Below are 122,270 nucleotides of genomic sequence, written 5' to 3'. Positions count from 1 at the left end.
TGGCCAAACCGGACAGTCTCTACGCAAAAGAATTAATGGACACAAATCTGACATCAGGAATCAAAATACTCAAAAACCAGTGGGAGAACACTTTAACCTGTCTGGTCATTCAGTGACAGACCTGCGGGTGGCTATATTACAACAGAAAAACTTCAAAAACAGACTCCAAAGAGAGACTGCAGAGCTAGAATTGATATGCAAACTAGACACAATCAACTCCGGTTTGAATAAGGACTGGGAATGGCTGAGCCATTACAAACATTGACTCTATCTCCCCTTGTAAGTACTCTCACACCTATTATCAAACTGTCTGTACTGGCCTAGCTTGATTATCACTTCAAAAGTTTTTTTTTTTTTTCTCTTAATTAATTGGCCTCTCAGAGTTGGTAAGACAACTCCCACCTGTTTATGCTCTCTGTATGTGTGTATATATATCTCCTCAATATATGTTCCATTCTATATGCATCCGAAGAAGTGGGCTGTAGTCCACGAAAGCTTATGCTCTAATAAATTTGTTAGTCTCTAAGGTGCCACAAGTACTCCTGTTCTTCTTTTTGCGGATACAGACTAACACGGCTGTTACTCTGAAACCTGTATAGACTAATTACATGCTTATCCAGTATCTTTGCCATCCAAATAGCTAAACTCAGTTATCTGAATAATGTCCAGAAATAAAAAAACAAAGCCATTCCCACACAATTTATAGAAGCAGGAGGTTACATTTGGTTTATTTATTAGACAAGCAGCAGCAGATTACTTTCTTGAAGGCAAATTGTATTCATTCTGCGTATGCAGTAGAAGATGTAGAGGTGCATGAATATATACATTGGATACAATCAACAGCAGATACATTCATCACTAACATAGTTGTAAATCAGAATAAAACTAAAGAAAAAGAATTCTGTAGACAAATGTAACAGAAAATGCTACCCTTGGTGCACAGAACAAACAGTGGCATCAGGCCTAAATGGTGTGCTAAATTTGTCACTTCAGTTTTAGTTAATTAGGGCCCAAGCCAACTCCAATGAAGACAATGGAAGTCTTTCCAGTGACTGCAGTGGGCTCTGGATTAGATCCGTGATGCACATTATTCCTTCCCAAACTCAAGCAGCTCAAGCTAAAATTGAGAAACATAATTTCATAAAGTTTCATGAGTCTAATTTTTTAAGAGATTGAAATCCAGACTCAATTTTGCAGGAATATTTATGTACCTGTAAATAGCTGTGCCTGCAATCAACTGCAGACACAGATCTAGATGTCTGCCTCCTGACTTGCTCATGCAATCAAGTAAACATTTAAAATGGTGACATTTGTACTCAAAATTATTGCTGCTGCAAAACAGCTGGCACAATTTCTTATGGTGAAACAGTATGGCAGCAAAAGTGGACATGCCTTTAAAATTTGGGCTTAAGATGTCCAAGTTACAAACTCCACAGCAAGCAATTGTTTCCATAAGAGAACAGTGAAAATCAATACAGGTAAAATATATATAAAAAAAATATAAAAATACTGCAGTGTATTTTCTTAAGTAACCTATAGTCCTTCAGTTATATTTTTGTGATAAAAGATGGTTTGCTCTCAGAAAAAGGAGATTGCAAAGCAACTAATAGCTCTGTCGTTTTAACTTTCTGAAGTCTTTATCTTTTTAAACTGATCAATAAGAGTACACAATCTAACCCCTCCTCTTCTCTTACCTTCTTCCAGGCCATGAGCTATTACTGAGCAAAGGATGAACAAAGCACTCTTTCTCATCTGAAGTTTGTAAACCAGAACAGAAGTACTAGGATCTTAAATATGATAATTTGTTATGGAATGCTTATCCCATTGCCCTACCAGTTCATACAATCAATACATTCCAAGGCTATTGGTAAGTTCTTCAACAGTCTTTACCATGATACTTTACTAGCAGACAAGAAATAGACCAGTGCAACATTTACTGTATTCTTTCATGCTAAACATCAAATTCCCAAAATATTGTAACTGTTAGATGTTCAAGACTGATCCTCTCCTTTCTTCTGAGCATTCAAACTTCAGAGCCCATCCATTCTTTTAATGTTTTGGTAACATGACTGAGCACTGCACAGTACACTGAAATACAAAATCAAAACAGTTGAATACACCCTATCCCAATATACACACACAAATAACTTTACATTTTAAAGCATTCTCAACAGCAAACCATGTTGATTGCATGCAGATTAGAAACGGGTATGAATTCTCTTGATGTGTGCAGTAGCTCTGAATAAAACCTGAGGGTGAGACAGGGAGAACAGACCCTTTAACCTCCAGCAATTGTGAACCTAGTATCCTATAATTACAATTTTCCATACGTACGAACTGGTGATTGTTGTTACAAATCAACTCCACAAAGTACTAGATTAAAATGAATACTTAGCTTTAAAAATTAAAGAAAAGTCCCATATTTGGGTACTTTAACTGTTTGAAAAGTAGCATATTGGTCACACCCATTGGATTTATAGAAATCTATAAGTAAACTTAATCCTAAAATTCTGAAAATAAAAATGCTAAAAAAGAAAATGAGTTTTGCATGTTCCTTTAACTTATGTAAAAAACCCCGATCATCAGAAAATTGAAAGTAATGAGAAACAATTGTTTTCCTTAAACTAGAATGCAATGAATATAATGCTCATGAAACTTAGGGACTGGCTTGGGCCAAGCTGAGCATCAGAGTCTGAGAGATGTTGAGCACTCAAAGTTTCCACTGAGTTTAATGGGAGAAGCTCGGCCATTTTGGACCCAACTCTGTGATCCTGCAGTAAAACCTGTAGGGAATCCCATTTCACACGAGTACTTTTAATCACATAGACTTCATTGAGACTATTCCCATGAATACAGTTACTCATGTATTTAAACTTTTGTTGGCTCGGGGCCTCACGTGTGTAGTGAATACGCATGTCACTTAGGGTATAACTAAACACAGAGAGAAAAAAAAAGTTAGCTAGGAAACACATTTTAAAGCCCTACTGTAGACAGGGGCAAGCTATATTTTAGCATGTGTTAACTGGTTAAGGAAATCCCTAAACTCTCACCTACTATCCACCTTGATCAGCCAACATGTTAAAATAGAATTTGCCCTGTATACAATAGGCCTTTGAAATGAATTAGTTAAAACATCGAGAGAGAGAGGGTGGGTGGGTGGGTGTGTGGTTTTTTTTAATGTACCCAAAACTCAGTGGAGCTCTGCATGGTGACTGGAGTTTGTCTGTATGGCACTCACTGCAGAATCAAGGCCTTTGTGTGAACAGACTTCCCTACATGTGCTCTAGAAGACAGATCAGTCTTAACATGAAATTTCCTTTCTATCCCAGTATTGAGCCTCTCTCAAGCCAAGACTGCTGGTTGTGTCACATTATGTTAAACTGTATTGTGCTTTTGTGTTGAGTTCAAATGACACCATCATTGATTATCACCTAGCCCATGAGTTGAAACTCTGGTCAGCAAAGAGACTGAGTTTTTCTCTGTCCAATGTTTTCCCTAATCAAATGACTAACAAAAGATAAAATATCATAGTAACAAACTCAGACTACCTCATGGATATGCTAAATAAGGAGCAAGTCTAAACATATATCAGTCAAAGGGCTATTCATGAGAATCAGTTGAGCTTTCACTTGCTAAATATAACTATGTAGGGCTCTACATAGTTTACTTAGCTTTGTTATTGAAGCATCACAAACACAAGATCTGTTTTCAAATCAAGAGTCTCCCATCATTTATGCAATTGATTCTGTGTTTGGGCTTACAAGTTAGTTAACATTTTTGGTATTTCCTGGCTGGTGGCACAAACACAATGACATCATCATGTCCTGTACTGGAAGCCTACAGGCATTCTATCCCATCTGTTCCTTAAAGGAGAAGCATTAGTACAACTGCTATGCCTTCAGAGAGGAAATTATTATTAATGATAATTATGAAGGCTATTAAATACACTAAGTCTGAAGCAGGGGTGACTCCTAGTTTGACTTCATACAACTTTGATAATATATAAAATTGGCCTGTAGATGAGCTGTATGCAATGTTATTGTAGCCATGTTGGTCCCAGGATATTAGAGAAACAAGGTGGGTGAGGTAATATCTTTCACTGGACCAATTCCTGTGGGTGAGAGAGAGAAGCTTTCAGGCTGAAGGAGTTCTGTGTTCGCTTCAAAAGCTTCTCTCTCTCTCATCAACAGAAGTTGGTCCAATATTTCCTCACCCACCTTGTCTCTCTGTAGATAAGCTGACAGTTAAAAAAAACAACAACAAAACACCCACATGAAACTGTTAAAGCTTATTTTTATATCTTTGAACTCCAACCTAACGTTCACTTTCTTTCTCACTGAGGAGAGGACATGGGAGGGTGCTCAGAGATATATTTGAGAGCAAAAGACAGGAGAAAAGGCAAGAGATGACAGGCAGGGTGAAAGATGCTATGCTGAAATCTTGTCACAGGAGTAAGAACATTTCACTCAACATCTCTGTTAAACACTGCAAAAACTTCTAATAGAGGAGGTTGGCCCATGAAAACTTCAGCTGCAAGATGTGGGGGCAGGAGAAGGAGGTAAATGCCTCCCTGAGTAAGTTTCCCCACCCACAGTTACGAGCAGAGGGAAGGACAGAGGGTGAAGGGAGGTGGTGTTACCAGTAGGTGTCGAGGGCAAAGGCTCTGAACTCAATCTCATGCTTCTCAGAATTGCTGTTTACGGAAGCAGGCTTTTTACAGCAGTCGATAAGCACCCAGCTGCTGAAGCATGGAAGGGGTGGTTGTTCTTTCACCTGTGTAGCAGGGCCCCAGAATACCAGCTGGGATCTGGCACGTGCTGCCACTTTGTTTTTAGTTCAAGCAGGAAGAGAGGACAGGGTCAGAAAAATGAATGTAATCACAAAATAAACTGCTGACGTTTAAAGGGGGCAAACAAGAATTTACATGGAAGAAAGCTTTGCCTAGCTCCAATGTGGGAGACGGGATTTTTTTAAATGTATGGTTCCATTATAACATACCCAGTGCATCTCTGTCCCTACTCCATCCCATAATTGCTTCTCACCCTATCTACAAACAATAAGGCCCAATCCCAAATGTTATTTACCACTATTCAGTGCCTCAAAAATCCTCATCCTCCTCAACCTGCAGACTTTCCTACCACTTTCCCCCGGCCTGGCACAACTTCTAATCCTCCTAACTTCCTTCCAGGACTCCAACTCAGCAATTCCTCAATTATTCACATCAGGTAAATCCCAGCCCCATTAGTAGCTTCCAAGCCCCTCATCCCAAATTCCGAAAGCTACTCCCAGTATCCTTTTCTCCACTCCTTAAACACTCAGACTGACCACAATCAACATGGGAAGGACTTCATTGCTCAGGGCACAGGGATCCTCATCTCTCTCCAGCCAGCAGCACTGCCCCACCCTGATGTACGAACTGGCAGGACAACCCCACATCTGACACTGAAGTACACAAAGGGTACACTGCCATTAGACACCATGGCTGGCCCATGTCAACTGATTCAGGCTTGCAGGACGCGGGATAAGGGGGCAGCCACCAAAATCAACCTTCTCCCCATCCCAATCCACAAGAATCATCTTTAGGGGAATAGACTCCATGGTTCTGGGACCCCAGACATCTACACCGCAATTAAACGGCCCCTTAGCCCGAGTCAGCTGACATAGGCCAGCCATGGATGTTTAATTGCAATGTAGACATACCCAAGGTGGTCACGTCACATGGAAAGACATGTGACTGTGAACTTGAAAACGTCTGTGGGTCAAACAGGTCACTGGATCATTTTTAATTAAAACAAAACAAACCCAAAAAGCCTACAATTAAAAAAAAAAAAAAAAAAAAAGATGGAGTCCGTTTTCCTGAGGATGATTTCTGGGGATTGGGATGGGGGAAGAAGGTTGACTTTGCTGACTACCCCCTCCTCTACCTGCTTCACAACGTCCCAAAGACTGCAGGGGGGTGAAGCGATCCAGCTGGCCGCCTACAGAGGTGTTGGGAGAAGGGGACAGCATTACAGGAAACTAAACTCCCCTCCCAGACGACAGAAAAAGATAAAGCGATATTGGGGCTTATCAAGGCTGGAGCAGGGAAGAGGTGAGCCAGGGACCCATCCCATGGTGTTGGATTGTAGCCATGCGAACCTACCTTACGGTCAATTCAAAGCTTAAACTTGTTTAAGGATTCATGCTTGAGTTTTACCTGAGACAGTGTGGCTTTGAATAGGTCCAAAACATGAGGAGATGTGAGTCTTCACTAACTGGACCATATGAAAACACAGATTTTTAAAATAATATTTTTATTGGAACTTCAAATTTCAAGTGCTAAGGGAGGAGCACAGGGGGAGCCCTTAAAGTGCAGACAGATCAGCACTCAGGGACTGGTCTTATTTACTGTCCCCAGGCCTCCCTCCCTTACACAGCACCACTCTCCCTAACACAGCCTCCTTCCCCAATACACACCCTTCATTCCTTCAGACCGCCACACATATCTGGCTTGTCTCTGCTGCCAGCCTTCACAGCCCCATTCAGCCCTCTGTCCCCCTCAGCTACTTTGACACCAGAGAGTAAGGGAGTCAGGAGGAGTAGGGAAAGAGATCAACATCTTAACATCTGAGACAAAGATTCTCTCCCCTAGGCAAAGGAATAAAGTGACTGGATGAAACAGATGTGGAATTTGCATAAGCCAACCCTGTATGTTTGTCTGAAATTCTCTCTCCATAACACTTGGGAAAAGATATTTCCTTTTCACCCTAGCAATCCCGCTTTGTGCATCTACTGTCATAGTGGCAGGGTGAATAGAATTCTAAACATCTACACTGTTATCCTCATGTTACCGAATGAACAACTTTCCTTTTGCAAACTCACAAGTGCAATTAGGTTTAATCCTTCCCATTTGGCTCACTATTATTTTGAGCTCTTCACTGAATAGAGTTGTAGGTCTGTAATGTGGAGACTCATGCAGATTTGTACTTTTCCTTGCTATAGGAGTACCACAGCTTTCATACATGTACTGCAGATGTCCCTCTACTTTTTGAAATACTTGTAAAATTGAGGCGAGCTGTTTGCAATAAAGCTTGTCAAACTCTGTAATGAACCTTTCTCCCCCATATTGTGACTTTGTTGAATCACAATTTTTTTTAAACAGTGTTTTGAATAGCAGTATCGTGGGCCATTCCTTACACAGCACGTACTTCTTTCCTTCCCCTCTCTCCCCCATCCCCCAAAAAAACTGTTAAAATATTGTGCTTACTTTCATGTTATGCAGAGTTTCTGTCCAGTCCATGGAACCTATTTGAGGTATAGCAGTAAGAAGTATGCTCGTTGCCTTGTTCGCATTTTCTTTCAGAGTCTTTAAAACCTTATCCACTGAAACCTAGAAATACAATAAAAATTAATGATGTTCCGCAAAACTCAATTCCTAATTAAGCAACACCCTACATCCCCGTACAACTGTTTTAGCTCAGAACAGAACACATGAATAAAAACAAAAAATCCTCTATGTATTTTAAATTGAGATGACAACATGCCACAAAGGAGATCTTTTTAAAGAATCAATAGTTTATTTTTTTGTTATACTCTACAATGGGGGAGTGATTCTACAAAGTCCATACTCAAGATACCTCAATGAAACTGTTCACCAGAGTAAGGATTGAAGGACAGGGGCATTGGTGTGGAAATGGTGACATATGTTTATTCTAGCCATCTTATGCTTCATAACTATAATACTACTCAGTTGACACATCTGAATAGAGTGAGACCTCTTGCCACAGAATGTTTGCAAATGTAAAAAAATGACTCTTTATACAAAGACAACCTGAGAGAGCGGCTATTAAGTTTTAACTGTAGGAAAAATTTCAGTGCTATTCTCAGAATGGCATCAGCAGCTTTAAATAAAATACTGCAGTGTGGTGATTTTCATAGTATCAGTAAAAGCTTCAGTATTCTTTGTGAGGGTATAACTTAGATTTTAGTGGGTCATCACTGGCTGAAATCTTATTGTATAATAATGGACACTGTAGGCACATAAATATTTTCAGTCTTCAAAAATGCAATTGAAGAATCTACAATATCCTGACTGTGTCTATCCCATAGCATGCATTTTATGGGACTATCAATGCAGAAAGCAAGTGAAGGTATCAGGGACCCGTATCCTCGCTGCTGTTTGCCTGCATCTTTGTGAAAACATCTGTGCACAGACAGATCAATATTGCAGAAAACTGTTTTAATTTTGCAACAGATTTGTTCTTTCCAGCTCAAAACTATGTTAAGATGGAGATAAGGCTGAGAATGCATATAAGTAATTTAGCATAAAATACACTACAGGGGTGTAGTAAATATCCCAAACACAAGCAAACCCAGAAAATTCAGAGTTAAGGTTAAACTTGAAAGAAATCCAAATATATTAAAAGGTATGAAAATATACAGTTAAGGAACCAAAACAACCTTCTGTCTAATAACGGCATCCTCCATGGAAAAAAGAACCCAAATCCAGCTTTAAAAATCAGTTGCATTTAATCTGGGACCACATGCACCATTTTGCATTTATCATAATTGTATGGTTATCTCAGGGCATCACTACTGGACAGCAATAAGGCTTTTTAGATACGTTACCTGTGTTGTAATTTTATTAATGCTACACTGTATTCTTCATATATAGCAAAGATATTGAATTCCAACTTCAAATGCAATAACCCCCCCCCCCCCCGCTTCTCTCCCGCACAAACAAAAACTTAACTATTGAGCTTTGATCAGCACCTTCATAAATGTAGTAAGAGCAAAATTCTGCTACGGATGCCCTCCCTGTGACTTAAGTGGCAGCTGTGCACACACATCCAATAGAAGATCTGGCCCTAAATGTTGATTTTCTTTCATAGATTTGGAATCATCCGGGTAGAAGGGACTACAAGGGTCATCTAGTCTAACCCCCTGCCAAGATGCAGGATTTGTTGTTTCTAAATCATCCAAGACAGGTGTTTCAAGGCCAGAAGGGACCACTGCGGTCATCTAGTCTGATTTCCTGCACAACACAGGCCACAGAAGTATTTTTGTATCAAGTCCAATAACTATTGATTGAACAGGATGGTCTCTTCTAAAAGACATTGAATCTCAAATTAAAGGCAAGTGATGGAGAATCTACCATATCTCTTGACAAGAGATTCCAATGTTTAATGACACTTGCTGTTTAAAAAAGAAAAGAAAAGAAAAAGAAAAAGAAAAAAAGCCACATTTCCAGTTTGGAATTATCTAATTTTCTGTATAAATTATTTTTTAGATACACTTGCTTTCTGCCCAAAACCAAAATACCCCCCAAAAGCTAGGAAATATTTAATATAAACATAAAAAATATAGAACCAGCTATTTTACAGAGTTGCTTTGGCCACGTATTAACTAATATATACAACTGTCTCCATTTCTGCAAGTCCTACAGTTGCGGCTGCCATTTTCGGTGATGACTAAGGTTTAACTGGCAAGCACCGTAAGCATTCTGCTGCTTAGTGGTTGTTCTTGAATATATTACATGATAAAAGAGGTATAAGAACTAAAAAGGATGTGTTTTTTTGTGGAGAGCTCAAGAGACTAAGGACAAGGTCAGTTACAGGAAAATGATGTCACAACTGGCTTTATACATATACCCTGATTCACACAATAAGAGGTGAACTGTTTTATTCATGATAAGAGAACTTTATGAAAGGAAAAAGCAGGGATGTTGGGCTCAGTCCTGCTCTCACTAACACTGGAGTTATTTCAGAATAACTCCAATGACTTCAATGGAGTGAATTAGGATATAAACTGGTGTAATTAAGAGCAGAATTTGTCTGGTATAAAAGGGCCTACTGTGATTTCTATCAAGAACTGTATAACTTTATGCACTTGCACTACATATAGTTTGCCATAATCTAAAACAACAAGACCAAACAAAGCAGAAGCTTCACTCACGGCTTCTTCATGCTCCTTCCAGCAGTCATAATCTGTTGCCATAGCAATACTTGCATAGCAGATTCCGACTTCTCTTGCAAGAACCACCTCGGGAACTGTGGTCATGTTGATAACATCAGCCCCCCAGTTGCGAAACATTAAGCTTTCTGCCCGAGAACTGAAACGTGGCCCCTCAATGGTGATCATTGTCCCCTTTGAGTGGCACTTGATCCCATGCTTCTTGGCAATCTCCATAAGAACCTTCAAAAATATTATCACAGAAATAGCACATTATTAATCACCCATGTGAAGCCAGTTATTTCCTCATACAAGAGAAGTAAGTAAAGAACAAATATCTCTGTCTAGTGTGACACTCTTGTTTCTCATCTGAATAACTTTCACACAATAAGGCTGTCTTTATACCAGTAGTGGCCAAATTTACTGACCCTTGGAGCTGCATACAATAATCTCTTGGAAGTTCTAGAGCCACAAGACACTCACAACCTGCCCCGCGAGGTGGCACCTGCCGGGGCTCGGGGCTTCATCCTTTCAGGGCGGTGCCTGGCTGAAGCCCTGAGACCCCCTTCCCTAGCCCCACCACTCTGCTGCAGGGCAGAAGTCCTGAGCTCCCTCCCCCAGTCTGGTAGGTGGAGAATAGGTAGGGTGCGGGGGGAGGGAAAAGGAGGGGACACTCCGCGAACCGCACTTTAGCTGTAAAAGAGACGCATGTGGCTCACGAGCCATGGTTTACTATGAATGTGAGCCTAATTTGGCAACAAGTGTCAAACAAGGAAACCCACTCCCCCTTCCTTTCCCAGGGCTGAAAACAAATAGTTCTGCTGATGAGGACAGGATCAACTGTGTTTTAACATCCATTGTTGGAAAGAGGGCTAAATATCTGGATGCCTGCTCTGCATTGCTGCAGTGGGAGTTGAACTCAGCTGATCCAGTTTACACCAGTGGGATTCTGTTTCCAGCATTGGGTGAGAAGGCCAGGAAGCAAGTGTGTTTGATATGCAGGCCTTGCTTATAGTGAGACTTCTGGTCAGAACAAGTCTAAACAAGGTGGTAGTGGAAATGCTGGTGGCCAGTTTACACTACCATTACCACCATTGCTCCCAAAGGTGGAGTTGAACTGATGATAGCAAGGGTGGGAAATTTTAAGAAAAGTCTAGTGAAGACGAAGCTTAAGCATGTGGGGAAGGGAAGTATGGTGGAAATTTGGAGAGAAATCTATTGATTTGGAGATATGAGGGTTATATCTCTGTCTTAATTCCCACACCAGTGGCTAAACTGTATGTTTTGACGTACACTAGATGTTAGTCATTAGTCTGTGCAATCCTGACCAGGAATGCTTTATCGGTTCACTTTTACTATTTGGAACTCGCTGGAAACAATTTACAATCTCTGAACTAGTATCAACTGTCACAGCCTAACTTATTCCAAAATAGTTTCCTTTTATCATAACAGAGAAAAGGATCATTCCTTTCTCATTCTGTATTTCAGGGCAACTTCTCTTCATTTAATTTCTGGATTTACAGTTCATAAAATTCTGGAAAGTTTTTTTAATTTAATTTAATTAGTATAATTTGTAATTATACTAATATACACCTTTTGAGGGGTTCTGATGACATGCTAAGCTCCAGGACATAGATCAAGCATATTATGATAAAATCAGAACTTGAAGAAAAATATCTGGATTGCACTAAAATGATCTATCTTTAACTTTATAATCTAGTGATTTAACTGCAAAGAGGCCTAGATTCATGATTTATCTATTTTTTTGTTTTGGAAACAGTGATTTGGTTCCATCAGTGACGACTGTGTGTGTGTAGAACCTCCCTTTTGTTATTGCTGCTCTAAGAAGCAAAGGACTAACTTTAGTCACGTAGAAATATTATTTTTGTTTATTATACAGAAACAATAACTATCTACAATGATGCAAAATGGTAATAAGAGCTAACAGCTCAGCACTGATATGTGAATATATTAAATGCTCTGGACACACACTGAGTCACCTGCTTAGTACTTTATTGTTTTGTTTGCCTTGGAATGGTAACAGATAGCATGATGACTAAGTGGGTTGAAAGATTTTTAGAAGACTAATCTGACCATAACTTCTGTAAGTGATTCTGTGCCCTCTGTGTATTTCATTCCTCAGTGACTCTTAACATGTATCTCTTTCTTCATTTTCCCTCTGCTCAGATGGAAGAACGTTCCGGCCCCACTGAAAAAAGGCACTTTTAACCATAAACAAGCTCTTCCCTAAAACAACAATACTGAAAAGAAAAGCAGCATTTCCTATTACTTGTTAAAATAGCACAACCCTCCTCCAAACAGAAATCCCAAGGTGCATACAATAAGAGCAGCAATATTTAAAAAAGTATAAGAATAGACTAGTCTCAAATAAGGCTGTTGTAATAATTGGGCCTACAAATTTACCAGGACTGTGAGCTCAACTTTAAAAGTAAGTAAAAGTTCATAATATGTCACAATAACCTATAATAGCAAATGCTGATGGGAAAAGGTACAAAAGGGAGAAAGACTAAATCAGTCTAAACAAAAAGGCCTACTGATGTAACTCAAGGACCGTGTTAAGATCATGCTTGGTAAAGAGGAGGAGCTGACGACCAAAAGTTATTTTGTCCACCAATTAGGTCTAGTATCCAACATACTGGGGAATGGGCAATTCCACCTATCACTCCCTTTTGGGATCCTTAAAGGAATAAACTTGGGAGAGAAAAATGGACTCCTGGATCAATCTTTACCATCATGGCTGCCATGCCCACTGTTTCCTGGACCCCAGACCTTCTTCATCCTAATCCTGAGAAGTGTTCTGAGCAGACGGCCTGAGAGAGGCAGATGATATCGCCACCTCCACCAGTTCTGGCTGAATCCTGAACATCATCTCGGATGTGAGACCCCCACAAAATGCATCCTTTTTCCTTCCCTGCCTTATTTCTCTCTGTCCTATCTCCTTCCTTTTTCCTTCTGTCTAATAAAAGTCTGGCTCAGCTAGGCAAGACAGCATATTTTACAACATTGCTATAAGCCTGTGACAGAAAGAGGCAGATAAAAGAAATGCTCTAAACAGCCTGATTCTGGTATGAGTTTGCCAGGTCTCAGAGTGGCTAACACGACAATGTGCTGGGACTATTTTTCCAGCAGCGAGGTTGCACGTGAAAGTCAACACCAGAGACAGAAGCTACATTTCTATCTTGGCTGTTTTCTCTCTCTCCTTTGTGTGTTTGTCTTCTCAGCAACCTGGATTAGACTTTAACATCATCATCATCATCCACTCCAGCCCATCTCCTAGCTTCTCTTTTCTTCAAAAAGGACAATTATTGCCATCTTTAATACCATCTAAGAGACTGTCAAACACGATGGCTTTTCCTTTTCCTTTTACGTACTCTCCAGTTAAAGGAAAATAAAACAAGAAATGTTAAAATGAAAGCCTTCTTCGGCTACTTTACATTTCAAATGCTTTAACTGTTTTTCCTTCTTATCTTGAATAAAAGGTTAAAAAGGATGTTTAATGGTGTGTTTGCCATACTAAGCAGGCCAAGGTCTCTGTATACCAAATGCTGAACCTTGTTTAAAACTGTTTCATGACTGGGTTATGTTAACACTTTTAATTCTTTGGGCCCATATATTCCATCAGATTAATACAACAAGCCTTCATCTTGCTATGCCACATGCTATACATGGGTAAAGCTGCTCAGACATTGTGTAAGGAAACAAGTGCCACATGGGTACCGTCTGTGAATGTTATGTTGTTATTTTTAATTATTTGTATTGCAGTAGCACGTAGGAGCCCGAGACATGGACCAGGACCCTACTGTGCTAGTGCAGAACATACACTGTACAAAGACGGTGCCTGCCTCAATTTTCTCAATTGCCCACAATGTCATTTCAATGGATTGGTACTCAATAACTTACAAGCCTTTCACCCCCATGAAAGTCCCTGGGGAAATCCAGGTTGCCAAACACTTTCTTAAACTAATGACTAAGCAATTGGCATTCTTTTCCCTGGAAGACAGAACTTGGTCTGACTTTTTCATCATTAAAACACAAAATCTTTCATTTTCATGCCTAGCAAATTCTAATTTTATTTTTAATTTGATCAAATGCCTGAGACACAGGACTAGGGAGGCGGAGACTGCATCTGGATTACAGAACCACTTAGTTAGTCTATAGCATTATAAACCACAAGGGATGTCCAAACAACTTTTAAACATTTGATTTTTCTTATGAAATCCACTAACCTCTCTGGTTTTGGTGCAAAATGGCTCAGCCATTGGAATATGACATACTCCTAGAAGATTGGAATAGCCCCCATCGTAAAAAGTGTTCTGTCTTTTGACAGTCCTGGAAAAAGAGAAGAGCATATTTAGAGATAGAAGCAGCAGGAAATTCATGGATGCTGAATGATTAAGTTGTCAACTGATGGGGAAAGGGCATGAAAAAAATCATGTTAATAAAGATCTCCAACACTATTCTTTACCTGTTTTGCCCTGATATACATCTTTTGAAATTGTGGTGGAAGGGAATAAAGCAGTAGTTCCAGCAGTATATCATCAGTTCATTATAGAACATTAAGTTCAGTCAAATGGAATCTCAGTATGAATTACTTCTATAAAGAGACGACAATCCATTTTCAGTTCCTAACAAATTCCAGTTTGAATGACTCAAAAATGTACCAAAAAAAAAGCGCCAGTCAGCTTACACTGAATGAATGGCCACTCTGGGGAACAAAACATGCACAAATTCAACCACAGCAATATTGAAATTAAAAGTCATCCTCTCTTCTCAAACGAACAATATCCATGTCCACAGCTTGAAACTGGAAGAAGACTTTTCCCATTTGAAAAGGTGATTTCCAGTCCCTCCCCCCCCCCCCCCCCGATGGGAAACTGCTTCCCTGCACGAAAGTAACCAAACAAACATGCAGCTCATCACAATGCAGAATTGTCCATCACTAACAATACATATTCTTTCCATTTTGCCACCTGTCAGAATTGTGACTCGGACATCATTACACCCTCATTGTGCTGAGTCTGCCCATTCAGTTAATTGGGTGGTGCAAATTCTCTGAAAACAAACCCTTAGAGAGTCATTCCTCACTTAGTAAGTGGAAAAAAGTCATTTGTCCTGTCATTTGACTTTAAGCTCAGGAGTTATTTGACCTGAAAGGTTAACTTCACTTTAAGTAACTTTTTGTTCCACCTTAACTTGATTTTTTCCCCAGTTCTAACACTTTGAACAAGTGGTGGCAGTCATGCATACAGGCATGAATATGTTAATATTATGTATAACTAATACTGATTTGTTCCACACTGAAGAATAATTTATGGGTGCACAAGATCAGAATCAGAATACATCAAGCGTACCATTTGCTCTACTTCCACACATTGTATCGGCATGAGTGGTACTGAATCCACCCAAGATTTAACTTGAGCTTTCTGGTTTGGAAACAATTGTGCTACCATATAAAGTTACTTCACGGCTTTGAGAAGAATGATTCAAATTGACTGAAATGGGACTTGTGCCCATGTATATGAAGGCTGAACTGAGCTCTATACAAAAGAACTAAGTCTGTGTGATTGTTTTTCTGTTCTAACAGTTGTGTCATTACAAAGTGGGAAGTTGCACATGAGAATAAATGTATGATGACAAGACACCGTTAGCATACTAAATATTCTGTATTCCCACAGTACAACATACATAACAATAGGCAACTATTTGCTAATCGACCCTGCTACAGCAATGCACTGTCAAAGGTATGGCACAGACATGACTTGTTCCCTACTGGAATTTAATGATACTGCTTTGCAGGTCTATGGTTCCTCCTACCTGAGGATCCCAAGGTGCTTCACAAATGTTAATGAATGTAAGCCTCACAACACTCCTGTGAGGTAGGGATTTATCCCCTCTGAACAGATACAGAAATGGAGGCACAGGGAGCTGAAGTGACTGCCCCATGTTCACACACTGAGTCAATGGCAGAGCGAAGAATGGAACACAGGTGCACCAACTCTCTCTCTCATGTCATAAGCACAAGACAATTTTTCTTTAACTTCTTTAATTCTCTCTGCCTTTTGAGTAACATGGTTTAGCTGTACACATTCAAAACACATGGGGGAGGGAGACAGAGAGAGAGATAAAAGGAAGGGACAAGAAGGAAGGACACTTGCAATAGGATTTATGTCCAAATCTAGTAGCTTTTAAATCCAACTCATAGTTAAGGGTAAGATTTAGTCATGAAAGTCACAGATTCTGTGACTTTACCGGACTTCTGTGACTTTTTTGGGCTTCAGCTGTCAGCAGCTGTAGCCGGGCCTGGAGCTGGGACTGTGCGCCCCTAACCCATGGCAGCGGCTGGAGCCGGGGCTGTATGTTCCCCCCGCCCCCTGCGGCTGCAGCTGTCGCCATCCCCGCCCCGTGGCTTTGGCCAGGACTGTGGCCCCTTCCCCCCCCGTGGCAGTGGGGCTTGGGCTGCCAGTCCCTCTGCATGGGGCTCCAGCTGTCATTCCGCCCCCAGCCCTCCTCCATGGTTATTTTTAGTAAAAGTCAGAGACAGGTCACGGGCTCCCGTGAATTTTATTTATTGCCCATGACCTGTCCCTGACTTTTACTAAAAGTAACCGAGAGAAAATCTTAACCTTACTCATAGTGCACAAAAGGTGCAATAAATGCTTAACATACATGCAAAATAGGCAGGCCCCTGCCCAAAGAACTCAGATAGGACAAATTACAAATGAAGTCAAATTACAGAGAAAATGTGTGTATGTGTGGGGGGGAAGGGATACAATACAAAAAGATAGTTTTTAATATTTAAATTTGACCCTCATACCTAACATTTTACAATTTGTTGACTCTATGCTTGCCTAGTATATTTTTAATATTATACATTTTCCCCCAGAAGACAAAACTCTTTTTATAATTCAACCACAAAATTTTTTTACTTTTCATGCCTAATAAATTCAAAGTTTCTTTTTTAATTTGGTGAAATGCTTGTGACACAGGAGTAGAGAGGTGGAGATTGTATCTGTATTCTGGAAGCACTTAATCTATTATTGCATTATAAACAACAGGGGCTGTCCAAACAAGTTTGATTTCTGTTATGAAATCCTCTAGCCTACTCTTTTTTAAATAATGATGGCCCTGATCCTGCAAACACTTAAGCCCATGCTGACATCTTTGCAGGATCAAAGCCAAAGTGATCACAAGTAGAAACATTCCTGGAACTTCTGATGAATGGAGATTTGGTATCTCTCCTTGCTGGACCCAGTTCAAATTTAATAAGATGTCTTATTTTGAAGGCAATGGGAGTATTCCACACTGAAAGTTATGCACGTGTACATTTGCATGATTGAGGTCTTTGTGGGTTGGGGGGAAGAGGGACTATGTTTTGTTTTGCTTTGTTGTTGTGATATTTCTCCACTTTCTGGAAGTAAAAAGAAAATGGGAAGAGAGCAAGAGAAAAAGGACAATATTTTTGATAATGCTATATTTGAAAAAATTAAAGTGTGTAAAGAAGGGAGTTTCCCTAACTGGGTTTTTAAATCAGATGTAGGAAATAATCCCTATTCAGGAAGGGTGCTTGCAACTTTAAACATGTGCTTAAATCCCACTGAAGTGATGGGACTTAAGCATATCCGGAGAGATGAGTGTGTATGTTCCTGAACAGAGGACATATTTAACCACATATTGTAGTGCTTCCCTGAGTCAGAGGAATAATTTTTGACCATATTGTATTGTCTCCCCACTGCTTCACCAATCCTATTTAAAAAAAAATAGAGTTATGGTTAACATTTTTGAATGAAAGCACAACAAAAGCCATATTTGTGAACAATACGGAAGATTTTCTGCAAACACTTATAAAGCCTAAAGATTTAATTGAGAATGATAGATACACACAAGATTTTTCCTCCCTCATAAATCCTTCAGTGCCTTGCCTCCTCTTTTTCAGTGGCACATCCAGTGTTATGAGTATTTATTTTGTATATGGTCAGTTTTGCATAGTTTGATGGCTATGCTTTTTGGTTAAAAGGAGGAATTGCTGGTAACTGTGGGAAATCACTCAAACACTGCCACCTGTGCAGCAGATAGAGGGCCAAAGTCTGAAGTCCTTCCTCAATTTTTATTTGGGCAAAACTTCTTTTGCACAAGTAAGGTTTAAAAAAAATTAAATAAGGGCTTCAAGACTTGGCTCATATTGCTTGCTCAGCTGCAATACAACTGATTCTTATCAGTTTTTCATTTATATTTTAGCACTGGGATTTTACTAAGTGATGTCACTTAAGTTCTGGTTTATGTTAAGATGGGAAGTCAATATTTGAACAGTTAGTTTCTAGTTTTTCTACTTGTCTTTAAACACTTGCGTGAACAATGATGTGTGCAGAAAACTTTGTATTATTAACATTGTTTGTAAAAGTCTCTCCTCCAAGTTACCAGTAAACATTTTTCTAAAAATATTTTAAATATTACATTTCAGTGGCATGGTTTATACTAAAGTAGGCTTGAAGAAAACATTTTAAAGTTTAAAAAGAAGTACTATTCTCTTCAATATGAAGCTATTCAACAGCAAGACAGGTTAGCAATTCAAATTTATAAGCAAAAACTGTATACACTACATGAAATGTGTCAAAACAGTAACATAATTTTCTCTTTATGGGATAAAGCATGGGGGGCAACCAGAATCCAGCTAATTTAAGGTCACATACTCGTCTGTGATTTCCCTGTGTCAAGTGTCTGCCAATGAATTATTTAGAATGGGAGGAAATGGAGAACTAGATAATCCTCTTCCTGCTTGATATTGGTTTAGACATTATTAGCCAGTCACTTTTACTTGAAATGATCCTGAGCATATCCCAGACTGCAGTTTCTTGCTTAGCATATATGAACTCTATTTCTGCCCCTAGTTGTGGCTCATATGCCAAAGGTTATAGAGAAACCTTACCATGGAGTTTCAATATAGATTCAAACATGTGGGAGCTGTTACCCCAGGGACAGATCGTGACTGTATCTACTCTGAGCATGTTTTCACACTCAGTATGTCACAATCTCCCTCCCAGTTTCCCCATTGCTTCAAGGAAGGAATAAACTGTGCTGGGTTTAATATCTGATGTGCCAGGCACAGGGGTGTGTGTGGGGAGGCTGGGGTGGGGGAAGAAGAGCCAAGGTTCTACCCATCTCCTCTCACCTACTTGTGCAGAGGGCAGGAGGTGGAAGGGGGGGAAAGAAATGGAATATCTCTACAGAGCCTCCTTCCCCACCTACCCTACTACCTATGATGATGTGGGTAGCTGGTGAATGGGAATGCCTTACGGCCTCTTACTTACTCCCTTCTGCAGTCCCAATACCCAAGCCACAATTTGGCCTTTTTAGCATTATGGCTCACATACACTTTGATCAGTGGTCCCTTACCTGTAGTACAGCATTTAACTGTGTTCTCTTTAGGGGTCTCTCTCTTTGTGAAATATATATTATTGTTTCTTTTTTTCTGGCTGACTATTCACCTGCTCTGTTTTAAGATTGAATCCTAAAAGAATAATTGATATTTTCCTTGTTATGTGGATGCAGTTAGTTAGCAGAAGCCGTTTGTTGAATTAAATGAATTAGCCGAATAATTGCTAGTCAGCATTACTACCAAAGCACTTGTGATTGTTTCATAACTGTATGCTAATTTGATTTTTGGCATGCTCCTTTCCCCAGCTCAAGTGATTACTACAAGGTGCACAGACAGATTTATAGGCACAACAGGATTTCAAGTTATGACTAGTTGTAACGGCTGCAGATATTGCCAGACAGTCTGCAATTATCTGTAACCAAACAACAAACAGTTACGGGAAAAAAAAGTAGCTATGCAATAGTGGCACCACATTACCCAAGAGAACTGTACCCGGTTTCTCTTTTCTCCAGAATTGTATCTACCAATTAGCTTTCTAATTTTTTGTTCTGTTTCCCTGCAGAGCCAATGTAGCTCTGGCAAGGGTGAACTGGGTTGTATTCTGGTTTCTACCCCATCATAAGACAAACAGTTAATAACTACATTCCTGTTGTGGAAGCTTTGAACTTAGAACGATGTAAGACCCAAGAAAGAACAAGGTTTGACTTTCAGGTCTAGGTCAAGTCTGCATTAAAAGGTTGAAATTAAAAGAGTGAAATTCATTTCACGTGTATATAAGGCCCAAGTAACTGAGCTTTATGGGGGTGAAGCGTTTGGATGTGTACACATCTGGGTGAAATCCATTCTCTCAAACTGTCTCCAGGGACGGGGACAGCAGTGTAAACCCCTCACCACTGCTACTCCAGCCCTCCACTCCACTTGCACAGAGTAGGAAGGCTGCAGAATTCAGGTAATCATGGATCCTTTCCTGGCTTGCCTTCAAGGGTGTTATGTGGGGCTGGTGCACAGGCCCCACCCTTCCATGGACTAAGAGGGTGTGCAAACCTGGCCTGTGTCTCCCTTTACGCAGCCCTATCATTTGATTTAAGCAGAGCAGCAGGCAGTCCACAGGGTTAATGTGCTCTGAGCGAATCGGATATGGAGTCACTGAGGCACAAGAAACATGGAGTCTGACAATATTATTTTTACAGTCACTCTTCAAAGTGAAACTGTAAATATGCAGACTGGCTGAGAGAAGAAGCCTTTGCTAAATGTTTCCATTTTGTATGGAAACTTACGTTTTTCTTGTAGGGTTATATTATATCACTAGGCCCATGCCAGTGGTCAAAATTTGACTAAATCTAAAACCACTTCACTGTGCACCCAGTTCCATTAAGTCCACCCCACTTTCCCCTTTCTTCCTCTACAGAGCATCACTACTAACGAAGTGGCAAAACTAAAATTCATTATGAAAGATAATCGTGGTGCTCAGTTTTTTTCTTTTTTTGTGACATCTCGGGTCTGTCTTTGGGGGCATTAAGGAAACCCCAACCCCAACCCCACCCCAGTCAAGAAGCTCCTGCCTTGTAACAGTCTCAGTAGTTAATTTCAGTGGTACATGTAATATAGAGAGTTCGAGGAACAAAACTGACGAATGTAGAAGCAGACTTTTAATGTGGTAACACCCCCTCTCAAAAGCTTGCTTTGAATACCTTCACCGCTGAGCTTTCCAGTGCAAACAGACTGCAAGTTGCATTCTCATCGCATTATTACTAACAGCTCTCCGCAACAGGTGCAACAGAAACCTGCATAGTGCAGTGACTGAGGCCGTCACAAACAACAGCTTGTATCATCAAAAGAACTCTTCCAGACTTACTTCTGCCAAAGACAACATCTATTAAAAGGGTGAGGGTGGCAGTCACTGTCTACAAGGTGGTTTATGGCTCAGGTGGGATTTCTGGACAGAAGCAGGGAAAATATCAGGGAGTTATTTCATTACATTTATAAAACAAAAATCATTAGTTTCTACAATTGCACACACACAGAGATAATCAAAGGCAATAAAAACATTTTTAAAAGAACTGGCCCTTAATATATAAAATTACATACAAAAAGGCACTTTAAAAGAATGTTACTTAGGTTGCAAAGTCAAGCACTCAAAAGTTAAGAAAATACTAAATTTACAGTTGCCCATGCAACCTTAATTCTGTCCCCCTCTTGCACATGCAGCCTGGGCACTGCATAAAACAGGGGGCCCGTGGGAAATGTAGTGTGTAATCACGTAGTTAAATAAGGGGCCTGAATTAAGGTTGTGCAGGCAACAGCAAATTTAGCATTTCCTAGCTTTCGACTGTTTGACTTTCTTTACAAGCAGTCTTTTTGGATGTAATTTTATTTTTTTTCCTGGAAATGAACAAAGATAAAAACAAAATTAGAATATGTCCAATTATAACAGCCTCCTCCTTGAGCTACAGGATGAACTATATTAACTGGCAGCAGCAGAAGGCTGTTATCCGTGAGTGGGGGGAGGTGGGCTGCTGGCAACATGGTGCTAGGTCCAGAGGATGCTTAGGTAGATGTCAGTCTGGTGTTCTCTCTTTCCTACTCTAGGAGGGTGGGGGCTCCTGCCTCATGTGGTGCCCCCCACAAGATGGGGCAGGGAGGTGGTAGGGACTGCTGCTGCTGGGGCCAAGTTAGGCACACTTTCTGCTCTTTTGAGATCCAGATCATGATTGTACATGAGTCTCTGCAATTATGGGTCTGAGCAAAAGGTCTTTACCTATGTAGTCATAGTGGGACCCTGTAAAGGGAAGCAATGCAAGAAGCCTAGGAGGAAATGAGAAAATCAGTGTGCTGTTATTTGTATCAATAACTGAAAGCTAATTTATTATTTAAACAGTGCCTGAAGTTTGCTAGCACTTTACAAAACAAGACAGACACAGTGCCTACCCCGAGAAGATTATATTGTCTCACTTTTAGGCACGACAGAATAAGTGAGAGCAATGAATAATAGGGGGGAGGAAAGGAGAAACAGCACCTGAGTTACAGTTGTAAGATCACATGGTTACTTGGACTCATTAGGTGAATGTTTTGATGGTATTCACTTTTTTTTTTTTAAGCAGGCATTCAAGAGGGAGGAAGAGGTGGGACTAAGATTAAAAAGACTAGAGAATGAGGGATAGTTAGGGATGTGGGGATGCCCGATGGTTTAGGACTAATACCGATGTCCCAGGAAGCTAACAGGAGGAAAATGGAGAGGTGACTGTGAAATAAAGATGTGTAAGAGTGGGAGAAAAAGGACAAGAAAGAAAGAAAGTGGGAGGACAGGAAAAGGTTGAGTACACAAGAGCAGGAAGAGAGTGGCAGAAAGGGTAAATGACAAAGGGGATAGACAAAATGTGGAGGTGAAGATTGAAGAAGTAGAGTCTCCAGGGGAGCTGGGACCAGGGAGGGTTTGGGGCAGTGTGGGGAGTGGGGTGGGTAGAAGTTTCCTGCTGGGGCCAGGGAACAGCGAGGGGCGAGCCAGCAGGAGAAAGAAGTGCGCAGCCAGGGAAGCAAGTACTTGCAGAGGCCAGGGGAATGGGAGCTGTTGCAAGTGAGAGTGAGGTGACTGCAGCAACCTGCTCCCAAATCGCCTGAAGGAAGGAGCAGGTGATAAAAAAAAAAATCACATGACTTGTGATAAATTTGTAAGAGTTGGCAACACTGCATTCTAAGCAAAACGCACATAAATGAGCTACAGCATGACCTGCAAATACAGGAAACAGTTGTTCAAAAAGGGCTCCTATCGGGTTCAGTCACTTAGACACGCGCTATATTTAAAATCACACTGGTTTCAGTTTTCCAAGAAACAGCATATTGTACAGACAAAGGCACTTGGTAAGAGGTTACAATTTAAAAAGAATGGCACTGCAGAAAACAAGCCTCGACATGCAAGCATTCAGCCTTAACAGGCAGTGTAAAACTGCCAGAAGCTAGGCTCAAAGAATGACGACCTTTCCCACAGACTCCTCTTAAGTTGCTAGAGGATGAAACGCACAAACAAAAAGTTACACATGCAGTACGTTTACAAAATGTTGGCATTAAATACACTGTTTTTTAACCCCCCCATCTGCCAAAACATTCTCAGTTTTTTGTTTTTGTTAGAAACTGGAACGGATAAACAAGGAAGCAGTCTGCAATGAAGGGGACTCTTTGGGAAGCAAAGCACTGTACACACTACACCTTCATTAGGATTCTTGGGAAACCAGAAATGTTATTAGCAAACACTCCATGGATTTGTTCCACTCTCTTTCTTTGACCTGTGTCTCTATTTCCCTGCCTGTGCTCCTATCACTTGACTGTACTGCTCTCCACTTGGTCCCTCCACTGCACAGTCTCACCACTATTCTGCTTCTGCAAGAGAGTCTTTTCCTACATAGCTCCTATCTACAGAAGTTTTCCTGCATCTCCCCATCTTAATTCAAATCTCTGCTGATTTTTTTCTTTTGCAGATGCTCGAGTTTCATGTGTGTGGCGGAATACACTCCTGTATTCACACACTACTGGAAAGAATATTTGTACAAAATATGCCTTGTAAGATATCATTTGAAAACTCATAAGTCAATGGTCAATAATATCATGGTAAAATGTAAGCAACTACATTATATTCAAAATTATGAACAGAAGCCAAAATCATAACTGAAATGTGTTTGCTGACAGGCTGCTGGAGTCAGAATTGTGACTATACACAGACTCTCAGGGTGTGACCTGCATGCTGTTAGACTATTTGTGAGTGGCCCAGGTGGGAGCTACAGTAGCAAAGCATGATAAGGCACCCAATGTTGCAGGGAGAGGGTGACACAGTCCTTCACTGGTCTGGATTGCACCCCAAAATGTCAAACTACTCATTTGCTGTTGAAAAAAATACACAGTAATTTCACAGCCATTATCCACTGATATCAGAGTAAAATCAGCATCTTGCAGCAAACTGAACTTTCGTGGCTCCTAAACACACCATAGACGTGTTTTCGGTCAGCATCAAGAATAAAAATCCATCCATCAGCACACCTCTATTGGTGTCTAATTAACTGAACAGAGTCAATGAGACCATGTAGTCAGAGACAAAAAATAGATACATGGTGAAAATACACTGCCTTTGACCCCTGAATCACTATAAACAATGGTCAAGTATCCAACATTTCTTTAAGCAAATGTGCTGCTTGTCAGAAAATAATATGCGCATATATATACACACACACACATATATACACACATCTATATATATATATACACACATACACACATACATATATACACACATACATATATATATATATACACACACACACACACACACAAAAATAATAATAATGCCCAATTAGAATCAAATGTCAAAAATAGAAATGTCAAAGTTTGTGTGTGTGTGTGTGTGTCTTTCTCTCTCTCTCAAGTCTTTGCTTGAAGAAAAAAACATTAAAGAAACCTCAGTGAACCTTGCACAGGTGGGTCATAGTAATAAAGGCATCTGGCTGAACAGATGGAGGGATACAAAATATCCCTCAAAGATTCAAAAATCTGTAAAACAGTCTTAAAATAATTTCCCTGTAGCATAAGTCATATACGGAATACATGACAGTTTGAGAAGAACAAAATGAATCATTCATGGCCTTACCACTTGTAAGAATTACACAACCCAAAAAAGTCATCACACAGAATCCTAAAGCTGATTACCCCTGAAGGAGGAGCTCACTGTACAACATGCAAAACACCTATTTTGTGTGTATGGTTTTTTTTTTTGGGGGGGGGGGGGGGAGAATTGGGGGGAAATGTGTTAAATTGAGACAATCATATATTCTTTTGTGTCAACCAACCAAAATTTACAGATCCAGATTGTTCTTGAAGAAGATAACGTTAAAAAATCCCTAGCTTTGTCTCAACAGACCCTTGTTCAATCACAAGGGAAGCAGAATTTTGAGGCCTTATTCTTGAGCACAACCAATGTAGCTGGACAAAACTGGCAGTCTATCTTTTGATAGACTAGCGCTAAAAAAAAAAAAAAAACTTGCAAAAATTCTTTCTACTTTTAAAGCATTTAGAATTGTATAGACAATTAAAATAGGCCTAGTTTCTGTCCCAATTAATAATTTAACAAAGCTCAGACCTTTGTCAAGTTAAAAACAGTTTATAAAGATGAAATTATTATTGCTTTTGTTTTTATTATTTTAGAGATAAGCCAAGTCTGCTACTCCCAAAAATAATTCTAAAGACTTTCTTAAAGAACTTAGTACTAACTCTCTCCTAGAGCTACTAGCACTGCAAGTTCACGTTCATATGCCCAATTACCACGGACTCTTCTGTGTAGGCTTGTGAACGACACCCACAGAAGTCAATAAGAGCTGCGGATGCTCAATGCCTGTGAAAATCAGGCCTTTTTTATTTAGGTGCCTAAATATGATATGGGTGCCAAAATGTAGGCACCTGAATTTGAAAATGATGCCCTTGGTTGCTTACTTTTCTGCCTCAATAAGATCTGCTAACTTGGTTGTCACTGTATGCATGTTTAACAAACATGCACTTAGGTCAGATATAGATATCCAAAGTAAAACCTTGGATCCATTATTTACCTGTACACTTTGGGTTCAGAACATTGTGATTTGCGCCCATCTCTAATACACAGATAATGCTCTCCAAGATCAGGGCTAGTGTTATAGAGACAGGGATTGGTAACCAGAGATGGGTTAACTTCATCTGTTACAGCCTGTAACATTGCTCCTTTTGCACATGATGGAGCATCCAGCATAAGAAAAAAACCCTATAAATGAGGCCCAGGAAAGAAAAGAAGTTATAAAGAATGGCTGTATTGAAATGCTCTCAAATTATGACGTTTGCTTCAACTTTCAGCACCTTGTAGCAAAGTTGGCTAGTTTTACTGGTGGCGGAGAAAACCCACTCTTTATTTTAGATAAAAAAAAGACACTATTCCAAACACTTGATTTCCTTGCAGATTAGCGCTATAGCTTATGCTTTGTACTCTTCTGTAGTAGATACATTCAGCATTGGGTAGGCTGGCATTTGAAATGCCAACTGTGTAGTTCTTCCATACATTTATAAAAGCACTTGGCATAAAACTTGACTACATTCACCCACAATGATCAAAAGCTCACCCTCACCATTGTCTTGAAGATCCTCTATTATTCACACCGGGTGCGACTGTAGCTCATGTAGACTGCCTGAGCTAGCTTTCATCTAGCTACTATGGCTAAAAATAGCAGTGAGGACACAGCAGCACTGGCTGCAGCACATGCTAGCCACCCAAGGAATTACCCAGGGTTCTGGGCGGGCCTGTACAGCCCGCTCTGAAGTCTGTGATGCCGCAGCTTCATCAATAGTGGTACTCAAGCTAGCTAGAGCAAAGCTTTCTTGGGTCTGTGTACACAAGCTACAATCACACCCTGCGATAGATCCTCAGTCAGGCACCAGACTTTAGTTTTACGTGGTGCAATGGAGCACAAAGTTGGAGGCTTTAAATGAAAATAAAGGTTTCATAACAGTGCCTTTTAAGTAAGCCATAACTCATAACAGAGAACAAGTCACCCTTGCAGCCCACAGTCCTAGTGCAGCCTCACTGTTTATTACTGTAAATGTCATATTTCCTCCCCCTAAATAAGTTTGTGTTGTCCCTGATTTTTGGGCACATACTTTGAAAGCCAGTGTCACATAGTTGGGCACAGACAGGCTGAGAGCTGAAGAGTAAAGATTTAAAGTCTCCTTTCATACAAATAGACACCTCTCATCTGATCATTCATGAGAAACTAGTAAAATAAACTAATGAAGTTTAAGTCACAGGCTGCTTATATGTTTATTTCTACAAGCTGAGTAGTTAAAAACTAAGAAGAGTCAGATAAGGGAAAAAAAAAAAGGGGCTACTGACAGGCATAATCTACTCATTATTACATTACGTTTGTGTTTATGCTTCTAAAAGTCCAGGAGAGGAAGAAGAATAGAGTTGTGGTTTTATCTGGAGCAACAAGGGCCAGATTCTCATGTCAGATGTGTGCTTCCCATTCCTATATATCTACTGCTTCTGTGTGCATGAACACAGTAGCTTCTGTGTGCATGAACACAGTAGCTCATGTTTTTAAATGCATGTTGCTGCAACCCACGCATCTGATACAGGAACTGAGCCTTGGCAATGAATTCTAGTTATTTAGATCTTCACTGTTGATCAGTGCAGATTAAGTAAACCTATTTTTTCTTATTCTCAAAGGGGCCTTGTCCATATCTAGACTTACACAGTCAAGAAAGCATTGCTTCAGGATTTCTTCTAGTGCACACAGTATTCCACCTAAGACAAAACTTCAACAGCATTTGAAACAAAAATACAGGTTGTTTAATGCCTTTAATAAAACTCTTCTTTTGCAAGGGCTGCTATTTGAATACAATAATCCTGGTTAAATGCCTAATCCCCACTCAGTCAATTCGCTTTGTATTTTTGTGCCTCAGTTCCCCACCTGTAAAATGGGCATCATAATCCTCACTTTCTTCAAACTTTTCTCTCTCGTCTGTTAGACTGTAAGATATTTGAGGCATGGGCTGCCTTTTACTAGGTGCTTATACAGCACCTACCACTGTGGTTTTGTTGGGGCCTCTCAATGCTACTATAATACAAATAATAAAGTCATCAAGATGACTTCCTCCAGGAAATGAAGTCAAAAGCCTTTCCCCATCTCATAAGAATTTCTCTTTTTGGCTCCAATACTGAAGACTGAGACTTCATGCCAGTGAGCCTTAAATGTTTATTAACTGTTATTATCATAGCATCCAGGAGCTCCAGTCATGGACCAGAACCCCATTGTGCCAGGTGCAGTACAAACACAAAACAAACAGACATTTCCTGCCCTAATGAATTTACAGTCTAAGTTAAAAGCAAATGTGATTGGATGGCTCTACTTCACAAAACACATCATGTTGCTCCTTTACCTGTCAATGAACTGGTCGATCAGAACAACATCTCCAGGTTGTATTTCTTCTCTTAATGAACCACAGGCGGTAGTTACTAAGATATGAGTACAACCCTCTTCTTTCAATGCCCAGATGTTGGCACGGAAGTTGACATTTGTTGGCATAATAGTATGATGTCTCCCATGCCTGCAAGGACAGAAGTGGGATGTGAGATGAATAAAATTAAATTAAACAAACAAAACAACAACAAGCCAACCAGGAGTTTAGGAAATTTAATTTGCCTAGCAAAGCTACAAACGAAACTGTATCATAACTTACACTGTTGCCAACTCTGAGGATTTTATCATGAGTCTTGGGATATTTGGTGTTTTTTTTTTTTAAAGTACCAGCTCTTGGAGTCATGTGAATGTGAGAAGTTCAGCTTTCACTTTTTAAAAAAGAGTAAGTTTCTAGCTTTCATGGTTGTAGAGAAAAGCTTGAAAACATGACCTGAGTGCACCCTAATGGTAAGAAACCCCAGAAGGTAAATAAAAAGTACCCAAAATTTATTATTTTTTAAAAATCTTATGATTTCTGAATACCTGGGGTTGACAATACTGAACTTCCCATGTACTGTAATCCATTTATAGGATTTACTTGCACAAGGTCCCACACAAAAATTCTGTTTGTACGTTCCATTCACTTGGCCCCCATTGTTACTTTTAGTATGATGTGCCAGTGCTGTTATCAGAAGAGTGGCTCTGTGACACTGTGGTATTCTCGCTCTCATTCCTCTCCAGCACCGGATGTGCTTAATTTTATAAATATAAAGGTTATTTTTCTGTCAGCATTATGACCACCATCTGGGATCTGAAAGTCAAGCTGGGTTCTTTCACCTCCTACATCTTCACTATTATAAATAGAAATAAGTAGTAAAGATAAGATTCTGCACTCAGAATAAAACCAGCAACGTCTGATGATAAAATGGGCAGAAGAGTATCCAACTCACCCTTCCATCCACAGCTCTCACAGAGTCTGTAGTAGTAAGATAAAAAAGTTAAAGGGGGGAGAGGAAGTTTTAATAGCCCACCCCTCTCAAAAAACAGCACAAACATGGTATTTTCACCCCCCACCCCCATCTTTTCAAATCATGGTGGGGAAGATGAATGACATTCAAACTTTCCTTTTTTCTTTGGAAGAGGATACAACACTGCCCCTGGGACTAGGTCTACACTAAAATCTTACATCCGGGTTTGATAAACGAGTGTCTAAAATGGCTTACCCAGCCTCTCCAGAATGGTAATAAACTCCATTTTTTAGACCACCTAGAGCAATCAAACACACTATGTTGAAAAGGATATTGAACACTGCTGTCCACGTCAGATCAGACAATCAAATTCCACATTGACTGAGGTATATGGGGCAGCCGTGTTTGACACTCATTGTCTAACGAGGCAAAAGAAAAATAATATGGTGTACACCCAATATCAGGATACAGCTACTAAGATTTTTTTGTTGTTGCTTGGTCCTTGGGAATACTAGTGTATAGTTTTAAAGATATACAGAGAAGCATGATTAGACACACTATAAGTTCCAGTTTGCATGTCTGTATCTCAGACTACAATTTTTTGTTGAGTGGGGGATGGGGAAGGCAGTATACAATAACACAGTAAGGCATAGATTGCAGGGGAAAAAAGAATAGTTACATAAACATGAGTGCAAGGAAAGGACTCAAGTCTCCCCAAACTAGTAATACAAACAGGCCATTAGTCTGAGAGTATTATATTTCATGTGGAAGGTAGCCACACGACGCCCACTACTATTAATGGGACTTGCATGGCAAAATCCTGGGACATAATGCAAGACTTACAACAGGACAGCATATAACTTATTTTAACCAAAATAACCAAGGATATCAGTAATCACATGAAGGGCCATGGTAAGTAATATGGCTAACCTCTAAGTCTTCAACTCTGAAAGAACTACAGTTACTGCCCCACCCAATTAACTGATTTTTGTGTGTGTGTGTGTGTGTGTGTGTTAATTCAAGCGTCTCTCAATTTTCTGTGTTATGTAATAGGACCTTTTTTCTTTTTACTGGAAAATATTCCATGACCTCATCTTTAATAAACTAGATATTGAAGGCCATGAAAAGAATCCAAAGGGAAAAAGGCCAGTGGAAACATAGCAGAAGACAAAAAGCACCCAGGGAAACAAATATTGGAGAGATCCAACCAGATGTGATATCCACACTCAGCAGTTGCATCCGGCCGCAATAGAGCTTGGAGAGAAGAAAATAAAGAGGAAAATAAAATCACAAAGTAAGGCAAACACAGAATTTACCCACCATACTGAAATAGTGACATATTAGCAGGTGTGCTAGATCCACTCTCAAAAATTATAAACTCAATTCTGTATATAGAATGGAAGGGAAAAAACAAAAAAAGATTTTACTTAGCAGAGAGCTAGATACTGTACTATGAAGATGGCAACCACTCCAAAATCCTACATTTTACTATGTAAGCCTCAGGAGAGACATCAAGACCAGAGTAAGCCAAGTAGGACCCAATTCTATCTACCTCTAAGAGAAACTGTAAAATATATCAATAGAGTGCATAAAAGGGGCATATTATTGCCCACATGACAGTGACTTAACTAGAGGAAAAGACCACAGTAGAAAAGAAGATAGCAGCACAAGAAAATATGGGAGATTTCTGCCCCCACCTTTTTTAAATAAAAAAAGTTAGAGCTGTAGATTAATCGCAGTTAACTCGCAATTAACTCAAAAAAATTAATCACGATTAAAAGAATTAATAGCGCGATTAATCGCACTGTTAAACAATAGAATACCAATTTAAATTTATTAAAAATTTTGTATGTTTTTCTACATTTTCAGATATATCAATTTCAATTACAACACAGAATATAAAGTGTACACTGATCACTTTATATTATTTTTGTTTACAAATATTTGCACTGTAAAAATGATAAACAAAAGAAATAGTATTTTTCAATTCACCTCATACAAGTACTGTAGTGCAATCTCTTTATCACGAAAGTGAAACTCACAAATGTAGGTTTTTTTGTTATATAACTGCACTCAAAAACAAAACAATGTAAAACTTTAGAGCCTACAAGTCTACTCAATCCTACTTTTTGTTCAGCCAATTGTTAAGACAAACAAGTTTGTTTACATTTACGGGAGATAATGCTGTCCACTTCTTAATTACAATGTCACCAAGAAGTGAGAACTGCCATTCGCATGGCATTGTTGTAGCTGGCATTGCAAGATATTTACATGTCAGATGCGCTAAAGATTCATATGCCTTTTCATGCTTTGGCCATTGTTCTAGAGGACATGCTTCCATGCTGATGATGCTCGTTAAAAATATAATGTGTTAATTAAATTTGTGACTGAACTCCTTGGGGGAGAATTGTATGTCTCCGGCTCTGTTTTACCTGCATTCTGCATATATTTCATGTTATAGCTGTCTCGGATATGACCCAGCACATGTTGTTCATTTTAAGAACACTTTCACTGCAAATATGACAAAATGCAAAGAAGATACCAATATGAAATTTCAAAAGATAGCTACAGCACTTGACCCAAGGTTTAAGAATCTGAAGTGCCTTCCAAAATCTGAGCAGGATGAAGTATGGAGCATGCTTTCAGAAGTCTTAAAAGAGCAACACTCTGATGTGGAAACTACAGAACCCAAACCACCAAAAATGAAAATCAACCTTCTGCTGGTGGCATCTAACTCAGCTGATGAAAGTGAACATGTGTCACTCCGCACTGCTCTGGATCATTATCGAGCAGAACCTGTCATCAGCATGGACACATGTCCTCTGGAATGGTGGTTGAAGCATCAAGGGACCTATGAATCTTTAGTGCATCGGGCATATAAATATCTTGCGAAGCTGGCTGCAACAAAGCCATGCGAATGCCTGTTCTCACTTTTTGGTGACATTGTAAACAAGAAGCAGGCAGCATTATCTTCTACAAATGTAAACAGACGTTTGTCTGAGCGATTGGCTGAACAAGAAGTAGGACTGATTGGACTTTTAGGCTCTAAAGTTTTAGTTTTAGTTTTGAATGCAGTTATTTCTTGTATACAATTCTACATTTGTAAGTTCAACTTTCATGATAAAGTGATTGCATTACAGTACTTGTATTAGGTGAATTGAAAAATACTATTTCATTTGTTTTTACAGTGCAAATATTTGTAGTAAAATAAATACAAAGTAAGCACTGTACACTTTGTATTCTGTGTTATAAATTGAAATAAATATATTTGAAAATGTAAAAAACACCCAAAATATTTAAATAAATGGTAGTCTATTATTAACAATGCATTTAATTCTTTAAAGTGTGCAATTAATCATGATTAATTTTGTTTAATTGCTTGACAGCCCTACAAAAAATTAAACCTTGGCTGTATCCAGAATGCAAAATCCGATTTTATTTAGATTTGCTGGAGGATCTCTTGGAGGTCTCAAAGACGTATATGTGAGCTCTCTCTCTATCACTAAAGTTTCAGCACACGCATACACATCCCAGCTCTCCCTGTTTCTTTAACAAAGTAATCTTTTCAACCAAGCATTCACTGGAGCTAAATAGGCATTAACAACAGAAAAAAACAAACAAACAGACAAACAAACAAAAAAAATTCCAATACTCTGGCTAAAAATCCTTTCCTCTCATACCTGCTCGGCCTTCAGTTCCTTGTGATGGCATAACTGCACTAGTTCTACAGATGCCAGAGTGTCTTTCAGACTTGACAATATCTAGATTTCTAACTTAAAAAGGAAACAGAAAAAAGTCTGACAATTTTGGGGGGGAAAAAAGGTAACAAGCCCCTTATTCCTACCCGTCACTTTTGCAAGTCATCTTTAAGGCTGGATTTTCTTTTCTTTTTTTATGCGGACAGGATTAGACGGGATGATTTTGCTGAGGTGTGGGATGAAACCACAGTGATACATTTACATTTTCCTTCAAGCAAATGTCTCTAGCACAGAGGTGGGGAAACTATGGCCCGCGGGCCATATCTGGCCTGCAGGACCGTCCTGCCCGGCCCCTGAGCTCCCGGCTGGGGAGGCTAGCCCCCAGCTCCTCCCCTGCTGTCCACCTGCAGCCTCAGCTTGCTGCGCCGCCAGCGCTTTGGGCAGTGTGGTGGCATGGCTGGCTCTGGCCGGGCAGCGTGGCTGCCAGTCCTGCCACTCTGAGCGGCATGGTAAAGGTGCAGGGAGGTTGGATAACCGGCAGGGCAGCATCCAGGGGACAGGGAGCAGGGGACGGTTGGACAGATGTGGGAGTCTCAGGGGGCAGGGGTGTGGATGGGGTCAGGGCAGTCAGGGGACGGGGGGAGGGGGTTGAATAGGGGGTGGGAGATTCTGAGGGGGGCCGGTTATGGGCGGGGGTTCCTGGGAGGGGGCAGTCAGTGGACAAGGAACAGGGGGGGTTGGATGGGCAGGGAGTTTTGAGGGGGGCAGTCAGGGGGTGGAAAGTGGGAGGGGTCGGATAGGGTGAGGCTGTTTGGGGAGGCCCAGCCTTCCCTACCCGGCCCTCCATACAGTTTTGCAATCGCAATGTGGCCCTCAGGCCAAAAAGTTTGCCCACCCCTGCTCTAGCAGCTGCACTCTTTCTTGTCAGGCAGGGCAGAACATGTGCAGTACCCCAAACAGCCTTTGTAAAACATCACAAATTACAGGGGGAAATGCTTCATGAAGCTATAGGAAGTGTTTAGATGCTCATTAAACATGCACAGGGGTGATTTTTCCCTTCCAACATCAAAAAAATAACCACATGCCCCACAAAAAGTAGCAATGGCACAACTCGTTAAGAACTATTTACATGCAAAGTTTCAACCTTCACCCAGGTTTGTCGTCTCCATGACTAGCTGTAATTAGATTAAAAAATTTCCAAAAAACCTAAACTCAAATGTGGCTGGATAAAATTTCCTCAAATTTCCACCCCCACCACCTCTAGACCACTCTTCAGCCTTACAAAGGACCCCAGAATGATTTGAGTGTCTGAACAGGTGGTTATAAACTTTTTTTGCTACAAGTGAAAGGCACAATACATTTTTGCTGTATTTTCTCTCTATTGGACAACACCACAAAGCAGATTCTTCTACTGCATCTGCTTTCATATTAAATCTGAAGGAGTACAATGCTCGTATTTGTCACTGAAAGGTGGACTGGATCATTGTAGGATCAATTATGCCTGGAAGGACTAGTTGAATCAGAACAGCTGTACCTCCTACATAAAGTCCTAGTATATAACAGCACTGTGACAAAGTTCTGTTGAACCAGTGGAGGCCGAAATTGAGCTAGGGTTTGTGAATGGATAGTGTTTGACAAGAGTTCCAGATGCCTGAACTGCTCTATAAAGGACAAAATTATGTCATATAGACCAACTTTAAGCTCCCGATTCTTCTCCCAACTGAAGTCAATGGAAGTTTTGCCATTTGCAGGATCAGACCTAAATTTGTTAGTCATAAGAAGCAGTTCGTCCATCTGACACAGCCAGAAAAAGGAAACGTCTAAGACAAACCACTTTAAGACATGAGTAACACAAAAATCCTTTGAAGAGCTCTTTACCTTGCTAGAAGCACACAGTCAACATTTTTTATCTTTCCCAATATCAAAGCATCTGATGGCTGCAAAAACAAACGAAGAAGAAACAGTCACAACATGCCAATGAGATCAGAAACATTTATGCATGATCAATATCACTATGAAAAGAAATAAAAGTTTAGTGCTGTAGCTTCTCCTTTTCTTCAACTCATAAATAATTGCAATTTAATGCGACAGATTACTAAAACAGATTACTAAAAACTAGAACTGGAAGGTCATGTTTTGCAATCACATGGTTTCAGTGTATTAATACCGTCACTAACATCTGAAGTTCAACCATATATTTCACACCACTGTTCAAACATGTTACATAAGAACAGGTTAACAAACATCTATCAGGGATGGTCTAGGTATACTTAACCCTGCGACAGCACAGGGAGTTGGACTAGATGAATCCCTAAGGTCCCTTTCAGCCCTCAATTTCTATGATAAACATTAAAAAAACAAATACACTAAGGTTACCTTTAAAAGTAATTGCATCCATGCTAATTTTGTTTTTTCATAGCATTCTATGTAAAACAGGTGTCACCCCTTAATTGAAAATACTAATTATTTTGTTAATTGATCATTTACATTTTAAAAGATATTAGCAGATGAGTTCACAGGAAACTTGTTAATTTGATACATGATTAAAAATAAACACAGATGTGACAGATTACTAAAAACTAGAACTGGAAGGACATGTTTTGCAATCACATGGTTTCAATTTATTAATACCATCACTAACATTTGAAGTTCAACCACACATTTCACACCGCTGTTCAAACATGTTGCATAAGAACAGGTTAGACAAACATCTATCAGGGATGGTCTAGGTATACTTAACCCTACGACAGCACAGAGAGTTCGACTAGATGAATCCGTAAGCTCCCTTTCATGCAGTGTTGAAATACTGTAGATCAGTGGCTCCCAAATTTTACTGGTTCATATACAACCTTCTTAGAAGAAAAGATGTTTGAAGTATCACATTGACTTTAGGTCTTAATAGTCTTAAGTTAAGTATTTACAAACTCATTGTAAAACAAGTTTTGAATTTGGCTGGTGGAGATCTGCCTGGGAAAAATAAGAAGAGAAGGGACCTGCATGGAAGGGCTACAGGACATGAAGTTTAGAGCTGGCCAGGAATTTTTCATTAAAATACTTTATTGTTGGAAAATGCCGATTCATTGAAACCAAAATTCTGTGGGAACCTGTTGGCTTTCTCAGGCCCAGAATGGCACTTCTAGTCAAAAGTAGAGACAGACCGACCTCACCATAGCATGGTGGTCAAGGCAGTGTGCAGAGCAGAGCCCCCTGGCTGCCCCTATGCGTAGGAGCCGAAGGGGGGACAGGCTGCTGCTTCCGGTAGCCGTGCAGAGCGGCCCCCAACCCCGCTCCCCAGCATGAGCTCGAGGACGGACGCGGCCTGCGGGCCATAGTTTGCCCACCCCTGAGCAGTAGGGATATATTACCGACCACCTGACCAGGATGGTGATAGTGACTGTGATATGCTTAGGGAGATTAGAGAGGCTATTAAAATAAAAAAACTCAGTAATAATGGGAGATTTCAACTATCCCCATATTGACTGGGTACATGTCACCTTAGGATGGGATGTAGAGAGAAAGTTTCTTGACACCTTAAATTGACTGCTTCTTGGAGCAGCTAGTCCTGGAACCCACCAGAGGAGAGGCAAGTCTTGATTTAGTCCTAAGTGGAGCATGGGATCTGGTCCAAGAGGTGAATATAGCTGGACTGCTTGGTAATAGTGACCATAATATAATTAAATTTAACATCCCTGTGGTGAGGAAAACACCAAAGCAGCCCAACACTGTAGCATTTAATTTCAAGGGGACTACACAAAAATGAGGAAGTTAGTTAAACATAAATTAAAAGGTACAGCGCAAAAAAGTGAAATCCCTGTAAGCTGCCTGGAAACTTTTTAAAAACACCATTATAGAAGCTCAACTTAAACGTATACCCCAAATTAAAAAACATAGTAAGAGAACCAAAAAAGTTCCACTGTGGCTAAACAACAAAGTAAAAGAAGCAGTGAGAGGCAAAAAGGCATCCTTTAAAAAGTGGAAGTTAAATCCTAGTGAGGAAAATAAAAAGGAGCATAAACTCTTGCAAATGAAGTGTAAAAATATAATTAGGAAGGCCAAAAAAGAATTTGAAGTACAGCTAGTCAGACTCAAAAAGGAATAGCAAAATTTTTTTTCAGTACATCAGAAGCAGGAAGCTTGCTAAACAACCAGTGGGGCTACTGGACGATCGAGATGCTAAAGAAGCACTCAAGGATAAGATCATTGCAGAGAAACTAAATGAAATTTTTGCATCAGTCTTCATGGCTGAGGATGTGAGGGAGATTCCCAAATCTGAGCCATTCTTTTTAGGTGACAAATCTGAGGAACTGTCCCAGATCGAGGTGTCAGAGGAGGTTTTGGAACAAATTGATAAACTAAACAGTAATATGTCCCCAGGACCAGATAGTGTTCACCCTTGAGTTCTGAAGGAACTCAAATGTGAAATTGCAGAACTATTAACTGTAGTCTGTAACCTATCATTTAAATCAGCTTCTGTACCAAATGACTGGAGGATAGCTAACGTGATGCCAATTTTTAAAAAGGGCTCCAGAGGTGATCCCAGCAATTACAGGCCAGTAAGCCTGACTTCAGTACTGGGCAAACTTGTTGAAACTATAGTAAAGAACAAAATTGTCAGACACATAGATGAACATAATTTATTGGGGAAGAGTCAACATGGTTTTTGTAAAGGGAAATCATGCCTCTCCAATCTACTAGAATTCTTTGAAGGGTGTCAACAAGCATGTGGACAAGGGGGATCCAGTGGATCCCTAATTACAATAACCCTAAATGTAATATCAACTGGAAAAAGTATATGAAAGTGTACCTAGATTATCAGAAAGCCTTTGACAAGGTCCCTCACTAAAGGCTCTTAAGCAAAGTAAGCTATCATGGGATAAGAGGGAAGGTTCTCTCATGGATTGGTAACTGGTTAAAAGACAGGAAACAAAGGGTAGGAGTAAATGGTCAGTTTTTAGAATGGAGAGAAGTAAATAGTGGTGTCCCCCAGGGATCTGTACTGGGCCCAGTCCTCATCAATATATTCATAAATGATCTGGAAAAAGGGGTAAACAGTGAAGTGGCAAAATTTGCAGACGATACAAAACTTCTCAAGATAGTTAAGTCCCAGACAGACTGCGAAGAGCTACAAAAGGATCTCTCAAAACTAGGTGACTGGGCAACAAAATGGCAGATGAAATTCAATGTTGATAAATGCAAAGTAATGCACATAGGAAAACATAATCCCAACTATACGTATAAAATGATAGGGTCTAAATTAGCTGTTACCACTCAAGAAAGAGATCTTGGAGTCATTGTGGATAGTTCTTTGAAAACATCCACTCAATGTGCAACAGCAGTCAAAAAAGCAAATGGAATGTTGGGAATCATTAAGGGATAGATAATAAGACAGAAAATATCATATTGCCCATATATAAATCCATGGTACACCCCCATCTAGAACACTGCGTGCAGATGTGGTCGCCTCATCTCAAAAAAGATATACTGAAATTGGAAAAGGTTCAAAAAAGGGCAACAAGAATTATCAGGGGTATGGAACAGCTTCCATATGAGGCGAGATTAATAAGATTGGGACTTTTCAGCTTGGAAAAGAGACGACTAAGGAGGGATATGATAGAGGTCTATAAAATCATGACTGGTGTGGAGAAGGTAAATAAGGAAGTGTTATTTAGTCTCTCTCATAACACAAGAACTAGGGGTCACCAAATGAAATTAATGGGCAGTCGGTTTAAAACAAACAAAAGGAAGTATTTTTTCATATAACGCACAGACAACCTGTGGAACTCTTTGCCAGAGGATATTGTGAAGGCCAAGACTATGACAGGGTTAAAAAAAAAACTAGATAAATTCATAGAGAATAGGTCCATCAATGGCTATTAGCCAGGATGGGCAGGGATGGTGTCCCCAGCCTCTGGTCTGACCCAGTATGGCCACTCTGATGAAGGAGTGCTTTGGTGGGGGTGGGAGTATGAAATAAAGGGCAGGGAGGGCTGTTGTAACAATTAGGCCTACAAAATTTATCCTAATTGTAATATCAACTGGAAAAAGTATATGAAAGTGTATTAGATGTTACAATAACCTAAAACAGTGGTTTTCAATCTTTTTCATTTGCAGACCCCCCAAAATTTTCAAATGTAGGTGCAGAAACCTTTGGAAGTCTTAGACATAGTCTGCGGACCCCAGGTTGAAAACCAGTGACCTATAACAACAAATGTTGATGAAAGCAGGTAAAGTTGTTTTTAATAATAAACATTATAAACAAGTGCAAGAGAACCAGAGAGACTAAATTTAGTCAAAACAAACAAAATGCCATATTAATATAATTCGAGGGCTATGTTAAAATCATGCTTGATACGAACAGAAGATGTAAAACCAAAAATTAATGAACCAAAATTAGTACATAAGATATTAGGCCTGATTGGAGAACAAAATAATGAAGGGCGGAGCTACTTCACCCATTACTTCCTTTTTGGGTCCTTAAGGAAAGAGATTGTGGGGAAGAATGGATGGAAAGTACAGACGGACTCCACTGAAGCAAACTTCACCATCATGGCTGCCATGCCCACCATTCTCTGCGACCCTGGGCCTTCGTTAACCAGATCCTGAAAGGTGTCCTAACAAGACCAAGCTAAAGAGAGAGGGACCTAGATAACATTGCCACCTCTCCGGCTCCAGCTGAATCCCAATTATCACTTGGGGTGAAATGGAATCAGACTTTAACAGCAGCTGTAACAGCACCAGCCCATCTTAATTAATTTAATTTAGTCTGGAAAAGAGAGGACAGAGAGGACATGATAACAGTTTTCAAGTATATAAAAGGTTGTTACAAGGATGAGGAAGAAAAATTGTTATTTTTAACCTCTGAGGATAAAGCAATGGGCTTAAATTGCAGCAAGGGAGGTTTAAGTTGGACATTAGGAAAAACTTCCTAACTGTTAGGTTGGTTAAACACTGGAATAAACTGCCTAGGAAGGTTGTGGAATCTCCATCACTGGAGATTTTTAAGAGCAGGTTGGACAAACACCTGTCAGGGATGGTCTACCTGATACTTAGTCCTGCCATGAGTGCAGGGGACTGGAGTAGATGACCTCTCGAGGTCCCTTCCAGTCCTATGATTTTCTTTCCCAAAAAGGACAATTACCACCATCTTTGATACCATCTAATAACTGTCAAATAAGCTGATTTTTCCTTCTAAAATTCTCTCCCGCTAAAGGAAAAGGGAACAAAAAATGTTAAAATAAAAGCATTATTTAATACTTTAAATTTCCAATGCTTTAACAGTTTTCCTTCTTTTCTATATCTTTAATAAAAAGTTAAAATAAAATTTAAGTGTGTTTTCCATGGTGTTAAGCAGACTGAAGTGTCTGTATACCAATCCCCAAACCTTGTTTAATGTGAGATAGCGACTGCATTATGTTAACACCTTTAGCTCGTTTATTCCATCTGCAGTAATACAACAGGGCACTGGGTGGGGGTAAAAAAAGAGTGCAGGGGAAGCTTAGAGGGGAGGGCTAGAAAGGTGGGAGAGTCTTGGCTGGAAATATGGGACTTTACCTGGGCATCAGGCAGCTTCTGTACCAATTCATCATTGTTCTAAGGCTTCACATTCCTGGTTTCCCTTCAGCTGTCTCTGAGCCAGGGAGCTCTGCAAGTGCCACTCTGGAGAGTCTTTCCCACAGATCTCCTCTTGCCCTGGTCCCCGGACTCACAACTCCTTTCTCTTGCTTAAGGGATTCCACAGCCCTCCTTCATGGGGTTGTGCCATGATTCAAGCAGGCTTCCCTCGCCCCACCAGTATCTGGGTTCCAGCCCTGTTCCACAGAGCCTGCCACGATCCTTGGACTCACACACTCTTTCCTCTTGATTCCGGGGCCCCACAACTATCCTTCTTGGGGCTGTTGTGTGAGTCAGGCAGCCTTCCTCAATCCACCAGTTTCTCTCCCGGTTCTGGTTCCCGTACCAGAGAGCGTCTTTCCTAACTCAGTGCTCCCCTGTAATTCAGCTGTCTGCACTCTCCTTCTTAAATCTTCTTAGAAGTCACCTATGAACTGGGTTTTATGTTAAGGAGGTAGCTACCTGATCAACATCTGGCCTCCATTTCTCAGCTAGTCTGCTGCTCGCTTGAATACCTGTTTGCTTAAAGGGGCGCATGCACTGGAACAGGGGTTGGCGGGCCCCAGGTTGCACTACCCCTTAAAGAGGACAGACCACCCTGTTACAGTGTACCACTGCCAACAAACTCTCCAACCATGGTTGTGGAACCTCTGCTGTTGATAAGTCACCTGCTGCTTCCTTCTCCTCTTCCATCCACTCTGACCATGACATTGGTTACCCTACACCACTACAAAACATAATTCTCATATTTCCTTATGCTATGGTGGATTGCTTTTCACAATGGCTGTCATGAGGTTAAACAGTGAAAAAAGGCAGGGAATCTTGAAGATCATCATTACACAAGAAAAAGTTATTTATATATATAGATCTGACTGCTCTGTTTTTTCACCCCACTTTCATAGCAATCTTCCCCACAACTGAAGTGCAAACCATTAGGGCTGTTGATTAAACACAGTTAACTCACGCAATTAACTCAAAAAAACCTTAATTGCGATTAATTGCACTGTTAAACAATAGAATACCAATTAAAATTTATTAAATATTTTGGATGCTGTTCTACATTTTCAAATATATTGATTTCTATTACAACACAATACGAAGTGTACAGTGCTAACTTTATATTATTTTTTATTACAAATATTTGCATTGTAAAAATGATAAACAAAAGAAATAGTATTTTTCAATTCATAGAAGTACTGAAGTGCAATCTCTTGATCATGAAAGTGTAATTTACAAATGTAGATTTATTTTGTTACATAACTGCACTCAAAAACAAAACAATGTAAAACTTTTAGAGCCTACAAGTCCACTTAGTCCTACTCCTTGTTCAGGCAAGTTTGAAAAACAAGTTTGTTTACATTTACAGGAGATACTTCTTATTTACAATGTCACCTGAAAGTGAGAACAGGCATTCACATGGTACTTTTGTAACCGGCATTGCAAGGTATTTACATGTCAGATATGCTAAACATTCATATGCCCCTTCATACTTCTGCCACCATTCCAGAGGACATGCTTCCATGCTGATGATGCTCGTTAAAAAAATAATGCGTTAATTAAATTTGTGACTGAACTCCTTGGGGAAGAACTGTATGTCCCCTGTTCTGTTTTACCCACATTCTGCCATATATTTCATGTTAGAGCAGTCTCAGATGATGACCCAGCACATGTTCATTTTAAGAACACTTTCACTGCAGATTTGACAAAATGCAAAGAAGGTACCAATGTGAGATTTCTAAAGATAGCTACAGCACTCGACCCAAGGTTTAAGAATCTGAAGTGCCATCTCTGAGAGGGACGAGGTGTGGAGCATGCTTTCAGAAGTTTTAAAAGAACACTCAGATGCGGAAACTACAGACTCCGAATCACCAAAAAAGAAAATCAATCCTCTGCTGGTGGCATCTGACTCGGATGATGAAAATGAACATGCGTCAGTCTGCTCTGCTTTGGATCGTTATCAAGCAAAACCTGTCATCAGCATGGATGCACATCCTCTGGAATGCTGGTTGAAGCATGAAGGGACATATGAATCTTTAGTGCATCTGGCACATATATATCTTGCGATGCCAGCTACAACAGTGCTATGCGAATACCTGTTTTCACTTTTAGGTGATATTGTAAAGAAGAAGCAGGCAGCATTATCTCCCATAAATGTAAACACACTTGTTTGTCTGAGCAACTGGCTGAAGTAGGACTGAGTGGACTTGTAGGCGCTAAAGTTTTACATTGTTTTGTTTTTGAGTGCAGTTATATAACAAAAAAAAATCTACATTTGTAAGTTTAACTTTCATGATAAAGGGATTGCACTACAGTATTTGTATTACATGAATTGAAAAATACAATTTTTTAAAATTTTTACAGTGCAAATATTTGTAATAAAAATAAATATAAAGTGAGCATTGTACACTTTGCATTGTGTTGTGATAGAAATCGATATATTTGAAAATGAAGAAAACAGCCAAAAGTATTTAAATAAATGGTATTCTATTATTAAAAGCGCAATTAATTTTTTAATCGCTTGACAGTCCTACAAACCATCTCCCTTGCTCTATATACCCAGAATCAGTGCCACAAAATGTCAGCCACTAATTTTGAAAATGACATTAAGAGGGGCTCATAGTGCATTACCTTCATTTATGCTTTTAACATACTTTCTAGATAAAACGTGAAGAGACTACACCTCAGCATCTAACATCCTAAAAGCCTGGGAGGAGGGAGAAGAAAAGGGCCCTAGGCAGCAGCCTACTTGTTAGTGTTCTAGAGGGCCCCCGTTCAACAAAATGGGTTTTCATCAGAAAATGTCCATTTGTTGAAACCGAAACTTTAGTGTGGAAAGGGTCGATTTCAATGAAATTTTAATTGGGAAGGTTTCTCAGGTCCAGGATGGAGTTTCTCTGGTCAAACTAAAGAAAGAGAGAGACTCTGACTTCACAGCCCCATGGGTAGGTCATCCACCCGGGATGAAACTGGGTCCACCATGTCCCAGCTGAGTGCCCTAACCAGCAGACTATTGTGAGGTGGCAGGGTGCCTCTCTCTCTCACAAGTTTCCATGAAAAACTAGAAAAGTTTTAGGGTTTTATCCTGATACACAACAGTATTTTGTTGTTGTAATCTTGAAAATTTTCATGGGAGGGGAAAGCCATTTCTCACCTAGCTCTAAGCCTCAGTATATCAAATGGAAAAGTCCCTCCCTCCCTGCTACCTATTCCCATCCTTACCCCACAGTGGTATTGTCTCCATCACTGGGAAATACCATTGCTTAGAGCCATATACCCTAATAAGTTTATGGTACTTCTACTAGCTCTGCCATCCTCCAACCTGTTACCTTACCAAAAGGTTTAGGGCCTGGTTTTCAGAAATGTTGAGCGTCTGCAGCTCCTGTTGACAAAAAATTAGAATGGCAACTCCTCAGAGAGTCTGAAAACCAGGCCCTAAATTAGTGGAAATGAAGCTGTGCACCAAAGTTTAAGCCACCTTCTTCAGTGCCAGTCATTCCATTCTTACCCTGGGTCTTAGAACCAAAATACACATTTACAAAATCTTTTAATTTTACTTCTTTCTTGATCATAAGTACTAATTCATTAACTATCTTCCAAGTGTTTAAAAATGTCCATCCATGCAATTTTAGGACTGTTATGATGTCTAATACTTGCCATAGAAACACTGTTTGGAGTTTAATGCTAAGTACAATATCTCAGTCGTCATTTGATTTTATATCTACTGTTTTATTCTCATTACGTGGTCTCTTCAAGTGCTATTTTATTGGACTCTGTATCATGCTTGAAATTCTGCCAGATATGGAATCACAATGCTTTTAGAACAAGGGAATTGTCCAGAGGATTTATTTTTAGAACAGTATCATATCCTGATTTTTTAAAAAGTCCCTATTTAATTTTAACCTACTGACATTTGAAACATCTCATTAGTCTTGCTATTTGCCTTATCAAATGCTTACTTGCTGTTCTGAGCCAGAAGTGGCTTTGGGAGACCAAAATTTCCTTAGGTATCAGGATGGAGAAAACCCTTATTGTCTAGTTACCAAGGGATTTTGTTCTTACAACATTCCATAGCAAACTCACTACACAGCCAGTATTTTTCAATGTATGAAGTATCACAGCAAATTTGCTGTGTAACCTAAAATCATCCATAACATAGCTCAGATCTAACACTGCAGGATAATAAAATAATGTGTGTGTTTAAAGCCACAGTTAATAAGAGCTACTGAAATTGAATACCTCAGATCCGAAGAAAAATTAGAGAACAGAACAGTAGATTGATGCATTAGCTCTTTAACATTGCAAAGTATAGATTCAAGTGTATTTGGAATTATAAATAAAATGATTTTGGCGGTCTCAATCTAGATGCTATTAGACATTTTTCCACACCACCATATTTTGGCAGACTTTGCAGTCTGAGGCTTGATGGGGGAAATGCAGGGATCCCTATGATGGCATAACAGTAGTGCAGCAGGTCAGATTTCAAAGTTGAAAGGCCAATCAATCCAATTCTCAATTTCCTTCAGAATGGCACAATTTCCTTCCATATGCTTGTGAGAAAACATCAAAATGCACATTTAATAATAATAACTGCTGTCACAGTGCTGTACTCTACAGAACACATTTAGGTTTTGCCAGGAGAACACCTGTTTCTCATAACATAAAAAGACTGAGGGGGGACATGATAAGTTTTCAAGTACATAAAAGGTTGTTGGGAGAGGGGGGGAAAGCAGAAAAATTGTTCTCATTAACCTCTGAGGATAGGACAAGAAGCAATAGGCTTAAATTGCAGCATGGGCAGTTTAGATTGGACGTTAGGAAAAACTTCCTGTCAGGGTTGTTAAGCACTGGAATAAATTGCCTCGGGAGGTTGTGGAATCTCCATCGTTGGAGATTTTGAAGAGCAGGTTAGACAGACCACTGTCGGGGATGGTCTAGATCAGTGGTCTCCGAACTTTTTTGATCGCGCACCCCATATGTAAAAAATTTTTGAGCATGAACCCCCTGCTCCCGGCCAAACTGTCAAAGCAAAAAAAAACGCCGCTCGGACTCCCGGCTGAACTGCCGAGGGAGGGGGAAAAAAAAAAAGCGGCGCTGCTCCGGCGGCACTCTTCCTGCCGCACACCCCGAAGGATCCTCTTGTACACCCCACTTTGGAGACCACTGGTCTAGATAATACTTAGTCCTGCCATGAGTGCAGGGAACTGGACTAGATGACCTCTCGAGGTCCCTTCCAGTCCTACAATTCTATAATGGGAACAGTAGTCCTGGGGAACACAAGGCGGAAAAGGAAAAACTGAAGAGAAAACTAGAACTATGAACATTTTGTTGCTAATGACAAGCATTCTTACACCATCATACGACAGCTTAATATTAACAAATTGCAGGATGAACTATTGTGGGTGAGAAAGGGGTGATGTGAGTGTTTGTAAGCACAAGGGGCGGGCTCCCTGGAGACAAGATTTCAACTTATTTCACAAGACTGGAGCATTGCTAGTATATTACTCACTACGGACTTGTCTACACTTACAGCGCTGCAGCTGCTGTAGCGCTTAGAGAAGATACTACCTATGCTGATGAGAGAGCTGTTTCCACTGGCATAGGTACTCCACGTCCCTGAGAAGCAGTAGCTATGTCGACGGGAGAAGCCTGTTCACCCGAGTGTTGTAGTTATACCAACGTAAGTTGGTAGTGTAGACCCAGCCTAAGTGTAGACAAGGCCTCAGAAACATTGCTATTTCAGTGTGCAATTATCCCAATGGCAATAGGATATAGTTTTAGTTGTAAAGAGTTAATAACAAAACTTTCTAAAAAACAATCTGTAGTAAAGATCTAATAAAATACTCTTTCAATGAAAGACCTCATGAAAGCTTCTCAAGCATTAGCTTATATAATGACAGAAAAACATTACCTACAGATTCACATTGTGGTTAGATGTTAGGCTGTGTGTGTGTTCTCCCCATGTGCTGCCCCAGCTCTGTGCAGATAGCCAGCACAGCAGACCTCAAGCGAACTGCCCAATGACCACAAGACCCATAAGGTACAAAGGCGCCAGGTTTACTGTTAACAAAGTACAGTAATAGCACCTGGCAGACTCTACAAAGATGCTAAGACAGGTATGCCCGCGACAATCGACACAGCTCAGTGAATGGCAGGACTTTCCATTGCCCCCTTCGGCTGGACAAAAATATTCCCTCTGAGATACATCTTTATACCTTGATACAAACAAGTTAGTACTGCCCCTTTGACATAGTTACTGCCCCCTGACTAGTGGCTAGTTATCACCTTATACATGTTGGTTCAAATAAAACATCTCTATTACGTACTGTCATCCTGATCTTCTCTTTTAGGAGGGGTCAGTGTGTTCCTGTTACTCTTGGGGAATGTTTTTGTACCATCCTTGATATCGGGATGTGTTTGTATGAGTACTCTGTGCTTAGCACTTCTTAGGAATGTGTCTTTCTGCAATATTAGCCATGTTCTTGCCAGATTCTGTGAGCAGGCCCTGCTTCATACCAGGCCTGTGATACAAGGGCTTATGTCTCAGGCTCTCTTCCTACTACACACATTACCTAATGTTCCAAAGCAGAGAAGGAAACAAGGAATAAAACCACACATTACGTAATGTGAATCTGTTACTAATGGTTTTCTGTCATTATGTGTATTTTTAAAATTATATTTAAATATAGTATACTCCTGTTCATCCAAACCCTATTATCTGAACCTCTCCACATTATCCAATCTCGTGTATCTCATGGTGGGGGACAAGGAAGGGACTCAGATAATAGAGCAGAGACCACAGCCAGGACTATGAGAAGGAGGACACGCCCCTGGCTGCAGGGTAAGCCATCCTACTGCTGAAGGGCTCCTGTGACAGTACAGGGAACCCTCCACACCACCACTGTCATGAGAGTGAGTGAGCAGGGCCGTGACAGTGGAGCTGCAGAGGGCTACCTATCCAGGCAAGCACAAAGCGACGAGAAGGCTGTCGAGCTCAGACCCCCGGCCAGGACTGTGAGGAGGATGAGAATGAGTCCCCAGATGCAGGGGAGGCAACCCTGCTTCTGAATGGCTCCTGCCCTCTTGATTAGCCAAACTCCATGTTATCCAAATAAAATCTATGTCCCCCATACTAATCAGATAATTGAGAGTATACTATATATAAGGGGTCGGCAACCTTTCAGAAGTGGTGTGATGAGTCTTCATTTATTCCCTCTAATTTAAGGTTTTGCGTGCCAGCAATACATTTTAACGTTTTTTAGAAGGTCTGTCTCTGTCTATATTATATAACTAAACTATTGTCATATGTAAAGTAAACAAGGTTTTCAAAATATTTAAGAAGCTTCAATTAAATTAAAATGCTGATCTTACGCCGCCAGCCCGCTCAGTCCGCTGCCGACCTGGGGTTCCGTTCACCTAGGCCAGCAGCGGGCACTGAGTGGGACCGGCGGCCGGGACGCTGGCTGGCAAGGGGCCAGCAGCCAGAACCCCAGACCGGCAACGGGCTGAGCGGGGCCGGTGGCCGGGACCACAGACCAGCAGTGGGCTGAGCGGCTCCTGTCTGGAGTCCTGGCCCTGCCCACATAGAGTGGGTACCTACCTTCTCCCTGGTTTTAGCCCATTTTCTTCCTCTCTGTCTGCACTGAGCTGAGGGTGGGACTGCACGGAGCACAGGGCTGGGGGTCAAGGAGCAGGCTGGGGGCTAGGGTGTAGGGTCTGTCCAGGAGCTAGAATGAAGGAGGGGGCTCAGGGCTGGGGCGGAAGGTTTGGGTGTGGAGTGCTTACCTGGGCAGCTCCCATTTGGTGCGAGGGGTGCAGGTGGGAATGTGTGTGTGTGTGGGTGGGGGTGTGTGCAGGAGCTCCCATTTGGTGCTCAGGGTGGGGGTGGGTATGTGGGGGGTGCAAGAGTCAAGGCATGGGGTGTGTGGGGGCTGGGTATGTGGGGGGGTGCAGGAGTCAGGACATGCGGTATGGGGGGCTGGGTATGTGTGCGGGTGCTGGAATCAGGGCTGGGATTGTGGGGAGATGCAGGGGTCAGGGCAGGGGGTTGGGGGTGTGTGAGGGGGTGCAGGGGTCAGGACAGAGGGCTGGGGGTGTGTGAGTGGGGGTGGGCCAGGAAGAGGGGTGGGAGTTGGGACTCCTGGGATCCGGGAAGGGGCTGGTGTCTGACGCTCGGGGGAGGAGTGCTGGAAGTGAGGATTCTGGATTCCTAGGTTTCCAGCTGGGCTCTAGTTGTTCAAGGGGGTGGGGGGCAGACGGAGACTATGGCTCCGGACTCCTGGGTTCTGCCCTCAATGCCGAAGGGGAGCGCGGTCCAGTGACCTGGGGTGGCAAAAGAGACGCAGACCCAGCTGTTCCCAGAGTCCAGCAGGCAGCGAGCCGCAGCCCCCAGGCTCGGGTTCGGGCTGTGGGAGACAGCCAACCCCAGTACAGAGCCGAGCTCATGCCGGCACCAGGGTTCCAACCCCGGGGCAGCCTGCCTGAGTCCAGGGAGCGGGGCCGGCTGTGCTCGGGGCAGGCAGGCGCACGGCGCAGCTGGGACCAAAGACCCTTTCTGACTTACAGGCCTCGCGGGCGCTGTGACTCCTGTGGGGCCGGGTCCCTCTTCTTGCCCCCTCCCGCCGGTGCAAATGCCAGTGGGAGGGGCGGAGAAGAGCGGGCTGGGCCGGGCAGGATAGAATTTTTAATGGCACGTTGCTGCCTGCCGGGGTCCCAGCTGCCGGCCCCGCTCAGCCGGCAGCAGGCTGAGCGGGGCCAGCTACCGGGACCCCGGCAAGCAGCAGCATGCCATTAAAAATTGGCATGCGTGCCATAGGTTGCCGACCCCTGCTATATATGCTAATGGTTGAAAAGCTCCTTAATCCCGTGAGTATTCTCACTGAAGTCAAAGGGAGTACTCATAAGATTTCATTTTTTTCTTGCATAAATATGCGAGTACTCCCTTTGACTTCAATGAAAATTCTCATATGATTACGGACTACTTCTACACAGGTTTGCAGGATCAGGCTTTCACAATGGAACATCTCCACTGTAAATCCACAGAGAATGCAGCAAGGAGAAGAGAAAGATCAAGAACATGATGTGCACACACACACACAGAGTGAAAAAACAAGCAGGTAAACACATTAAAAGGACAACGTATGTATATTTTCAACAAATGCCCCAAAATCCTAACTCCATGTTATCCGTAAGATGTAGCACTGCATATAGAAAACGTAAAAATAAGAGCAGAATCCTCTAAAATAGAGCTCTTTGAAAGAACTGGACCATGATACCTTCATTTAGATATTCTCCAAGTTCATTAATCAAACGTTGCGTCATCTTCAGTGGAGGTGGAAGGGGAGGTTAATTCTATCTCATATGACCTAATTTTGCTTTAACAAAAACAAAAAGCTGATCTACAGAACAAAAGATGCTTTGCTTGTGAAGTAGGAACCAATGCCAGCACACTCACGACTGACAAGAATAACTGGAGAGCATTAAAATTTGCTTGCTGTTGAAGATTTTAGATTGCCTTTGCAAAAAACAGTTTTAGAATTGAGTCATGTTCTTCAGGAAATGTCCTCTGAACAGAGGTTTTAATGTAAGAGTAGTTTTGAAGTCCAGTGGTAAGGAGAAATATTGGCTGCAGCTAACCAAGGGTCAATGCTATGAATCCATAGTGCTCCCAACTCCTTCTGACTTCAGTGGGTGTGCCCAACACCTTTGAGGACTAGGTGCTAATGGGGATAAGGCAGTGCCAATTGCTCACAGAATATTTTCCACCCCCAATTTTAGTCTCAATGAGAGGAAGTGGGAGAGGGGAAACAGATCTGGGATACTGATGGCAAATTCCTTTCTTTAAAACCAAGCACAATTAGTAGATATTTCACGTCATTTGTGGGATCATGCCAGCACAATCAGGGAACTGAAAAACGCTCATGCTGTTTTGTATAGTCACATTTTCCAGGTTCCTTCTGAACCTCACATTACTCTTAGGTATGAAGAAGGGTTTATTAAATGAAGAAAGCAATCTATCCAGTAGGCCAGTATGGGGAGGTAGGGAAGGGGACGAAGACGGCTCAGGTAACTCATTTTAACACACACCCTACTAAGCTGCTCCTCGTCATGCTCCCTACACTAAACCAACAGCAGTAAAAAGATACTTCTTCTGTTGCAGCCAAAAGGCAGGGCTTGCAAGAAACATCGAAAGTTTCAGAGAGGTCTTCTGTTCTGGCAGTACGTTGTTAAGATGAGTTGTTGCCAAGGAAGCTTTAAAACATGGGACTGTGCTCTTTTTGCTTCTTTAAGATCTGAAAAGCTGGAACACTTTTTCTTTTTTTTAGTTGTTTCTTTGCTTGTTTTTTACATTAAAAGTACCGGGACTACTGAGTCTGATCTTCCATGGTTTTGCTAGAAGGCCTGTTGGAGGACTCCGGGGTATACTGGGAGCACTCTCACACATTAACTGAATCGTTATGGTGTTAAGTCTTTAACAAATGTATCCTTTCACCCATGTGCTTATTAGGAGTTAGAACTAAACGAAAATGTTAACAAACCCACAAAGTGCTGAACAGTCCAATTAGAAATGCCTTTACCTCTCAATTGCTCAGACTGATATTCTACTATTTCACTACAGTAACTCCACACTTAACATAAGTTGTTTCGTTATTAGGTCGCTGACCTATTAGAGAACATACTTTTAAAGTCCTGCAATGTTCCCTTATAACATTGTTTTGCTCCCTCTGCTCCACCCTCCCGGGACTCCTGCCAGGGAGTGGGCAATCCCCCGCACCCCGATCCTGCTCTCCGGCTGGAATGTAGGGTGGGCGGAGCAGGGCAAGCCCCCATGTTCCCACCCCACCCCCCAGCAGGAGCGCCAGGCAGGTGGAACGGGGCAAGTCCCCACGCCCCCATCCCGCTCCTGGGCTGGAACGCCTGGCAGGCCGAGCAGGGCAAGCACCCGCGTCCCGCTACACTCCTGCCTCAACCAAGCTACACAATCATCAGTGAGTACAGTATTAAATGGTTTGTTTAAAATTATTTAAAAAACTTATACTGTATATGTATATAATGTCTTTTGTCAGGCGAAAAAGATTTCCCTGGAATCTAGGCTCCCCTCCCCCCATTTACCTTAATTCTTAGGGGAAAATGGATTCGCTTAACGTCGTTTTGCTTAAAGTAGCAGTTTTTCAAGAACATAACTAGGACGTTAAGTGAGGAGTTACTGTATTTCTTCACAGCATTCCAGAATAGACAAGCCCTGATTTGCCAATATAAAAAATAAACATAAAAACAAACAAACAAAACCCCCTCACCTTTTACACAAAATTGTAAAATAAACTTAAAACTTCCAGGCCTTCTTTAAACAGCCTCATGAACAAACAAACAAATCTAACAAGTCAAAACAAGGGGGGGGGAGATGTAGTCACCCACTAATGAAAACTAAGTCATTTAGGGCCTGCTCCTACTTTGTCTGAAGTTAATGGACTTCACCCAATGATTTCATTTTTCACCCTTCCATTTCATGGTCCCAATCCTACAACTGGCTGCATGTGACAGGACTAAGGTCTCAAATCTTAAACTAAGGCACCAATCCTGCAAACTGTTCCATTTTGGTGGTTTATGGCACTGGCATGGACCCCAACTGATGTCAATGGGGCTCTCTGCAGGTGCAAAGGTCCTGCAGGTGCAGGATCAGGGCCTATATTAATATGCCACGCTAACACGACTACAGTTATCACTAACTCACTTTTAGATTTATGCTACAGCATGTTAAATTTAAAAAAATAAAATAAAAAACAAAGGGCAAAATGGGCTTTTATAAATTGTCCAATTCTAAGTTTAAAATCCACAAGTTTCTTAGGTATATCAGTTTCGATGCTCAGGATTTTTCTCCCAAGTTTAATTTTGGTTCTAACGTGTTTCCTCCTATATATGTTGCTCTATGTAATAAAAATGAAATGTCAAAGCATTTGTTTTCTCCTTTTAAAACACAACTTTACTGTGTTACAATGCATATATAGTACATATTTCTATTATGAGTAAAGAATTCAGAAAAAAATGGCTGAATTCTTTCTTATCATTTCCTAATGCTTAAATTTAAAAGTTGATTCATTGATTGTAGAAGGTGCAAGACTAAGAGTTTTAAAGTCCACCCCATTTACTCACACAGGCCTGATCCTGCCAAGTGACACACCTGCACAGAAGCCCATTGATTTCAGTGAGACTGAGCACAGGTTTTAGGGATCCTGCAGGATCTGAGCCATATGAATACAGCAACAGTATAAGCTTCCCCACATTGTCCTGCCAATGTACCCCAAACTGTGATCTGATGAGACCTTTCCAAGGTCAAGAGGACAGTTAAATCTTCCATGTGAATAAAGCCCCAGAATTATTTGCTGAGACTGCCAATAAAAAGGTGTCAATTGCAATGGTAATTTTCCAATACGCACAATTTCCACTGAGAAAGTTACTAAAACCAGCAGCTAATCATAAAGAGGAAATGTCAGATGGCAACTATTTTGTTTTTGCTATTCTAGCCTGGATTCAAAACAGTGTCTTAGAGGTGAAAGGATCTCTGTTCTATATGAGATTCTTGTTTTAGTTTTGGGAGCAGGGTGGGGAAGATGGAGGGGTGCAAGTGAATAAGTCCCCTTCATCCTCTCCCCAGTACTCTTGCAGATTTTACAGGGTGGTTGGAAATTCAAATATCTACCTCTAATTCAGCTTTTCCCTTACCTTATTACCTCCCCACCATGGCCAATCGCCACTGTCCACATATACCCAATTCTCCCAGTGTCCCTTACACTCACAAAGTCTTCCCCAACACCATTTTGGTTGGAAGTGGGGTTCTCCTTCCATATCTTGGACCCTACAAGGTAGTGCTGAACCCCATGAAAAAGATATACAGGATTTAGGTTTCCACAAAAGTTCCTCTCCATAAAATAACTGTTATTGCCACGTATCATATGTCTTATGAACTTTACTGGTATAAGATGGTAAACATACAGGAAAATATCACACGGATAGTTGTCCTGAACAGTGCTCAGTCTCCTCTTCTGCAGATATTATGGAAGATTTAAGTTTAATTTCCAGTTTTGTTATACACTACTTACATGAAGTCACTTACTCTCTCTGCCTCAGTTCCCCACCTGTAAAATAGGAACAACAACACTCCTTTTCTTCCATCCTGGTCTATTCCATCCTATTGCAAGCTCTTTGGGGCAGGCTTTGTCTCTTACTATGTGCTGGCACTATAGGTATACACAATTGGCTAAACAAACAGACCTAGGGTGAGATCCTTCACCCCAGCTACAGCCACTTTTGCTTGGTAAAAGGGCTGGAATAACATAAAGCCTCTGAAAGCCCAGAAGCTGGCTGGTAGTGAATTCCTCCCTGCACAGGACCAGCAAAAGACAGCCCTAAAGCTGTCTCCCAAAGATCCCCTTGTAAATCTTGACAAGTTTCAGAGTAACAGCCGTGTTAGTCTGTATCCGCAAAAAGAAGAACAGGAGTACTTGTGGCACCTTAGAGACTAACAAATTTATTAGAGCTGCATCGGATGCATCCGAAGAAGTGGGCTGTAGTCCACGAAAGCTTATGCTCTAATAAATTTGTTAGTCTCTAAGGTGCCACAAGTACTCCTGTTCTTCTTTTTGTAAATCTTGGTGTAGGGGGAGTATCCAGGTGGGGTAATGATAGCAGCATGTAATACTGCAGAGATTCTAAGTAGTGCTGGGGCCCATAGGCTGCCAGGGCTGTCTAACTTATGCCAGAGTCTGTGGAGCAGCCAGAATTGGAAAGGTGCAAAGGTATCTTAAAACCACCATATCCCACCCCGGCGCTATGGATTCTCCGTTGTGCTTATCTCATCATGTTTAAAGAACAGTGGGGGAGGATGGGGTGTATTCTCTTCCACACTTGGTTGTCATTAGAACACCTTGCTTCTCGCAGTCACTATAAGCTGACTCTGATACAGTGTACAAACCCCATACTGGGCTCCTGGACAAGGGTGCCGAAGAAGCCTCCCTTGGGGAAGAGGGCTGCATGCTGTGCCCAGTTGGGGCTGAAGGTTTAGCTGCCTTTTCTACTGATAGCTTAGGTTGTACTTGGAGCTGTTGGGAGAGATGGAGGGACCCAGGAAGGGTAACTCCGAAAGGACTCCAAGGTGCTAGACTCTTACAGAGCCTGGGTCAGAGCCCGGTGGAGTGGGAAGGCCCAGGCTGCCCTACCAACTTCTTCTGCTGCAGATGGGGCATAAGCCTCATTGTAAGGAGGGGGCAAGGACACTGAAAACACAAGATGATGCTAAGCCCACACACAGGTGAGGAACTGGACTGAAAAGCTGTCCTGGGTGGGGTGAGGCTGGATGCTGGACCCTCAGAGGACTCTATTACACTGACCAACACGCGGCACTCTATTGTGAGCAGTGTCTCCTTTGTACCTCCATTTACACAAAGGCTGAAAAACTTACCATAAAGCACACAAGTAACAGTCTCTTAAAAAAAAAAAAAAAGCATCTTAGCAAGCCATAAGAAAAATATTATACAGACCTTGCCATAAGGAGTATCCACATATTTTTCTGTTCTTCCTTCCAAGATGTCAGGATCGTCCAGACCAGTTCCACCAATAATTCCAATCTTACAAATAAACAAAAGTAAGTATTAGAGCTCTAGAGATTACACTGTATTTTAAATCTGACAGTGACACTAACCCTGGATTTCTAGCCAGCTACACAATTTATTTTTTGATTCATCTATGCTTAAGATGGGCCCAGAACCATGGATCCAAAAAGCATCAATCATTATAGCTACAGCTCAAGTTTCTCATGAAGACTTGCAAACATAGTTGTACCATGTCACTTTAGGCCATATTTCATTTAATTTTGCCAAGTACAAAGGCTTGACTACAACTCCCCAGGTCATATAGTCACCAAATTTAAAAGTTATCAAACAGCACAAAGAAAGAATCACTAATTAATCATTTATCCCTAATGTGAAAGTAAATATGGGTGTTAACTGGCAAACTTGATAACTGATGCCAAAGAGATCAGCACAACCTATGCTGTAATCAAGGCTGTACCACAGATAGTATTCATATGAAATTGTGGTACACCTTTTCTGCAATGGGAAGAACAAGGACAAAGACCTCTGGTCACTGGAGACATAATGATCCCCAGAAATGCAACACCTGAACTGTCTTATTGATAACCCTGATTGCCATTAAGGTATGGCTCATAAGCTTCTTCCTCTCCCAATAGCAGTTGCTTCTAGATGCATGGGGAAGAGACAAAAAGGAAAGTGTGTTGGCAACTAGTTAGATTTGCCTGACGTGAAGCTACTAGCTGAGAAGCTACTAACTTTCAGGCCATGTAGCCTCCTTGAAAAAACATATTACTTAGCTGACTAAAGCCCCGGTTCAGCAAAGCATTCAGTTATCCAAACCTGCACAGTGCCCCACACCATTTTATCTGAGGTTAAATTGTGTAAGACATTCACGCTGAGCACACAGACTTTTACCCAGGATGGAAGCTGTCAACCAAAAAAGCCTTCCTTGCTTGCCTGCAATATACGTAGGAAAGATAGGCAGTATGGCAAGAGACCACCCTGGCTTAACCAGGAGATCTTCAATGATCTAAAAAAATCAAAAAGGAGTCCTACAAAAAGTGGAAACTAGGTCAAATTACAAAGGATGAATATAAATAAATAACACAAGTATGTAGGGACAAAATTAGAAAGCCAAGGCACAAAACGAGATCAAACTAGCTAGAGACATTAAGGGTAACAAGAAAAAGTTCTACAAATACATTAGAAGCAAGAGGAAGACCAAGGACAGGGTAGGCCCATTACTCAATGAGGAGGGAAAATAATAACAGAAAATGTGGAAATGGCAGAGGTGCTTAATGACTTCTTTGTTTTGGTTTTCACCAAGAAGGTTGGTGGTGATTGGACATCTAACATAGTGAATGCCAGTGATAATGAGGTAGGATCAGAAGAGGCTAAAATAGGGAAAGAACAAGTTAAAAATTACTTGGACAAATTAGATGTCTTCAAGTCACCAGGGCCTGATGAAATGCATCCCTAGAATACTTAAGGAGCTGACTGAGGAGATATCTGAGCCATTAGCAATTACCTCTGAGAAGTCATGGAAGACAGGAGAGATTCCAGAAGACTGGAAAGGGCAAATATAGTGCCAATCTATACAAAGGGAAATAAGGACAACCCGGGGAATTACAGACCAGTCAGCTTAACTTCTGTACCCGGAAAGAGAATGAAGCAAATAATTAAGCAATCAATTTGCAAATATCTAGATGACAATAAGGTGGTAAGTAACAGTCAGCATGGATTCGACAAAAACAAATTATGTCAAACCAACCTGATAGCTTTTTTTTGACAGAGTAACAAACATTGTGGATAGGGGGGAAGCGGTAGACGTGGTATATCTTGACTTTAGTAAAGCTTTTGATACTGTCTCGCATGACCGTCTCATAAATAAAGTAGGGAAATGCAACCTAGATGGAACTATTATAAGGTGGGTGCAAAACTGGTTGGAAAACCGTTCCCAAAGAATAGTTATCAGGGGTTCACAGTCATGCTGGAAGGGCATAATACGTGAGGTCTTGCAGGGATCAGTTCTGGGTCCGGTTCTGCTCAATATGTTCCTCAATGATTTAGATAATGGCATAGAGAGTACACTTATAAAGTTTGCGGATGATACCAAGCTGGGAGGGGTTGTAAGTGCTTTGGAGGATAGGATTAAGATTCAAAATGATCTGGACAAACTGGAGAAATGGTCTGAAGTAAATAGGATGAAATTCAATAAGGACAAATGCAAAGTACTTCATTTAGGAAGGAGCAATCAGTTGCACACATACAAAATGGGAAATGACTGCATAAGAGGATCTGGGGGTCATAGTGCACTACAAGCTAAATATGAGTCAACAGTGTAACGCTGTTGCAAAAAAAAAAGCGATCATCATTCTGGGATGTATTAGCAGGAATGTTGTAAGCAAGACACAAGAAGTAATTCTTCCGCTCTACTCCACTCTGATTAGGCCTAAGCTGTAGCATTGTGTCCAGTTCTGGGCACCACATTTCAGGAAGGATGTGGACAAATTGGAGAGAGTCCAGAGAAGAGCAACAAAAATGATTAAAGGTCTAGAAAACATGACCTATGAGGGAAGATTGAAAAAAATTGGGTTTGTTTAGTCTGGAAAAGAGAAGACTGAGAGGGGACAGGATAACAGTTTTCAAGTATGTAAAAGGTTGTTACAATTTTTCTTCCTCTTTGTTTTTCTTAACCTCTGAGGATAGACAAGAAGCAATGGTCTTAAATTGCAGCAAGGAAGGTTTAGGTTGGACATTAGGAAAAACTTCCTAACTGTCAGAGTGGTTAAGCACCGGAATAAATTGCCTAGGGAGGTTGTGGAATCTCCATCATTGGAGATTTTTAAGAGCAGGTTAGACAAACACCTGTCAAACACCATACTTAGTCCTGCCACAAGTGCAGGGGACTGGACTAGATGACCTCTCGAGGTCCCTTCCAGTTCTATGATACGATGTCCATTCAACTTCTCTTTGCTGGAGACGCAGGAGGTCCCAGCAACGTCTGAGATGGTAACTAGGGATTTATTTTGAAAAACAATAATATGAGAGGGAACTATGCCTCTGCACTAATTTGTGCTACTTTAAAGGTGATCTTCAGACATAGGAGTATTTCTCCAACTCACACATAAAAAAGGAGACAGATCGAGACCATTAAATCTACAGCTGGTCAAAAAATGTCTGAAGAAATGTTATTCCATTGGAAAATGTCAATTGGTCAAAATGCTCCACTGAGTGTTGATTTGGATAAAAATTTAATTTTGAAAAAAACTGAAACCAAGCATTTTGATAAGGTGGGAACATTCCATTTAAAACTTATACAAATGTTTTGGTATTTTGTTTTGAAACAACTTTTTTGTTTTTACATTTATTTATAATTTTTTATTCTTGTAAAATGGCATAACAAAATAATTATATTACAAATGACCAGTCAGAATACCAGAAATGAGCAAATCAAATACCAATTTCAAATTACCAAATCACTATTTCATATCATTTTAAATTCTTTAAATCCTAATCAAAAATATAAAAGTATAAAATATTAAAATATATAAAAGCCACAACTGAAACAAACATGACCCAAAACAAAATGTTTTGTTGGAAATTTTCATTCCAATTCAGAATGAAATTTTTTTGAAATGCTGGAATTTCCCACAGAATAGAAATTCTAGTTTTGATCAACTCAGCTGCCTGAATGAATTATGCATCCTTCTAGATTTAAGGAGCTGTAGTCCAGCTAACCCGCTGCACCCACACAGACACCCTATTTTACAAGTTACTCAACCTTGCTTACCCAGAAGAATGCTGGAAAGGGGCCTGAGAACACTTCCACTATGCACAGAACCCCCACTGGGACTTTGTAGTTGTGCCACTGGACCTACTTTTGGGTTCAAAGTATTCTTTTTAAACCTTGAAACCTTCAAAGACTGGTGCTTAATAATACCTGAAATGTAACAATATGGTTTAGCATAACTCTATATTTGTGTTATAAAAAGCTAATTCCCATATGTGGAGTTTGCTTTCCAACCAAGGCCCACAACAAATCAGAGATTACCTTTACAGTAGTACCAGCTCCCCCTGCTGCTACCAAGCCAACTTAACACATGTACAAAGAAACACCATTTCTGTTTTTGGCTCTACCACCAGCCTGAGAAACCCCAGGCCTCTACACAGAGTGTCTGATAGGGGGACAGTATTCACAGCCAGCTTAGCGGCATCTTCTGTTAGTGAAAGTATGAAGAATGTGAATTCATATTCTGCTGGGGATACAGGGTTTTTTTTTTTTTTTTAAAGCTTTGTGTTCTGGTGCAGTCTGCATAGAGTTAACAAGTTCCAGCTTAGTACTAGCAACAAAAAGGGAATCTCCATTTAGTTTTTGCAAACACTGACTTCTTCAATAAAGCGACATCCATAGGAATAAAGATTTTGCGCATGTCCTCGTGTCAGTCAGAAAAGCAAAACGGTTAAACTGTCGGTGCCACAGGTTCACAATGAATACTGAGGACAAACTGATTGATTACTGCGTACTTCAATCCAACCAAGTTGTGCAGCCTTCACAATAAAATTAATAATACAATGAGAAAGAAACATACACTTCCAAGTTATACCTTCCTTTGGCTTCCCAGTGGAACCAGTTGTCTTTGTATCTTTTAGGGTCTGATCCAACTCCCACTTAAGTCAATGGGAGGTTTTCCACTGACTTCAATGGGAATTAGATTAGGCTCTTCAGAGCAGTGGCTGTTTTTAATTGTGTGGTCCCCAAGCACACTGTTGGCACTTAAAGAAATAATTTCACCCTCTGTTACACACAGCAAAAAAATTGCTTTTTTCAATTGGCAGTTACTGTTGCAATGTTTGTCTCAGTTTTAAGTGGAAGAACTCAAATCATGTTGAGCTTTTAAAAACAAACAACCCCCCCACACATACACAACCCCCCCATTTTTGTCTCCCCCCCCAATACCTTGTCAGTAATAAAAGCATGTTATCTAAACTCTCCAAATGTTTTCTAGCTGTACAACTAAGGGTTTGTATCTCTTAACAAAATAATAATAATAAAAAAGCACCAACTGGAAATCCCAGTGACTTAAATCTAAACCAAAAATCTGTCTCTTGCTCTCAATTTCTATAGCCCTATGTTTATAGAAACCCTACAGATGCCCTGTCATTATACTGCAATTAGCTCATCAGGCATCTCTTTTCAATAAGCAAAGACTGTGGTCCTTGTTATGTGCCAGATACTTTTCCATGTGAAAGCTTGGTTCCTGTCATCTGCTGTGTGATAGTATTTAAACAGATTTTTTTCCTTTTGGCGCCACCTTGTGCTGTATGTGTGTTATTGCAGGCAAACAACTAAATATATATCTCCTCAATATATGTTCCACTCTATATGCATCCGAAGAAGTGGGCAGTAGCCCATGAAAGCTTATGCTCTAATAAATTTGTTAGTCTCTAAGGTGCCATAAGTACTCCTGTTCTTTTAACTAAATCCTTAATATAATCCAAATAGGCAGACTAGGGAAGAAAAATAAATCACAATAATATTTGCTTATAATTTTTGTAATAAGAATGGAGATTTTTCCTTTAGTCTTATTCACAGATCATGAGTATTTGGACAAATGCTGGTTTGTTCATGAAAATATTCAAGAGTCCTGAATGCTATGATTATTTGCCTGAAAACTGTACCTGAAGTATTATGAGCTATTTATTACTCAAGATTCTCCCGTTCCAAAGTTTGTCATCCTCATATGGAGTAGAAACAACATCAACAAGGCAATCAAAGGTGGGACTTGCAGGTCACATAGACATACCCACACTAGCATTAATCTAACTAGTACACTAAAAATAGCAGAGATGACACCGGCATGGACCTCTGCAGGGGAGCAGGAACAATTTGTATTGTGGGGGTGCTGAGAGACATTGAACCCCACTGAAAATCCTGTATATAATGGAAACCACTTCAAGCAGGATGGATAAAAATCAATGATTTTTTTGATAAAATGCTTTTTGAGGAAAAAAGCTATCTAAAGATAGTTTTAATGAATATACATTATAGCTCAAATATATCATCATGGAATAGGGATTATAAAATCTAATTCTATAGTATGAGACAATATATTCATGTAATGTTTAAGAAAAGTGTTGTAAATGAATTACAATAGTTCAAGGATTAGGGACCTAATCTTATGGGGTTCCACAGGCTTCTGTATAGATTATTTAGGTTAATCTTTCTATTTCCCCTATGAGACTCAGTGCTCAGTCTAGAAGATACCATCAGAGATGCTTTGTTTTGCAGTTCTCAAACTGTGCATTTGTGTCTCCAGAGGTAACCTGCTTGTTAACAGCAAAAATGTTTTTAAATAAATAAATAATATATAGAGGTGAGAAATAACAGACCTCAACTCTATTGTCCCTCTGCAAATTTGTGTACACAGAGTCAATCCCTTACCTCTCTCTAAAAGTGCAAAGTTTCAAAAAGTTCAATGAATAGAAGATTGTTAGGGGCATAATAGATCTGGACAAGAAGAAGAAGTCTGATAAATGTGAGAAGGGAGGGATATATGCTTTTTTGTTAAAATATTGTATGTTTGCTGTTGAAGAAAAAAATCCAGAATACTTAACGTTGTTGTTTTAGTTAAATAAATAATTTAAACGTCTGTCTGGTGATGTTCTCCTCCTAATACAGCGTGGCAAGAAAATCCTCCAAATATTAATGATTAAACTGCTGAATTGGAGCTGGTTCACCTCCCAATGACTTCATAAATATCTGCTTCAATTACCTTTGGTAAATGAAATAACTAAACAATCATTAATTTTCTGATATAGCTGTAAAACTAATCTAAAAAGTTTTCAAAATAAATCACTGTTTAAGTATAGTGTGTACCTTCTAAAAATGAAACCTACATCTATCTCTGAGTTATGAAGAATATGTATTAAGGTTATAACAACCAACAACAATGCACTTTTATGTATCAGAGGGGTAGCCATGTTAGTCTGAATCTGTAAAAAGCAACAGAGGGTCCTGTGGCACCTTTGAGACTAACAGACATCTGAAGAAGTGAGGTTCTTACCCATGAAAGCTTATGCTCCCAGTACTTCTGTTAGTCTCAAAGGTGCCACAGGACCCTCTGTCACTTTTATGTAGAAAACCATGATTAAATCGAGCCTTCCTGACTAGTGATTGAAATCATGATTTAAATCCACCTTGACTTCAAGCCAGGAGATGCTGCAGCACACCCCCCTTCACCTCTAGTTTCAGCACCTATGGACTTCTGCACAGACTAGCAACGTGAAAATGTACTCGTGTCCCTGCATGGGTTTACAGAGCCTGCACTGAAGCCAGCGCTGCTGCATCTTCAGTGCTATTTTTAGCTGTACGAGCTGTTATGCCTGGGGGAATTCTGCGCCACTGCGAAATGCAGAATTTGATGTTTCCCCTGCAGAATTGGGGCTGCAGAGCTGCTGGTGGCCATTAGGGGCATTGCAGCTCACAGAGCACCAGCCCGGTGGGGATGGAGGCTCTGCATGCTCTGCAGCCTTGTTTGATCCTCATCCGCCCGTGGACGGGAGAAGGTCTAGGAGTCCTGGCTCTGGCAAAGGGTGAGGATGGGCACCGTGTCCCCCCGGGAGATAGTAAAGAAGCTCGGGGGAGTACAGGTCCTGGGAGAGGGGGTGCAGATGTCTGTGCCAGGGGGTGCCTCGTAGCTGGGCTCTGGGGGGAGCGGAATGCAGTTGTCGGTGGCTGGGCTCTGGGGAGAGGGAGGTGCAGGTGCCTGGGCTTTTGCGGTGCCCTGCAGCGGGGCTGTGGGGGGAGGGAGGTGTGGGCATCTGGGCTCTGGGGAGGCCCTGCAGCTGGGCTCTGGGGGCGGGGGGGAAGAGGGTTCTGGAGCTGGGATATGCTTCATAGCTGGACTCTGGGGGGAGGGAGTTCAGGTGTTTGGGCTCGGGGGGGGGGCACACAGCCCCCTCCAGTATGCTCCCAATTGGGTTTCTTTAACTCTCTACTCCTGGGGGAATCTTTTTTCATTGTCATCTATATTGTTGACATACTTGCTGACAGGTATTTTGAAATAAGTTACCAAAATAATTGAAACTGGAGTGATTATATTGTGCTATTGACAAATAAAATATGCAGAATTTGGCAGAATTTCAAAATATTGTGCGCAGAATTTTGAATTTTTTTGGCACAGAATTTTCCCAGGAAGTATGTCTAGTGGTAGTATGTCTACACAAGCTGCTATTGGACCTTTGACTGCAGCATAGACATATCCTTATGGGACCAATCACAAACCACAATCCTAACACAGGCTGGAAATTGTTCACATACTCTTCAGTGTTTGCTGAATTTTGTAACTCATACAAATCAGAACAGAAATTGTGAAATGTTTTTATTATTCATTGAAATTCTAAAAAAAATGAAGAGGGTTAATAATCAAGTTTTTTTTTAGTTGGGAACCACATATATGCCAACATAACTGCAGCCTAGAATTTAAGATTGAGGATAATTTCCGCAGAGTGTGCTTTTCAACCTGAATTATTCTATCCAGTAATTAAAGAGAACAATGCAAACTGGAGATATGGGGTTCTTCACCATATTATCAATTGGATGATGAAACTGGCCGATGTCTGTGATTGTGACTCCCTGGTTGAGAATCCACAATACAGCCAAACTGTTCTTTTTCCTAACTGACCTTACTCTTACACCTTCCCTCCTCCCAAAACACAATCAATGTGACACCATTTTTTATTTTCTGCTTTAAAAATCACAGCAAAACTTAGTTCCACTAATAGAAAATAGATTCTATTTCTAAATTTCTAGTAACAAAAATAACAGATGCCATGGGATTTGAACACACTCCCTTTGTAATATAAAGCTGACAATTTAAACTCACATGTAGTGTCAGAGGCAGCGGCGGCTCCAGGCACCAGCGCTCCAAGCGTGTGCCTGGGGCAGCAAGCCACAGGGGACGCCCTGCCGGTCCCTGCGAGGGCAGCAGTCAGGCTGCCTTCGGCGGCTTGCCTGCGGGAGGTCCCCGGTCCCGCGGATTTGGTGGCATGCCTGCGGGAGGTCCGCCGGTCCTGGGGATTTGACGGCGGGTACGCCGAAGCCGCAGGACCGGTGGACCTCCCACAGGCATGCCACCGAATCCGCGGGACCAGGGACCTCCCGCAGACAAGCCGCCGAAGGTGGCCTGCCTGCCGTGCTTGGGGCGGCAAAAAAGCTAGAGCCACCCCTGGTCAGAAGGGTGCTTTCCTATGATGCTGTTTGAGGAGCTACCATCACAGCCCCCAGACAGCTTTCATCTCTGGGAATGCCACCAATCCAGGGAAGGTCTTATGTCCGGCTGCAGGAATGAGGAGCAGGCTGTCATCATTACAGAGATGGGTAGGTGGGGGAAGGGATTACACTGATGGGCATTGCTGGGGGAAAGGTATGCCCCCCCAACCTACCCAGGGTGTTGGGGGAATATGAGAGTGGGTATGGATTTTGGGGGTGGTTGCAGATGGAACAATGGAGACTGGGAAATAGGAGAATAACCTAGTGCAATATGGGAGGGAATGAATCTTAGAGGCATGGGCCAGCACCCTTATCTACCCTTTGGCAACAACTGGAAGCCCTGCAGAGAGCTAGGGAGGGAGGGAGGAGTGCTTCACAGTGGGGAGGGGCAATACAGAGTCAGAGTAAGTTTGCTGCAAAGAGAAGATACACTAACTAGGAGCTGGGAGGAAATCACCATCCCTCTTTCCTTGTGCCACAGCTGTGCTAACCAGGCTTGGGGACAGGGGACAGCCTCCCAGGCAGGTAGTTCTCTCTAAAAGAGCCAGCAAAGGCTCATTAGAGCAGCTGAACCTTTGACATGAGGAACTGACAGATAAAAGCCAGTTGTTTACCTGTAACCACTGTTTTTTGAGAGGTGGGTGCAGATACATATTCCACTCAGGTGTGCATGCACCCAAGGAGAATACACGGCTGTGACCACTCGAAGAAGAGAAACCACATCAGCTCCAGCACTGGACTTCATGCTTCCCTTCCACAAGCCAGTCCAGCTGCTCCTATTCCTCTTCCTGTTTCCCAGGCCCCGGGGTTGGTCAGAAGAAGCTGGAGTTAGGCAACACAGCAGTGGGGCCTAGTGGCAGCATGGAACCATAGAATTTACTGCTGCAGCAAGTCCTGCTTTCCTAGACCTTCCTGTGGGTTGTCAGGGACACAGCTGCTCAGATAGTACCTCAATGGACAGATATCCCTGTGAGGGAGACTACCCCAACCACAGAAAAGACAGATGGGGCAAGGCAAACACCAACTGAGATACCTCCAGATTAGCTTCCCTTTTCTCTCAAGACAGGGAAAATTGCTTGTCTACACATTGACCTCAAGAACTGTGGGAGCTTCTTCCAGTCCTCCTTATTTCCCAGGTCCAAAAAGCTTGTCTTAAAGAGTGGGGCAAAGTGCTAAGCATAACAGCTTTAACTACGGTGCCTCTGTCATTGGCGTGTATTATAGAGCCTAGAGACCCCATTGTACAGGCTATAGTACAAACATAAAACAGAAGGGAGTCCCTGCCCCCAAAGAGTTTACAATCTTAACACCTAAATTAATGCTCAATCAGTATTAACAGAGTCAATTATCACACGAGCTGGAGGATAGTGGACCCTTGCAGCAGAGCTCCCAGGGAGGGGGCACAAAGCCTCAGTGTGGATGAACCTGGCCTCTCCTAGCTCTTATTCCACAAGATGAATATGCAGGATCATTTGCAATTTTCAGAAAGTGGGGTAAGTGAAGATAGGATTATAACAGGATTCTGCAGGGCCCATAGCCTTAACTATCGCACTGGGTACTATAGATGGAGTTGGGGAGGAAGCAAATCCCCAAACCAGCAGGCAGTTAACAAATCAATACCTGGCAAACCTGCAGTAAACAAGACACCAATACATTTAATAATGATGCTTTTACCCACTGTTTGACCAGAGCCCAGAAATAGCTTTAGGTAGAGCACAGGATTCTGAGTGCAACAGCAGTGTCTAACTTTTCCTTTTAACGGTTGGATTCTTAGACACCCAGAGTTGTTGCGTTGTCATGCTCTGCTGCTGCTGATTTGGCTGAAGCAGCACCCTGTGAGTCTTTATGGCAACTGTAAATGAACGCAGCTCCCGGCCTCCCCTCCATATCCGAAAAGAAAACCCTCTGAAGTGACTTTTATTAGCCAAGGACACATGTTGGAGGCCTCAACATGTCCGCACTGTGCCCGCTGGGGGGTGCCGTGTAACACGAGCAGCAGGGCCCTGCCGGACGGCTGGGGGCGCCGTGCCCCCCCGCAGGGAGGGCGCTGTGCTGAAGCGGGCGCAGAAGGGCGGGCAGGGCAGACGCTGCTCACCCCGTGCCCATGTGCCCCGCAGCCCGGCGGGGCGGCGCAGGCAGGAGCCTGCCACATGCACCCAGCAGCAGAGGCGCCTCCCTCGGAGCCCACGTGCGCCAGCCGGACTAGTCCGCGCCCCGCGGCGGCCGCCAGGGGCTCCCGGGGGGCAGAGGCTGAGCGGGGGGACTCTCCCCTCCGCCGGGGCCCGGGCGGGAGCCCGCAGCGCCTCTTACCTTCACGGCCGGGGCGGCCGCGGCTGCAGCCATGTTTGCTAGAGGAAGGACGAGGAGGCGGTCCCGGCTCGGCTCGGCTCGGCCCTGCCCTGCCCTCCCAGGCTAGCGCCGGCCGGGGGCTGCAGTCGGCGGAACGAGCCCCGCCCCCTGCTGCGAGGAGGCAGCCGCAGCCTCTGAGCAGCGCCGCCTCCCCGCTCCCTTGGCGGCTCCGCACTGCGCCGCCCCTCCACCCCGGTCTGCGCAGGGTGCGGGGCTAGCCCGGTGGGGTGGCTGCATCCTGGTAGGAGTGGGCGCAACGCCGCCACGCAGGGTAGTGGGTGCTACCAGCTCTCAGGGCTCCCCACTCTAGCCACTTGCTCCCCCCGAGGGCCACGGGAGCCCAATGGGGCGCTGTGAAAACCCACCCCTGGGACTCTATCTGCCTCCCCAGAGCGAGCAGACGCAGGCTGGCCTCGGCCAGGCCAGGAGTACCAAGCCCTAGTGTACAACAATGAGCCAGGCCTCCCCCAGTCAGATTAGTTTACACATTACATTTTAAGGGTGTTTTTAAAAATCGCCTTCCGGTGTTGGGGGGTTGTGTTTTCAAGCTTTTCTTCACAAGCATGAAGGCTACAAACTTACTGTTTAAAAAAAAGAAAAACAAAAGCAACAAGCTGAAATTCTCACATAACAACCCAATTCCTGTACTTTCACAAAAGCACTAAACATCACAAGACTAGTGACTGAGGGTTGGCAACACTGTTGATATTTTCCAGGAGAGAAACAACACTGTCCTGAAAAAATGTGTCAGTCATCTTGTTCTTATTCAAAGGGAAAAAGCATGAAACAGTTATGTTATTATTCAGGACTGGACTGTTCCTCGCCTGGAAAATGTGTAAGGAAAGGGTGCCCTGTTCCATTTGAGGACACAGATTCTGGAGGATAGATGTTTCACAGAATTACTATAAACATTGCAGTGTGCAGAACAAGCCAAGAAGATGCCGTGACATTATTGACATGAACTGGGACCGTATAGATCATTGTTGCAACCAAGCTCCTGTAGTGGCGCCAAATCTTGTATAAAGGGGGTCAAATAAGGTGTCTAAGACAAGGTTCTGGTCCTGGTTTGCTGGTTATAATTATGCTATCTGTGTGCATGTATCATTTTTGTATTTAAAGTTATAAGTATTGGCTCTATACTGTCTGTATTTCAAATTTATGCTATGCTTCTGGGTGACACCCCAGACAAGTTGGTGTCAGCTCTGCCTAGCCTGCTTGATGGCCCATTAAGGATCATCAGCTATACAACTGACCCACTGAGAGAAGGTAGACACACCTTGTGACTCAGCAAGGTATGCAGGGACCTGCCTATGGGCAGAACTCTAAGGTTTTTCTATGCCATGTGCTGGATAGCGTGTTCTTGGGACAAAGAAAGCAGAGACCACATGGCAAGAGATTATAAAAGGCGGATGCCTCATCTCCATCTGGTCTTCAATCCTGCTTCTTACCTCTGGAGGGACTTTGCTACAAACGGAAGCTCGACACAAAGGACTGATGACCCATCCCAGCTGTGGATGTACTCCAGAGACTTGACTTGAACCTGCAATTTATTCTATCGCTGCTACAAGCCTGAACCAAGAACTTTGCTGTTACTATATGTAATTGATTCCATCTAACCAATTCTAGCTCTCATCTATATATTTTTTCCTTGTATGAATAAACCTTTAGATTTTAGATTCTAAAGGATTGGCAACAGCGTGATTTGTTGTGGGTAAGATCTGATTTGTATATTGACCTGGGTCTGGGGCTTGGTCCTTTGGGACTAAGAGAACCTCTTTTCTTTTACTGGGGTATTAGTTTTCATAACTGTTTGTCCCCATAACGAGTGATACTGAGAAACTGGAGTGTCTAAGGGAATTGCTTGTGTGACTTGTGGTTAGCCAGTGGGGTAAAACCAAAGTCCTCTTTGTCTGGCTGGTTTGGTTTGCCTTAGAGGTGGAAAAACCCCAGCCTTGGGCTGTAACTGCCCTGCTTTAAGCAATTTGTCCTGAATTGGCACTTTCAGTTGGGTCCCGCCAGAACCAGCATTGTTACAGATGCACAATGTGTTCACAAGAGAAAGTGGAGCAGATAAATATTTTGATCCAAAATGTTTGAGGATTATTGGCCCTGGTACGTGATGTGAAACAAAATAGCGGTGTTGTGTACTGACCAAGTTTCCAGGCCTGGAATGCTACATTTCATAAATGTGCAAATCAGACTGTTTTAGGTAGAATCCACAACAATGTCATTTCAAACTCACACATAAGAATGGCCATACTGGGTCAGACCAAAGATCCATCTAGCCCAGTATCCTGTCTTCTGACAGTGGCAAATGCCAGGTGCCCCAGGGGGAATTAACAGAACAGGTAATCATCAAGCGATCCATTCCGTCGCCCATTCCAGCTTCTGGCAAACAGAGACCAGGGACACCATCCCTGCCTATCCTGGCTAATAGCCATTGATGGACCTATCCTCCATGAACTTATCTAGTTCTTTTTTTAACCCTGTTACAGTGTTGGCCTTCACAACATCCTCTGGTAAAGAGTTCACACAACGCACAGTCAACCTGTGGAACTCCTGTCTGACCCAGTATGGCTGTTTGTACATTCTTATGTGTGGGTTTGAAATTACATTGTTGCGGATTCTATCTAAAACAGTCTGATTTGCACACAGCTCTCCTTTTTGCTCAAGCACAGTAAGAGATTTATTTCTTAACCTAGCAGACCACAGTAACCATTACCCAAGACAGTCATATTTTAAAAGTTTGAGGAGTTGGAACCAAGATAACTAGCCTTGGGAGACACCTGGGAGATCAAAGAAGTTAGCCAAGTGAAACCTGAACTCAGCTGAACTGTCCACAAGGGGACTGAAGATCTTCAATTTGCATCTAGTGGCAGTGCTTACCTGATGTGAGCCAGAAGAGAAAAACATGTGCTACACATTATTAATAAATCAGCTGGCAGCCTACCCCAGAATGGAAGTAACTGGTGATGCTCTGCCCATCTCCTCTTCTTCCCTCTCCCTCCCACTATTTGCTGCCCCAGGAACACGTCATTGTTAGGTGGTATGCTCATGGCATCAGGCTAGAACCTCAGCTGTAGATGAGGACCCTTCTGCACAGCAGAGAAGAATGCATGCAAACATGCCCTTTTCATTACCCCAATCCTGGAGCCAGGCCTGTCCCCTGTTGTTGGTAAAAGCAGCCTGCACCATCTGCCAAGGAACCATTATGACAAACAAGGTACACCTCTATCCCGATATAATGCAACCCGATATAACACGAATTCGGATATAACGCGGTAAAGCAGCGCTCCGGGGGGGCGGAGCTGCGCACTCTGGTGGATCAAACCAAGTTCGATATAACGCGGTTTCACCTATAACACAGTAAGATTTTTTGGCTCCTGAGGACAGCATTATATCGAGGTAGAGGTGTAATTCAACCAATGCCAACTAGGACCAGCTCCAGGGTTTTTGCCACCCCAAGCGGCGGGAAAAAAAAAAAAGCCGCAATTGCGACCGGTGGCACTCCGGCGGCAGCTCCACCGCGCCGCTTTCTTCTTCGAGAGGGACCCACTGCCGAATTGCCGCCGAACAGCCCGATGTGCCGTCCCTTCCCCTTGGCTGCTCCAAACACTTGCTGGGCTGGTGCCTGGAGCCGGCCCTGATGCCAACTCTGGGACATTCATTTGGTTACAGTGGGTGGCATATACTACAATGGTTCTTCCCTCCTCTTCTCTTTTACAGTGGGATCAGGACATCAAATGTAAATAAATCAATCATCTCTCTCCTCCCCCGTTCTTCTTAACCCTCTTCCACCTTAAATTAGCTGTATGTCCTAAAACTTAAGCAGATTATAATGTTTTAAAATTCTGATTTTCATTTATTAAAAAGAAATGTTGTTGACACTGGATGCATAGCTACAGAAAATGTGATCTGAATGAACTTAGAAGCGATCTGATGCATATATACATTTGTGTAGTCAAAACAGAGTTTTCTGTAGCTATGTAACCAGTGTCATCTAAAATTAAGAAGAGCAGGGAAATTGATAAATGATTGATTAAGTATTATTTACAGGATCCAAATAGCAGAAACAGCACACTAAACACAATGTTTATTAGGTAGGAAGATCTGTTCATAGAAGTTCATATCACATATAAAAAAGTCAAAGGGCACCATCTAAAAGTGCAGGTACTAAACTGCATCAAAAACAGGACTGTCCTGTAAGCAAAAATAAAATAAATTCTGTCTCTCTCATCCTCAACTCTAAGGATGAAATTCGGACTCCATTGAAGTCAGTGGGAAAACTGCCATTTCACCTTTAGAATGCAGTGGAGAAAAACATTTTCACAAGGAAACATCTCCATTTCAAGATAACACGTGTTTATGATAAATAGGGAGAAAAATATTTTCAAAGTTAACTATTGCCAAACTGCAAATAGATAGTAATCACTATCCTGCAGGTGGCAGTATATTTGCATGCTATTGATATTAAAACACTGTATGAGTGACTGAGAGAGACAGACAGTAGTTTCCTATTTTAGTATGGAAAGAGCTAACCATAGAAGTATACTTCAGTAATCAGTATAAAAGTCAATAGCTTCACATTAACTGCAGACAGTTCCTTGCGGCGGTGACTGTACCTTTCTCTGTGGTTGTACAGCACCATGCACTACTATGGGACTCAGAAAATGAGGGTGCACAACCCAATGTGGTTTACAGGAGATGAATGGCTTCAGAAAAAGGAATCCCATTTTTGACTCCCAAGTGCCATTTTCTTTTCTGAATAGAATGATCTCAGACATCATGGGACAAATTTTGTCCTCAGATATGCTTATGGATGACATTCACCCCTGGTGCGGTGGCTAGGGCAAATCCTTCTGCACTACTTAAGCCCCCGGTAGGAGCAGCACAGTGGATAAGGGTACTAGTGCCTATATAACCCTATGTATGGCAGAAAGGCTTTCCATGCTGGGCCTCCATAGGCCAGGATAGAATTCCATAAAGCAGTTTGACCCAAAGAAATGGTACCCACAGAATCCATGTTTAGGTCCAGTGGCCCCAGCACCCACCGAGGAGCTGTTTGCTATTCTTGTCAATAAATTGGAATAGTAGATGTACAACAGGCCCAGGCCCAGTCTATGATTTGCAACGTCGGCCTCACCTCCCTAACACTTCTGTGCACCATCAGCCTAGATCTTGATTGGGATTTATAAGGGTAGAATGGATTTCATCCGTGCAGTGGAGCAACTCCTACTGAAATCAATAGGAGGTAAACATGAGTATCTAAATGCAAAATTTGGTCCCAGGAGTGCAAATTTTTGTCTAAGTTGCATCTGTAAAATACAGTACCAGATAGAGAACATGCCCTAACCATTTGGGCCTCACCCAGACCACATCTAATGTGACATACTTGCAATGTTTTCCCCAGAAATTGAAATCAGGGTGGGTGTTGACTGATGAGGGGTGAGACTGTTAGGGCGAAGGTGGGCTGTATGGCACCATAGTAAACACTGAAAAATGTTTCACAACCATTTTATTAGATTTAACTCATGTTTTTAAATTATCACACTAATTAAAGTTGGCTACACAAGCCTCCTATGAAGCACTAGATCTCTATCCTCCTTGGTTTCTTCTTGTCATTTTGTACAACTCTTAAGGAACTTCTCAAATGCACTGCATTCATTTTTGGTGGCTTCTCATGTATCCGGTACTTCCAGTCCTAAATGATATGCTCATGCAGCACTTAGACCTGATTATTAGTGATTTCAGCTCTAGTGGTCACTTAACAAAACAAAAGATTCTCTATGGAGCCTAATAAGCTCTCTCTTTAAATAGTGGAGAGGAGCAAGTCAAACAGAGCCTGTGACTCTTAGGGGTATTGCTTGGTGGTGTGTGCTGTGCCTGTTATTCCCCCCCCCCATCACTGGGATCTGCCATCCAAACCCCTTGCTTAGTGAGAGCAGTTCAGCTGAGGGTGACCAGCGCTTAATTTGTAATGAAAGAGGCACCAGGGCTCAAGCAAGATTTTTACTTTCATAACTGATGCAGGAAGCCCAGGGGTCCTGGGGCTATGAACTGCCAAGCCTAGAGGTGCCAGGGCTCAGCCCTGGCAAAAATTAAGCACTGAGGATGACCCCCTCAGTCAGGACAGGCTAAGTACAGTTCTGCTGCCCTTTACTCATACAATAAGGATAACAACATTTCATGACCCCAACAATCAATACTAAAGTGATTTGTAACCCAACACCAGCCAAAATTGGTCACTTGGGCAACACAGCTCTGTCTATACCTAGGCAAAATAGGTGAGCATGAAAATACAGTCTGGTCTTGAAGCCTTCCCTTCCCCCGCCCCCCTCATCACTAGCTGTTAGGGGAGAGCTCATTCAGACCTTGCTTACAAATCATAATTTGAAATTATAATGTGCCAACATTGTCAGAAAAAACAACACCTGTATGAAGAAGCTAGATCTGCCACTGAGAATTGGACCCAGGACCTTACAGTCCACGTTATGTAAGAACCCTTCCAAAAAAAGGCAAAAAGGAACTTCCTTCTGACCAAGACAGTAGATTCGTCTCAGCTGGAAGTTGATCATCTACCTTCCAGCACTGTACTTCCTTGTGTCTTCAATCTGTGTTAGAGGTCTTTATATGGAGCTAGTAAGTGCAAAATAGATATTGCAAAACCTTTCATTTTAGTAAAAATTGGATTGTATTTATGTCATCTGAATTTTAGGTCACCTGAAATGAGTTAAAATGAAAAGTAGCTGAGTCTAGTAAAGCTAAACTCTAGTTCTTATTTCAATGCAGCAGTCATAATACTGCATTTGGTAAATGAAAGCAATGGGATTTTTCTCATTCTCCAGTGACAGCTAAATTCAAAGTGTGAGTTATCAAGGATAGTATTCAGATTTACCTTTATCCTTCATTGAATGGAATCTAGTTATGAATCATCTGGCAAAAATGCTTGGGGTAGAATTACTAGTGTTTAATTATTCACAGAAAAAAATACCACAGTTGTATTGCAGTATTCATTTTTTAGGATATGCACACACACAATCTTTTTTCTGTAAATGTGAAGACTTACCTTTTACTGTAATCTATTTTAGATATTTCCAACACACCTGTCACTGTGACGTCTAAGCACTGAATATACAAATTAAAGATCTCATCCTGCTCCCATTTCAAGTCAGTGGCAAAATTCCCACTGAGTTCATCTGAACAGGATTAGTTCCTAGAGTAACATTAATATTGTCCAAAGGGATATCCACTTTCCTTCAGAGTACAACTCTGCGTGTTTCTTGTGTAAATCTGAGCATGTCACGATGATCGGAAAACTCTACTCACAATGTTTCTGTAGTAAGTGACATTGTCTGCACCTGAGAAGGATTATAGGTAAAAAATACACAAGTGGAGAAGCTGAGTTGTGCACACCTAAAACATCTAATTCAGTGGTTCTCAACCAGGGGTCCAGGGCCCCCTGAGGGGCCTCAAGGAGGTTTCAGGGGGTTCGCCAAGCAGGGCCAGTGTTAGACTCATTGGGGCCCAGGGCAGAAAGCTGAAGCCCCACTGCATGGGGCTGAAGCCCGGGGCCCTGAACCTCACCACCGGGGGCTGAAACCAAAGCCTGAGCAACTTAGCTTCGTGGGGGTCCCTGTGGCATGGGGCCCTGGGCAGTTGTCCTGCTTTCTACCCCCTAATGCTGGCCCTGGCTTTCATAAGCAGAAAACCAGTTGTTGTGGCACAGGTGAGCCGTGGAGTTTTTATAGCATTTTTTTTGGGGGGGGGGCCCTCAAAAAGAAAAAGGTTGAGAACCCCTGCTCTAATTAATGCATCCATATGACAAAGTATCCCATCATTGCTGAGCTACTGTTTTGACACATTCCAGAGAGTGGATGGATACTCACAGTCAGAACTACAAAAACCAGCTGAAATACTGATCTTCATGAAAACTAATACCAAGTACCTTTAAATTTAAACCTGTGACTATATGTTGTTAGCAGTTTTATTTAATAAAAGTAAAAGAAACTGTAATAATACCAAAATTTACATTTCTTTTTTGGTTCATATTTCAGATCAACAAATCTCTAATGCAATTACAGTACTTTTATAAGACTGAGTTTGAAATACTGCTTTTGTTTCTTGCTCAGTTGCACAGCTGCTGATGCGGTGTTAAATCATGAAAATAATCCCATGAGAATGGCAGGAAACTTCATGAATTTCAATTTGTGGTGTTTCCTTCATAGCCTCTGGTTGAGGCAGGGCATGCCTCCTCTCATTTTTGGATGCAGGGCCGGCTCTAGGCACCAGCTTGCCAAGCAGGTGCTTGGGGCGGCCACTCCAGAGAGGGGCGGCAGGTCCAACTATTCGGCGGCAATTTGGCGGACGGTCCCTCACTCCTGCTTGGAGTGAAGGACCTCCCGCCAAATTGCTGCCGCAGATCACGATCATGGCTTTTTTCTTTTTTTTTGCGCTGCTTGGGGCGGCAAAAACCTTGGAGCCGGCCCTGTTTGGATGACCCAAAATTTGTGGGGAAACTACCTGAGTTTCTTTCACACAGGAAGTACATTCCCTAGACCTATGTCAGATTCTGTGTTCGATAGTGCAGTCTACACACAGACATAGGATCAACCTTAATGTGTGATTTGCTTGATTGATGTATGGGACAAAACATATACATTGACACTTACATGATATATGTATGATGCATGCATCACATTAGGAGAAATATATATATTTCATTTGCTTTGACTGAGAGACAAGTATATTTTGCAAAATGAATGAAAAATAAGTACTCCTCCTGTTCCACAGATTTCAGTTATATCAGTAAAAATTCAACAATGGAGCTACTCTGGACTGAGACCAAATGATTTCAGTGGAATTACTGCAGATTTATACCAATATAACTGAGACCAGGATCTGACTCATATATTAGAAATCTCTCAGAAAGCGATGGAGTTGAGATCCTGTTGTTTTGTATGGACCTTTCATTATCTCCCCCCCCCCACTAATTTAACTCTATTAATACATATATTCAGATTCTCAGCTAGCATAAATTAACCTCAATTTACACCAGCTAAGAATCTGGCTCATAATATACAAATTTCTGAGATTTCAGAGGGATCTTTTATTTACTCATTCATGGGTAACAATATTGGTTTGTGAATTAAATATTTTAAAATGTGCATCTACTGCATCTGTTCCTGGTAGGAAAATGTTTTTGGTAACTCTGGTTTAAATAGGTAAAAATTAAAATGTCGTCAGGAGTGGAAAATGGAATCTCATTCGATGACAGTTCATCAGTAGGTTGTAATCTTGAAGTTCTAAACCTAACATTTATCATTGTGGGCTGCTTCACCTGTCACACAGCTGTGTTTTGAAGATGTAGTCAGCTCTCCGCAGCAGCCACATTCAATTAGGAGCGGGCACTTCAAAAAATATGAAAGCAACATGTTTCAGGACGACCATATATTATCAAAAAAAGCACCATTTATGGGATTACTAAAGAGGTTATAATTTTTGTTCAATCTTTATTTATGACATCACAGAACCCCTTGAAACAAAATTATAGCCTTGCATTTTTCCCAGAGGGAGCTCTTTGTTCTTCAGATTGTAAACGATGGGATGTAAATCAATTTATCTGAATAATAATAAGCAAGAGTTTTTCAATTAAATCTCATGTCAGTTTTACAAAAGTGGACGAAATACACAATGCTCTTTTTTCCCTCTAGTTCTCCCCAATATGTAAGGGTTGGGGGATGGGTAGGAATGGTTTGGCAAATGACTAACATTTTCATTATTTAAATTATAATTTTATGATGCATAAAAGCTTGATTTTCACTTACACTAGGCTACTTTACACCTCTCTGGCAGTGCAAAAGGGCATTAAAGTAGGAGTAAACTCTATTTACACCAGTTTTAAAGCCCTTTACACTGTTAAATGTAAAGGGTAAAGAGGCCCAGGGTAAGTGAGACGCAAGAGCTGAGCTAGTTTTACAGTGAGAGTGTGTGTGTGTACAGTATATACCCAAATATGTCACTTGGAACTCTGAAAATCAGGCCTTGTAAGGCAGGGATGAGGAATCTTCTTTGTATCAGGGGCCACTGAACCACCGAAAAAATCAATGGTGGGCTATGCACATTCAACTCACCTGCCCAGGGGGGCGCAGGGGCTTCCATCCCGCGGAGGGGTGAGCCAACACTTGTGGCTCCAGCCCCATGGGGGGAAGCCCCAAGACTCGGAGCCGCGAGTGCCGGCTCGCTCCGCTGCGGGGGGGAGCCCCGAGTCTCAGCGCACCCCCCTCTGCAGGTGAGTTGAACGTGTGTGGCTTGTGGGGTGGATGAAAATGAGCAAGGGCCTGGACCCAGCCCATGGGCCGTCAGTTCCCCACCCCTGTTGTAAGGGGTCTGAAATTGGGGGTCTCCAATACTGAGCCCTCCAAAATCACTAATCACTTTTGAAATCTTGGCCATGCACTTCTGTGCGGGTGTGCAGCACTGTACAGCTATACTGTATATGTAAATGTCTGTGGGAACAAAGATTAACCTCTATTCTCAAAGAGGCTAATCCACTACACTGAAAAAGTGGTTTAGAGGTGTGGTCTAATGGTCTGAGTGCAGCCTAGGAGGCAGGAACTCCTGAGTTCTAATCTCATTTTTGACTGACTTCCTTTGTGGCCTTGGGCCACAAACTCTCTCCCTCAGTTTCTCCACGTGTCAAATGATGATGAGGATAATAACATTTACCTGTTTCAGTGGGGTGGGCAGATTAGTTAGCAAACTTTTGTAAAATGCTTTGAAGATGAAAAGCACTAAGTATTATTATTATATCTTTACCAAAAGATGCTGCAGAGATGTAATTGTCCTGATTACACACATCAGGACTTTGCATTGCTTATGTTAAAGCTAGTTCAAAGCAAGAAGATTCATATTACAAAAATATTTAAGAAAAAGACACAGTCAAGTCAAACTGACAACTTTAGCATTGACTCATGTACATCTTGACATTAGCAGATTCCTACCTTGGACTGTTTAAAAATTTACAATGTTTATTCTCCCCTTCATGCAGAATTTATGTTGAGACTGATGGGACTTAGGTACACATGCCAAAGGGAGAACCGACTCCACATTCTCGTAGCACTGAGAACAGGGGAGAAAAAAAGAAAATACACATGATTTATTGTGTATTCTACTATGTACAAACCTGTGTGCGTAAAGTACTTATTAACTCCTTGTCTTCAGCTGTGTGCTAAAAACAACAGCTATTGCTCAATCCTGAAAGATGCTGAGCATTCTCAACCTCCACTGACTTCAAACTCTCAGAACGTGGAGCTGAAGTCCCAATGTTTTCTTGGACTATTTGATTGACTCAAATGGGAAGTCAGGACACTCAGCATTGCACAGAATCAGGCACCTGGATCAGGCTTAAATTCAGATTTGAAATATCTTTTCAGATATGCTACTATCCTGGCAAATTTTCAAGGGGCTGAGATAAGAAGCACACTCAAGAGTTTCATATGTCAAGATGTAAAGTTGAGGAAAACTCACCCTCCCACTTAAGACAGAGCTACTAATGTTGAAGATCGCTAAATGTTACGAATAGTTTAATAGCACTGTAGCCAGGAAGCCAGAAAGGAAATATATTGGAAATGATCCTGTATGCCACCAGTCCCCGATGGGTAGAGGGCAAAACTAAACACAACTAGAGAATTGTGTTTTCTTGTGTTGGCCAAAATAGTAACCATGTTTGATTAAGAACAAGTAATAATATAGCACCTTTCACACTGAAGCGCTATGACATTGCCCCGGGTACAATCTGGACTGTTAAACTGCTGAGTCACCTCAGTTCTCCAGCCTGGGGTGCCTTTTACACTGCTTCGCTGTGAGAGCAACTACTCCTGGTCTGCTCATACACAAGCCTCCAGCATGTAAATTACTCCCAGCTATGCTGGCTGAGTGCTATGGCCAGCCACTCTTGAATTACACTGCAGAGCAACACCAGAAAACTCCTGGTGCCAGACTTTCCTTAGAAATATGCATCTTGTACTGCCCAGCCCTCTCATGGACAACACAAGCTCATATAAAGTCTGTCATTTTATTAATAGAAAATGATCTGCATAAACCATGTTATCTCAAATGGAGTTTCTCCAACACTTCAATCCAAGCACACTGATTTAGATAAATCAATAAAACAAGGTTATTAACTACAGAAAGAAAGATTTTAAGTCACTACAAGTAATGAGTCATAAAAGTCAGAATTGATTACAAGAAAACAAAAGTAAAACACAACTAATACCTAACTTAACAAGCTAAGTGGATTCAAAGCAAAAGTCTCTCTCACCACACGCTTCAGCAGTCTGAGGGTGTCGACACTGCCCATGTTCCAGCACAGCTGTGGCAGCACTGTGACGTGGGCAGTGTACACATGCTTTATCACCAGGGGAGAGCTATCTTGGGAATAAAAAAACCCACCCTGAATGAGGGGTGGAAGCTTTCCTGGCTGAATTCCTTTCAGATAGGATCCCTCCCTCAGTCCAAAGCTGTTTCTTTCTTCATCAGGTGTTGTGGCTGCTGTAGGTAGAGAAAAGGGGCAGAATAACTTGGGACGTCTGTTCCCCATTTTTATACTTTTGCCTTTTCTTTGAGAATCATCTCCAGCTGGGGTTCAGGAGACAAAAAGTTTGTGGGGATGGGAACATCCAGCTGTTTCTTTGCCAAGATGTAAATTTCTCACTCACACCCATTTTCCTGCTGGAGAATGGCCACTTAACAAGATGGCAGTCCATTTGATTTCACTGGCACCTGGCTGAGACATCAGTTTGCCTTTTGTCTTTGAGGAACTGGTTTGTGGCTGCTTCCCCAGATTTAGATGCCTTAGTGACATCATGCACTACAATCTTATAACTTTACATACAACATTGCCACACATATTTTACCAGGACAATACTGATCAGCAAATCATGATTTCAGATGATACCTTACAAGGCATAGTTTGTACAAAATTTATCATAGTCTTGAAAAAGGGGTGGGCATAGGGATACAGACTGTCACAAGAATCCCAAAGCACTTTAAAAACCATAACATCAATTTTGCATCAGAATGTGCTGGGACAGACCCTTTGCCCAAGTGGAGACCCACTGACTTCAGTGGAATTGGCCCGGGACCACCATGCTGCTGCTGGCAGGAGGCGGCTCAGGACCGCCGCTGTTGGGCAGGGCCTGCTGAGCTGCTTGGGTGGCCCTGGGGTCAGTCGTGCCTGCCTGCTGCAGAAGTCACAGAGGTCCTAGAAAGTCACTGAATCTGTGACTTTCATGATCTCCGTGACAGACTCGCAGCCTTAGTTATATGTGATACCCGGTATGAGCACATTTACACTGGTAGGGTTTGCCAGTATAGCTATAGAGGTAGAACTATACTGGGACACCTTTTCTAGTGGAGACCTGGCCCGCGCTTTTTATCTCATTGCCTATCAATGTGCAGAGGCAGGAATATATTTCACATTGTATTTCAGATCAACATATAAGCCTGAGTCAGTCAAACCCCCATGGATCAATGTGCACAGAAAAAAAATGTATTTTTGGTTAAATTGTTCAAGTATCTGTCCCCCTACATCGGGGTGGGAAAATTTTTTGGCCTGAGGGCCACATCGGGTTTCATAAATTGTATGGAGGGCTGGTTAGGGAAGGGGGTTGTGGACCAGCCCCCACCTCCTATCTGCCCCCCTCTCCCTTTGTTTGTTTAAGGCCCGGCTTGACAAAGCCCTGGCTGGGATGATTTAGCTGGGAATTGGTCCTGCTTTGAGCAGGGGGTTGGACTAGATGACCTCTTGAGGTCCCTTCCAACTCTGATATTCTATGATTCTATGATTTCCTGACAGCCCCTCTGGGACCCCTGCCCCATCCACACGCCCCCCTCCCCGTCCCCTGACTGCCCCCAGACCCCTGCCGCCCCATCCAACCCCTCCTCACATTCCTGATGCCCCCCACCGGACCCCTGCCCCATCCAACCACCCCTTCCTCCCTGTCCCCTGACTGCCCCCAGAACCCCCGCCCCTGACTGCCCCCTGCCACCAACCCCCCCTCCTTCCTGACTGCTCCCTGGGGTCCCTGCCCCCATTCAACCCCCTGTTCCCCCCCCAACTGCCCCAACCCCTATCCACACCCCCACCCCCTGACCACCACCCTGAACTCCCCTCCCTCTATCCAAACCCCCCTGCCCCCTTACCACTCTGCCTGGAGCACCAGTGGCTGGCAGCTGGAGCCGGGCCACGCCACCGCCACCACCACACAGCACAGAGCACTGGGTCAGGCCGGGCTCTGCAGCTGCGCTGCCCCAGGAGCTCATAGCCTCGCTGCCCAGAGCATTGCGCCAGCGGTGGAGCGAGCGAGCTGAGGCTGCAGGGGACGGGGGACAGCATAGGAGGGGCCTGGGGCGAGCCTCCTGGGGCAGGACCCTGGGGGCTGGGCAGGATGGTCCTGCGGGCTGGATGTGGCCCACAGGCCGTAATTTGCCCACCTCTGCCCTACATAGATCATTGGGGTTGGAAAGGACCTACAGTGAACCCAAATAGTCTCATTCCCCAAAACTTTCCTAAATCATCCATACTATTACGGACTTCTTATGTATTAATTATTATAATTTCCTGCACTACTTATTTCTCAGGCAGATTTAAGCAACAACTTAGGAAGCATCAAATCTCAGTTGTGGGTCAGATCCTCAGGACTGGCCTTATTACGCTTGAGTTGCTCAGGGAGGGAGGGCTCCTTGATCCTAGGGTTGCTGGTCCTGAGGCATAATTTAGGGTTATTCTCAGTTGTAACTGCCTCTAAGGGGCTGTTTTGACAACTAAGGGTTGCTGATGTGTACAAACAATCCAATCACCCCCTTCCCCTTCGTCCAAGGTATACCAGGGGAATCCTCAGAAAGCCAGTCAAACTGGTGTTATGGCTGCTTTGTGCCATCTGAGCACAAGCCGAAGCAGCCACAGTGGGACTGAGAACCTGGAGCCCACACCCAGGGGTGATTCTGTCCATCAGCTTCTTAGGAGAAGGTTTGCTGAAAAGATAAGTTTTGCAGTTGTTCCAATTTTCTACTCTAGTTGTTAAAGCTTTTCTCAATATTTAGAAGAATGAATGCATCATGGTTATTTAAGACTAGGCACAGCACATAAGAATATAGTGTTTGCTATACTGGATTAGACCAGCAGGTCCAGAATCCTGTCCCTCAAAGATGCCAATACATGATGCTTCAGACAAAAAATCCGCAATGTAACTAGCTAATTGTACAACCTTCAACATTCCTTTCCCTGTGTAATATACTGGCTCAGTGTGATCAAGTCTCCCTCTCTCTCCAGTGGCTTCTCAAGAGACGGGACTTTCTTCTAGTGGCATCAGCTGAGAGAGATCTCAGCTCAAGTAGTAGAGTTCTGTGTTTCTAAAGCCAGAGCTCCTGGGGTCTATCCCTGATGCTGCGTGTGTATGGGTTAGCTACCAACTAATGAATCTGTGTGCACGCAGCATGTGGATTCATCACACCACCTGTTCATGAAAGTTCTTATAATATGTGCTGGAGCCAGATATAGTGTGAGCACCCTCCCTACACAGCGCTTGCTCAGTCCTGACCTGCAACATGCCTGTGCTTCCAATGGCTGGTTGTAACTTGTATGGCAGATTTAGTGTTACATGCATTACGCAAAAATGAAAAGCAGACGAGCTAGAGCAGTTCATGTTGCTTTGCCATTGATTTGGTTTTAGTTATTCTTGTGATGGGATTAGTTGGACTCTAATAGAAGTTACTCCGGTAGAACTTTAGAGTTACGAACACCAGCATTACAAACCGACCGATCAACCACACACCTCATTTGCAACCAGAAGTTCGCAATCAGGCAACAGCAGAGATTAAAAAAAAAAAAAAAAAAAAAAGGCAAATAGAGTACAGACTGTGTTAAACGTAAACTACCAAAACAAATAAAGGGAAAGTTAAAAAAAAGATTTGACAAGGTAAGGAAACTTTTTCTGTGCTTGTTTCATTTAAGACGGTTAAAAGCAGCATTTTTCTTCTGTAAAGTTTCAAAGCTGTCAACATTAAGTCAATGTTCAGCTGTAAACTTTTGAAAGAACAATCATAAGGTTTTGTTCAGAGTTAGAACATTTCAGAGTTACAAACAACCTCCATTCCCGAAGTGTTTGTAACTCTGAAATTCTACTGTAGATTAGTAACATGTAGCAGTAATTTTACTATATTCAGAATCCATTAGTCTTCTCCTTCCCTACTCAGGCAGAACTCCCATATGAGTTCAATGATTTAGGGCTAGATTGGGACTTCAGGCATAGCCCTGGGAAAGAGGTGATACATAAGCTGAACCACCCCAGGAGTAGCCCTGAGCAGCACAGTGACTCAGAAACACCTCTGAGTCACCTTGCTTCTCCTGCTTCCTTTTTGCTCCAGGGGGTAGTAACTGACTGCTGGCCTATAGCAGCCAACAATTACTACACCCCCATGCCACCCCACCCCTCCCCCTGTTGCATGCTGACGCAGCTCTGCTGGCCAGCAACTAGCGAGACTGGGGCCAACTCTCCACCTATTCCCTGTCCCTGCCTGCTCCCTCCCAGCCTGCTTGCTCCAGAGCGGGCACACAGCCCTACTTTCTCCGTTGTGCCTAGAACCTAGAACCCTCTAACTCCCTTCTGTGGGGATGTAGTGCAAGTCACAGTTTAGCTCTTAATAAGGATTTCAGAACGGGGTCCATATACTTTATCTGAACGTTGTTGCCGTCTTTATGCTGGCCTCTTCCAATATGAGAAACCAGACGTCTAGGACAGAAAGGTAAAAGCATGATAAGCAGCTTAATGACCATTTAGTTGTTATTGCAATATATTTTAAATGAGCTAAAGAGGCATTTAAAGGCATTTAGAACTTTAGCTAATGTCTTAGCTCCTTTACAGTATTGACACACGCTGGTTAACTAACTAGTGGAGAGCAAAAAATGGAACACTAACTCCCCAGTTTAGTAACGATCTATGAGAAGGTTTGGGGGAAAATGCTTGTAACAAATAATGTAAGTTCCTGCTAGTATAACAAATCTATCTACCTAGGATACTTACCATAGCATCTGAGAGCCACACAGTATTTTAATGTATTTTTCCTCAAAACATTCTTGTGTTGTCAGGAAGTGCTATATTCTCATTTAATAAACGAGTAACTGAGGCACAGAAAGACTGAGTGATTTGCCAAACATGACATAAGCAGTCTATGGCAGAACTGGGTACTTAATTCAGGTCTCCGAAATTCCAGGTTAGTCCTAACCACTGGTCTATCCTTCCTCTATACAAAAAATGAGTAAAAAATATATCTGCAAAGCTAAAAAGACTTATAAAATACAGAGGGCCTGACTCCAGTGGTATGTAGAGGACTTTAAGGTGGCTTCTGAGGGAATGTTAGGTAGGGATGTACAGACGAATTAATTTTACTATCAGAGGGGTAGCTGTGTTCGTCTGGATCTGTAAAAGCAACAAAGGGTCCTGTGGCACCTTATAGACTAACAGATGTATTGGAACATGAGGTTTCGTGTGTGAATCCGACGAAGTGGGTATTCACCCACAAAAGCTCATGCGGCAATCCGTCTGTTAGTCTATAAGGTGCCACAGGACTCTTTGCTTATTTTACTATGTAACTATTTGTAATAGTAGTGAGAGAAGATTACTGTTATCTTGCTAATTTTGACTTTGGTGCCTGTTGTCAGACTATTGGCTATTTCCACTTTATTGACTAGTCTGTTTTTAGTCTATGACAGGCAATTCTGCATATTATTTAGCATATATTGAAAGTAATAAAATCTAAATAAAAAATAAAAAAGCAGTCTCAAGTCTCTTGTACTTCTGACTTTTCTGCAGACAGGTTGCACAGGTGAGCATCTTTTCCTGATCCTCAATGTTTTTTTTAGACTAGATGAAAATAGCAGCAACTCACACTTTTTGTTCTAAATAATGCAGAAAAGTGTGTTGCTAGGGCCAAAATTAGAAATGTGCTAAATAACACAGAGGAATTCTGACAGTCGCAATCAGGAGCACTGTTAAAATACCTCGTGCATTGTCTCTGGTACAGATTGCCTCCTTCCACAAAAAGAAACAAGTGGATTTTGGTAGCAGTTGGTCAAAGATTCTGTCATGTCTGCAAAGACAAGGAAGGAAAGTTTACATATCCTTTCCCAGGAGTTTTTTTGGGCACAGTCTGCACTGTATCCAGGGATGGAAAAGAGTGAGGTGGGTCCCACTGCTCTCTGCCACACAGGCTCCAGAAACTAATCCTAGAAGATAATCCTTATTCAATGCTCAAGCAAAAGACCAACCTTCAACCTCATGAAAGTCACTAGCGCTATTATTCCTGGGGGAAATTCCTTTCTAATCCCCAATCTGGAGATGAATGTAATCATTTCTATTTGAGAAGGAAACACAATAATTAGAGAGACACTTTCAATTTAATAACCAAACTTCTCTCTGAAAATATTTGAGGCCAATTTACACCAAGAGTTATGGTTTGGCCCTTCATCTGTTATTATTACAAACCCCTAGCACAGATAGGCAAAGCTGCTATTTTTATAGTGGCTACTATAAGGCTCAAGATCAGGGCCCCCTTGCGTTAGGTATGGTATACACAATTGAGGCCCCAAAGAGTTTATAATCTAAATAAACAAAGCCTGGGAGGGGACACTAAGGCACAGAGCAAAGCAATTCGCCTAAAGTCACTCAGCAGCTTAGTAAAAGATATAAGAATAGAGCCCACATCTCCTGACTTCCAGTCCAATGCCCAATCTACTGGACCACATTGCAATTTATACCTATGTAGTTTACTCTGGTTTCAAACAGAGATAAATTGTATAGGTGCAAATTACAATTCACAGTGCTTTTACATGGGCTTATCCTGATGCAACTAAACTAACAGCTGAAACCCCCGGTGTAGAGCTCTGTTAATGAACTTTGTTATAAAGTTTGTTAACTTTGACCCAGGAAAGCACTTAATTCATGCATGACATTATCCAGTGCACAATCTGGACTGTTGAACTGTCCCCTCAACTGTGCAACATGGGGTGCTTTTTACACTGCTTCACTGTGAGAGTAACCACTCCTGGTCTGCTCATACACCGCCTCTAGCATATAAATTACTCTCAGCTGAGTTATAAAAGTGCTCTCAGCCAGCCACTCCTGAATTATAGTACAGAGTATACAGCAAATTCCCAGTGTCAGAAATGTGCACCTTGTACTGCCCACTACCCTCCTGGACAATACAAGCATAGAAAGTCCCTCATTTCATTAATAGAATATGATATTCACAAATCCTGTTATCTCAAATGAAGTTTCCCAAACACTTCAATCCAAACACACACTTGTTAAGATAAAACAATAAAACAAGTTTATTAACTACAGAAAGATAGATTTTAAGTGATTAAAAATAATGAGGCATAAAAGTCAGAATTGGTTACAAAGAAATAAAAGGTAAAACACAAACTTATACCTAACTTAACAAGCTAAGTGAATTTAAAGCAAAAAAGTTTCTTTCACCATATGATTACACCAGTCTGGTTGGATTCCTCTGAGTCAGACACCTCTGCGAGCTCAATGATGCTTCCTTTGTCTTTCAAGTGTTGATGGCGTGAGTAGAGCTGAGGGGAGAAAGGTGATTTGTGTTCTCTGTTCTTCATTTTGATACCTTTTCTTCCTCTTTGAGAATCATTTCCAGTTGGGGTTCAGGAGCAGGGCCGGTGCAAGGAAGTTTCGCGCCCTAGGCGAAACTTCCACTTTGCGCCCACCACACACACACAGCTAACCCCACCCCCCGCGGCAGCTAACCCCCCCCATGCAGCAGCTACTCCCCCTCAGCAGCTAACCCCACCCGGGGAGACCCCCCCCCCCCACGGAAGCTAACCCCATCCAGGGAGCCCCCCTCCCATGGCAGCTAACCCCACCTGGGGAGACTCTCCACCCCCGCCCCCGCAGAAGCTAACCCCGCCCAGGGAGCCACCCCCCCCACGGCAGCTAACCCCGCCTGGGGAGCCCGCCCCAGCTCACCTCGGCTCCGCCTCCTCCGCTGAGCATGCCAGTGCCGCTCTAATTCTCCTCCCCTCGCAGGCTTGCGGCGCCGATTGGAGAAGACTTAGAGCGGGGGCTGTGTGCTCAGCGGAGGAGGCAGAGTGGAGGTGATCTGGGGCGGGAGCGGTTCCCCTGTGCGCGCCCCCCCTGTTACTGTGGGCGGCCCTTCCCATGCCCCTCCCACCCCATCCCCACGCACCTCCACTCCACCTCCTCGCCTGAGCGGGCTTTTAGGTGCCCCCAACCACTAGGCGCCCTAGGCGGCCGCCTAGTTTGCCTAAATGGTTACATCGGCCCTGTTCAGGAGACAGCAGGTCTGGGAGATGGGAACTTCCAGCTATTTCTTTGCCAACATGTACATTTCTCGCTCAGACCCTTTTTCCTGCCACAGAATGACCACTTAATCGGGTGATAGTCCATTTTGATTATGCTGACATCTGGCTGAGGTGCTGGCTAGTCTTCTGTTTCTGGGAAACTGGTTTGAAGCTGTTTCTCTAGACTTGGAACAACTCTTATACAGCAGAATTTTATAACGTTACATACAACGTTGCCACGCATTTTACCAGGACAAAAATATTCAGCAGATTTCATGATTCAGTGATCTTTCAAATGGTACCTCATAAGGTATACTTTGTACAAAATTTATTATAGTCTTGTAAAAAGGGTGAACATAAAAGTACAGACTGTCACAACATGTTTAAGTCTTATAGATTTAAGAGAATTTTCAGACAATAGCTGGAACTAGAGAGAAAGTAACACATATCCCTGACCTTCTTCAGGTTTAATCAGTGGCTCTGTGACTGGAATGGGGTTAGTGTATAAAAACACATTTAAAGTGAAGTGTTTAGCAGGTTCTACAGGTTAACACTGAGCAACAGCAGTTTCTCTTAAAAATTATCACTTTCTGTTCTCTAGTTTAATGAGACTAAATTTGTTCAGGAACATGCTTGATTGCAGTATGATCTGCTTAATTTTTTTCTCTATAGACTACTTTGCAGGGCAGGGAATTCTGTACAACTGGTTTGTCTTGTTACTAACATGCATAATCAAAATCATTTGGGTTTAACAAGCTGTAACTTTCTGTCAAAAGCTATTATATGTGTAAAAAGCCTGCAGCCAGAAAGGAGCTTTATATATCTTGTAGTCCCTGTCATAAAGAAAACCACAGAACTAAAGGAAACACTGTATTGCGCATGCATGTTCTGAGTATACTCGGGGTCTCTGCACCAGGTCTGTGGTTTGATTTTGTGGCACAGAAAGAGAAGTACAGTCTGTGAGATTGTGGCATTTTTTGGCATGGCTAGAACAGGATACATCATAATTCATGGATTTATGAAAGAACTGAACAGCAAAATCACTGGGCGAAGAGATTATGACATTCTTAAGGGGGAAAAATCTATTCTTTGCTGAAAGGAAAAAGACCTAGGTTTTTTCTTTCAAGAGTTCTCTCCACCTCATTTAGAAAGTACAGTACTTACAAATCTTCCCTTTAGTGGGTTTTCTAAAAGGCCATTTTTCTGCAGGTACATAGGTGAGGTGCTCACATTGGGATAGACTGCATGCCCAATGACTCATCAAGATTTTTGGAAGGAAATTTGAGTGGGTGAAAAAAAAAAAAAAAAGGTGGCCAACTAACATAAGAATTAAAAGTTGATGTGTGGGCAGATTTGTAGGGCAAAATCCTGCCCTGTGGTGCACAAGATAATGACCTGGCTCTTTGTCTACTTTTGTTACAAAGTGGGTGGCAAAAGGGGATGGGATGATGACACACAGATCTCTCTAAAAAAATTCTAGAGAGGAATTTCAAAAGCACTCAGCAAACTCCTATTGACTTCAATGGGAGCAGAGCAAGGCCAACCCGAAGCATTTCTGCAAATCTGACCACAATTTAATGTTGTCATTTCCTCACTTTAAGTGTTTGCACCTTTAATGTACTTTCAATGTTTTTATACATATATATGAAGCATAGCAAGATGAGAACTACTAAAAAAAATTAGAATGTCCAGCTACCACATACAGATTTATACTTATTTATGCCTATTGTGTGTCTTTAGTTGCTATTCTTCTATTGGAGAAATTGTATTGCCTTGCTGAAATTCAATAACAGGAAAATAAAAATGCAAAATAGCCCCAAACACCATCACAAAATGCTTTTCTGCTGTAGTATTTCCAGTAATCCATAGCATATCTGCTCTACTGCCTTGGGATGAAATAAGAAAATTAGGAGACAAAACAAAAATCGAGATGCCTTGTGACCTGTATGGTCATGTATGATCACCCAGGATTCTATTATCCTTAAAAAAATTCCCTAGGAAGTACCTAAGAAGAAGTGGGATGTGTGTGTGTGTATAAATAATATCATTTATACTTAATGCTTCTACAGGGTCTTGTAATTGGAGGATTATAAAGATGGACTTGCTTATTCTCTACTGCCTTGCACTTTATTACTTAGGCTCTGATCAGCAAAGCACTTAAGCACGTGTTTAACTTTAACCATGTGAGTAGTCCCCTGGCAATCAAAGGAACTATTCATGCGCTTGAAGTTAAACCTGTGCTTAAGTGTTTTGCTGGATCGGATCCTCTTGCGTCAAGTCAATGTAAAACACTCCCAATCAGAATTCTCCACTCGTTTCCCCCAGTGGAAGCATTTGACATCTGCTTTGCACAGGTGCAAATAGCTAAACAAGGTTCAAGGCACCAATCACAGTTTCAACCTTAATTCTCATTTCTTACTTTTAGTTGTTTTAAACCACTGTCCAAAGATGCACCTCTAACCTTTGTACAGGAAAAAAAATTAGTGACTTGAAAAAGCACATGTATCTCTAGGCTTCAGAAGGGCAGCCTCTCTCTCATTATTCTCTCTCTACACATCTTATGCCCTTTCTTCCTCACTCCTTTGCTCTTTTTTCTCCTATGTTCCTCTTCTCACCCTCTCTTCTATTGTTTCTGTATTGTTCCCTAGCTTGTGAGTGTCTTCTCCTCCCCTCAATCCCTGCCTAAGTCTCTTTTCCTAATCCACCAGACTCACCTTTCATAAGGCTTTTATTTGGCAAGTTCATTTATTTCTGAAATGAACATAGAAAAGCCAGGAAATTCAGATTTAAAGCTGTCTTTCATCTTGTATGTAATTTATGTCACTGTGCCTTTTCATGCTCACAACATGGTGAGTTATGGACGTACAGCCTAATACAAGACATCAGGGGACCCACACCAGTTGGGCTTAGAGCGTTAAGTTGAACTACATATTTCCTGTCTTTTGTCACTTTGTGTCACAAGCTTCACATTATTTAATTGGACATTTTGGTAAGTTACTTCTCTATAAAACCGCGCAGACCAATGTGATGAATGATCCAGGTGTACTCTGTCTTTTACAAAAAACAGGTATCTATCTGGCAGCGTTTCAGCAAAGGAGCTTACCCAACAAGATTTGACCGGCCCTTCCGCACCTGGGGAGCTGCTTTTTGTTATACATACACTGAGCTGTCTTTTCTCTGACTGGGCTTAAGAAATCAGTCTAATACCCCATTTAAAAATACTGTCCTGGTAGTCATTTAAAAGCAACATTCTACCAAATGGAACAAGTGGCTCTATTTAGATTGTTGGGTGGATGATCAATATCCACTGATAAAAATTTGTATAATTAACCATGTGGGAAATTATGCATAAAATAATCTATTAAAAAAAGTACAAGAAAATAGTAAGTTTTTGCTTGCTTCTAATTGCCAAGAGCATGGGAAAGAAAAATTCCAGTATTTCCTTAAAAGAACAGTTGGATCAATTTGGCTCATAACTTACTTTTTGTATTAACAAACTTTTATTTAAGCCAAGCCCAACAGAAATGCTTCCCTGATATTTTAAAAAATAATTCCAATGGAAACAGATCCTTGTTCAACATTAAGAAACAGCAACCTGTTTGGAGGCTCTCTCTAGTCACATATTCACGTCTGTCTAAGGAGTGTGAAGATATAGCAAAGCACCAAAAGTGTTCAACTCTCTAGCTGATTATTACATGATCAGTAAAGACAAACAGGTTATTATTGCTATTTTAGAACAATTGTTCAACGAAAAGGATCATCTTAGACATGCAACTTTTTTTGCCAGTCAAGTTTTAAGATGCTTGTGTGGGCAAAACAGCTGGTTATAGACTAGCATGAACCTAATCATTCTAGGTATCTATTTATAATGCAGGATCTGAGAGCCTAACAACTTTTTAATGGCAGCTGCAGTTTTAGGAAGTGAAACAATTATTTTGCACTAAATTTTCTACATCCTGTGTCGTGTGTATTTTTTTTATGAATGTGAAAAAATTCCTTTATTTTCTAGGGATAGTGATAGTCACACAATGGATTTTTTCCACATTGGATTATAAATGTATACATGTGTATTCCAGTAGATAACTCATTGACCTACTACAAGCTCTTTGTTTAAATTGTGATTTTCAAAGGCTTTGTATGTGCATTCTGGGATATGGGACACATATTCCTTAACTGGAAGTTATGAACCTGTGCAAACACTTCCTTTCCGAGATGTCTAAGGCCTGATCTACACAACAGACTATTTTTTCCACAGGACCTTATTCAGTGCATAGGATGGACATTCTCTGGGGACAAATCAGATTTCTGCAATGAAGGAGACTGTCTGTAGCTGCATCTGTTGGAAGGGGTGTAGTGAGTGAGGATGGTCTTCATGGTCTGAATGCTGGTCTGAATGCTGTCCTGGAAAACTGCCTTCTAATCCTGCCTATGCCACAGAGTTCCTATACAATGTGGGGTGAGTCACTTAAACCAAAAACTTTTCACAGATGGTTACTAAGGGTGAGATCCACTAAGGGACTTAGATGTTGCAACACTGAGCATCATGGCACCTAACATTAGGTTTCCAGAAAATCACAGAAGCAACACTGTGATCCATAAAGGCACCTAATTCAGCTTTGTGGATTGCAGTGTTGTTCCTGGGAGGACTCGGGGTCCAGATTCCCTGCTCTAGTCACTCTTTATTTTATCCACAGTGGAACAGCTTAAATAGGAGAAGTGGAGAGAGCTCCCCCAGCAGAATGTCTCATAGCTCAGTGGTTCAAGCACTCTTCTGAGAGGTGGGAGACCTCTGCTCAAATCTGGCAAAGAGGGGGTAATTGTATCCAGCTCTTCCACATCTCAGGCAAGTGCTGTAGCCATAGCTATAAGGGAGGCACCTCTTCTTCTGCCTGCCAGATTTTGAATGGAACCCAATCCACTAGGCAGCTTCTGAGCATGTCTCCTGGATCAGGCCCCACATGCAATTTAGGCAGCCGTAAACCTGTATTTCCCAGTTCGTGAATTGCTGTGGGACTTAGGTAGGAGATAGGTGGTCGGCTGCCTAGAGGGAGGCAGCAGTGTGCATGCTTAGAGGCTGAAAGTTAGGTGCCAAGAGAACTTTTACCCTGCCAAGTGAGCGTATGTGCCTACTGGGCTTGGTGAGAGTTTTGCGGATCGCAGTGAAACCAAAACTGGGATTTAAGCACCTAAGTGATACGTAAGTGCCTAAGGAGGGGGACATGGATCAGTGTTCATGTTACGCCCTGCATCAGCCCGGGCCAGGGAAACTAATGATCAACCAGCGGGCCAAATTGGGTGATGAATCCTGGTCATGTGCCACCTGAGGCATGTTACGCATATGCTAAGAAGAAGTGCCTACGGCTGGGGTTTAGGCACCTAAGTACCTATGAGGATCTAGGCCTCACTTCCTCATTTTCAGGGTGCCTGACTGGAGACCCTGGGGTCTGATTTGCTGAGCACTCACAACTGCAACTGAAGCCTGTGGGAACTCTGTTCTAACATATAAAATGCTATCTAATGCTAAATACTCTAAAAAATCAGGGTGCCTGACTGAAGAACTCTGGTGTCTAAACTTAGGCACTCAAAATTAGTGTATACTTTTGACCTTAGTCTCTCTATGCAGGAGTTCCCCCTCTATAAAATGGGGGGTAATAATACCCCCTCATTTCACAGGGGTATTGTGAAAATGAATTAATGTTTGTGAAACACTCAGATACTATAGTGATGAGTGTTGTAGAAAAGCTCATGAGTAAATTAATTTTGTCTTCAGAGTAGAGTTGAATAGTGTGCAGTAAATAAGGCCTAGGTCAATAGATAGAACAATGAGGAGAAAAGAAAATACTGAATAGCTGCTCATTACATGAGCACTACCCATCCTGAGGCATGTAATTTAAGACTATCAATGCACACACACAAAGGGGCTGAATTAAGCTTGCACAGGTGACCTTAATTCTGGCACTTCCTAACTTCTGAGTGCCTGATTTTAGAACCTTAACCATGTTCTTTTTAATATAGTTTTGTTTTGTTGTAATTTCATAGGTTTTAAAAAAAGCAAACTAAACACCCAACTTCCATCAGGTGGAATCATATTGACAACCACATGGTTCATCAGTAAAATCTTTAGATCCAGTGCAAAGACCTCTGCCACCTGAACTAACAAAGTAACTGATAGCAGTAGTAGGTTGTCATCCTCTATGTGGTCCAATACTAGAAGTGGACGAGACACATTTTGCCAGTGGATTTCCTAGCTATTTGCTGACAGCTGAGGAATGGTTTGACTCAGTAATCATGGTTTCCATTCCAGGCTCTGGAGGGGAGTGTTCTCTAATGGTCATGGACCCTTCTGTCAGTTCCCCCAAGACTTTATCTTTTTCTCAATCCCCTTCAACCTGTCCCTGCCCCAATTCTGTCTCTATCTCCTGGCTCCTCATCCTAGTCCCAGTCTCCCTGCCCAGCCAGTTCTCCCCACATATCCTGGCTCATCAGCTCAGTCTCCCCTCCCACAACTCCAGTGGTTTCCCCATCTCCCCTTGGCTTCTCATTCTATCTCGTTCTCCACTCTCATCCATTTCTCTCGCCCATTTCCAGTTTTAGTCTCTTCCTATCTAACTCCCCTCTGCTACTTCCACATCTCTCTCAGTCCCAGTTCCCCTCCCCCACACCAACCTAACCAGAAATTAGGATGAAAATTTCATTCTACATTTTCAATTATTATATATGCCAGATGCCATGATGGTAGATATTCTTGCATGAATAATTTTTACCCAGAGTTAAGGACAGATTAAAATGAGTACAAAGAAATCTGGGAAGTATAAAACAAAGCAGCATACTGCCTGCGAAAAAAAAATCAAGTTCTAAGCCATCTGGAGCTGGCAATTATGTCTATCCCTGCCAGATAGATTTTTTTAAAATACATTTTGGTTATAATTACTGTTTCATTTTGGAGATATGAGACAACTCCTTACTCACACTTTCATTAGTCTAACATCCTTTATAAAGACCCCTCAGCTGCTGAGAAAAGTCCTCGTCCTGAACTGTGTCCAAGCTGTGCTTGATACAGCTCAGGAACGGAGAATACAAGCTTGGCATTAAGCCATTTTTACACCCCCAGTTTGAGGGCTGTCCAGCAACGGAGCCAGTGCCAAATGTAAAGCAGAGCAATTACAGGACTGCTTTACTTTATGTTGGCTGCCCAGATTTCCCAAGGGGCTGTTCCAATAGCCAGGCATTGTCAGAACACAGCGCTACCATGGCCATACTCCGTTTCCTTCAAGGAATCCCTAATTTGCCAGATTCACCAGGTTTCTGAATGTTTAGCACTGCCAAAGCAGCACAATGTGGCTGAAGAGTACTCCATCTGAGCATCTGGTCCAAAGGATTGAAAACAACAAACAAGACTTTATTGGTTTGCATAAAAGACACTTTTAGCATAAAACAACTGATGGCTTGCAAATAAGTTGTGACAAGTTTCCAAAATTCAAATAGTTCAGTCTCTCCAAAATGCTGACAGTATTGTTAAAATTTCATGCTATAATCTCATTTTAGCAGTGGCATGTTGTCTGTACATGCAAGGCATGCATTATACGTCCTGCATGCCTGACTAGCTGTGTGTTATTCAACTGGCCTACCATGGGACAATTCTGTCCAGCCCCCTTGGGAGACACCATTTTGTGCACAGCATGGCCTCACATGTACTGTATATGTGAGGTCAGACAGCATGAAGGATGTCACTTTGGACCTAAGGCATGCAAGTGAGTTGTTCCATGTCTTACTAGAATTGTCACAGCACGCCCCGGGCCTCAGTTAAATTCAAATATATGTATTGCCTCTTTGCCAATATTTGCAAGCATCTTACTTACTGATGATTTCTTTGATACTTATTGAAGCTGCAGTTCATATATAATATAAAAGCATCAGTAATTGCATTTATCAGTCAAATCAAATTTAATAACCTGGAACTACCTAAATCCTATTCCATGTTTATAGTAGATTTACATGTCTATTGCTATAGAGATAGATATATACATATCACTCAAAGTACAGGACATGTAACAGCTGGAACACATAGTAATAATTATAGCGAAGGTACCTGAGCATTTCCATTATAAAAATAACATTTTTCAATGGGGGGTTGATTATGACTTTCTCAAATTTTACCTTTCTAGGTGACGTTTTCCAGATGGGATCTTTGGCCAAGGGTGAAGGTTTTAGGAAAGTTTGATCAAAAGTAGTTCAGCAATTACTGAGAACAACAAAAAATCTTGCAAATCTTTTTGGATAACTCTTGGGCCTTCATGTCTGGGAAAGAAAGATGAAAATTGGCTAAGAGATAAGCTCCCCACTGTAACCCTGTGAAAATCCAGTTTAGATTGTACCTGGCACACGGATGGTCATTTTTGAAAATAATAATAACTTTTCCTTTATTAATGATCTCGCCAACTATAACAATAGCCATATGGCTTGAGCTATAAAACAAAGTCTAGATCCTTACCAGCCTTCCTCCTGTGTCAGAGACCTGTATTACACCAGCAATCTAGAAGAAGAGGGCTGTAGCATGCATCAGAAATTACACATTCTACTAAAAATGTAAGTGGAGTTTGGAATTCCAATGTACCTTCCATTGCAAGCTCCACTTCTCAGGCTCCTGCCTCCCCCTTCCCCTTTACACGACTCATTCACATTTATTGCTTCTTTTAAAGAAGCCACTATCTTAGCAAGAACACCACTGGCTATGATTTTAAGCTCTTTGCTTTGATGTGCAAACGATATGCTTTACATCTTCATTACAATTAGCACATATGCATGATCAGATTACACAGGTAAACAGACACGTAAGCAGTTTCCTAGCTGTTGTTGTTGTTGTTACTCTGTTTTGTTTTGTTTTATCACGAAGCATACAGATTACATACATCTGCTGCAAATCTTTATTGGAAAACAAATACCAGTAATTACAATTAGAGATGGCTTTGATCTGAAAGACTACAGCCAGCTCCTCCCTCCCCAGACTTTGGGGATGCTTGATCTAAATTTTGGGCTTTATCTTGCCCTGATCTTAAATAAGGGGAGAAAGGGAGAGCAAGCCCATGTGTGGCTGCATAGGAACCTTCCGTGGCTCTGAGTGTAGGGGCTGGGAATCTGATACCCACACCAAGAGCAAATGGGTGGAGGGTAGAGAGTGGGAAGAAACTTTGTTTTGCCCCCTGAGTGCATAGTCTTAATCTTTAGACACAGATTACTGACATCAGAGACCATAATGTTTTGTTTGAATAAGGGCTTTAATGCTCATAGCCTGTCTTCACCTTGATCAAGAAGAAGTTGTGATGTGAGGACTGGGACTCAGGAGGTTTGGGCTATCTTCCACCATGTGTGCCTTAGGCAAAGCATTTCATTTCTGTGCCTTCTGCAAAATGAGGATAATATTAATGCTTACCCCCCTTTGCAAAACACTGAGCTCTAGGGATGAAAAGCATTACATGAACACCAATAATTGCTATTACTATGAATCTCCCATTGAGTCAGCAGGTCTAGGACCAGGGCCCATTGTCCTGTGTTTAATATATCACAGTGTGTTGCAATGGAAACGACTGTGACATCATAAATAGGATTATGACTCCACTGCAGGATAACGCAGGAAGAAAAGAAGGGCTATGGGGAAGCAAATCCTTATTAAAACAAATATTTTTGATAACTGGCAAGGGGTATACAGAAAACAAGTGAAATCATAGCAGCTGAACAGCTAGATGTGCACGTGTTATATATAAGCTATTTCCATATGGAACTGCTCCTTCAGAACTGAAGTACTCCGTAGCAAACTGCGACCAGTCTTTTGAATAATTGTGTCAGCCTTTCTACTTTCCCCTTCCACTCCTCCACATGCTCCTATAATGCCAATGCAATGGCTCCCATCATTACTAACAATTACATTAAATCCATTCAAGTGGATGCAGAAGCTGAAGTCAGCACAAAAAATTCAAATGATGACAGAAACAGCATGATATGCAGAAAGGGGTTGGTTATTATATCACATGTTTAGACGTATAGGTCAGTTCATCTTTAGCTAAATATCTAGTTATTTAACAGCTGTTATGAGTCAGCCGGATAGAGGATTAGTTTTTTTTTTTTAAAGTGTGGTGATGAAAAAATGCTTTAATCTTGAGTTACAATAGAAGAACAAGTTAGGTCAGGTCACATCTAATAATTGGTTCTCCAATACTACTTAAAAGTGTATCATTGTTCATATAGAAGGTGAAATGGTTTGACGTAGTTCTTCATACAGTAATCAGAAAATAGCTGAGAGGCTTTTCAGTGACTACTATGATTAAGCATTATGGGATAAAATCTCAGTGAACTGATACCAATCAAAATGCTTTATATACACCTCTACCCCGATATAACGCTATCCTCTGGAGCCAAAAAATCTCACCGCATTATAGGTGAAACCGTGTTATATCGAACTTGCTTTGATCTAACGGAGTGCACAGCCCTGCCCCCCCACCCCGAGCGCTGCTTTACCATGTTATATCCAAATTCGTGTTATATCGGGTCGCGTTATATCTGGGTAGAGGTGTAGTATGTAATCCTTCACTCATCATTCTCTCTTTTATCTACCTAAGCTATTATGCGTTCCCCATCATGATACTATCTAAGGACCTCACAACAATCAATTAATTTATCTTCACATCACCACTGTGATAAGGGGACTTGAGACACAGAGATTATGGGCCCAAATATTGGTTTTAATGTCCCCTTGTGTGACTTCAAAAGCATAAAGGGGCTGAAAAGCTGGTAGATCTGGCCACAAGGTACTATCCCCAATGTCATTGGTTTCCCTGGGGATCATATAATCAGCATCACACACCCCTTCACAACGTTAGCATAGGAGGTCTCTCCGGGGTGTGACTGTTGGTAGAGGGTGTGGCTGAGGTGCAACTGTACACCTCTTCTCAGTTGCCAAAACAGCTCCTTGGGTTTTCGGCAGCCAAGTATACGTTAGAGCTGTTCTATACATCCTGACGCTGTTCTATACATCCAAGTTTAAAAATTTTGATCTTAAACTCTGTCCACATTAATGAAATGAGGTGAATAATATTGACCTACCCCACAGAGAGACTGTGACAAGTAAATAGTTAATATCTGCAAACTGCTACAAGGCCTAAAACTCACCAGAACCACACAGAATCCTCCAAGGATGGGGACCTAGCAACTCTCAGACCTTCACCTTATCAACATTTTGAAAAGTTTTGCGGGAGATGATATTTGAATAAACATGCACAAGCTTCAGCATAAGTAGTTGAGCCCAATACCCCAGTAGGAGGCTGGGGCAGGGCTGAAATTAGTAATAGTTAGTTGGGAAGGAGAAGCAGGGGGTTTGGGTGGCAAATTAGTTTGCAAGCATAGCAAAAGTTTAAGGCCAGTCCTGGAATTTACTTATAGGCGAACCTCGACACTTGGAGCTGGGGGTGTGATTCCCAGCTCGTGTAGACAGATCCATGCTAGCACTCAATCAAGCTAGCAGATTAAAAATAGTAGGATAGCCAGGGTAGCATGGGCACCGGTGATCAGTAGCTCAGCCACCACATACCCATGGGGTCCAGGCAGGTTTTCAGGACAGCTAGCCTGTGCTGCTCCTCACTGCTTCCTGTGCTACCGTGGCTACACTACTATTTCTAGCACGCTAGCTTGATGAGAGCCTGCATGAGTATGTCTACTAGAGCTGGGAACCACATTGCCACCTCCAAGTCTAGACGTAGCCACAGTGAGCTCAGACATAGTTAAAGATATTCTAGTTAATGAGAGTGCCAAAATGGTTTCAATGCAGTGCAAATTGCAATCCCAGTTACAATACATGTTTGCTGAAAGCTAAGTTTTCTGGAGAAAAAAAAAATGGCTTCATTCTATGAAGGCTCCACTACATATTCTGTTGGAACAGTGGACTGGGACTCAGGAGACCTGTGTTCTATTTGTGGCTCAACCACTGGCTTGCTGGGGGACCTTCGGCAAGTCACTTCACCTCCTGTTGCCCCTTCTGTAAAGCGGGAATAAAAATACTGACTTCCTTTGTAAAGTGCTTTGACATCTACTGATGAAAAGCACTAAATAAAAGAGCTAGGTATCATTATTATATTCCATTAATTCCAAATTGCCTCACCTACTAGCGGTAAATGTGCCCAATGGCTTGTGACGGGATGTTAGATGGGGTGGAATCTGAGTTACTACAGAGAATTCTTTCCTGAGTGTCTGGCTGGTGAGTTTTGCCCACATGCGCAGGGTTTAGCTGATCGCCATATTTGGGGTTGGGAAGGAATTTTCCTCCAGGGCAGATTGGCAGAAGTCCTGAGGGTTTTTCGCCTTCCTCTGCAGCGTGGGGCCTGGGTCACTTGCTGGAAGATTCTCTGCACCTTGAAGTCTTTAAACCATGATTTGAGAACTTCAATGGCTCAGACACAGGTTTGATACAGAAGTGGGTGGGTGAGATCAGACTAGATGATCATAATGGTCCCTTCTGACCTTAAAGTCTATGATTCTATGATTCTACAAGGTAGTCCCATTTAAATCAGTGGGATTATCTAGCTGCCTAAGGCTTTCTTGGGATATAAAGTTCTCTTGCCATTCTCTGAAACTATGCCATGCCCCAGTCCAGTGGAGTCTCAAGGAAGAGACTTTGCTGAAACAGTTTCCAGGTGTGTCACACTCAAGCCTTATAGGAAAGGGATCCTTCCCTACAGTAGGGAACTTTTTGAAAAATATTTATACTGTTTCTAAGAACACTTCAGCTAAAATGCTGTTAGCAATGGTGGGGAATTTAAAAAAAAATCTTAATGTGGACAAGGCTACCACAGAGAGACAGACAAGGGGGCTGGGCTGATGAGACACCAAGGCAAGGAGCCCTGGGGAAACACAGGAGCTGTACCGGGTACTTTGAATTTTTTGTTTTTATTTTTTTGCATTTATTTTTTTGGAAAACTGCTTGGTAGGAAAGCAGCTACAGACAAGCACCAAACTGATGTCCATTTGGATTAACCAAACCCTCCTATAATAAACCATCACTGTGAGATGGAGATTTTGATGTTCAAACCTGATGTGCCAATGAACTTCTCTTTCCTGTCATTCAGCTCCTGGTCCTGTGACAAACGGCAAATAGGATTTGTCAGAATTAATTATTTTATATAATGTTACTAATGCAAAAAAATATTGGAAAATGTGCTAAATTGTACAGTGATACAGACTCATGGTGAATTAAAAACTGGAAATTAATATTGTTTTAAGAAAGGAATGTGGTTCTGTTTTAACTAATTTGGGCAGTTTGAGGAAATGCTATAAAGACTATTCTAAAAACAGGATTGTGTACAATGTAAAAAGATTGATTTTATGAGAATGTATATTTATCTCATTTATCATATTCTTATATTATTCATAATTATACATTGCACTCAGAAGACTTCAGCTGGAGTTTTGCCATAGACCACCATCCTACAAGCTGCTGTCCATGAGCATGGAATTACATCCCATGAAAAATCAAGATGTTAGTGGGAAATGCAGGATCGTGCCCATGTAGAGCTTTTCATCTGAGGATCTCAAATGGCTTTAATAACATTACTGCACAATAGACATAGTTTAACATTTCTCCATAAATTACTCCTAATTCTGCAGCTAGAAAGGTATATTTAATATTTTCAATTTTTTAAAAGAACTGCTAAATTATGTGAATTATAGCCAATAAGTGAGAGCAAGGGTTCTCAAATTCTTTTCATAGTGTGGGGCACGTCTTAATTTAAATAGTCTTTTGGTGGCCTCCCTTCCATTGACCAACTGATAGTCACCTCTCCCCAAATGCAGTCACATCTCATTGCTGTGGCAATTGTAGAAATTGTTTACACTGAAAAGTATAATTAAGAAAGTATGGGCTATACTTTATCTATCTTTTAATGAAATTTAACAGCTGGAAATAAGTAGAGCCAAAACTAAGGATCCAAATTTAGCAAAGGATAGAAGCATATACTTAACTTTAAGCATGTGCTTAAGTGCTTTGCTGAATTGGAGCCCAAACAACCAGCCAGCTTCCCAGAGCACAGTTTCAGACCATTCCTAGTTTTGATGCATCATCTTCTGGTTTATTCTAGTCTTTGTTAAGACTCAAAAAATTAAAAAACAAAGTTGGAGGTGCTCTCTGTAATTGTACTAACTAAAAAAAAGTAAAAAGTAGTGAGAACACCTCCAGTTCTCCTGGAAATATTTATGGTTTCTTGGAAAAGAGAGTGAGGTCGAGCAATAGATAAGGAGGGAGATGTTGATTCAGATCTCCTGATTTAATTAACAGATGAACACCACCTTTTCACAGAACAACTTTACACAGAATCATTAAAAAAATAATCAGGTCTTTACTTAATTATTCTGAGTTCACACTGTATCAGATCTGTATTTCAATGTACCCTTTGATTTAATTTAATTACGAGATCTGAGTCATTTTATCAGATCAAAGCCCATTAAAAACTCTTAATCTGTGTTAGCAGGATCCACACGGACAGGTAGGCCATGACAGGCTAATGTGCAGTAGATTCATACCCCTGCTTGCCACAAACGAATTGTTCATGCAGACAAGCCGCTAGGAAGAACAAAATTAGCCCAATTTCTGTCATGTAACTTGACCATTTAAAATTGTAAATCTCTTCTAACCTTTTTTTATTTTTAATCATTATGTGGCTGGACTGCTGTCTTTTTCTAACTTGGCTTTTGGCTCAGAAATAGTGCCCAAATCTGTAAACCTTTATCTCACAAGTCATCACACTGGCTACCCTCATGACTAAGGATTTGTCTCGGGAGTAAGGGTTTGCAGGATTTGCTTCTGCACACAGTTTTTGTACTGGTATAACTATTTTGGTGAGGGATGTGATTTGTTTTTTTAAACCAAAATAGTTATAGTGGAACAATCCTTAGTGTGGACACAATTATACCAGTATAAAGGTACTCTATGCCAACATAGCTTATTCCCCTTCCCATATGAGAATAGCAGCAAAGAGTCCTGTGGCACCTTATAGACTAACAGATGTATTGGAGCATGAGCTTTCGTGAATGAATACCCACTTCGATGCATCCAACGAAGTGGGTATTCACCCACGGAAGCTCATGCTCCAATACATCTGTTAGTCTATAAGGTGCCACAGGATTCTGCTGCTTTTACAGATCCAGACTAACACGGCTACCCCTCTGACATATGAGAATAGTTATACCAGTATAAGGCACCTTTATACAGATATAAACGGGTCCACACTAGGAGGTTTATACTACTTTAACAAGATTGGTATAGTTAAAGTGGAAGAAATTGTGTGTGTGTACACAAGGCCTTACTTGGAAAACTCCCACTGATGTCAATGAGAATTTTGACTGCAGAAAATGCAGAATCAGTTTCAGAGTGTTGAAAACACAGTGATCACAGAGAGAATCAAAGATCTGACATATTCACAATAAAGATAAAACCCCTAAAGGATCTGATTACTTTTGCAATATAAAACTGGCACTCAATTCACTGTAGTCCTGATTTCCACCTTACTCATGCTGAATAATACCTTACTTCATGACCAGTCACACCGCTTTCAATGGACTTGACTACATGGATGGCGCCACAGTGCAGTCTACGGGGGTGTGAATTATAGAGCACTCTAAGATGTTGCTCTCTGATTGGGACTACTTGTGTAGTAAAGTACCTACTCAATATGAGTTACGGTAAAAGAAGGAGGCCGTAGCGACAGTTATTGGAAATATATATAATTATTACTTACCTTTCTTGGGAAGATTGTTAATCTAATTGCACGCCGGCTCCTTCCTTATTATTCCTGAATGCAACAGATGTTTTATTCAGTTAGATTCTGAAGTCAGTTATATCAGTGTAAATGACATGAATATGTCCCATTGAGAATTACAAGGCTACAGAGTGCAAAAAACCTGATCCTTAGTTCATACCAAGATCTATATGGAAGCAATACGTTATGTAAACTAGAATAATTTACTTTAATGTTGTTCTTTAATTTAAAAAAATATGCCTGCACTTAAAAAAATCTCTCTATAAAGAGGGCGTATTAAAATAATTTTTTAATGAAAATTGGTTGTGGTACATAACACTATAAATTGAATAGGTTTGTTCATAATGGGGGGGAAATGGTCAGTGCCAGCTTCTCCCAGAACAATACCCCAAATTCTCAATCAAGTTTGGTCCTGTAAGGATAATTAGGGTTGTACTCTTTTTCTAACTTGGCTTTGAGTCACTATGCCATGACTCTCATGCAACATATTTAAAGGCACATACAACTAAGCACATTCACAATAGAATTTCTAATATGTTATGAACTACAGGTATATTAACATTCATGCTCCCTGCTCACATGCTACTCCCAGTGAAATGGTTTTGCTCTCCTCCACACTATACAGTGTATGGGAGCATCTCACCAGATATTTTTAGCATACCAAAATAACTATAATTAATATACAGCACATATTTTCTATGTGAAGTCCATGTGAACACCTCCTTTGAATACACTTAGTTTAATGTGCTTTAAGGGACATGTAGTTACTAAATTTTCTGCTCTTACAACTTTCAAAGGTCTTAGCATGTAATGGCTTAGAGGCAGAATTTTGACAGATATCTATAGTTTCAGAGTTTTGGGGATTGGTTCAGAAAAGCATCCAAAAATTTGGATACTTATCTGAACCTCTTCAATCTTGAAATTGGGGTACAAATCCTGACAAAAACAGGATTTTTAATAAAGTTTCTGGAGTTTCTGATCATGGCCAAATATATCCTGAAAACAGTACTTTTTTGTTGCAGTCAGCATTATCTGTTGTGGTCCAAAGTACAGAGTTTCCATGAAAAAATTCTAATTAAAAAAAGTCTATCTAAACCTTTCAGATAAAAAAAATTGGTTTTAATGTACATTCAGTTCTAACAGAGTTAAATGAAAATTTCATAATGAATAAGTTATTCATTGAGTTTGGTCTCTTTTTCTATTTTGTGACTTGTCCATAAACAGGTTGGAATATTCTTACATTTGTTATTTGAAATTGTGTAAATTTCTTCACAATACTTTCCCCCCAATAGCTTGCCACAGTTCATTGTGAGTATCTGATAGGTAAGTGTTGAAATTTAGTGTTAGTTAGCTACCTAGCTCCAGTGCCATTGTTTTGTGCCCTGTCTAGACGACTTAGTAATTATGATATGTATTACAGTAGGGTCTAGAGGCTCCAACAGAGATCAGGTGCTCATTGTTCTAGGCGGTGTCTGAATACATAGCAAGAGAGAGTCACTGCCTTGACAATCTAAATAGACAAAACTGGTTCCTATTTTACAGCTGGGAAACTAAGGCACACAGAAACTCAGTGAATTGTCCAAGGTCACACAGTGAGCCTGTGGCACAGTAAGGAACTAAACCCAGATCTCCTGGGTGCTAGTACAGTGTCTTAACCACAAGATCACCCTTCCTTTCCTTGTGTAACTAAACAAAGGCAACTAACTTTTCTCATGTGTGTACTTGTTTGATGCATTGAACCCCAAACACAGTCCAAACTTCAAATGGGAACTATTACAGTTCAGCTTACAGTCTGAAACTCTCTCTATTGAACAGAGGTTTCAAACTTACCGGTAATTACTCCAAAATTTTCAGCTCAGGCTTATAATAGAAACTGTCTTACACCCTTAACTAGAGAGTCATTAGTATGGCTCCATAATACGTAAGTGACCTAGAAGCATGTTAGTGCTGCCCTAGGACAAGTCTAAGTCATACAATGGCATTTTCCCTGAGTAGGTGTATTTAGCTCATTTAATCAAGGCTTTGATTGATTGCACCTCTCTTTTTGGCTAGCATGCTTCTCAGGAATATAAAGGTTTGACAGTGTATTAGTCATTTGCCCAGAGAGAAAGCTTTCGTAATGAACTGAAAACCTGAAAATTGTGTTTGTGTTTTTTTTAAACTTTCCTTGTCTTGTACTAATGAAATTTATGCAAACACCACATAAATTGATGAAACTGATAGATGCTGTAGGATGCAATAGGGCGAGGTGTTAAATAATTTATTACATGTCAACTTTAAAAAAAAATCAACAACACCCTTTTTGCTTGCATGTTATTCTGAAATTATCCATGCCAGGTAAATTAATAGCACATGGGAGAAAGAAAGCAGTACTAACTTGTCTCTTCTATATTATTTTGTGTGTCCTCCAAGTAATGGCAAATCTGAATATGATAGCCCGAGAGGTCTGTACACAATAAACATTGATTTCTTCATCTTAATAAAAATAATCATGCAAGCTGGGGGTGAGGGGAGAGGACATGATGACTCAGAGGACTGGCAATGGAATAAAGAATACATTTAAAATGTGTTTGACACAGAGGCTTAAGAATGAGTGATCTTGGAATCTGAACTTCCCTCCTTTCACCTTTAAAATAGTGGTCTTAATTCAAAATCCATGGAAATCAATAGAATACTCCCACTGACTTCAATGGGTTTTGGATTAGACCATGAATGAGGCATACAGGTTATTCTGTATCTTTCTGTGGATAAATGAAGAACTTCAGCTTCCAGAGATGTCAAAGCAACATATTTTGTGAGCACTAGAATCCTGATTTTCTACCGCCTCATATAATCTTTACACCAGTATGCAATAGGCCCGATTTTCCTCTCATGCTTGTGTAAACCGGAAGTAACTCCATTGACTTCAATGTCAACTGGCGTAAAACTGGCCTCAGTGAGCCCAAGGAGTATAAAGTGGGTGTAAAATGGTACCAGAATTTGAATTCTCCATTCTTTCACACCAATGGCAGAATTTAACCCTCCTTTGTACAGGTATCAGTTACTATACAAAGTGAAAGGCATTTGTGGAGAATCAGGCCTTAAAGGATGAATCCTGCATTACAGTTCTAAGTATAATTGATTTTTTAGTTGACTGGGCCAATGAAAGAAACCCAACATCTACATTTTTTTTTTTAATTTTAGAGGAGTCAACCCAAAATGAGACATGTTCAGTTCTCTTGGTGAAATAAAAAATAAACAAAAAAAATTGGTTTGGATTGACTGAAATGATTAGTTTGACCTGAAACAAAACATTTAATTTCGTTTTCAGGTTTTTAAAAACTTATTAAATTCAGGCAAATTTCAAAACCAATTATAATCTTGAAATAAAAAATTGAAATATTTCATTTTCAAAATGAAATGAGTCTTTTGATTTTTTCTAAATTTTTTTTCCCCATATGAAACTATTCACCAAATTTGCAAATAATTTCAATTGACTCGAAACTGCATTTTTGGGGGTGAATAAAAAACTCATCTGAAAAGTTTCACTCCCCTTTACTCAGGAATAATTCACATTTGCCTGCCACTGGCGGCAGTCACCTTGCTGGCTGGCAGTATGCTGCCTTGTGGGTCTAGTGCTCCTGCTGCACGTACAGATTTGTGGGATCTGGCAGGCTGTCTGCCTCTGTGAATAGGCATCACAAGGCTGGGATGGGGAGCAGGCTGGAACCTGAAGATGTCCACTAATTTGTCTGGCCTCTAGTTAAAGGTGTATGGTTCACACTTAAGAAATCGGCTCCCAGAATGCCTCTCATGGAATTGAGTCCTCAGTGGGCAGAAAAAATAGTCTTGCACTCTTAGCTAAAAACTTTTAAAAGCTTATTGCACAAAGCTTTGGGCACCAGACACCAAATTGTTGTCTTTAAATTTTATTTGTCTGAATTTATATTGAATAGTTTTTAATAGGATTTTTACCAGTAGGTTTATTGTTGCCTAGATCTCAGTGAATGAGGGACGATCTTATAAACTAAAATAATAATTGTTTCCCTTTTAACCATATCTCAACTGAATCTTGTCAGGCTGGCAATGTACAGATTTGAATACACCAGGGATGTGAATCAACATGGACAAGTATCCCCTCAATATGTTAACACATATAGGGTTACATTGCAAATTATTATGAAAAAGCAGCCGTTAATCCGTGACTCAGAAAAACACTTACGCACTTGCTCGACTTCAACAGGACTCCTGACATGTTTAAGATTAAGCACTTGTTTAAATGCTTTGCTGGACTGGGGGATCTAAATTAGCCATCAAATAACAACTCTATTCATATACTGATGTCTTAAAAACAGGACAATCCTACCTTCTGAAAATATATAATATGTAAACAATAAATAGCCTTTGTAAGTAATTCTGGACCTCCTTCTCAGACTAAAAAAGAACAACATAAAAATAAATAGCAGCCTAGAATACATATTTCGCCAGAACCAATTTTTTTTTTTCAAATCTAGAAACCACAATTTTTGATTTGTTCTGAATCTGGCAAATCAGCATTTCCCATCTCTAGTAAAAATCCCTATGAATTATTTTTATTATTGCACATGTGCAACATGCACTTTTCAGAGTTAAATACCTTGGCCAGTTCACATGCCCCTATTTCCTTTCCAACACACACACAAAATATCCAGTGATACTAATGTTCAATGTGGACATTTTGATCTACTCTTCCTCTCATTGAGGTTAATGGGAGTTTTGCCAATAACCTTAATGTGAATAAAATGGAATACACAGATTACAAAATATAATATGGTTTACATCAAAACCTGACATTAAAAACCATATGAAGTCTCCAGTTTCTATTTTGTTCCACTCTGATCACTTAAAAACATTCTAATGGACTGCTTCAAATTATATTAAAAACATCTATTGCTCCTCCGCTGATTTCTTGCATGCCAATGTTTATGGAGAAGTTTAAACTCCTTCCAAAACAAATTGTTGCCACGATTTAAGTGCTGGAATCAAGAGTGACTGCACATATAGCATCAATTCTTGCATAGTTCATAAATATTATAAATGCTAACATTTACTGTGCAATCACATACAGCAACTGCACAGGTTATATTTGCAAAATATACAGAGAGAGGTCAGCAACTCTTGTTTATTTATCAGATTTTATTTTCTATGAGTTATGCAGACAAATAGCTTAGAAGAGGTAAAGGAAAAGGAGAAACATGGGACACTAGGATCCAATGATCTTTAAAGAATTAAAACAAACTAGTATTTTATTGCAATAAATCATTTCTCCCCCTCTGCCCTGACCATTTTCTTTCTTATTAATATTTGAGTGGACTTTATTCCTTGGAAAGATGAGAGACTGAGGACCCTGGAGACTGAAATCCTCTAGCCACAGAACATGTCAGTCACAGGCAACAGCATAAACCTTCCCATACTGTATTACCCTACCAATGTAGCTAAACCTTGATGTGGACAAAGGGCGTATAGGAGTGGTAGGATATTCGGTCTCTTTGTGCATTCAGTCCTGGCCATCCTCTGAGACTGCCAACAAGGGTATCAATTGATTTTTAATTTTACACAGTTCTGGAGTGTTTGGTTAGTATTTTTTTTATAAAATAAGTACTTTTTTGGGGTGGAGGGGTAAATAGCGATTTTTAATGTTAACTACTGTGGTATCTCAACTGTATGAGAAACTATGTACATGTATAAAAAAACTTGCTGCTGAGGGGGTGGTATACAAGTGTTTGATTGCTGTGAATTTTGGTTCTGGGCAGACAATTTGTGAAATGTTATTCCTGTATGTGCTGTAAGTGTAAAGAAGCAAATCTTACTATTTATATGTCCAAAGTCTGCAAAGCAACAGTTAGCACACAGTTTTGCTGAACTTGCCTTGAGAGAGAAAATGCAGGCTAGAAAGACCATTTATCCCCTTCAATGTGTCTTATGCAGTGTTTTGCTGGAGTGCTGGAACAATTTGTGTAGTGGGGGTGCTGAGAGCCATTGGACCAAACTGTAAACCCTGTGTATAATGGAAACCACTTCAAGCCAGGGGGTACTGCCACACCCCCAGCACCCTAGTTCTAGCACCTCTGGTGTTTCGTGGTGATTTTCTTCACAAGAGCGCAAAGGGGAGGTTGGGGTTGCGGGAAGACGTACGCAATAGACCTACAACTTCATGGTTTCATGAGCCAAAAGCGGCAGCGATCGCTACTAAAGCCCATGCATTGAGTAGCAATTAAGCCTTGACCACACTGGTGCCACTCATCTTGGGGTGACGAATTCCATTCCCCTGATTCTCATACAGATTTACTATGTAAAGAGCTCTTGCTTGGACTTTGCGCAATGGTCAATGAAGAGCTACTACACATACATGCACAGAGGGCCAGTGCAGCTACTGCAGGCACAAATTTGGCTTCCTACGCATAAATTACTGTACTTCATCAAATGCAAGTCCATCCTTGTCTTCAATGGCCTGATCCTAAGCCCACTGAAGTCAATGGGAATCTTTTCATTGTCTTCAATGAGTTTTGGATCAGGCTCTAAATTCATTGAAATGGCATGTCTATGTATTCGCTTACAATAGTCTTGTCTCTTACGTAGAGAAAGTTTTCATATTCTCCAGCTCAGTTTCAGGAGTATTAAAAAAAACGATTCAGTCCAAGGAAAAGAGATAAAAACATATTACATTCTTCTTTTACTCTAGATTAAAGAAATTAAAAATCAATGTTGTTCTGGATCCAATCCAAACAGAACAATATGATCATTTCTTAATAAAGATGCATAACCACTTAATGATAAATATAAATCTGATCTTCCAGTCCTTAGGTAACCCTCTGAATGAAGCAAAGAGCATTTTTAAGAACTGCAAGATCAGACTCTTCATTTTGTTAACAGGGAATCTTTCACGTAACTCTTTTAATCAAATAGTACAATGAACTACAATGGAACAGGTGTAAGCAATTAGTGGCCCAGTCCCACAGCCCCTTATACTGGTGAGTTGTCCTTTGTCACCCAAGGAGTCACTGATTTCAGTGGGACTTGGTGTGAGTAAGGATTCCCCCAAGTAAAGATTTGCAGGATCAGGTCCTCAAACAATAATAAACACACCGTGGAATAGAATGTAAAGGCAGAGTGATGAATTCTAACCTGGTTTACACCTCAGACAGTTTTGCAGCAGTGAGAGTTCTGATTCAGAATTTGTAAAGGCAAAATTTGGATCAATATATTGACATGTATAGGAAGTTTATTTTTTGATACATTTGTTTATATAATATATATAATTATATAATCATCAATTTAAACAGTAACAATAATTAGTAATATCTATTTTTCATATATATAGATACAGATATATAAATAAATGATGAAACATAACTATATGTGTGTATATAGTGCTTTAAGTTATTATCTGGTAAAAAGAAAATGCCAAGGTAGGTTCCACATTATTTGCACATTTCATCTAATGGTTCATCCCTAAATAACATATTCTTTTCTTGCCCTTACCATATCCATTCTGACAAGAAATTTTAGCTGGAATTAGCAATTATCAGCAATGAAAAAAATCATTCGAAACAATGATACAAGATGAGCTGAAATTGCTTGATTTTTCATAATATCTATGGGCAGAAGGGGATACATGCACTTGATAAAATAGCAAAGGAAGACATCTGTGTGATATCTTTCTATCTGTGCTATAAATATGTACATACAGTAAATATTTCATTTAATACATATTACAAATTTTAGTTAATAGTGGATATTTAAAGTGACTTGAATGAGCAGTTAAAAGATACCCACTGAGATTTTCAAAGCAGTCTAGGGAATTTAGACATGTGTCTACATTAATTTTTAAACTTTTCCATTAATTTTAATAGAAGTATGTCTAAATCCCTGAGAGTGTTCTGAAAATGTCCAACAGCTATAATCCATGTTACCAGGTGGGTTTTAAAATGTTCTGACTTACAACGTTATTAGCTATTTTCTCAGTTACGATTCAGGCCCCAGTGCATCCAAGCACTTAAGCACATGCACAGTCCACTGAAATAAATGGAATAACTCAAGTGCTTAAAGTTACACATGTGCTTAGGTGTTTTGCTGGATCAGGATCTAATGGGCATATATGAGAGAAGATGAAAAGAGTGGGAATTCAAATATTTTCAGAAGGGTAGAGAAGCCAAAGCGGCAGCAGCTCCCCTCTGTACGGTCCTGCTCCTGCCCCATTAAAGTCAATGGCAGCTTTGCCCCTGACTTCAGTGGGCATAAGATCAAGTCCTACGCCTGCAGAAATCCCTCCATGGAAACACTTCACAATTGGAGCTCCAAGAGAAATCACCCCTTCCTTCCCTTTGTCACCACCACTACCACCACTCTCTCTCCCCACCAGTCTAGTTCATTATAGTCTGGCATTTAAAATACCATTTTAAAAATCAGCAAAATTTCTTTATTGGCTAAAAATGCCAACATTATAAGTCACGCATTTGACTAGCAGCAAAGAAGCATTTCAAATTAATCACACATTTGAACAAGTCCAGGCAGGAAACGCACAGATCAGTTGCCTATTATGATGAGAAGTCTATGGTTCTCTCTTTAGGCACTTCATAGAGTTTAGAATCGAAGGCCAGAAGCAACCTGTCTGACCTTCTTCATCCTCACTTCAAACACTGCACAAGCCCTGGCAAACAAACTACACACCCAGTCTCACATGTTGGGCTCAACCCTGCTTTACTCTGGTAAAAACCCATCAATATCAATGGGAGTTTTACCCGAATAAGTGCACAACTCGGCGCTTTGACTAACTGTAGGGCATAGAGGGAAAATTGCAATTGTAAATCCTAATCCTACTCTCTACTCTGTATCTGAAAAGAGCTACATGATGCACTATCTGGCCATGGGGGCAGGAGAGATATATAGTCCCTACTGCGTCTGGTGCCTTGTGTATCAGTCACCAGCCCAACACCTGAGGATGGGGCACACCTACAGAGGTTTTGCCTACATTTCATGTTTGTTAGGCCTCAGGGCCAAAGCTGTTAAATGTATTATATTTTGTTTCTTTTTTCTAAATGCTAGACAGGTAATCTGCCAAATTCAACAGTTAACTCAAAACTTTCAGAAATTATTTAGATGCTCTGCTGCAGGGATGATTGGGCAGGCTGCCAATTCTAAAGAGACCCTGATTTGATGAAGAGGGCTGGTTTCTGACTCAAGCATGGAACCTCCATTGCTATAATCAGCAGTTCAGAGGGCCCTGTGAAAGTACCAAATCACAGACTGATGACTCAGTCCCACCCATTTCTCTAGGGAGTCGTTTTCCTCCACTACATTCTAATGGAGGTCCCATGAAAATGAAAGCTTGACAGCCTGTACTGCACCTTCAGACTCCGATGAGGCGTAGCAAGCCTAAAAGTGGTCAAGGTGGGCTGAGGAGAGGAAGTTTATTTGTGTTGGGTTTTTACATAGTGCCCCTTACCTAACATCCGAGTGCTCATTCAGCACCTCTTGCACAGCCTCCACCTGTGCGACTCCTACAAAGTTCCAGCCAGAACTAAAAAGTTACCTTTCCCTGTGCAGCTCCATGGAGAGGCCAGCCCAGCCAGGTGTTTAATTTCCCATTCTGATACCCTTGTGGGTGTAGGGCTATGTGGTACCAGTTGCAAACCCCTTGTACTTGTTGGGGTAAATCAAGCCCTGCATGTGTGATAAACTATTAATATTTATCTTAAACTGAACACACACACAAAGATTGTTTATATTTAACTCCGCTCAAACTTCACCATGTGGCCAAGTGCCTTGGCTATTGTTTCCAGCTATCATTAAATAAAGGGTCATTTAATTAGTCCTTCCAGTTAGCCTGAAAGAAGGATGCCTAGCACACCCATCAGCTTTAACCAGATCTACAGGTGATTGTCTACAGAGCAAAGACCTGTTTGATGGCAGCCATTAACATCTTTCAGCATAGTAATACCATATCTACAACTGGCCTTTCTTCCTTGAAGCTGGTAAATCACCACTTAGGTCTAAATCCTGAAAACACAGACCTTCCAAACAGGTTCAGGCAGCTACTTTTTATAGAACGTCATGAAAAGAAAAACAAACATAGATATGATATAATTACAGGGTAATAAAACTATAAACACTACCAATATATTAATTTTATGTTTGTTTTATTCATGCTTGGTATACCAGCCTACAAATCTCCTCTGGTTTTGTAGTGAACAAAAAAAGATGTGTTGACTATTAAAAGTCTGTGTGTCTAACTTTTTCATCCATAAAACTAACAGGCTGGTATACAAGAAAAATCATCATGCAGAGAAACTCATCCATAAGAAGAATAAGTGAAGTATATCACCATAGATAAAAGTGCGTGCATGATCTATAAAGACTTCATCAACCTAACTGTGAAAAAGTGCTGCAGGAAGAGAAATGTTGATTTTAAATTATGGATGGCCAAATTGATACCAGTAACATCAGAGCCATCCCCCAATTCCTAACCCATTGCCTGTTTTTTAAAACGGTGCTTTGCTGAAATGTTCAGATAAATGTTATTTTCAATGTACAGTTTCTGGTCAGGACCAGAGAGGTCAAAATATCAAGAAAGAGACTCTTCTCACAGTATATCCAGACATGGTGACAAGCCATTTGCCCCAGAATCAGGGTGACCTAGCAGGTTAGGGGATGTGATCGTACGCATCATTCCTCTGAAGGTTTCGAAGGGGGAGGCAGGTCAGTTAGGCACACCACAAAGTGCGTTTGAGTAGTGATTTGCCATCTGACTGCTTAAAGAGAGGATCACATTTAGGCATGGTTAGTAGGCTGTAGATCCTTCCTGAAGACCTGCAATCAGGTAGGTAGGAGCTGAGGCCCACTAGCAGAAAGTTGTGGATTGGGAAGGGTGGGACCTAAGGAGTCTGTTGCAGGAGGCAGCTCCACGGGGGACCAAGGACAGACTGTTTCACAGCTTGAGGGGAGAGAGGGAGGAGATAACTTGAACAAGCTTCAGATAAGCCTCCAAAGGCTTGTCCAAACCTATCATAAATCCTGAACCTCTGGAGATTGGCTTATCGCTGATTTGAAGTTTGGCCAATGTCATCCCTCACAAAACTCCACTCAAGTCAGTAGATTCACAACAGGGATGAATCTGTCCCACTTATTTTGATATGCTTAATTTATAATACTTGCCTCCAGAAAGGGTGCATAGGACTCCTCCATAGCTGGACATATAGCAATATCAAATAGAAAATTCATGCATCGTTTTCTTGTTTAACAAATGCAAAGCTGCCACAAGCCACTCTATTCTTTATTTAAAATGATAGCTCCTGAATATGAAAATCAGCAACCCCAAAACAACTCATGCCAACTACAGAAGAGCTACAAGTAGATTACACCTCACTGAGCTGTAATAGTAAGCCTGCAATTAACTCATTGCCACACTGAATTCTGTGCATTAAAAGTGCATTGCAATTTTGCAGAAGACATCTCTCATGCCAGTTTGAGAAAACATATTACAAATGATTAAATGGATTCAGAATAATGTAGAGATTTACATATCTGCCAAATTAGAAATGATTTTTGAATAACTGACAGCTAGGAGAGAAGCTTTAGAATGATAGCAAAAGGCAAAAATCCCTAAATAAAATAACCAATTTTCAGAGCACAAAATGTTAAGGATAGCATTGTCAGACATTCAATGTCATTCCATCTGGGATAGCAGACCAGTAGAGCAGCAGATCTGCCAATGTATGTTGCTCTTCCGCGTAATTGCTAGATCTATACAAATCCAGAGCAAAGCACCACATTCTGTATCTGAATAAAACTTCCAATTGCTTAAATTACCTGTTTCTTTAAGACATCTCCCAGAAAACTAACCGTCTGTGAAAATGTCAGCTCAGAGAGCAGATCATCAAGTGGAGCCAAGGCAATCTATATCAGCTGGGGATCTGCTCCCAGATATCTTTGATACTCATTCTGCTTTGAGTTGCAGTCAGCATTGTCTTCTTTTTCTTATACTGCATCCTGACAGTATTATGTCACTTTGTGGCAATATATGAAAAAATGTAGGTAAAGTGGTGGAAAATGTGCTGTTAAGCTATACATTTCTCTCTCCCTCTCCCCCTCTCTCACACACACCTCCTAAACTAAAAATATCCCAAAATGTCACCAAGAGCAGAACTGCAATATTCTTATTTAAAATTAGCCTATTTGATCATGAATTCTACAAAAGAATTCTAGAAGTTACAGTTCTCTATCATCCACATTCAGAGCAATTATACTCCACTAGCCTTAAAACAAAACCTAGAGCATAATGAGAATTATTGTCCATTTTCATAAGAGATCAGTGGGAAAAAAAATCCCCAACCTTACCTTCAGTGAAAATCCTGGAGCCACATAAGATTGGGAATGAGAAGCTTTTACTCATTTGAGAATTCTTCTCATAAGAAAAAGTTTAGAAGCTAGTTCCTACTTGAAAAACCAGCACGGTGAGGAAAGTTGTAGCTTACTGAATGAATCAGCCAAACATCTGATCTCTAAGGGTAGTAACTGTTTGAATCTGGAATCTCCTCTGTGAAATAGGAAGTAGAAAAATAATGGTCAGGACCACTTAAGTAGTAGATATAGAAATGATTGGTTAAAAGCAGCAACTAATGAACACTAGGCAAATAAAATACATTTTTTAAATAAGAACAGAATGAAGTGCTAGAAACAGCAAACACCACCACTTTTTGGTATGGAAGGAAAGGACAAGGAAATTGCAGGATTATGAGTTCATCAGATCCTTGAAAATAATAGTTGCACAAAAACAATTGTGTATTGTACCTTCTTTAACAGGACATTTCTGGTCAACTAGAATGTTCATCTCATATTACATTTGAATGGTGTTAATGCTTAAAAACAAACTGACAAGCACCAGGAAATCAAATCAAATCAAGGATAAAACTCCATGACTCATTCACATTACTGCAGCAAAATAAAAGCCCAGTTGAGCTCCTCCACTCACAGACTTATTCTCAATGTAATACACCTTGCACAACTATGGCACTATATGCAAATGGTAAATGACAACTGACAGCTATCTTATAAGCAAAGGACAGAATGCCAATCTGAACTTGAGGCTCGCTACCTTGTAACACTGGCATCAAATAGATTGAAATATGTTTTTATGCATTGTAGATTTAAAATAATCTTCTGTAGAGTTTATGAAAGCTGCATAAATTAATGCAAGTTACCAGGAAGTCTGGTATTTGAGAGTCTGACACATTGGGTAGGCAGATGTTAAAAACCTGTGTAGCAGAAACCGCACACCATCCCCACTCTAGGAAATCCAAGCTCAATGACGCAAGCACTCCATTCATGCATCTCCTATTGAAATCAAGTGTCTGCAGGATCGCACTATTTGGTTATCACTTGCACATGAAAAAAAAACCTCAAATTCCATGGTCCCCCCTCTATTTGGATAAATAGGTCTGTACTGTATTTTATACCCATTCCAAACTATCACTTAGTTACCCAACCCAGTCTATTATAGAATCACAGAAATGTAGGGCTGGAAGGGACCTCCAGAAGTCATCAAGTCCAGCCCTCACACTGAGGAAGGACCAAGTAAACCTAAACCATCCCTGGCAGGTGTTTGCCCAACCTGTTCTTAAAAACTTCCAGTGATGAGGATTCCACAACTTCCCTTGGAAGCCTACTCCAGAGCTTAATTACCCTTATAGTAAGAAAGTTTTTTCCTATATCTAACCTATATCTCCCTTGCTGCAGATTAAACCCATTACTACTTGTCCTACCTTCAGTGGACATGCAGAATTACTGATTGCTGTCCTCTTTATAACCAGCCCTCACCATATGTAACACTGAGGAAGGGAAGGTTAAATAATCAGCCAGCTGGATGCAACCCTTAAGGATATATCAAAAGGGTATTGCAATGGTAAACAGGAACATTCCTTGTAGATAGTTATCAAAGCCAGGGCAAGTAGACTTGAATCTTTAACATGTTTGCCTGTATTGTTAGAGGAATCAACAAGAGATGCTAAGTGTGTCTGTCTATGTATACACACCAGCTTGTTCGATTTCACTCAGGATCAGCTCTTGTATCATATCACAGCACTGAGATATATTTACAGTGAAAACAGTTATGAGTTTATACCAAAGATCAAGATTTATGATATAGTGAGCAAGGATAATGGAAATAGAAAGGTTTCATACTAGAATTCCTAGAGACTAAGCTTAACTTTAATAAGCTAACCATATATCTAAAGAAACTTGTCTCATACCAATGTCCTTTGCAGTGTTTCCAGCCAAGGCATGGCAGCTTACCCCCTGCACCCTATGGCTTGTTTTTTCCTCTTTACTTCTTTCCTGTTGAGTCCATATGTAAATGCGGCTTCCATTATGTTGGCTTACAATGCTTAATCTACATGGCTGACAGAGAAACAGGTGTATCAGCATCCTTTGTCTTTCAAAACCTGTGTGTCAGCTCTGCCTTGGACACGGACTTTAAAACATATTTTCAGTACATATATACAACTCCTTAAATATCATCCATACATATATCTCACAATGATTATGAGGACCAGTATGACAAACTTTTATTAGATATCTCACATGATCTCATTTATGAATGAATGCCACGAAAGCTGTGTAGTGAGTTTCTCAGGCCTGCTAGCAGTTGCTGTTATAGAACAATGAACTGCCTTTTGCCAGCTGGCACCAATGGGTCTCTGTGTCACACTTGAAGTTTCCTTCAAATTGTACTATAGTGGGTCAGATTTGCCCCTCACCTCCATCCCTTTGGAACTGGCATTGGGTTCAACCACAGTATGACCTTAGGTCCAGGCAACACACCTTTCTCAGGAGCCATGTGGTCCTTGCCTGCAGCTGTAAGAAGCCACACATCAGAGCGTGGGGAAGATGCAACTGCAGAAGAGGTGTTACTGCTTGTTCAACAGGCACTAACTTCTGGGAAGATTTCAGTCAGAAACAGTGTTTTCCCCAGAAATTGAAATCAGGAGGGTGTTCAAAAATACAGAGATGTGGGGGCTGAGGACCGATGAGGGTGTGAGACTGTTACGGCGAAGGTGGGCTGTATGGCATCATAGTAAACACTGAAAAATGTGTCACAGCCATTTTATTAGATTTAACTCATGTTTTTAAATCATCATCACACAAATTAAAGTTGGCTACACAAGCCTCCTATGAAGCACTATATCTACATCCTTCTTGGTTTCTTCTTGTCATTTTGCACAACTCTGTTAAAGAACTTCTGGAATGCAGTCCATTCATTTTTGGTGACGTCTCATGTGTCCAATACGTCCAGTCCTTCATGATATGCTCATGATCATGCAGAAGGCGACTTCTTTCAATTCTATTCAATGAGGAAAAAGAATGCTCAGCTGTAGCTGTTGTGACTGGGAGTAGCAGGAGATGAATTCCTACTTCTTTCATCCCAGGAAACATAGCACAAAATTTGGGTTGAACCACTAGTGATGATAAAGAAGTAGTTGAAGTCAAATCTACATTCATTCATCGTATGATATTCCACTCTGTGTTCAAATTCTCTATTCCATCCTGATCACATGGCAGCCCAACTGCAGGTGGTGCCTCACTTCACTCAACTGTCAGTGTTTTATAAAACAGGCATCTGTAAAAGCTACATAGAGGTTGATAGAATCCAGAAGTTGTTGTTGTAGAGATGTAAGAATCAAGTCAGTGTACTTTATTTTTTCAGCTGGCTTAACAAACACTTTTTGTCCTCTTCGTTTAAGGAGTTAATATAAGTACCCTAATTAGTCAACTTCTGAACTGAAGTCTTTGCTTCTTCCAGTACATTTTCAATGGATATCTCTCTGATTGATCCAAGTGTAGCTTCCATTGCTGGACTGAGTTCTACTACTGTTGAAGCAACTGCTTGGATGGCATTGTTTAATGACCCAAGTGGTTTCAACAGCAGACTTATAAGAGAGAATGGTGATTGTCTTCTCTGAACTTAGTAGCAAAAGTAGTCCACCAGCCTCACTACTCAGATCTGTCCCATCTCGGTAAATATTTTCCAAAGCCAATAATAATGGTTGCAGTAATTTTAAGACAACTGCCATAAATCGCTCATGAGAAAGCCAGCAGGTTTTGAACTTCAGTCCCAGTGTATCTTCTATATTTTCCAAGACATTCAGTTCTTTTGGACTCTTGCTAAAAAAAGCGTATAATGAAGACATTTAATGTATAGCTTTTTAAATGCCTTTTGAGGATTTTGCAGCTCGTACTAGTGCTAGTTGGAGTATATGGCCTCTTCAGTGTGTATTGGAGAGTTTAGAGTTACACTTTTCTCTGAGAAAAGCTTGTATTCCACCATGTCTTCCAGAGAAGTTTGCAGCTCCATCAAATGCACAAGCAGCCATCTCTTTGGGGTTCAATTTGCAAGCATTTAACTCTTCTAAGATGTGGATTGTCAGAGATGCAGCCAATGTGTCTTCTATAACCTGAACATCTAGAAATTCATCTACTGGTCTACCACGGATAACATATGCAGTGACTTAATACTTGACACTCATTTGCATCGGTGCATTCATCAGCCATGTATGCACATTTTCTGAATGCAGTGAGAGAGTTCTTCACTTTTTCAACTGTTGAGCCTTTCATTGTTGCACTGCATGCTTCTAACTAGTCAGTTGAGTTTCTTGCAGAAAGATAGTGAGCATTTGCTGGTCTTGAACGGAACCAGTGTCCAATTTCAAAATTAACAAATAACAATGCCCTTAACATTGGCCTCCAGTTTGTAGTGTGTCCTATCTCTTGCTTAAAGAGAAAGTATGATGTGACAGCCATGTTTGTTCGCATAAACTGTGTTGTGTCTCCAGCATTCTTAACAGTCTCATTAAGTTCTTCTAAAATTGGCTTTGACAATGACTGGCTCATAAGGCTTTCTGCATGTCGATGTAGTCCAGAGGACTGGTGTTTTGCAGCGTTTGCACATAGTTTGTCAACATTGGCTTTGCTGATCGGTCTGGCAAACCAAGCTCCTCCACTTTTACTATATAAATCCATGGTATGCTCACACCTTGAATACCGCATGCAGTTCTGGTCACCCCATCTCAAAAAAGATATATTGGAGTTGGAAAAGGTACAGAGAAGGGAAACTAAAATGATTAGCGGTATGGAACAGCTTCCACATGAGAAGAGATTTAAAAGACTGGGACTTTCCGGCTTGGAAAAGAGACTACTAAGGGGGGATATGATAAAGGTCTATAAAATCTTGACTGGTGTGGAGAAAGTGAATAAGGTCCTTCACATAACACAAGAACTAGGGGTCACCCAATGACATTAATAGGCAGACCATTTAAAAGGAAGTACTTCTTCACAAAACGCACAGTCAACCTGTGGAACTTTTTGCCAGGGGATGTTGTGAAGGCCAAAACTAGAACAGGGTTCAAAAAAACCCAAAAAACTAGATAAGTTCATGGAGAATATATCCATCACTGGCTCAAATGTGAAATTGCAGGACTACTAACTGTCATCTGTAACCTATCATTTAAATCAGCTTCTGTACCAAATGACTGGAGGATAGCTAATGTGACGCCAATTTTTAAAAAGGGCTCCAGAGGTGACCCTGGCAACTACAGGCCAGTAAGCCTCACTTCAGTACCAGGGAAATTGGTTGAAACTATCGTAAAGAACAAAATTGTCAGACACATAGATGAACGTAATTTGTTGGGAAATAGTCAACATGGTTTTTGTAAAGGGAAATCATGGCTCACCAATCTACTAGAATTCTTTGAGGGGGTCAACAAGCTTGTGGACAAAAGAGATCCAGTGGATATAGTGTATTTAGATTTTCAGAGAGCCTTTGACAAGGTCCCTCACCAAAGGCTCTTAAGCTAAATAAGCAGTCATGGGATAAGAGGGAAGGCTCTCTCATGGATTGGTAACTGGTTAAAAGATAGGAAACAAAGGGTAGGAATAAATGGTCAGTTCTCAGAACAGAGATAGGTAAATAGTGGTGTCCCCCAGGGATCTGTACTGGGCCCAGTCCTAATCAATATATTAATAAATGATCTGGAAAAAGGGGTAAACAGTGAGGGGCAAAATTTGCAGATGATACAAAACTACTCAAGATAGTTAAGTCCCAGACAGACTGCAAAAAGCTACAAAAGGATCTCACAAAACTGGGTGACTGGGCAACAAAATGGCAGATGAAATTTAATGTTGATAAATGCAAAGTAATTCACATTGGAAAACATAACCCTAACTATACATATACAATGATGGGGTCTAAATTAGCTGTTACCACTCAAGAAAGAGATCTTGGAATCATTGTGGATAGTTCTCTGAAATCATCCACTCAATGTTCAGCGGCAGTCAAAAAAGCGAACAGAAAGTTGGGAATCATCAAGAAAGGAATAGATAATAAGACAGAAAATATCATATTGCCTCTATATAAATCCATGGTACGCCCACACCTTGAATACTGCGTGTAGATGTGGTCGTCCCATCTCAAAAAAGATATATTGGAATTGGAAAAGGTTCAGAAAAGGGCAACAAAAATGATTAGGGGTATGGAATGGCTTCCGTATGAAGAGAGATTAATAAGACTGGGACTTTTCAGCTTGGAAAAGAGACGACTAAGGGGGGATATGATAGAGGTCTATAAAATCATGTGTGGTATAGAGAAAGCAAATAAGGAAGTGTTGTTTACTCCTTCTCATAATACAAGAACAAGGGGCCACCAAATGAAATTAATAGGTAGCAGGTTTAAAACAAACAAGAAATGCACCGCACTGTCAACCTCTGGAACTCCTTGCCAGAGGGTGTTGTGAAGGCCAATACTATAATAGGGTTCAAAAGGGAGCTAGACAGATTCATGGAAGATGGGCCCATCAATGGCTATTAGCCATGATGGGCAGGAATGGTGTCCCTAGCCTCTGTTTGCCAGAAGCTGGGATTGGGTGACAGGGCATGGATCACTTGATGATAATCTGTCTGTTCATTCCCTTTGGGGCACTTGCCATTGGCCTCTGTCAGAGGACAGGATAGTGGGCTTGATGGACCTTTAGTTTGACCCAGTGTGGCCGTTCTTATGGCTATTAGCCAGGATGGGCAGGGATGCAACACCGTGCTCTGAGAGTCTCTGTTTGCCAGAAACTGGGAGTGGACGACAGGGGATGGATCACTCAATAATTGCCCTGTTCTGTTAATTCCCTTTGAAGAACCTGGCATTGGCCACTGTTGGAAGACAGGGTACTGGGCTAGATGGACCACTGGTCTGACCCAATATGGCCATTTTTATGTTCTTATGTAAAAATTAATTATAATGTAATAAAAATATTTAGCACAGAAACTCCCAACA

At 41.3% G+C, this 122,270-nt stretch overlaps 1 protein-coding gene and 1 long non-coding RNA gene across 2 annotated transcripts; both read right to left on the bottom strand.

Annotated features, from left to right (window-relative positions):
• Positions 1–699: 699 nt before the first annotated feature.
• MTAP (methylthioadenosine phosphorylase) lies at positions 700–66,857 on the bottom strand. The gene is made up of 8 exons (XM_034773929.1): positions 66,728–66,857; positions 55,093–55,179; positions 34,829–34,887; positions 28,265–28,432; positions 14,178–14,280; positions 9,934–10,173; positions 7,247–7,369; positions 700–2,088 (listed from the first exon to the last, which is right to left on the bottom strand). The coding sequence occupies exons 1-8, from the start codon at positions 66,758–66,760 to the stop codon at positions 2,050–2,052; spliced, it is 852 nt and encodes a 283-aa protein (XP_034629820.1). The 5' UTR covers positions 66,761–66,857; the 3' UTR covers positions 700–2,049.
• A 17,979-nt stretch (positions 66,858–84,836) lies between these two features.
• Positions 84,837–95,435, bottom strand: LOC117879529. The gene is made up of 3 exons (XR_004646297.1): positions 95,301–95,435; positions 86,302–86,402; positions 84,837–84,913 (listed from the first exon to the last, which is right to left on the bottom strand). It is a non-coding gene; the product is annotated as an uncharacterized LOC117879529 (long non-coding RNA).
• Positions 95,436–122,270: the final 26,835 nt, after the last annotated feature.

This window comes from Trachemys scripta, chromosome 6 (assembly GCF_013100865.1).
Source record: "Trachemys scripta elegans isolate TJP31775 chromosome 6, CAS_Tse_1.0, whole genome shotgun sequence".
Classification (NCBI taxonomy): domain Eukaryota; kingdom Metazoa; phylum Chordata; order Testudines; family Emydidae; genus Trachemys; species Trachemys scripta.
The sequence above is the reverse complement of the archived record's forward strand: the minus strand, read 5'-3'. Positions and strand labels throughout refer to the sequence as shown.

Bases quoted from the DNA above. Each gene is read 5' to 3' on its own strand.
- MTAP (XM_034773929.1), bottom strand. From the start codon at position 66,760: ATGGCTGCAGCCGCGGCCGCCCCGGCCGTGAAG. The intron at 28,433-34,828 runs GTAAAGAGCTCT...CTGTCCTTGCAG, and splicing joins GACTGTGTGCTTCTAGCAAG to GCATGGGAGACATCATACTA. The intron at 10,174-14,177 runs GTTAGTGGATTT...ATATTTTTGAAG, and splicing joins TTTGCACCAAAACCAGAGAG to GTTCTTATGGAGATTGCCAA.